Genomic DNA, 143,753 nt, shown 5'->3' on the forward strand with positions numbered 1-143,753 from the left:
CCAAATTCCAAATAAAAAGATTGTCATTTAGAGCATTCATTTGCAGAAAATTACAACTGGTCAAAATAACCAAAAAGATGCAGTGTTGTCAGACCTCGAATAATGCAAAGAAAATAAGTTCATTTTTAAACAACACAATACTAATGTTTTAACTTAGAAAGAGTTCAGAAATCAATATTTGGTGGAATAACCCTGATTTTCAACCACAGCTTTCATGCGTCTTGGCATGCTCTCCACCAGTCTTTCACATTGATGTTGGGTGACTTTATGCCAGTCCTGGCGCAAAAAATTCAAGCAGCTCAGCTTTGTTTGATGGCTTGTGACCATCCATCTTCCTCTTGATCACGTTCCAGAAGTTTTCAATGGGGTTCAGGTCTGGAGATTGGGCTGGCCACGACAGGGTCTTGATCTGGTGGTCCTCCATCCACACCTTGACTGACCTGGCTGTGTGGCATGGCGCATTGTCCTGCTGGAAAAAACAATATTCAGGGTTGTGGAACAATGTCAGCGCAAAAGGAAGCAAGTTTTCTTCCAGGACAACCTTGTATGTGGCTTGATTCACGCGTCCTTCACAAAGACAAATCTACCCGAATCCAGCCTTGCTGAAGCACCCCCCAGCCAGTTTGCGCTGTTCTGTGAAGGGAGTAGTACACAGCGTTGTACAAGATCTTCAGTTTCTTGGCAATTTCTCGCATGGAATAACCTTTATTTCTCAGAACAAGAATAGACTGACGAGTTTCAGAAAAAAGTTATTTGTTTCTGGCCATTTTGATTCTGTAATCGAACCCACAATTGCTGACGCTCCAGATACTCAACTAGTCTCAAGAAGGCCAGTTTTATTGCTTCTTTAATCAGCACAAACGTTTTCAGCTGTGCTTACATAATTGCAAAATGGTTTTCTAATGATCAATTAGCCTTTTAAAATTATAAACTTGGATTAGCAAATTCAACGTGCCATTGGAACACAGGACTGATGGTTGCTGATAATGGGCCTCTGTACGCCTATGTAGATATTCCATAAAAAAAACATGAACATTGTCCACACTGTATTTCTGATCAATTTGATGTTATTTTAATGGACAAAAAAATTGCTTTTCTTTCGAAAAGAAGGACATTTCTACGTGACCCCAAAACGTTTGATCGGTAGTGTACAGTGGGGGGAAAAAGTATTTAGTCAGCCACCAATTGTGCAAGTTCTCCCACTTAAAAAGATGAGAGAGGCCTGTAATTTTCATCATAGGTACACGTCAACTATGACAGACAAATTGAGAAAAAATAATCCAGAAAATCACATTGTAGGATTTTTAATGAATTTATTTGCAAATTATGGTGGAAAATAAGTATTTGGTCACCTACAAACAAGCAAGATTTCTGTCTCTCACAGACCTGTAACTTCTTCTTTAAGAGGCTCCTCTGTCCTCCACTCGTTACCGGTATTAATGGCACCTGTTTGAACTTGTTATCAGTATAAAAGACACCTGTCCACAACCTCAAACAGTCACACTCCAAACTCCACTATGGCCAAGACCAAAGAGCTGTCAAAGGACACCAGAAACAAAATTGTAGACCTGCACCAGGCTGGGAAGACTGAATCTGCAATAGGTAAGCAGCTTGGTTTGAAAAAATCAACTGTGGGAGCAATTATTAGGAAATGGAAGACATACAAGACCAGTGATAATCTCCCTCGATCTGGGGCTCCACGCAAGATCTCACCCCGTGGGGTCAAAATGATCACAAGAACGGTGAGCAAAAATCCCAGAACCACACGGGGGGACCTAGTGAATGACCTGCAGAGAGCTGGGACCAAAGTAACAAAGCCTACCATCAGTAACACACTACGCCGCCAGGGACTCAAATCCTGCAGTGCCAGACGTGTCCTTCTGCTTAAGCCAGTACATGTCCAGGCCCGTCTGAAGTTTGCTAGAGGGCATTTGGATGATCCAGAAGAGGATTGGGAGAATGTCATATGGTCAGATGAAACCAAAATATAACTTTTTGGTAAAACCTCAACTTGTCGTGTTTGGAGGACAAAGAATGCTGAGTTGCATCCAAAGAACACCATACCTACTGTGAAGCATGGGGGTGGAAACATCATGCTTTGGGGCTGTTTTTCTGCAAAGGGACCAGGACAACTGATCCGTGTAAAGGAAAGAATGAATGGGGCCATGTATTGTGAGATTTTGAGTGAAAACCTCCTTCCATCAGCAAGGGCATTGAAGATGAAACGTGGCTGGGTCTTTCAGCATGACAATGATCCCAAACACACCGCCCGGGCAATGAAGGAGTGGCTTCGTAAGAAGCATTTCAAGGTCCTGGAGTGGCCTAGCCAGTCTCCAGATCTCAACCCCATAGAAAATCTTTGGAGGGAGTTGAAAGTCCGTGTTGCCCAGAGACAGCCCCAAAACATCACTGCTCTAGAGGAGATCTGCATGGAGGAATGGGCCAAAATACCAGCAACAGTGTGTGAAAACCTTGTGAAGACTTACAGAAAACGTTTGACCTGTGTCATTACCAACAAAGGGTATATAACAAAGTATTGAGAAACTTTTGTTATTGACCAAATACTTATTTTCCACCATAATTTGCAAATAAATTCATTACAAATCCTACAATGTGATTTTCTGGATTTTTTTTCCTCATTTTGTCTGTCAAAGTTGACGTGTACCTATGATGAAAATTACAGGCCTCTCTCATCTTTTTAAGTGGGAGAACTTGCACAATTGGTGGCTGACTAAATACTTTTTTTCTCCACTGTACTCCAGAATGAGTGATCAGATTAATTGCAATTAACTGCAAAGTCCCTCTTTGCCATGAAAATGAACTGAATCCCAAAAAAACATTTCCACTGCATTTCAGCCCTGCCACAAAAGGACCAGCTGCCATCATGTCAGTGATTCTCTCATGAACACAGGTGAGAGTGTTGGCGAGGACAAGGCTGGAGATCACTCTGTCATGCTGATTGAGTTAGAATAACAGACTGCAAGCTTTAAAAGGAGGGTGGTGCTTGAAATCATTGTTCTTCCTCTGTTAACCATGGTTACCTGCAAGGAAACACGTGCTGTCATCATTGCGTTGCACAAAAAGGGCTTCACAGGCAAGGATATTGCTGCTAGTAAGATTGCACCTAAATCAACCATTTAATCGGATCATCAAGACCTTCAAGGAGAGAGGTTCAATTGTTGTGAAGAAGGCGTCAGGGCGCCCAAAAAAGTCCAGCAAGCGCCAGGACCATCTCCTAAAGTTGATTCAGCTGTGGGATCGGGGCACCACCAGTGCAGAGCTTGCTCAGGAATGGCAGCAGGCAGGTACGAGTGCATCTGCACGCACAGTGAGGCGAATACTTTTTATGAGGATGGCCTGGTGTCAAGAAGGGCAGCAAAGAAGCCACTTCTCTCCAGGAAAAACATCAGGGACAGACTGATATTTTGCAAAAGGTACAGGAATTTGACTGCTGAGGACTGGGGTAAAGTCATTTTCTCTGATGAATCCCCTTTCCGATTGTTTGGGGCATCTGGAAAACACCTTGTCCGGAGAAGACAAGGTGAGCGCTACCATCAGTCCTATGTCATGCCAACAGTAAAGCAACCTGAGACCATTCATGTGTGGGGTCGCTTCTCAGCCAAGGGAGTGGGCTCACTCACAATTTTGCGTAAGAACACAGCCATGAATAAAGAATGGTACCAACACATCCTCCGAGAGCAACTTCTCCCAACCATCCAAGAACAGTTTGGTGATGAACAATGCCTTTTCCAGCATGTTGGAGCACCTTGCCATATGGCAAAAGTGATAACTAAGTGGCTCGGGGAACAAAACATCGACATTTTGGGTCCATGGCCAGGAAACTCCCCAGACCTTAATCCCATTGAGAACTTGTGGTCGATCCTCAAGAGGCGGGTGGACAAACAAAAACCCACAAATTCTGACAAACTCCAAGCATTTATTATGCAAGAATGGGCTGCCATCAGTCAGGATGTGGCCCAGAAGTTAATTGACAACATGCCAGGGCGGATTGCAGAGGTCTTGAAAAAGAAGGGTCAACACTGCAAATATAGACTCTTTGCCATAAACTTAATGTAATTGTCAATTAAAGCCTTTGACACTTATGGAATGCTTGTAATTATACAAAAATATCTCATAACACTGAAGCAGCGAACTTTGTGAAGACCAATACTTGTGTCATTCTCAAAACTTTTGACCACGACTGTACTACTCACACAGGTGCAGGATTGGTTTCAGCCAGGGTTTGTTTGCATTTCACAGATAGTTTATAGCGCGGCTCAGGGTACCAAAGGCTCCAGGATCCGAATCATAAGGGGATGTTTGAAAGCGCCATATATATATATAGTCTCATAGTTGCAGCATAGATAGGCATAAAGCTACAGCACAAACAGAAAATAGACATGTAAATAATTGTTTGCTTCCAAAAGGGTCATGATTGAGATGAAATGGTTGGACCAGAGCCATTATGTGGTTGGATCCGTTTTTTGTTTTTTTTAACCTAGAATGGACCGATGTTGTGACTATTCTATTCTACTGTCTGTTGTCCCATGTTGCATAGCTCAGGAGTCCTGACAGGTGGTTTTAGCTTCTTTGGTTCTGCCTGCACCTTCTGGTCAGTTGATCGTTTGAAAAATAAACAGAGATGTCCTGGCTCTGGCTCTGGCTCTGCCTGCAGGTGGTGGCTTGTCCCGTAATGCCATTGCTGCAGACTCTGTAGTGTGCACCCATTATTTAGCTACATGGGATAGATACTCAACTATTGCTGTCCATATTGCGGCAGGTAGCTTAGTGGTTAAGAGCGTTGTGCCAGTAACCGAAAGGTCGCTGGTTCTAATCCCCGAGCCGACTAGGTGAAAAATCTGTCTGTGCCCTTGAGCAAGGCACTTAACCCTAATTGCTCCTGTAAGTCGCTCTGGATAAGAGCGTCTGCTAAATGACCTATTTATTTATATATTCAGAAGCAGGCCACTGCACCTTGCATGTAGCTTGGTAGCCTTTCTGTTTCTGCTTTAGCCAGCAACTCATCATGCATGACAACAGGGGCACAACTTTGGTTTTAGAAGTGGGGAGTACATCTTTTATTATTATTTGTTTGTTTGTTATTCAGTCGGATAAACACTCCAAACAGCCTACCTGACTGCTCGGAGACTTCCGCTTGGTCCTAAAGCACACCGTTGCTACGTTTTGTATCACATTCCAATAATAAAACTAGGGGGAGGGGGGGGGGGGGACAAAAATGCAATTTCAAAATGTCCCTCCTCCCATCCCCAGAAAAAGTTGCGCCCTTCCATGACAATGACAATGCCAAATAAGTATTTAAAGCAGGAAAAAGCAGGTAATCGTGCTACATGTACTGTTCCTTTTCCTAATGAGTGTCATTATTACTGCTAATTAGAAAGGGGTCCTAGGGGATTACAGTGAGCTGGCTTGTTGTTTATCAGGCAGCCTGCTCCATGGGAGGGTAGGCCACTCTATCTGCTGCTACGTTTAGGAACAGAACCTTACAACTGGCCTCTCTGTGTGGTAACCTACAGTACCATAGTCTGCTGTGTGTCTAGCCATATGTAACTGTGAGGCAGGGAAAGTACTATTGTTGTGTCAAAGTTGATGGTACACCTAATGTCCAGTCATGATGATTATATCTTTGAGATAGGGGTTGGCTTTTGTTATCGCTGTGTGTCCAGTTCATCTTAAATAATGCCATTGGCTAACTCAATAGAGGTCCAATTCAATTATTCACATTTCACTATTTACACAGTAGTATACAACAACAAAAAAGACTCCCTTCACAGATAGATTTTTCTTGTTTTCAGAGTAAACGTACTGTATGTCTGCATTGTGAACAATGACAGCCTATTGAATTTGCCTCTATGTGTTGATATTAAGCTGCTCAGATTTCACCACAGCCCTATAGGGTGGTAATATCCTTCTCATATTGAGGGTAGGCTATGTTAGATGTTTCTGTAATGTATAGGTCTCATGCTGTGTACATAACAGTGTCACTATCTGGGTCCGCTGTGTCTGTTGACGTTTCCATTGGTTGAGGTTCATCACCCACTACTCCTAAAGAGTTCCTCATTTATAGACGTTTTATGTGAGTTTCCAATCTCTATAAGTTGTTTATTTTATACAAAGTAATGGTTGAGGCTCTGTCTGAGGAAACTCAACCCTCTGGCATACAATTCTGTATGGATCATCAATTAAAGGTCAAATGTTCAGTACCGGCTTATAAAGTCAACAGTTTCAGCCTGTGTCATATTTCTAACGAGGAACATGTTAGTCAATGCAGTGAGGAACAACATTTGATCTCTTTGTTATTAATATGCCATTGTGTTCATATCGTTATGTAATGTTTAGTCAAATATGGCCTCCAGTCATTGTGTGTCCTTTGGCCTGCCACGCTGTTACAGGGAAAGACAGTAGCATTACTTATATTACTGTGAGGCTACTTGATTGAATATAGGGCCTAGTCATTCTGGAATTTCCCACCCAGTGCCCAATCTCTTCGTCTTCAGAAATATCAATATTTGTTTAACCGCATCTCACTGTCATTGTCATCTGTGTAAACATTCCCCTCCCTCACTGAATGGAAAGAAGACTGAATGGAGAGAGCACTGAATGGAGAGAGCTTCTGCCCTATGTAGTGTTTCATAAGCACAAAGATATGAAACAACACTAAACCTCACTACAAGGTTTTTTTTTTGACCATGTTCCAAGGTTGATATGATGTCATAGGGTAATCCCAAGGGTCTAAACTTCCATAAAGGTGAGTTAAAGGTCATTGTTTGGAATGGACGTACAATAACAGGGCCTTGACCAGTGTACCTACTCACAGATATACAAAGAACATGTCTCTCATGTTTGAGTCGGTACAAGTTGCAACTAACCACTGGTTCAGGGTTTGATGTTTTCATGTTAACGTGTATTTTAAAGTTCACCTGTGTTTGAGGCATTTGAAAAGATGACATAAAAGAGATGTCAAGTCTTTTTCCAAGACACAAACATTTATTCTCTGAGAATGTATTTTTTATATTTTACATAAAATGACTGTGAACTAAGGCCTGATTACTGTAACATTGCCAACATAGCGTGCAAGCTCCATTCCCACACACATGAGACACACAGAGCGTATGCACCTGCTCTGACACCTGTACAGGGGAGAGAGAGAGAGAGAGAGAGAGAGAGAGAGAGAGAGAGAGAGAGAGAGAGAGAGAGAGAGAGAGAGAGAGAGAGAGAGAGAGAGAGAGAGAGAGAGAGAGAGAGAGAGAGAGAGAGAGAGAGAGAGAGAGAGAACACATACACTCTTCTCCTTGTGTGATGCGTATCTGCTGAACATACTGCTGTTACATACTCTCATCCAAGAAGAAAACAACATTCAGTGAGTACATTTATCTTTGGTTTGGTTGTGGCCTCCATAATGGTTAGAACTGTGTTGATTGTGTTGTACAATGATCTGTCTCGTAGAAGAAGGATACTTATAATATTTCATAAAGCCACAATTTTCACTCTATGAATAGACACTGGTCAAAAATCTATCTAAACCTAGTTACAGACAGTAAATATAACTTATTCCCAAATGTAGTCCGTCATATCTCTGTATCTCTGCTCTTATGAGTATTTTGCTAAATTTGATGTGGTGGTTAGGTTTATGTGTTATACTATAAGCCTGGGATTTTAGGAAGTTAGGTTCTGCTCTATGTCTTTACAGTACTACGGTGAAAACAGGCAGAACAACTGTTACATCACTAATGTGCAAGGACAGAGTATTAAAAATGGACTAATGAACTAATTCAAATGAATAAGATATTCAGAATAGACAGCAGTGTATTTAGAGGAGACAGTCCCTGGATTTTGTAACCGATCAAATAATTATGTGATTGGTGATTATGACCATAAACCCCAGAATCACCACGCTCAGACAGGCAGATTGCATGACACGCCCCAAGCCCAAACCCAAATGAGAAGTCAAATCTTCAGAAGTCATGCAAATGACTTAGAGAGGAAAGTATTTTACAGAAGCAATAATAGGAAAGCAGTGGTTTTGAAAGAGAGACATGGAAAGAGAGGAGGAGGGAGAGAGAGGAGGAAAAGAGTACGGTAGAAAGGCAAATATAACCGAGAGAAAGACAGAGAGGTAGAGAAAGAGCGTGACATAACATATCGATTAAAGTGCATGTTTTTCTCTTCATGTTCTCCTTTACCCCCAGTGGGCTTACTCCATGGGGCGGGTAACTGGGTGGGTAACTAGGTGGGTAACTAGGGCGGTAGCTAGGCAGCTGTGAGCTCACAGCCTCAGAGGAGGAAGTCTTAAAGAATATACCCTAGTATCCCTGAGACCTGGCCCACATGTCCAACTGACATTTTCTGACAATAAAAGTTGTCTTTTACTGAAAACGAAGGGAAGCACGATAGATAGAAAACATATTAGAATTAGGTTTAGTGAAAGGTGGGAAATTAAAATAATTCCACGTTTTAGAATTTATGTTTACAATTGCTGACATCACCTCTCTCCGCCTCCTCTCTAAAGCAGATTGGTGGACTGTTTCACCATGGCTTCACCAGGGGAGAAGGCTCTCCTCCTCCTCTTCCTAGTCCATATAGTCTCAGGTAAGCAGCAACCGCACCAGGCCTAACCCCCTTCCATTTTGCAACAGTGGATCATTCCTAAATTAGATCCAAACAGGAAACAAGTGTAGCATACACACTTAACATGTTGACAATTTGTGGGCGTGTGCGCGTGCGTGTCTGTGCTTGTGCGTGTGTATGTGTCTGTGTATGCGATATGCCCCTCTCAGCCCTGCACCCAGGTTCGATGTCACCCATGTCTTCCATGTCTCCCATGATGCTCGACCCTGACCCCGTGACCCCAGGCTTCCCATCTCCCCCCGCTCGCTTCCAAGACATGGCCAAGAAACTGGTAACCAATCAATCAAACAACCAATCAATCAATCAATAATCTATCGTATGGCCTGCCTCACCTGACCAGGTGTGACCTCCCTCACCAGAGGTGTCTGTAAACTGTGGCCACTAAACACAGAACCATGTGACTGGAGGATCTATTTCACTGCTTTCACCTGAAGGACACATGCTACTCCCTCCACCTTGTTCAAACACACACCTCTGGGAGCTGTTACTACAGTACTGATCAGTACACACACAGTTGGCCTATGTTCATGTTACAGTTACACCATCCCCACCTGTAGTTTAAGCCATATACAGACTCATTCACCAGCTATATGTATTGGACACCCTAGAAGGCTGACTGGCGAGGCTGTCTCACACCTCACTGTAAAGTGGTATTACATTATACATATAAAATCTATAAAAGTTACATTTCCGTAGTTCATTTTGGTGTCCCTCTGTCCCCACAGATGATGAGATGCCTGCAAATAGGTGAGGACACAGCACACACCTCCTCCAACCTAGTAAACACAGAGGGTATTACTAATGTATGATTGTAATAATATTGCTTATGAACAACATGCTGGTAACAGCACCACACACTTGGTATATTGTTGCATACATTAAAACAGTTTGATGATGTTGATTAAATCATCTTAGTTTTCCAAGTCCTTGTGTGTTTCCTAATGTGTGGTTGCTATGTTACAGGACACCTGGTACCCATGATGATGGACAACCCCTTTAATAACAGGTAAGGTGACCCCCGTGTGTGCAAATTACTGGATCTACAAGTTAGCCCCCCCTCCGTCTCTCTCTCTCTCTCTCTCTCTCTCTCTCTCTCTCTCTCTCTCTCTCTCTCTCTCTCTCTCTCTCTCTCTCTCTCTCTCTGTGTGTGTGTCTGTCTGTCTTTCTTTCTCTCGCTCTCTCTCTCATTCTCTCTCACTCTCTCGCTCTCTCGCTCACGCTCTCTCTTTTTCTTTCTCCATCAGTGAGATGCAAATGGAGGACAGCATGTCTAGTCCCAACCCTCTCTCCCACTTCTACTCTCTTCTCACCTCCCTCCCTGCTGAGGAAACCTACTCAGACACAGACATGGACTCTGCTTCCCGCTTCTATTTCCAGCCCAATAGCACCATGAAATACCCTGACTCTGACCATGATTGGGTACCTCAACATTCATCTTCATTTACATAGCTAGATATATTCAAAATGTGCAAATACCCTGACAGTACTCTAGTCATACACCAGGAGTGTTGTAAATAACTATTTACATAATGGGGATAGTATCCATTTTAGAAACCAAGGCCATCTTTGGTCTTGATTAATATAACATTTTACAGTGGTGTTTATAAACTGTTTATTAAACTAAAAGGCATAAGATAATGACGTTTTTCTCTCCCTTTCTCTCACTCTCTCGCTCTTTCTAGAACGTGACAGAGAGGATGTGGAACTGTTCCAGTCTACCAAGCTTCATCGAGCACATGAGGAACTCTTCGGTCAGTGTCACTCAAGCCCTCTCAGCCAATTACCAGCTGTTTTTCAACAATAATGCATTTTCAGCCCTCCCACCAGTCGTGGTTTAGCCCTAGCATGAGATTATAACCTGGCTTCAACAATGTTCCTGTTTTACTTTCCAAACGCAGTATCTTTCTTTCTCTCTCTCAGGCTGGTCCCCGGTGTTTCCTGAGAGCGTTCATCGCCCCCCTCTCCTGGGTCGCCCTGACGATGAAGGGTGGGGACGACATGGCCCCAGAGGATTATGGGAGGCTGGTGTGGGCCGCTAAGCCACTCCTACAGAACATGCCCCCGCCTCAGATGACCCTGCCTCCCTGGATACAGAACCCCCACCTGGAAGAGATGTGGGTGGATGTGGGGCTGGAGTGTGTGTGTGTGTGTGTGTGTGTGTGTGTGTGTGTGTGTGTGTGTGTGTGTGTGTGTGTGTGTTTGTGGTAACAGTATGGTCTGCTTCCAGGATGAAGATGTTGGGAGAGGTGTTTGGGTCTCTCTCTGAGGAGCAGCATGTTCAGATCAGAGAGTGGGTCAAGGAGCAGGTGACCCAGAACAACTACAACTGCAGCCACACCGCTGCAGCCTGGCGCCCCAGACCCACACCAGAACAGAAACCAGGACAGACACACAGACCAGAACAGGAACCAGGACAGACACACAGTCCAGAAGGAGTACAGAACAGGCCTGCTAGACCACCACAGCCAGATATGACAGGTGAGAACCACCTCTGCAGAGGTAGAATATGTTACATTCAACTAAATACTGATAGAAATATGTTTAGTTGAGATTTTAGATGTTACAACAACATTTGATTTATCAAGCTCTTAGAAACAGTCTTGTTTTGTACCTTATGACCCAAATACTAATGATCAATCTCTTCAAGTCAAACCGGAGAAAGAGAAAGATAGAGAGGAGGAGAGGGACCCAAGTAAAGAGGGGGAGAGGGGAAAGGAAAGAGAAGAAGATGGGAAAGGAAAGAGGAGGAGAGGGGAAAAGAGGAGAAGGAGGAGAAACCATTGAAAGGTGGGAAACCTGAAGGAAAACCAAATGGAAAGAAATGATGAGAAAATACAGGAAACAAGCTGGAAGAAGAGGAGGAGAGCAGGGAGGAAGGAGAGAAGGACCGAAGCAGAGCGAAGAAAGGAGGGAGGAAAGGAGGATGAGGAAGAGGAAGAGGAGAGGGATGAAAAGGGACATAGACGTGGGAAGTAGGGGTCCTGAGGGTGCTGCAGCACCCCCTGAAAAATCACCCTCAAACTACTATGAAAAGGGAGAGAGTGAGTTGTGTCCAAAGGACAGCGGAGAGGTGTGTGTTTATTCGAGACACAACACCTGATCTGCGTGTGTGTGTCACACAGATCTTCACTCTGCAGTGTGTTTATGTGTGTTACATCTGCATGTGTGTGTTCAAGTACCCATGCTATTTCATGTGTGTTCAAGTAATACTCGGCCCTGCCTGCGTGTGTGTGTATGTGTGCACGCGTGTGCGTGTGTCTGCTAAACACAACTCTGGTGACTACAACCACTGTTGTGACATCATGTGTGTGTTCAAGTACTACTCTGCCCTGTGTGTGTGTGTGTGTGTGTGTGTGACTGTGTGTGTGTGTGTATGTGTGTGTGTGTGTGGGGGGGGGGGGGGGGGGGGGGACTGTGAATGTGTATGTGTGCCACCCTCCTCTCTCTCCAGTGATGCCCTGGCCCAGCCCCTGTCCTCCCAGTCTGGTGTGGCTGAAGATTGAGGTGATGAAGATGATGGGGCCCTTCCTCTCCGGGCTGCCCATGGATGACATCCAAACCATCCCCAACGACCAGGTCTGTGTGTGTTGTAGTTCTCCCCACTCTGCTTTTTCATGGATCACATCAAAACTCACTGAGGCCCTCAAACAGATCACAGTCCACTATTTTACAACTGCTATTTTAATCTATCTGTTTTCCCCACTACCTCTCTCTTTCCCTAGTTGTGTCAATTCTTCCATTCACCCCAGTTCCCGTCCTCCTTCAGAGGTGTGGGGGGACTCCCTCCTCTCCAGGGCAGAAAGATACTGCAGAAGATCAGAGAGTGTTCCCAGAAGAGAGAGGACTTGGTCCAGAACCTGGACAGGTGTGTACGTTCGTGCACGTATGAGAGAAAGAGAAGGAGTGGTGCATCTCCTGGACATCACAGGAGACTGCTGAGGGGAGGACGGCTCATAATAATCACTGGAATGGAGTGAATGGAATGGTATCAAACACATAGAAACCATGTGTTTGATGAGTTCAATTCCATTCCATTGATTCCGTTCCAGCCATTACTATGAGCCCGTCCTCCCCAATTAAGGTGCCACCAACCTCCAGTGCTGGACATGCAAATGACCCTTCATTTTGCCAATTGTTCAGACCATCCTGAAGTTACATAATTACTTTACTAAACAAAATAAGTATCAACAGTTAGATTAGCATTTTTCCTGAATTAGCCAGAGCTACAGTACATCTACCTTGAGCATGAACGAGTGCTTAGTCACAGACATTTGACAAACAAACAAGGGAGGAGAGTTCAGAACAGATGTTGGGTGACTTACCAAACACGGTACTGAATAGCCAGTAGGGTATATTACTTAACTCTGACCTATGACCTCTGACCCTTTCCTATCCAGACTGGGCTCGCTGGCATGTTTCTATGACGACGCCCCAACCCTAAACTCTTCCATGAGCCAGCTCCTCCTCTCTCAGCTCGACGACTGTAGCAACTCTGGAGTCGCCAAGGTATCCCCACAGTCTCTCTCTCTCTCTCGCTCTCAAATCAATTTAAGGGATTTATTGGCATGGGAAACATATGTTAACATTGCCAAAGCAAGTGAAGTAGATAATAAACAAAAGTGAAATAAACAATAAATATTAACAGTAAACATTACACTCAGAAGTTCCAAAAGAATAAAGACATTTCAAATGTCATATTATGTCTATATACAGTGTCGTAACAATGTGCAAATAGTTAAACTAGAAATGGGAAAATAAATAAACACAAATATGGGTTGTATTTAGAATGGTGTTTGTTCTTCACTGGTTGCCCTTTTCTTGTGGCAACAGGTCACAAATCTTGCTGCTGTGATGGCACACTGTGGTTTTTCACCTAGTAGATAAGGGAGTTTATCAAAATTTGGTTTGTTTTCAAATTTTTTGTGGATCTCTGTAATCTGAGTGTCACGCCCTGGCTCTGGGGACTCTTATATGTTGAGCCAGGGTGTGGAGTTTCTATGTGTTTTTTCTATGTTGGCCGGGGTGGTTCCCAATCAGAGGCAGCTGATTCTCGTTGTCTCTGATTGGGAACCATACTTAGGCAGCCTGTTGGCACTTTTGTTTTGTGGGATCTTGTTCCGGAAGGTTTGTGTATTTAACCTAGGACTTCACGTATCGTTTATTGTTTTGGTTCGTTGTGTGTACTTCAATAAAAGTATGTACGCCTATCACGCTGCGCCTTGGTCCGCTTCATCATGTGTCAACGATCGTGACACTGAGGGAAATATGTGTCTCTAATATGGTCATACATCTCTCTCTCTCTCTCTCTCTCTCTCTCTCTCTCTCTCTCTCTCTCTCTCTCTCTCTCTCTCTCTTTCCAAAGTTGTTGTAGTTTATAAATCAGGAATCCCTAAAGTAGGGATTTTACAGAGAACAATTATGGGAATAATCTGTGGTGTTTATTTTTAACCCTCTTCTTTCTCCCCCATCTCTTCTCCCCTCCTCTTCCTCCCCCTCCTACTACGGCTTCCAGCTGAAGAAGAAGCTTGTCAACACTGTCATGTCATCATCTGTGGACGATTCCAGTCCTGAGCTGCTGCGTGCGCTGGGTCCTGGTGTTACGGTGCTTTCCCCCTTCCGTCTCTCCCAGTTCTCCCCGGACGCCCTCAAGGACACCCTAATGTCACTGGGGTCAGAGGTGAAGTGGGGTCTGACCCAGGCCAAAACACTGGCCAATAAACTACTGCAGGGGAAGCAGGTGAGAGAGCTGCCATGGCTATGCAGTCTTGCAGGTGTTACTCTTATCACTATCTCTGTGTGTCTCAGTCAGTACTATTAACAGGCTTCTCAACTGGAATGTTTAGGTGGTCCTCTTCTATTGTATGAGGGGCCAAGTTAGGAACTAATGGTCAAATAGAGAGCAGCTCTAAAAACTATCCTTTCTGTATCTCCTTTCTCTCTCTCTCTTTCTCTCTGTCTCTGTCTCTGTCTCTGTCTCTGTCTCTGTCTCTGTCTCTGTCTCTGTCTCTGTCTCTGTCTCTGTCTCTGTCTCTGTCTCTCTCTCTCTCTCTCAGGAGGTGTCTGGTAAGGAGTTAATGTCTCTGGGTTCAGCTGTGACGGGCGTGGCCTCCTCTGTCCTCAGGAAGATCAAATCCCAGGGGCTTCTGGGTAATGAGGGTCTGGACATAATGAGTCAAAAGATGACCAGGCTACAGAGAAAAGCACTGCTGGAGGGGGTAAGAGATTGAGGGAGGGGTGAGGGAGGGAGGGGTGAGAGAGGGAGGGAGGGAGGGGTGAGGGATTGGTGAGAGAGGGAGGGAGGGGTGAGAAAGGGAGGGAGGGGTGAGAGAGGGAGGGAGGGAGAGGGAGGGAGGGAGACGTCATAGAAGAAAATGAGATGTGTAGCAAAGATGGTTCAGGTTGATCCTAAAGTAATCCGTGTGTGTGTGTGTGTGTGTGTGTGTGTGTGTGTGTGTGTGTGTGTGTGTGTGTGTGTGTGTGTGTGTGTGTGTGTGTGTGTGTGTGTGTGTGTGTGTAGCTGCGTGGGGATGTGAATGCCTCAGAGCTGATCCAGAAAGTCCCTGCCTCCCTGCTGTCCAGCCTATCCCTGACCACCCTGGACAAGGCTAACCTGACCTCCCTCGACCAACTGGAGGGCAAGCAGTGGACACGTGCACAGGTGTGTGTCTTCTGAACGTAACTCTGGTGACTACGGCCACTGGTGTGACACACTGTCCTCTGTCTTGCAGTCGGCCTTTCTGGTCAGAAAGATCCTAGGCAAGAAGATGACACTTACAGACATGCGGTGAGAACACACAAACACACACAGTTTTTGATGGTGATGAGGATGGTGATGAGGATGGTGATGAGGATGATGAGGATGATGATGATGGTGATGAGGATGATGATGATGATGATGATGGTGAGGAAGGCACTTAATCCTAGTTGCTCTGGGTAAGAGCGTCTGCTAAATAACTCAAATGTAAATGTACAAATGTAAATGATGATGATGATGACAGGAGGCTGGGCTCGGCGATGCAGGGCGTGGCCTGTGAGATGATTGAAAAGGTGGCTGAAAGTGGCGTCATGGAGATGGCCCAAGCTGTAACAGAGACTCCACGCTGGCTCTCTAAGACACAGGTAAGACTCCACGCTGGCTCTCTAAGACACAGGTACACACACACACACACACACACACACTCACAAGATATGACTGAAATTCATATTTTGTTGTATGTAAATCTGTGACAACTGATATGTTACATATGTTAGGTTACATTATGAATGGAGTAGCGATCAATGAATATCATACGAATTAGAGGACGTATAGTATTATATGTCTTTCTCTGAGACCAGGTTGCTTGTTGCGTCATACCAACAAAGGAGAATTATGGGGAGAATTTATGTTGATGGTTAGGTGAACTAACGACAAAGGTTAGGATAATTTGCCTAGCCAGTTAGGTGAAGTTTAGAATAAGGGTTAGCTAGAATGCTACAATTGTCCCCGACACGACACCTTTGGATTGTTAGATGGTCGCGGATTACGCCCACCTATCCTCTCCGACCAACCTCCCTAGATTAATTCATACGTCTTGGAGGTGCTCAGAAATACATACAAGTTTGTTTCATATAGCTCTGAGGCCATGCTGGTTATTACAGGCTTAGGGGATATTTTTACATTGATTTAGAGACACTGTTTTATCTCCCTCCCTCTCACTCTCTCTTTGTCTGTCAGGTGTGCTGTACTGCACAGAGTCTGTTTGCAGGTTTGGAGAAAAAGAGAGCAGGCTACTTCAACAACATTACAGACACAGAGCTGGAGGAGATCCCCACACTGCTGCTGCTTCACCTGCCGTTAGTACACACACACGGGCAGATTTAGCTGTGTTTCAGGGGTTTCACACTGACAGGTTTTTTTTTATGCAAATGTATTTTTTAAGAAGTGTATAGCCTATATATTTAATAATTTCCTGAAATTACAATACATGAAATAAATATTTTCAATTGTGGGATAGTAAATTAAGAATCAATCAGCAGGTAATATCCGTGGAAAGATTGCCCTTTTGGGGGCACACTAACACACACAAGCACACGCACGCAATCATACACACGTACTCTTTTTCATTCTCTCTCTCTCTCTCTCAGGGCTGAGAAGATAGCCAGTCTGCCTGCCTCTGTATGTGCTGTGTTCATGAAGAAGATGAAAGAGGCCAACCTGAGTTCTTTGCCTCTCACCTCTCGCTCTCGCCCCACACTGATCAACAGAGCCCTGAGCTGCCTGGTAAACACACAACCCTAACTATAGCCCTAACCCTACAGATGTAGGATCTTAATTTGATCTCTCTTTTGTGGCTGAGGATTTTCCTGCACAGTAGGAAATTGAAACTTGTAGTGTATTCGAGGTTTAAAAAAGGCTTCTAAGTTTGTAATTTCTACTTAAAAATGTCAGACTTGATTTACCGTAACAAAAAATGTATCAACCCCTACAAAAAAAAATCAATTGATTATAATCCACATAATAATTCACATTTCCTGTTCCTGAAGGATTATTTTCCTACTGTAGCAGACTGGCTCAAATTAAGATCCTACATCTGTAGCTTCATGTCCACATCCCAGTTCAATCCTAACCCTAACTTCATGTCCACATCCCAGTTCAATCCGAACCCTAACTTCATGTCCACATTCCAGTTCAATCCTAACCCTCAACCCCAACCCTAACCGTAACACACACACACACACACACACATACACTGCAATGAGTTACAGAGCCCTGTGCACCCCTGTGTCCCCAGGGGAGGAACATGTCAGAGTTGTCCAGTGAGGAGGTGTTGAGTCTGGGGTCGCTGCTGTGTGAGCTAGCCCCCTCTCAGATGTCCCTCCTGGCCCCTGAGGTCCTCAACTCCACGGTGCAGGCCCTGGCCTCCTGCACACAGATACCTCGACGCCACTGGAGGGCGCTCTTCCAGCTGCTCAATGATACATACGGGTACGAACAAGCACATCATCTCACCTTTCTAGATATAACTGCTACTGGAAAAAGAACATTTGACAAATATCAAATTATTATTGTTTCTTTCCTCTGAAAGTGAACCATCTGATTGGACAGCTGACACCATGAAATCCCTGGGTCCTCTCCTTCTATTGGATGATTCTGCTGTCCGCTCACTGCGCTTTAAGGTCAGTGACTCTCTACCACCATGATCTCCCTGACAACCACAGATCAAAGGCTCTTGACTAGTCTCTCCCTGATGTTGTCTACACTTGTGAAAAAATTAAGCTTTCATAATCTGTCATGTTTCTGTGAATTTTTTTAAATGAAGATAATCTCTGCTCTTTTACTTTCTACCCTGGCCCCCCTCTAGTCGTGGCTGAAAGAGACTCTGTCTGACCTGATGGACAGCCTACCCAGCCCTCCGGTCCCTACACCTCCTCAGGAGTTTAGTTGGGGTCCAGACCTCTCAGCCCTGCGATGGAAACTCTTCTCTCTCTCCACCTCCACATCTGACTCTGTGTCCACTAAAGTAATGCCCGTGCGCAGGAAGAGAGCAGGTGAGAGAGGGGCAACACACACACACACACACACCTAAGGTGCAGATAAGAATGTGTGTGGGATTATTTTGAATATGAACATGATAAAGACGTACATTACAATACATTTACCACAACCTCCCTGGACCCTCTCTCTCTAGTTCTCCCTCAGGGGGAGGCGGGCCTTACCATGTCTCTGTTGGAGGAACTGGGCAGAGCCAATGTCTACTGGAGCCCAGCCCAGCTCTCCAAGATGGACGCCGCCACAATCACCGCTGCCGTGGAAACACTGGGGGAGGTCCTTGACTACAACGCCGAGCAACTGGGCGTGCTCAGAGAGAAGGCCATCCAGGTAATTGGCCAGGCACAGATCAGTTTACCCTCTTCAAGTTTACGGGGGATTCCGAAACATACCTTAGGTCAGTGTCTAAATCTTGGGGCAATTTCATCCAACTCCACAGAAGTTAGAAGAATCTCGAGTGCTGGGGTGAGCATCATCTTTTTTTTTTTTGCTGTTGAGTGTCTTTCTGAACTGTACTATATTGTACTACAGGCCTGGGGTCCAGTGTCAGGTCTGAATGAGAGCCAGGTGCTCCAGCTGGGCTGTGTCTCTCAGGGGTTCAACCTAACTGAGCTGCCCAGCCTCCCCTTCTCCTCACTGGACACTCTGGACACACTTTCCCGCTGCTCCTGGACACAATCACAGGTACTGTATATATGCACTCTCACACACACACACAAAATACTAGACTCTAATGATGATCATGTCTGGTCCCTGGCAGAGGGAGGCTGTGTGGAGGGGTTTTGTGGAGCGTATTAATAAGACAGTGGGAGAACTGGGAGCTGTGGAGTTGGTGGGACTGAACCAGTTCATCTGTGGTATGAAAGCTGAGGAGACTGGTCAGCTCAACACTGACGCCTTCAGGTCAGACATGGACCGTGTGTGTGTGCGTGAGCGTGTGTGTGTGTGCGTGCGTGTTTTATAATGTGTTGTGTATCTCTATAGGGAGGCAGTACAGTCGGTGGGTCAGGTGCAGTGCCCCCTGGCAGTAACAGAGCTTCTGAAGCAGCGTGCTGTGGCTGTGTTTGGAGAACCACAGGGCTGGACCGAGGCTCAGGTCAACTCTCTGGGCAACATCATGGGTCAGATACACTCCTCGGTTCCCCTCTCGCTCTATTGCTCTCTCTTATTTTGTGAAATACATTTACAAATGTAAGCCATTTCTCATCCCTCCTCCCCCTCTCTCTTTTTCATCTCACTTTTCTCCAGCTGGTTTGAGTTTGTCAGAGTTTCCTTCTCTCAGTCCCTCTGCCCTCTCGTTCCTCAGTCCGACCAGCGTTCCTCTCATCCCCCCAGACCGCCTCGCTGTGAGTACACTCTCTCCCTCCATCTCCCTCTCTCTCTCTGCTGTGTTCCACTGAGGTTTTCTAATTACTAGGTGTAAGGGAAAAAATAGGTGACATTGGAACCCAGCGCTCCCATAACGCTGTATTCTCTTCTCATTTCTGATCAGGCACTCTCAACCAGCCAGCTGAAGGCCCTGGGTCCTGACAATGCTGCCATGGTAACTGCTGCACAGATGGCGGTACTGGGGGAGGCGCAACGGGCTGCTCTTGGCAACGCTCTGGGTGTGGCCTACGACCGCGCAGAACCGACTACAAACCCACCCAGCAACCTGCCTCAACGCTCAGGTGAGAGGAAGGGAGGGGACTGGGAGGGGAGAGATGATTTTTCCCAGTCATATGCTGGTATTTACACATTTCCAAGATGTTATGAACACAGCAGGAGTGAGAGATGGAGATAGGGAGAGATAAAGGAATGCTCCCACAGTCAGGTAAGAGATAAAGAGTTGATTAGATTATGAGAGGAAGAAACAGAAATGAGGATGGATAGGCAGGAGAGAAGTCCTCTGTAGCTCAGCTGGTAGAGCACGCCGCTTGTAACGCCAAGGTAGTGGGGTTCGATCCCCGGGACCACCCATACACAAAAAAAAAATGTATGCACGCATGACTGTAAGTCGCTTTGGATAAAAGTGTCTGCTAAATGGCATATTATTATTATTATTTAAGTCAAGTGGTGTAAAACATAGTGTAATGCCTTTTTTCCTCCACCAGGAGCATCTATGCTGGGAACTCTGGGAATTGAAGTCTTTATGCAGCCCTTCTTGTTCCTACTGCTGGGGTTTGTCCTGTAGTGATAAACTACACATCCCTTAGACACGCATGACTATCTATATGGAACTACTCATGCGCGTGTCGAACAAGAATAGATTGTTGATACAATTTGCATATTTTAACAGTAACAAATATAACTTGTATTTCTGTCATAAGAGTATATCAAGCTTTTTAAAATTAAAAATACCTATTCTAGATTAAGCCAGAGCATGCCTTGAGCATATCAAAGCAGATACAGATACCTGTGACAAAAATGTGAAAGCGCTTAAGATATTTTTATTCTATTTGTTAAAGAAATCTAAGAAATATGTATCTTTCTATATCTTTGTTGCAATGGTGGGTCTCTATTGTAGGATAATGCTGGAACATGTGATGTGTGAGTCGGTGTTTTGCGTTGGTTGTTTTCTGAGAGTTAGGATCATAAAATGAGGATTATTGGTGTTAACCGAGTGCTGACAAGATTGGAAATGGAAGACTAACTTAATAATAAAGATGATGAACCTACAGTCACTTACACTATGGATTGTTAGTTGTTTTTTAAACGACTCACAGAAGCTCAAATGAGACTCAGAATATAATACATCACTTTATTTATCTCTGGGTATTTTATTAGAAACACTCTATGCAAGAAAGAAAACAACAGAAAATTGGGTTACAGGGGGAAAAGAGCGCTGTGCGTCAGCACTGTAATCTGGGAAGATTGAGAAGAAACTCTAGCTGGAGACACACACTCACTTTATCAAAAGAGCAGAAGAGAGAACAGTTATCAACACCGCTGATTGGGTGACTAATCTTTAGGATAAAAAATAATCATAATTTTTTTACAGTAATTCAACACGCCTTACATGGTTTTCTTTAGCATACAATCACTGTCCTCAACCCCTCATGCCTCTCCTCCTACACCAGGATCTTCACTATCACGCCATCCATCTCTCTCCCCCCCTCCATTGCTCCCTTCCTCTCAGAGAGAGAAAGAGAGAATAGCTGTCTAGCTATGATGTACTCATATTTACATGGTTATGGTTCAGTTCTGGTCAAGTACAACCACACTTCAGCAATGGAAGGGTCCAACCCAACCCCTCCAGGTAATAGAGGGTCATCTTGAGATGGGATGTTTCCTGATTCATCTGGAATTCCTGATGTTACAAGGCCGGAACAACAGGAATACTCTGCCTGACGTCTCTATGGAGCCAATCTCATCCCTGATCATACTATATGGTTAGACGGACGGGGATGAGAATGGAGAACATTCAAGAGACCAAGCCAATCCAGAGCTTACTCACAATGAAAAACAAATACCTGCACATACACAAACCCAGAAATCAAAGCCTATGAACAAAACTATAAGAAAATCGATGCAATAGTCAAAAAGAACTGGGACTGGCTCTACACAGAGAAGAGGCCAGTGGTGGCTGTCACCAATCCACTGTGAGATTCTGTGCTTGGAAGAGCCATAGAAAACTGAAACATTCAAATCAATAAGCCAATCACATCTCCATGTTGACTAGTCTCTTTCAACACCAGTCACATTCTCTGGTGGTTACCATTTTGAAAAGTACACTTCTGAATGGAAGTGTTATTTGGTAATATAACCTGGAATAATGTGTTTTATAACTCATTTACAACCACAGGAGGTTGGTGGCACCTTAATTGGGGAGAATGGGCTCGTGGTAATGACTGCGGTGGAATGGTATGAAACACATTGTTTCCATGTGTTTGATGCCATTCCATTTGCTCTGTTCCAGCCATTATTATGAGCCGTCCTCCCCTCAGCAGCCTCCACTGTTTAAAACTCAGTAAGAATATGTTAATACTACCTCAGTCAGACAGGTACAGCACCTGAGGTACTGCGTCCTGAATCAGTCAGACACTGACACACACAGGTTCTGGCTGCCATATGAGAAATGTGCCAGAAATTTTAATAAGAAAAAATGAAATGAAAACAACAACTTATCACAATGTGCTTGTGTGTTGGATAAGTGATGACAGGAACACACTGCTGAAGAACGGTTTACAGTGAAGAGCTTTACTTTCCTTCCTAAACCTCTCTCTTACTAAAATATCTGCAGTTTATGGTACTCCCTCACCCTCCTTTCCTCCAAAATATTCTCTCTTCTCTCTCCCCCCTCCTTCTCTCCCTTCCCCTCCCTCGCTCTTTTTTTCTCTCAGACAGGTTTGTCTGTCTTGCGTGCGGTGATGAAGGCCATGCCGTGAGTCCTGAAGTGTGTGTTCAGATCCGACACCTTGTCAAAGCGTTTCCCACACACCTTACACCCCACCCTGCCCTCCCCGTCCTCCCCCAGCGGCGTGGGGGGGTGAGACGAGGAAGAGGGAGATCCTGGCAGGGAACCCCCTCTGGGACTCCCGTCACCGTGGTTACCGCCATTGCCGGGTGACGATGTCAGGGAGCGGTCGTTATGGGCGTGGCGGCTGTGGTTGTCAGGGGGCGTGTCTCGGACCCGGTGGCTGATGAAGCGGTGGCGGGAGAGGGAGGGGGCGGAGGCAAAGCAGGCTCCACACTGCAGACACTGCAGGCTGACTCCTCCCCCCAGGGCCTCGGAGCGGTGCTGGGGGATGTGCTCCAGGAAGACGGCGCGGTCCTCGGTGGTGAAGCCACACGGAGCACAGTGGAACCCAGACTCTGGCTGGGGAGGGGGGGCCGAGGAGGTGACGCGAGGTCTCTTAGCGGGGATGATGCCTTCGGTCACATCCTCCTCTTCCTCCTCAGTCTTCACCCCTCCTCCTCCTCCATCTTCCTCAGCTGAAACAGTGAACGGAGGGTTGGAGCCTCCGTCCTGCTCTGAGGAACTGTCTGCCCCCTCTGCACCCCTCCCTCGCTTCTGACAGACAGAGAGAATTAGAGTTAATGACATTTAGCATTAATAACCTTTCTTCCTATATAAAGGCTGCAGTTGGTAGTTGTGAGAGAAAGTGGAACTGTACCTTTGTCTCCAGAGCTGACATGCTGTGTCTCAGCTGGACATGTCTCTCCAACACCAGCCTACTGCTGAACGTCCTCTTCCCCTCAGTACACAACCTACACACACAGGTTAGGGTTTAGTGTAGGGGGTAGGGTGAGATAAAGCTGTAATAGGGTAGTATAGGGGTTAATGTGAGGGTAGGGTATAGTATATAGGGGTTAGGGTGCAGTGTGCATACTCACTGGCAGTGGAAGGCTTGTTTGACTCTGATGTGGGGGGTAGGGTATAGTATGTAGGGGTTAGGGTGTAGTGTGCATACTCACCGGCAGTGGAAGGCTCGTTTGATGCCCTTGTGTTTGACTCTGATGTGGCGTCTGAGGCTGGACGTGGAGGAGAAGGAGCTCTCACACAGACTACACGGGAACTTCTTCAGGATCTACACAAAACACAGGCACCTTACAGTGAACAGTCCCCTCAGCTCCCCTAGTTTAAAAACAGAAAGGCTACTAAAGACAATGATGCTTACTGAGAAAAACGGCTGAAAATCTGTTCTTCAAAGAAAAAAAAGAGGGGAAACTTTCCTGGATCCCTCCACTTCATGTGAGAGGTGACTGTGCTCCACAACTTTAGAGATAGATATGATATACGGCTTCAGAACCTATATGATCGGGTCCAATCCTAACTTGACAAACACCTGGGGAGCTCAAAGTTGAGTCTAAATAAACTCTGATCTTATTTGGAAGAACATAAGTGAAGTATTAAGCATAACTTTTCTCAAGTGAGGACTGGGCCCGTGGCGATTAGGTGATTAGTTTAAGGGCCAGTTAGGGGTTAATTTTGGGCAGGACTGGGCCCGTGGGCCGGCAGTAGAGTAGGCCTGACCTAGAGGGTCAGAAGATACAATGGATCACTGATCAGTTAGAACCGATTCAGAATCAATCTACTGTATTGCACATCAAACTGTCTTTATGTGCAGTCTGTGTTCCTGACCTTGCCATGCTGCTCTGCCATATGGGTAATGTAGTCCTCTCTGTCAGCGTAGCGGGCGTGGCAGGGAGCACAGCTCCACCCTGGACTCGTCTTACTGCTCCCTCCATCCTTCTCTTCCTCCTCCTCCTCCTCCCTTCCCCACTCTTCCCCGTCAGAGCTCTCCGTCTTCGCCGAGCTCCGCGCCCGAGGGAGAGGGGCAGGGGAGGGCGCCATGGCAACGGGAACTTCCTGTTTGACCGCGGGAACTCTGTGAGTAGTCTGAGCGAGGGAAGGGGGAGGAGAGGAGAGAAAAGGAGAAAGGAACAGAGCAGATAGAGAGATGGAAGAGAGTTAAGCTACACATCAACAGAATATTTTATGAATGTAAAAAAACTGACTGACCCAAACCCAGTCTTGAGAAGGACTGTGTGAGAGGTGAACCCATAGATGTACCTTGATGTGCTCCAGCATGGAACTTCTCTGAGCGTAGAGCTTGGTGCACTCAGGACACTTGAACACGTGCACCTTCTGCTTGACTAGGTGGGTGTCAAAGTGGACGTACAGCAGTGGCTTCTGGGTAAATACTGTGTCACACATCACACACTTGTAGATCATCCTGTAAGGAAGAAAAGAAGGGTATAAAATCAGAGAACACAATCAGTGTGCGTGTGTGTGTGTGTGTGTGTGCACGTACTTGGCCTGTCCTCCAGTGAGTGTGGGGTGCTGGGTGTTGATGTGGCTCTGGGCGCTGGGGGAGGACTTGAAGGCCATGGGGCAGCTGGGACACTTATGGAACACCTCACAGTGAGCCGTCTGGATGTGGGACTTGACCGAGTTTAACCCTCCAAACACCACCTGACAACTAGAACACCTGCAGAAAGACAGACACAGAGAGAGAGAGAAATATAATTGTAAATGTTGTCCCTAAACACTGATTCAGGGTCAGATATTTCTTCATCCTCCTAATGGTTAAAGCATGGGTTGGTGGTAGGGCTGTTGCGGTGACCGTATTACCGACACACCAGCAGTCATGAGTCATGACCACAGTGAAATTCCACGTAACCGTTGAGTCACAGTAATCTCCTCTTATGAACTCTGGACATGTGTTAGTAGTTCCCAACTCGCTAATGACCATCAGGTCGCTAATGGCCTGGTACTCAGGGCTCTATTGTCCCTCTAACATCAATGCAAATGCAATCGAAAATCACATCAAACACTTATCATCAAAACAGTAGGCCTATCAGACTTTTAAAACTCACCTCACTGTGATGATCAATTTGAAGAAAGAAGTTCAACAGCAGGTTGAAACAGTGTAAAACATGGTTGTTGTGGATGTTGTTTCAAAGCCTAACACAACGAAATGGACAGCGCTTTCTAAGGTGATGATTCATTCAAAACATACGCATATTAGAGCTTATACATAGGCTTATGAACCCCCCCCCCAAAAAAAACTTAATTAAAATGATGATTGTGCCGTTATACAATTCATAGCCTACAGCATAATACTACGCACCGCAGAAAAACATCAAACAAAACTGATGTAAGATGTCTTTGGTATATAACTGATCTAGCCTATTCTCCAAAATTAAACCAATTCTAGTAATGGCCTTTGCGTGTGAGCTGTATTATTATGCATACTGAATGGACTGGTTACCTTATGCTACGCTCCAACATGTCTATCCATGAGTCTGGGAGAGAACGTATAGCCCTAGGAGATGCTGTTGGTTCATTGATTGTGCAGGGCAGCTTACAGTTAGCCTACAATTAGTGAATTTGTATTTGATTTTGAATAGCCTACTAATAGGGCATTTTTTATTAATTGGGTGACACATTACCTTTAGCTATACAGAATATCTCACCACCGTGCGTTTCCATCTCCTCCTCTCTCTCCTTTATTCCTTTCTCGAGCGCGCAGACGGGCTGTCAACAGTTTAGTGAAATATGTTTTGTTGCGAAAACATGTCACTATCAATGTTTCCAAACAGATTTCACTTGTTTTCCCAAATGAAGCACTGGGTAGCTGCAGGAACAGGGTTGGAGAGCCCATGGCATACAGAGTTTGGGCGGAATATCACCTGTCGGGCAGCGAGAGGCTGCATGCTCCTCAAACAGGGGTTGATGCGTGGAGTGAAATAAGTGTTCTTATATTTATTTCTCAGCTGCTCATATTAAGCACAGCTCCGCTATAAAACAGAAGTAGCCAACAAAACGGACCTGAGGGTAAGTGCGCGGCGTCCATTCGCTATTCCAGTGCATACAGATGACATGTATTTTCCCCTGCCCCTGTTCCTGCCCATTGATAATGGGACATTCTAAATCAAAACTAATTCTACATATTAGACAAGATTAAACTGAGAATAGTCTGAAGGGTGAAAATATGATCACTTGATGAGAGAACATCTGTGCAGCCTGAGGCAAGGAACAGAGCGCAAACTTTTTTTGGCTACTTTCTCAAATCATCAATAGCCTATAGTCGCACCATGCAGCCCATTTATGTTTTGATTTCTAAGACATTTTTGTATCATTCACAACTAAAGTTGTCACATAACTCCAAATCTAGCATATAGGACCTGTTTCAAATGATCACTTTTATGCTCAACATAGCCACTTCATATACGCACACGCTCCGTAATGGGAAAAATATCCTAAGTTCAATTATATTATTCTTACTATATAATCATATAAAATAAAGTGATGACATAGCTTGTCAGCTAAATGCTAAATGAACAAGCCTACAGCCTATGGCATGGAGGACAGCCAGATATGAGTTGGCCTACTGTAGGCTTATGTTATTTTGTTCTTCTGAAATACATTTTCTTCATATCATGTTTCTTTAGACCTGACTCAAATAAATTATGGATTTATTGCGATGGGACTTTTTTTTAATGTAGATGTTCAAAAAACGCTCATAGGCGGCTTGTATGCGTGGAGGCCTGGAGATGCTAAACATGTTTATGTTAATTAACGGTCAATTACCGTGAGCCCGGCAGACTTTTGCATGACAATAACCAGCTAACAAAATTTCATGACCGCCTCAGCCCTAGTTGGTGGTAAGGTAATCTGATCCTAGATCAGTGTCTAGGGGAGTAACTAGGTTTGTTTCAACTACAGAGGGAGTGAGGGGTGAAAGGTCACCTGTATCCGATGCGTCGTGTGAAGTGGAGACAGGCCTCCTCCAGATGGGATTGGAAGGCTGGCTGCTTGGCCACACCCCCACACTCTGGGCAGACGTAGGGGGGGCGGGGGTTGTGGATGCGAGCGTGAGCAGAGGCACTGCAGCCGTTAGGAAGGAGCATGGGGGGAGAACACTCCGTACAGGACTGGAGGGAGACGGGGAAAGGAGGGACCACAGGTCAGTAAGGCAGGTACTCCTAAAGCCATGACACAAGCTATTCATACAGTGTCTAGAATGTAAAAGATGTGGAAACACACACACTGCTCTACTCACAGTGTTAAGGGCTGGTTTGACCTCCTGAAAGTGGGCAGCCACCTCGGCCTTGCTGCAGAACTGCACCTTACACTCAGGACACTTGTTATTGGTGTACAGCACCGGCTCTGCCGCCTTCTTATTGGGGACTGGCTGCTGCAGCTGGGGGGCGGGGCTCAGGGTCGCAGGGGTCAATGCTGAAGTCACAGCCGGAGCAGACGACGCTGGGACAGAGGTGGAGGAGAGGGAGGGAGAGAGCATGCCTAAAGGAGGCATAGAGAGAGAGAGACGGGGAAATAGATAGGGGAAGGGGAGTGAATGTAAAGAGAGGTGGGTTAGACAGGCACTGTTAAACAGCGCTGCACCCGTAGTCATAAAGCGTCTCAGAGTAGGAGGTCTGATCTAGGATCAGGTCCCCCCCGTTCATATAATATGATTCATTATGATCTCAAAGTCAAATCTGATGCTAGATCAGCACTCCTACTCTAAGAGTCCTAGGTCAGATATGAAGGTAATAGCACACAGTCTCTCTCTCTCTCTCACCAATGGGAGTGGTGTCCTGTTGTCCTATCATCTGCTCCACAGTGACAGGTCTCATGACCAAGTGGGAACACTGCATGACCAGTCCCCTCTCCTTGTGTTCCCTAGCGTGGAGCAGCAGGCTGCACTTGTTGAAGAAGGCCAGCCGCTTGGCACAGTGGTTACAGGTCACCTCGATCCTCAGGGACCGCCGGTCGTAGTGGCGAGCCAGGCTGCGCTCCAGGGCAAACGCATCGCCACACTCCAGACAGCGGTAGCCCTGCGACGCAAAGAAGGAAGAACAACATGAATACAATACCTATGTTGATGACATGTCTCTCGATACAATGCATATTCATTGGTGTTGTATGTATTGGCTGGTGCAATCAAATTTCCCCTTTGGGGATAAATAAGTGCCCTTGAGCAAGGCACTTAACCCTAATTTGCTCCAGGTGCGCCGTACTACTATGGCTGACCCTGTAAAACAACACATTTCACTGCACCTATCCAGTGTGTGACCATAAAAAAAAAACATAAATAAGAGCGATTTATTGGTCTACTGAACACAAGGTCTAACTGAAATTTGACTTCCGCTTTTAAGTGCTACTAGTGCAATACTGGATCCATGCTGATATAAACCCCTCAAAGTCATCTCTGGACCTCAAAGCCAGTTCCACTGCATTTTTTCATTGTTCCCCTCTAATGAGCTACTGATTTAGACCTGGGACATCAGGTGGGTGCAATTCATTATCAGGTAGAACAGAAAACCAGCCGGCTCCAGACCTCGTAGGGTAAGAGTTGAATACCCTTGATATAGACCTAGGTCTGTTACCTGTGCAGGCAGAGGCAGGTCCCACTCCGGTGGTAGTGGTGTAGAGAGGTCTGGTCTGTAGCTGGGCAGCAGGTTCTTGCTGTTGAGGATCTTGTTGAAGGCCTCCACCAGACTGGACTGGCTCCTGGAGATGATGGCTCCTGTACTGTTCACTATGGAGGCCGGTCTACTGCCCCCCTGAGGGGGGAGGAGGGGGGAGGGGGACACAGACACACCCCCATTCAAGGTCTTTTGGCCCAGGCTGCGCACGCTGGCCCCCCCTGGGCTGAATCTGGGGGAGGAGGAAGAGGCAGAAGAGACAGAGGGGAGGGCTGCTGACTTGGTGATGCTGACAGCCGTAGCCGACACTTTGGGCTTGTTGCTGTCGGCGGCCATCTTGTTTTGGGCCTTGCTGGCGGCCATCAACATGGCGGTACTTGCGTCCTGGAGTGTAGACACAGGCAGGAGGCTGCCACCCTTTGACTTCTGCTGCGGAGGCTGCTGAGATGCCACCCTCTTGGGCCGGCTGAGGACCTTACGACCACCTGGGGAGGGTTTGGAGCTGTCTGTGCCCTTTGAGGGGGTCCCCCCTGCCCCTTTAGATGCTACTCGCGTCACTGTCCTGGTGATGCTGCCTGTAGGGGTCTTGACCGTTTTGATTCGGACTTTGAGCGGGCGAACGGGGGCTGTTGGTGTCGTCATAGCGTTGGCCGGAGCCGTCTCCGTATCTCCTGTTTGTCTTCCATCCACAACCTCCATCTTCTCACTGTCCTCTGACCTGCTCGCCAGGGTAGGCTCACTCTCCATGGGCTCCTCTCCCTCTCTAGCCCCCTGTGGAGTTGAAGCTGAGGCTGGTGCAGGGCTGGAGCTCCTCTTGGGCACAGTGGACATAGCAGAACCTGTCTGGTCAGGCGGGGGACTCTCTGGTGAGTCCCTCTCCTCGATCACATGTTCCGGGTTTCTTTCCTCCATCACAGGGCTAGAGATGGGTCTGGGGTTACTGAGGGCGGCAGCCAGCCAGGACTGACTGGCCCGGGGCTGGGCAGGAGGAGGGGAGGGAGACCTGGGGGTGGAGGGTACTTCATCTGGAGGGGGGGGTTTAGAGTTGGAGGATGTCTGAGTGATGGAGGGAGGGGGTTTGGAGGAGAGAGGAGGGGGGCACGAGAGGAGAGGAGGGGAGGAGGGAGTTGGGGAGCTGAACAGCTCTGAAGTGGACACTTGGCGGTGTCTACGTGGAAATTTGGGAGGAGAGCACATGGGAGAATCTGGGCTCTCTTGGATCACTAGCGGGCTTCCTAAATCCGGTTCAGAGTCATCCTCATCCGAGTCCATGATGCGCCTCATCCTTCCGTTGGAGGGAGGGGGGGAGGAGAGATGCCTGGGAGGGCGCGGAGTGTCCTCACTCAGGATGGAGGGAGGAGAGAGGTGTGGGTTGACGGAGAGTGAAGATGATGATGAGGAGGAGGAGGAGGATGTGGAGGTTATAGGACCAGCAGAGGTGTGAGGGGAGGGGAGAGGTTTCAGTCTGTTGAGAATATTAACTGTATGTTTGGTTGTGCTGGCCGACCCCCCCGCGCCCCCACTGCTGCCCCTTCTTTCACTTGCAGTGGAAGGGGAGCAGGTTGACCAGAGCTCCCTGTTGGCCTGGCCCACCCCCTGGCCTCTCACACTGGGCTCCAGCGTGGCTGTGGACCCCTCAAACCCATTCTGGAGGAGAGGTTCTGAGGAGACCAGACCAGGCATCCTAGGAGCCAGTCGTGAATTCAGCAGGCTCCCCTTGACTCCCATCCCAGTCTCCACCTCAGGGTCTGTCCCACTGCCCCCAGGGCTGTCCCCATCCTCTTCATCTGACCCCTCAGTCTCCTCATAGGAGTCAGGCCTCACCCTGTTCTTAACAATCACACTGACCACTGGAGGCTCACTCTGGGGGTTGGGAGGGGAATCAGTGGGGCTGGAAGGTCTTGGCGAGGGACCCCCGGCCCCCGACACACTGCCCCCGGCCTTCCCTGACCCCTCCCCACCCTCTTCTGGCGCAGACTGGATGGCCTCTTTGGCATCGATGTCTGGAATGTCGAAGGCTGCCAACAAGTCGTCGAAATCTGGGGTTTTCATGTCCCCCATTCCCGGATTATGAAACCTGCAGGACAGACACACAGGAGTGAGAAATAAACACTGTGTTGTCCCCAACCCAACTTAAGCCCCTGAGGCAGGACCGAATACTATGAATGATGATAAATCATGACAAACATAGATGTGACTTCCTGTTTTGAACGTGCATCATCATAATGTTGAATTGCAATGTTGAATAGCCTATATTTCAGGTAGCTATGTAAGTAAATTACTAGAACCCAATAAACCTCAAACCTGGCAAACTTGTTGAATGAGTTAGTAGTTAGAAGCAACCACTTTATTTGGAAGTTAGGAACTTATTTGGAAGTTCATGTTCCCCAACTGCCCTAGTGTGAACTGGCTACTGAGCTAGCAAGCTAATACAGCAAAGACAACTAGCAAGACCGATAGCTAGGCCTAGTTTTCAGACAGCATTTTTTTTGCACATGCTTTATGCAGTGCAGCTGTATTAGCTAGTTACCTATACTCGCTGAGTTTGCGAGGACACAAAATGTGGATATTTTAGCGTTACTTTATTTGACAAAGTTCATTTAGCTAGCTAGCTAGCTACCACACTGAACTGTCGACAATCTCGACACACATACACTTAACTAGTTACGTTCCCTACTAGCATTGCGCCGAACAGCTAGCGTAGCTAACATCACTTAGCTAGCTAGAATTTACGTCGTCGTCAGTGCAAGGAAGTATTTAAACCTTACATTTGGAAATTATTCCAGGACATTCATATGAAGCAGTGGTTTATAATGGTATATCTGTGACAGGCAGAAATGTATATCTAGTTTTACATCTGTGAAGGAAATGTTTGGTTTGTTTACCTCGCTCTTGGGTTCCCGACTTTCCTTTTTGACGCATGGGTTGATCGTCACCAGAGACGACGGGGGAGATAGGTCCTGCCAGGTTCATAAAGTGGTCAACTTTGGAAGCTAATGTGTATGCAATTTGCCAGCTGTTTTCCGCACATATGATGTACATACGTTTTACATTGTAACGCCTTGTTCTTGCTCTGGCGAGTGTTGGCAATCATTTCCTGAAAATGGTTGAGGACATTGTCATTTGACAGTGGTACAATCAAATAACCTTTATAGCACAATGTCCTCCAGAGCCAAGGGCATGCTTTTGTTGCATTTGTGGTCCTGCAGGGACTAAATTTAGACAATGTATCTTGTCTGTTTCACAAAGCATGGTCTTTCAGAAAGACCTACAGTTACACAGGGATAGTTTGCAATAAAATCAGTATTTATCTGACATTTTTATACTGAAAGGTCAAGTCCATATTCCACCACATCTGTTGGCGCAGTGGTCTAAGGCACTGCATCACAGTGCTAGCTGTGCCACCAGAGATCCTGGTTCGAGTCCAGGCTCTGTCGCAGCCGGCCGCGACCGGGCCCATGCGCACAATTGGTCCAGCGTCGTCCAAGGTAGGGGAGGGTTTGGCCGGCTGGGATGTGGGTTCGTTTCCCACGGGGGGGCAGTATGAAAAAAAAAACATGTATGCCTTCACTAACTGTAAGTCGCTCTGGATAAGAGTGTCTGCTAAATGACTAAAATGTAAAATGTGTAGTAGTCAATCCCCTCCATGGAAGGAGTATGTGTACAGCATGTCAACATTGGCACAAAATTCCAAAACCAGCCGAGGTGTTCTCTTGAATTATGTAAATGTTTTTATTATTATCAGTACACAATGTACACTTACTGAATGTCCTTGGGTTGATATAAGATCCCAATTTAGTACAAACGTTGTTTTTTAAAGGCAACATGCATCATTAACCTTGACAAAAGAAAAAACAAAACAATCAGTCATTATTATCTATTATGTTTAGTGTGTAAATGTTCATTTCTTATTCTCATCCTCTTTGTCTTTCTTGCTGTCAGGTTTGGATCCTGTCTGTGAGGCCAGGGAGCCCATGGCGTTACGGATGGCCTCGTTGTTGGGGTCGACACCCGGTAGGTTCTCCAGGACGCTCTGGAGGAACTCTGGGTCCTGCATCACATCATAGTCCTCCTCATCCTGCAGAGAGAGGAGGGAGGCAGGGCAGAGAGATTAACATATGCTAGAAACACAAGAGCCTTTGAGCATGTGTAACAAGGGGAATATGTCCGCTACACATGTACAGTTTCATCTCAGTGGTGTGTGAGAGTTGGCCGTACCTTACCACCCTCCGAATCCACGGGGGCTCCTGTGTCCATGTCCATCGACTCTGCTGGGTAGGACAGGACAGAGATGTTACGGACCGATTATGCCACATTATAACTGGCTATGGCTGGTTAGAACAGGTGTATGTCACTGACCTCCACCCTGCATGGACATCTGCAGGGCGTAGGCGATCTGCTCGTCCTCCGTCATGCGGCTGATGTCGGGCATAGCGGGCGTGGCCGTGTCAGCCTGGGGGACTGACATCTTCAGCAGAGCATCGTCTGACTCTGGAACGGGGGTTAACAATTCAGTCCCCCATATGCAGTGTCTCCCTCCAGGGAAGATCAGAGTACAGAGAGAGATAAATGGTGTATGGGCATTGGTTGGTTGCCAGTTGTAGTGGAGTGATTTGTTTGTAGGTGGAGGGTTCTAGTTATGTGTACAGGGTGTAGATGGAGGGTTGTGTATCTGTCTCACCGTCAGCGGTAGGCGAGGGAACCCCGGCCTCAGCAGCAGACACCACTGCTGCCCTGCGAGTCTCATCCTCCTGCCTCTGTCTCTGCTCCTCCATAGACACCCTCAGAGCCTGGAGAAGGCACAGAGCGCATAACAAGTTCAAAGGAGGAAGATTGTAGCATATGATAAAAATCATCCCAAAAAAAGGCAATGAAAGAGAGAGAGAACACGAGAAAGCGTAAAAACAAGAGAGAGAGAATGATCAACCCATCTAGTCCTCCCCCTCTCACCAGTGCCAGCTCTGGGTCTGCGCTGGGATCCACTCCAAACTCAAAGTCACTGGACCCCAGGCCCAGCATGGCTCCTCCCTCCCCAGCAAGGATAGGAGAGGACAGCAGGGCATCAGCCAGACTGGGACCTGGAGGCACTGTCACAAGGTGGGACCCTGCTCCTTCCTTCCCATTCAGAGTGTTGATGAAGGCTGTCAGCTTCTCTGTGTTCACCTCCTGGAGACCAAATGAGTTTTTTATGTAAGGGAGACAGTGATGGCTATAAAGAAATAATGAGACCAGAGCAATATTAGGTTTAATATTTGGTACCTCCTCTCCAAAGTTAATGATGTCCACACTGACTTTCTCTTTCTTTAGACGCTTCGCCATTTTCACCAGCTAGAGAGAATGTGACAGGAAATGCTGTCAGAGAAGACATCACTTTCATGTTTTTAAAGACACAGATGTGCCCATGCATTCAGTTATCAACACACACCCAAACTGCATTGACAGAACACTTACATCCTTCTCGTTGTCCTCCACTGGGCTGCCCACGAAGGCAATAATGCGCATCTTGTGGTTCTTCCCCTGTCTGTGCTTCAGCGCCAACTGTGAGAGGAGACAGGGTTCAGTTTAGTGACATACGATAAGTGCAATAAAGTGTATTGTATTACTGTGTAGTATACATACATGTGCCACTCTGATGCCTGTGCAGAAGCTGATGTTTCCACGGGGCTGGACAGCGTGCAGTTTAGACAAAATCCTCCCTGCGTCTGCAGTCAACGTGGTCAACACCTCACAGTTACTGCACAGAGAACAACAGTTACTACACATTTCTTACACTAAATCACTAAAAATAATCACAAGTATCCAGGAATCCTGTAATATCTAAATGTTGAACAACTTTGTTGGGACCACAAAGATGACACACACACACACACGTAGCTCCATACTTGGCCATGGTGATGAGGCCCACATTGTTCTCAGGGTTGCTGCGCGTCTTGGAGTGACACACAATGTTGACAGCATCTTGCTGGGCCTGCAGTCTGGTGGGGAGGAAGTCTCCATTCCTCATGTATTCACTGTTGTCCACACTGAGGCACATGGACAACACAGTACATACATAAGTTACCCAGTGGAGCGTGTAAGCCAGGGAGGGGCAACTCCAGTCCAGTAGGATAAGAGTCCTTCTGGACTGTTGGAGCTAGGAACACAAGCATTTCGCTACAACCGCAATAACATCTGCTAAATATGTGACCAATAACATTTGATGTCACTTTTCCCCCATCCCTAGCAAACACAGCTGATTTTAACAAATTGCATTCTAAACTGAAGATCATGATTAGTTGATTATTGGAGTCAGGTGTGTTGCTGGGGCAAAAGTGTGACACCATCCAGGCTCCCGAGGACTGGAGTTGCCCATCCCTGATGTAGGCCTACCAGAGCAGGGTTTCCCAAACTCGGTCTTGGGGCCCCATTTTGTTTTTTTCCCCCTAGCACTACACAGCTGATTCAAACAATCAAAAGCTTGATGAGTGGGTTATTTGAATCAGCTGTGTAGTGCTAGGGCAAAAACCCTGTACTAGATCTATATTTAGAACAGTGTTGCACAAGTTAGTTAATGCTGCCATATATAACTTTTTGGGTGACCCGACCAAATTCACATAGAAATGTGAGTTATGTGTAATTCTCATTGAAAGCAAGTATTTTACTTTCGGTTTTGTACACCAGCTTCAAACAACTGAAAATACAATCTGTTTGGTTATGGAAAATATTTCACAGCGTTTAGATGGTACAATGATTCTCTACACTATACTTGCTTTTTTTTTTGTCACAAACGGAAATGGAGAACTATTATAATTTTAGTAACCAGGAAATGGCGGAGCGATTTCTGCAAAGTGCATCTTTAAGTGTGCACTTTACCTAACTGGCAACCCTTCCTTTTCCCCAACCAGGACAAGGATTCTCCTCCATTTCACCCCCTTCCCCCATGCTGCTAATCCCTAGACAGACTGATAGTTGGGGACATATTGGAGTGCCTAGCTAGCGAATGTTGTCGATGTTGACATAGGAAGCTTTTATCCAGAGCAACTTGCAGAAACAAAGACTGAGGTCATCGTTTACTGAACCTTAGTAAAACAATGCCTAACCACTGGCTTGTTTCCCTTGTTCACAAAATAACAAGGAAGCTAGCTAACGTTAGCAGTTTCGGGATTAAATGCTTGCTTCATTTGCAAAATCCCTCACGAACTGACTTGAAACAACTTTTCAGGGAACATATTGCTAGCTAAGCTGCTCTAAATTGTAATCAGGACCGTTGCATGTCATAGCGAAGCTAGCATTAGCAAGCCAAAAATGACTCAGGGAAATGGCTAACTAGGATTGCTGGCCCGACCAGTGTTACATACAACTCATGTTCGCGGAAATTTCAGGATACAAAAATTACTCAGACGCACGTTCACAATAAACTAAACAAACTCTACCTCTTACTTCGTTTAAAGAATAATACATATGACAATTTATATTTTTTCTTTCCCTTACCAGACCATAGTACTTTCGAGCCCCATCTTGGAATCTTTGCGTTGCTATCTACGTCACCAACACCGATGGTCGATGGGAAATGCAGTTCTTCGGCCCAAAAATACCTGGGCATAAATTTTAATAATAAATAATAATAATAATATGCCATTTAGCAGACACTTTTATCCAAAGCGACTTAGTCATGATTTTACCATGACTTATACATCACAGGAGGTTGGTGGCACCTTAATTGGGGAGGACGGAATCATGGTAATGGCTGGAGCGGAATTAGTGGAATGGTATCGAATACATCAAACATGGTTTCCATGTGTTTGATGCCATTTTATGAGCCGTCCTCCCCTCAGCAGCCTCCACTGACATTATGGACCAAGAGAGACTGCAATCCACATTTTGGCTTGGTTTACTAAGCCACTGCCACGAACACTTAATATTACATTTTTGGGGCCCTGCTTAGGGCCGCCTTTGCCTCTCCTGCAAACAAAAACCTAAAAGTCAATATACTGTAAAATGCCATGTCATGGACAAGACTCTCCCACTCACAAATAAAGTAATATGAGTTTGTGGAGCTACTGTAGTGTAGACCTACCCTTCCAATCCCTAAACTGTTGTATCATGTTCAGGAATAAGGACAAGAACCAACATTTAGAAAATATGTTTAATTCTAAAATCAGATACAATATGAAAAACATCACCACCACATCACTGAAAGATGGTAGAAGGAACAGGCAGCATGAGAAGGCATTTCCGTGACTACTATATACATATACACATTTTATACAGGTAGAGTAAAAATAGAGTAATTGAAGCATAGATGGTAACCAGCAATGTTGGCTAGGAGGCTGTGTGAAACATTCAACGTAGAAAAGCATGGGAGATCATTGCCCCAGAATAATGATGGAGAATATATCAAAATCAAACATGAAATATAAAAAGTGAAATTGTCAAATAATCCCCTCCCATATCCAATACACTACTTAAGTCTCTGACATTTACTGTCAGAAGAATACATTATTATACGTACAATCATCTACGGTACATGTACAACTTAAGAATAATTTCAGGCTACAAGGTCATAATAATAATAATACAAATACAATAAATACGATTCTTCAAACTTTAAGATGGCAGACTTGTTCATATTGCATTAGTTCATATGTTGTGTAGTGTCTGTGTTGCAAGTGTACCGCCCTTTGAGCACCAAAGGGTGATGTGTCTTGTGCCGTGGTCCAGTCAAGTCACCAGACACTGCAACGGGTTAAATCCAGCATATACACAGAACCACACGGGCTTTAAAACAACATTGTTTTGAGACTGTCAGATGTTAGTTTGTAAAGTTAAGCATACGCTAAAAGTCATGATCAGTGTTCATGGATTCAAATCCAGACCCTGTTGTCGCACTAAGGCTTTTGTTATAATAAGATACAATACCATCTATCAGGAAAATGTGATTCAAAACTTGGGAACATGGGGCTTGGAGTGTTTTCTTTGGTGGCCAACTGTTCTCAAACTAACAGTGCAATACTTTGAACTGATCTCTTTGAAATGATGGGGAAGCTGAGCAGGGTTATCAGCGTCAAAGGTCGAAACATTCAAAAGAGCACAACTTTTAATTGAGGGCCATGATTGGAAATAACCTTAACCAGGAATACCATATGACGGTGGGTTAGGGAGGAAAAGTAGTGAACGCAAGAACTTGAAATGAATCAAACTATGTAGTAATTCAATTATTTGTGTAAATAACTCATTGTGGAACCAATACCACCCACTCTTGTGCCCTTCCTTCCTGTGTGCTTTAGAACATGTCTAGTTATCATGCAGGACAGCTCCTCTCAAACTGTGTGCTGCAACTCTGTTTGAAGGGTCAAACTCAGATCTGTTAGGAAAACATCAAGTTCATCAAAACTCAAGTTCTGAAGCATAGGTCTCCTCCATGTAGTTTCCATATGCAGTGTGTTCATCCATGTTCAAGTCCATATCATTTTGATTGCTTTTCCAATTTGTCATGACAGTTGATCAGACAGAGCTCCACTTCCAGCCTCTAGTTTCTTCAGGGCATGGCTGTGTTCTTGTACTCCCCCCCCCACTCCCCTTTAAACATTCCCTATTGTCTCATGGTGCATCAATGAACATGAATCATTTCCACCACAGGCCGATATCCCCCAGTTTGTCCATCTCTCCCTCATCTCCCTCTCTGCTTTGGACCACATGTGCTCTCATCTACTTAGAAATGTGTCCTCACAATCAGGCCTTGTGGCCCTTTAAACCACACTGTGTTGGTGTGAAATACAAGATCCAGCATAACCACTAGGCAGTGATATGTATCCCTGTGTCTGAAATATCCTACTACAGGATAAATAGTATGAGCTGCCAACCGGCGCTTGTGTTAGTATTCTACACAATGATTGAGCAAATGGGGGGGAAAAAATAACAAAACCATAATGTTTATATAAACGTTAATGTACAAGAGGTGTACTACAGACACGCAAACTCCATTAGTCATACACACGTGGTGAGTCTCATACTCAGTGGACTGCAGCAGGCATTTCTGTAACCAGCAGAAATCCCTGGTTGCTTATTAATGAAAGTCAGGTCATTGTACATACAATATCCAAAGTGGTTGAATGACAGTGGTAGAATTACCATTGCTTGAAGATCACTTAATATAATCATTGTGTGTACAAAACAGTCTAAATGGCTGGATGTGAATGAATGTGATGGAACTGTGGACTGCCATACGAAGACCGAAAAAGGCATGAGTGTAGAGTGTGCATTAAACGCTCGCTCATTCCTTTCAACCCTGCCGGTTGATTGGTCAAATTTTCTTTCAAAGATACTTTTGATTGGCAGTGTGAATATAAAAACAACAGACTCAAACAAGAGTTTGAATGTGTGTGTAACGGGACATTAAAGAAAACAAAAACACAAGAGAGACACAGAAACACGTCTCACAGCTCAGCAAGACTAGCAGCAGACTGAGACACAGGCACAGATTAAAAGGAAGATGGTGAGTGAGAGGCAGCTAGTGTTAGTGTGGTCATGTCACTGTCCTGTCCTTCTGTTACTACTCCTCGCTGTCTCTTCTCTGGTGTGGGGAGCCTCTATTCAAGGGATCATCAACTAGATACAGCCGTGGGCCGATTTTCTTCTTGAGCGGATGGTCAGGGGGCCGGAACATAATTACAAATAATTTGTTGAGTGCAAATTGACTGCAAGAAGCCCAAACAGATAATATTTGACTAAAACAATTTCAAACCTTGCTTACAATCACATATCTCTCTATTATGCATAGGGATACTTTGGAACACATTTCTCAAATTAAAATCACTTGGAGCTGATTTGCTGGTGTTTTTTTAACCTTATTTTATGTCCTCTTTAAACCTTGATCACTATAGCACATGTGGTCTCATCAGAGAGGAAGATTCCAGGATAACCATGGAGACAGAGTGACAGACAGAGCCTCCCCCATCAAACAGTACCAGAGCAATAGACACATAAACAACACTGTGTATAGCAGTGGAGGCTGCTGAGGGGAGGACGGCTCATAATAATGGCTGGAACGGTGAGAATGGAATGGCATCAAACCATGTGTTTAATGTATTTGATACCATCCCACTCATTCCGCTCCAGCCATTACCACGAACCCGTCCTCCCCAATTAAAGTGCCTCCAACCTCCTGTGGACTATAGCCTACCTATAGCTCTGGCCTGTACATTCCAGCTCCCAAATTCAGTCAGCTAATGTATACATCCATAATCTAAACGAATAGAAGGTCTGTGTGATGAAAACATATGTTCTGTCCATAGCAGTAAAAGTGTGGTCATAATAAAAAGTATAAAACACTACATAGAGATGATTCTCCTGTTTCCCTCCCATCTCCTGGCTGTGTGGAGAGAGGAGGGGGTGGAGAGATGTAGAATGATAATATATGAGATATTATGCTCTGAGTCACTGAAAACTGAACCCACTTAGACTGTCCACAAGAAGGAATGCACACAGTAACACAGAACAGAGTGTGATATAGAGCATGGTGTTCCTCCTCCACACTGTCGATATAGGGGTGTCTGAGCCCACATCCCTCTCCCCTTCAGACTTTGTGATCGGTAGGACAGTTTAAGTGGGTTTAGTGACACAGAGACTCTTGTAACTTAGTTAGAGATGGGTTTCTAGCAGCATACCCCTGTGTCTGTCTGGCTGACCAAGCCTTCAGACAACCACCCCTACCTCACACATACACACTCTCTCTTCCTCTTTGCTCCTCCTGCTGGCACTCAGTCACTCTCTCCCTCTCTTTCACTTCCCAACCCCCCCATCCCGTTCAGCCAGCCTGAAGTACGGATCGAAAGAGGAGTCAGGATGGAGGATGCAAGACTACTCTCCCCCTCCCCCTCTCTCTCTTCCACCCACCTTCTTGGTTCCAGAATCCCCTTTTACTCAGATGACTCCAGATCAGTTGTTACTGTGGGGGACAGACAGGGAGGGAGGCCAGTGAGCTATGAGAAACACCATAGTGAAGATCTTAAGAAGAGGAGGAAGAGGATTGGGCCAGACTTAGCAGATGTTGGTCTCTGGAACGATGTCTGATAGTGAGATGGCATCTTCATTACCTGACTGATCACCTGATTCTTCCACTTCCACCCCCATACTGAGAGACAGAGAGAGAGAAGATTGATAAGGGCATGTGTGTGTATAGTGTGTGTGAACATGTAAGTGGGAATATATGCGAGTCAATGGTATAATTCCTTTGTGTACCTGTGGGAGGTACCGTGGTCTTGGTCTGTGCTTGTTACTGCTCTATGCACCTCAACCCCTACTGACCTACAGAGAGAGAAACACATGAACTGGGTGACTTGAGGAGGAGGACTTACTTTGTGGAGGAGAGGGGAAGAGAGGAGAGGTGATGGAGGGAGGTGTTACCGTAGCGGAGGAGAGGAGGAGGTGAGTCCTGTGCTTCCTAATGAGGACGTGGAGAGGTTGGCCTCTGCATCCCCTGACCCTCCCGCCAGGGGAGGGGTCCTTGGCACCAGGTCTGGCCTGCCCGACTGCATGCCTGAACAGAAAGAGGGAGTAAAGAGGGAAACTAATGGCACAATTCCAAGTCCACCCCTAACCCCTTGTCCATAGGCACTTCATGTAGCTCTGGTCCACCTTGACCTCTGATCAAACATACAATCCATGTTTGTGTTAACTGTTCACTCACCGCTGTCTCCATCTGCGTCAGCCCTGTTGTAGTGGGAGTGGGAGACGAGTCGGGGGTCCACCACAGACTGTCCAGCAGCGTGGGAGAGGGGGGTGGGGCCTCCCAGGGTAGGAGCTCTCCTCAGACCCCCCGGACCCCCACCACGAGACTTCTTAGACGGGGAGAGCTTCACTGAGGGGTGGGGATGGGGGGGTGGAGAGAACAATATAACACTAAATAACGACAGCACGTTATATCATAAAAGTCAATATTGAAACAGAAAATACACAAGCACACAGCAGTCTTACATGGGATCTTCTTGAACACTGTGTTACACATGAATTGTTGGAAGCGCTCAGCGTAGAAGCCTGGTCTGTGCACCGACACTGTATCCTACAGAGGAAAAGGAATAAACCAGTTATAACCTGACATAGGCCTGACATAAGCAGTGGCAGATCTGACACCTGCATCTGTGGCATCTTTCATAATGTACTACAGGTATAGTGTGTGTGTGTAGGATCTTACCCCATCATGGACGAGGGCCTTCCACGAGTGCTCCAACTTCTTGATGAACCTGAAAAACAGTCTTCGTGAACATAGCTCAGTTGGTAAAGCATGGCGCCAGGATAGTTGGTTCGACTCCCGGGACCATCCATACGTAAAATATAAGTACGCATGACTAAGTCGCATTGGATAAATTCACCTGCTAATGGTATACAGTGAGCTCCAAAAGTATTGGGACATTGACCATTTTGTTGTTGTTTAGGCTCTGTACTCCAGCACTTTGCATTAGAAATGATACAATGACTATGAGGTTAAAGTGCAGACTGTCAGCTTTATTTTGAGGGTATTTACATTGTAACATTTCAAATCCAAAGTGCTAGAGTAAAACAGGAAATGTGTCACTGTCCCAATAGTTTGAGTACTGTATCATTATATTAACTATGTGAAATTGTATGTAGTCTGTACACAAGAACGCACACACAAACAAAGAAACAGGCACCTACCTGTAGGACTGCAGAATGTCGATGATGCCGATAAAGACCAGCAACCTCTCTCCTTTAGAGTTCCTGGCTGGGATCCCGCCCATACTGAAATGACATCATACACCACACCAACCAATCACCATCAACAAATCATAATTTTATGTGAAAGTTTGCACTTTTCCCAAGGTAATATCGTGTGATGTATTGATTGACTCACTGGTCCTCAGACTCCAGGGCCCCCTTCCCGCGGGCCTCTCCCTGTATAGACTCCATGGCTGTGCAGTATAGACTCTTCTGGGCCTGGGGTCGGCGCTGGTCTGGGGTCACCGCCCCCTCTGACCCACCACTGTCCCCCACCTGCCCCCCTCCTCGCTCCCGCTCCCTACTAGCCTGCTCCAGGTTATGGATCCCCACCAGCAGACTGTAGTCCATGATCTTAAAACTCTGCAGGAGCTGGAGAACACACAAACGCATAAGAGTTACTATACAGTACACCCAAACAGCACACACACAAACAGAACACACACACCGTCTCTCCCTCTCACCAGGCAGTCTCTCTGGATGGTCTTGCTAAGGGCGTTGTAGTTGTCCGGCTCCAGCAGCATTCCATCAGGCAGGTCCTGGATGAAGTCCAGGTCTTTATAGGTAGGAAAAGTCTTCTCCCTCTCCTTGGCTGAGGCCTGTCTCTTATAGGTGGAACCCTTCATGTCGTACTTGAGGTGCATGTGGACCACGCGGGGCAGCAGGTTGTTCATCACCACCAGGCGGATGTTCTTCCCTGCCGCCTGGATGCAGTACAGACCGTAGAACTTAGGAAGCAGGGTCCGCTTGTTCTGATTCAGGTTCTACAGAGTGGTTGGATGGAGAGAGAGAAGGGGGGAGGGTGGAAAGCGGGGAAAGAAGGGAGGGGTAGAAAGGAGAAGTGAGGAGAGATTGGGGGGAGAGAGGAAAAGACAAGACAGTTAGGTATTATATACACACTAAAACACACAGGCCACCACAGACAGTATCTTCCCTCTCCTCCTTCAATATCTTTCCATGAAGTATCCTCCTCCTTCAATATCTTTCCATGAAGTATCCTCCTCCTTCAATATCTTTCCATGAAGTATGCTCCTCCTTCAATATCTCTCCATGAAGTATCCTCCCCCTCCTCCTTCAATCTCTCTCCATTTAGTATCCTCCTCCTTCAATATCTCTCCATGAAGTATCCTCCCCCTCCTCCTTCAATCTCTCCATGAAGTATCCTCCCCCACTTCAATATCTCTCCATGTAGTATCCTCCTCCTTAAATATCTCACCATGAAGTATCCTTCCCCCCTTCAATATCTCTCCATTAAGCATCCTCCCCCTCCTCCTTCAATATCTCTCCACGAAGTATCCTCCCCCCTATAATATCTCTCCATTAAGTATCCTCTTCCTTCAATATCGCTCCATGAAGTATCCTCCTCCTTCAATATCACTCCATGAAGTATCCTCCCCCCCTTCAATATCTCACCATGAAGTATTACCCCCACTTCAATATCTCTCCATTAAGTATCCTTCCCCCCTCCTTCAATATCTCTCCATGAAGTATCCTTCTCCTTCAATATCTCACCATGAAGTATCCTCCCCCTCCTCCTTCAATATCTCACCATGAAGTATTACACCCCCCCCCTTCAATATCTCACCATTAAGTATCCTTCTCCTTCAATATCTCTCCATGAAGTATCCTTCTCCTTCAATATCTCACCATGAAGTATCCTCCCCCTCCTCCTTCAATATCTCACCATGAAGTATTACACCCCCCCTCCTTCAATATCTCACCATGAAGTATTACACCCCCCCCCCCCTTCAATATCTCACCATTAAGTATCCTTCTCCTTCAATATCTCTCCATGAAGTATCCTTCTCCTTCAATATCTCACCATGAAGTATCCTCCCCCTCCTCCTTCAATATCTCACCATGAAGTATCCCCCTCCTCCTTCAATATATCACCATGAAGTATCCTCCCCCTGCTCCTTCAATATCTCACCATGAAGTATCCTGGTAGTAGCTTCTGGAGAAACTCAGCCTCTTTGTGCTGCACCGTCTTGATAATGAACTCATCATCACTGGACACGTAGAAGAGAGAGCCACTGGCCCCGGAGTTAGACAGCTCTATCAGGCCATCGTTACACAGAGAGTACTGTAGGAGAGGAGTTAGTTAGCATCCTGACCACAGAACTACAACCAGACAAGACCAATCAACCATCCTGACCATAGAGAACTACAACCAGACACAACCAATCAACCAGACAAAACCAAACCAACCAGATTCAATTAAGTACATCTTTGTAGTCTACTGACCAGGTAGTCGTCTGGCCGGATGCCAAAGAGTTCTCTGAAGTAGCGGAAGGCGATGGGGGCGTAGGTCTTAAACCTGAAGTCACTGTAGTGGTGGGCAGGTGTCAGGTTACTGCCCTCACTGAGACAGACAGACAGAGCAAGGGGGGGGGGGGGGTTAATGAGCGCTGAATACATGAAGAGTTCTCTTAAGCATAGATGCAAGATGGACACACTCAGACCACTGGTGTCCAACAGTTTAGAAATCTAGCTAATCTTATGCTATTTTACACATTTTGCCATGAGGCTGAGAGAAAATGTTTTAGTTTCCTGTAATTATAAACATTTCTTTCATGGTTTATGACTTGTTCATATACTATCTGGGTGGCCCGACCTCTAGGGGGACCCCCTCCAGAAAGTATTCAGACCCCTTGACTTCTTCCAAATTGTGTTACGTTACAGCCTTATTCAAAATTTTTTTTTTTTTTTTAAATAATTCCCCTCACACAATATCCCATAACGACAAAGCGATAACAGATTTTTATAAATTTTTGCACATTTATAAAAAGTAAAAAACAGAAATACCTTATTTACATAAGCTATGAGACTCTAAAATTAGCTCAGGTGCATCCTGTTTACATTGATCATCCTTGAGATATTTCTACAAATTGATTGGAGTCCACCTGTGGTAAATTCAATTGATTGGACATGATTTGGAAAGGCACACACCTGTCTATATAAGGTCCCACAGTTGACAGTGCATGTCAGTGCAAAAAACAAAGCCATGAGCTCGAAGGAATTGTCCGTAGAGCTCCAAGGCAGGATTGTGTCGAGGCACAGATCTGGGGAAGGGTACCAACACATTTCTGCAGCATTGAAGGTCCCCAAGAACAGTGGCCTCCATCATTCTTAAATGGAAGAAGTTTGGAACAACCAAGACTCTTCCTAGAGCTGGCCGCACCGGGCCAAACTGAGCAATCGGGGGAGAAGGGCCTTGGTCAGAGCTCCAGAGTTCTCTGTGGAGATGGGAGAATATTCCAGAAGGACAACCATCTCTGCAGCACTCCACCAATCAGGCCTTTATGGTAGAGTGGCCAGACGGAAGCCACTCCTCAGTAAAAGGCACATGAAAGCCCGCTTGGGGTTTGCCAAAAGGCACCTAAAGACTCTCAGACCATGAGAAACAAGATTCTCTGGTCTGATGAAACCAAGACTGAACTTTTTGGCCTGAATGCCAAGCGTCACATCTGGAGGAAACCTGGCACCACCCCTACGGTGAAGCATGGTGGTGGCAGCATCATGCTGTGGGGATGTTTTTCAGCGGCAGGGAGACTAGTCAGGATCAAAGCAAAGATGAACGGAGCAAAGTACAGCGATCCTTGATGAAAACCTGCTCCAGAGCACTCAGGACCTCAGACTGGGGCGAAGGTTCACCTTCCAACAGGACAACGACCCTAAGCACACAGCCAAAACAACGCAGGAGTGCCTTCAGGACAAGTCTCTGAATGTCCGTGAGTGGCCTAGCCAGAGCCCGGACTTGAACCCGATCTAACATTTCTGGAGACCTGAAAATAGCTGTGCAGCGACACTCCCCATCCAACCTGACAGAGCTTGAGAGGATCTGCAGAGAAGAATTGGAGAAACTCCCAAAATACAGATGTGCCAAGCTTGTAGCGTTGTACCCAAGAAGACTCAAGGCTGTAATCGCTGCCAAAGGTGCTTCAACAAAGTACTGAGTAAAGGGTCTGAATACTTACGTAAATGTGATTTCAGTTTTTTATAAATTTGCAAACATTTCTAAAAACCTGTTTTTGCTTTGTCATTATGGGGTATTGTGTGTAGATTGATGAGGGGGAAAAGGATGTGTACTACGCCAGTGACACAGACACACACGGGGACACACACACGTCTAACCTGGGGAAGAAGATGCTCTCGACCACCACAAAGTCCTGCATGAGAACGTCCCTCTCAGCCTTCTGACTCAGACTGCCCACAGTGTGAGTGATGCCCAGCTGGATGGCTCCTTTCAGGGCTGACGACGTGGTCTGGAGGGGGAAGTGGAAGAGATAAATGGAGAAATGGATGGTTGTCAAGATAGATTGATAAATTAATTGTGTCTGAGGAATTCTCATTATATAATTAATCTATGACTCTCAAACGCTTGTGTACATTACATTCTGCAATTCATCATTAGGTGTGGACGGGGAAGGGTTTCAGGCTACGGGTAATTTTAGCACACACATGGTGGGTTTGTGTGTGTTGACCCCATACTGACCTTTTTATAGGTGGTCTCTCCAGTGTTAGTCTCAACTCCTCTGTGTCCAATGGTCTTCTTCATACTCTGACTGGATCCAGGCATCTGAGAGAGAGAGAGACACACACAGAGAGACAGACAGGAAGAAAGAGAGAGAGAGAGAGAGAGAGAGAGAGAGAGAGAGAGAGAGCGAGAGCGAGAGAGAGTAGAGTTTTTATAAAACCTTTATTTTATACTCAAGTGTTAACATAAATAAATGGCACACTGCCTTTTCAGAAATGAAGCAACAAATGTCATTACTAAATAAAAAATAAAAAATAAAAAACAATGGGAGATCTTTTACAGCCGAGAAGAACTCAAAATCCACTTTTATTCTTGCTTTCACTAATCCTTTAAAAACACATCTTACATCCTGCCCATATCCCATTTCTATCTTATGTTTCCTACTCAGAAAAATTCTTAGCTTGTCCCAAAATAAAATTTAACAGTTGACATTTTATTTTCTGTTGCTTACTATATTGAAACCCCAAAATAAAAACAGTGTTTTTGAAAATATCCCCTACAGCTTTAAACAAAGACTCCAGCATTTCCAAGAGAGGTTATCCTCTCACACTCCATAAAACAGTGAAAAATTGTTTCTCTTAATTTACAAAAAGGACATCCATCTCCAACATCTGAGTTAATAACAGATACAAAAGCATTAACTGCAATGACGCCATGCAAAACCCTCCATTGCATATCCCCAGTACCCTTTTGTAACGGTGGCTTGTACAGTGCTCTCCATGCTGGCTTTACCTTGTCATCAATGCCCAATTTTACCCTCCATGGTGTGTCTTTTCTATTTATCTTTATTCAACACCTTGACACACCCCCTATATAAGTCTTTCCCATTCACCTCATCCAAACCCACCTCTTCCAACCCTCTCAAATCCAGTAATAACGCCTTTCTTTCAGACTCTGGGATATTGGGTGTAATCCCTAGTTTTGGAAATGAGACGTTTTCATCTTGTACCTTCTTCTTGTGACTATTCAGCATACCCCACTCTTCTGCTGACAGAGCCTTCCTGCAGCTTCCCAGCAGTTGTCCGACAATCCTTTCCGACCTCACCCCCAAATGTTCAGCCACCCGTCTTCCATCCATTAAGGCGGGCCCAGCCATGGCCATTAACTGTTTTAAGGTGATGATTTTGCCCTTCACCAGAATCTTGGAGAAATGTGGAACAGCTGCAGTTGTACAATCCAGTCTTGCCCCATACACCAGAGGTTCCTCCAACAGCCAATGCACTGACTCCGCTGAAGTTCGTCTGGACACCTTCATTATGCTCCACACCCTAAGAAGGCCTCTGTAAAACGGAGGTACTCCCTCCCTAGAAATCTGGCTACTATCAACCAAAAATAAAGCCTTCTTTAAACCTAATCCCCCAACCTGCTGTAATACAAGACCTGCCACCCCTCTCCAAACCACATGTTCCGGTCCATAAAGCAACCTTTGAATGAACTGAAACCGGAAAGCAGCAGCCCTACTAGCAAGATGTACAAGAACCTCCCGAGTGGCGCAGTGGTCTAAGGCACTGCATCGCAGTGCTAGCTGTGCCACTAGAGATCCTGGTTCGAATCCAGGCTCTGTCGTAGCCGGCCGCGACCGGGAGACCCATGGGGCGGCGCACAATTGGCCCAGCGTCGTCCAGGTTAGGGGAGGGAATGGCCGGCAGGGATGTAGCTCAGTTGGTAGAGCATGGCGTTTGCAATGCCAGGGTTGAGGGTTCGATTCCCACAGGGGGCCAGTATGAAAAAAATAATGTATGCATTCACTAACTGTAAGTCGCTCTGGATAAGAGCGTCTGCTAAATGACTAAAATCTAAAATCTAATCTAAATCTTGTCCCCCCTCCTCTTTTGACAAATAAAAAAAACACTGTGGAACCCAATGATATTTATCCCAAAATAAATCTACAAATAATCGCCAGTATCTTAGCCAGAAGGCCAGATGGTGGCTCTAAAACTGACAACCGATGCCACAGTGCAGAGGCAATCACATTGTTAACTATAATAGTGTGCCCCCTATATAACATACGAGATAACAACCAACGTCATCTCCTCATCCTCACTTCCACCATTTCAACCACCCCAATCCAAAAAAAAATCCCATTGTCCCCTCATCTCCTAGGTACACTCCAAGATACTTAAAACCTCCCTTACACCATTCCAGCCCCCCTGGCAAAGCCATGATCCCTCCAGACCATTCTCCAATCTGTAAAGCACAACTTTTTTCCCAATTTACCTTTGCAGAGGATATTCCCCTAAAACGACCAACCATTACACTCAAACTATCCACCTCCGCTTGATTTTTCACTAAAACAACTACATCATCAGCATAGGCTGAGAGACGAATAGGAGGAATGTCCTCTGAAAGGTACACACCTTCAATGTGACTTCTAATGCTATTTAGTAGTGGCTCTATAGCAATGGCATTTAACATTCCCGACAAAGAACATCCCTGCCTAATACCTCTACACACTTTAAAAGGAGCACTCAAACCACCTTTAACTTTCAATACACTTTCAATGTCACCATATATCACCTTTATCATGGCAATAAAACCAGAGCTGAACCCAAACGCCTCAAAAGTGTGCCATAAGTATTGATGTTCAACTCGGTCAAATGCCTTTTCCTGATCAATTGAAATTACACCAGCATCCAACCCAATAGCCCTAGAGACATCCAAAAAATCACGAATCAGAGAAATGTTATCCCCTATCTGCCTGCCAGGAACACAGTAGGACTGGTCCGTATGATTTGCCCCATCACCTCCCTCAGCCTGTTGGACAAAGCCTTTGACAGGATCTTATAATCAGTGCACAATAAAGCCACCGGCCTCCAGTTCTTCACCTCCCTAGGGTCACCCTTTTTGGGCAGTAGGGTGAGGACAGCCCTTCTGCAGCTTATTGGTAGTAACCCTCCGTTTAAACTATCATTAACTACTGCTAGCCAATCCTCTCCCAACATAGCCCAAAAATACTTTAAAAAGTAAACGGGAAGCCCATCCATGCCTGGTACCCTTCCATTTTCCATGCCTTTTAATGCAGTGTATAGCTCCTGCAAAGACAATGGTTGCTCTAGCTCAACCTGAGCTTCTGCAGCCACCTGTGGGAGCCCATCAAGGAACTGCTGTGTCACTGTTTTATCCTCTTTGTACTCACACTTGTAGAGCTCAGCATAGAACTCTACTGCCCTCTTTCTAATTTCACTAGGGCTAGTGAGCTCCTGTCCAACAGCTGATTTGAGACAATGAATAATTATTCTTTGTCCATTCTAAACCAAATAAAAATTTGGATGAGGCATCCATTTCAGAGATTCCCTGAAACTTACCTCTCACCAATGCCCCCTGTGCTCTGATACCCAGCAGGTCTGCCAATGCAGCTTTTTTCCTCTCCAGGGCCTGAGTATGGCCTCGATCTCCTGTGGTCTCAACCAACGTCATGAGTTCCACTATTTCAGTCTATAGGGCTTTCATTGATCTGGTGATATCCTTGGTGACATTCCTCGTGTATTGATTACATAATTGTTGAATCTGGATTTTCCTTATATCCCGCCACTGTTCAAGGGATACAAAACTGGCCTTTTGAGACCTCCACCTCTCCCAGAAAAAAACTAAAACATTTCCTGAAGTGAGCATCACTCAATAAAGTTATATTAAAATGCCAGTATGCGCTTTTGGGTTTTATATCGTTAATGAACACCACCTCTGTTATTAAACAATGATCAGAAAATCCCACTGGGGTTATCACACTTGATTTACAGACCTGAGATTGATGCTCAAAACAATAAAACCTATCTAACCTGGCCATAGCGATGGTGTTCTCTCTCACATGCGCCCAGGTGTACTGTCTCGTGCCTCCATGTTGACTCCGCCAATGAGGCGTTTTAAAAAAGTCCTTGAGGCTATATGAGGTTCTTTGTGATTACTATCCAAATCACTGACTGTGCAGTTAAAATCCCCAGCAATAAATAAATGATCTTCATTATTACATTTCTCAATGGTATTTTATAATGTCTCTAAAAAACATACCCTCTCAACTGCCACCTCTGGGGCATATACATTTATCAGACACATAGAGCAAGGTATGAAAACATCACTAACTTTTAATAACCTCCCCTCAACTACCTCTTCAACCTCATATGACAAAGGCAAAAACCCTTTTGAGAACAAGGTGGCCACACCCCCACTTTTTGAGTTTTTATGACAACACACCACTGTCCCCCCCCCACTCCTGTTGCCACATAATTTCTTTTTCCAAATTACTATGCGTTTCTTGTAGAAAATGTATGTCACTTCACTTTCCCCGAATTAACTCATACACTATGGCTCTTTTTTTAACGTCTCTTGCCCCATTTACGTTTAAAGAAGAAATCTTAAAACTGCTCATGGATGGGAAAAAAATACAGAGGAAGACACAGAAACCACATCTCTTTACAGAGTTAAGGCTGCGACTGAACTCTTTCATTTTCTTTAGAATTTCCATCACTTATCACTCTTGTGACCACTTTCTTGAGTCTAGCAATTTCAGGGCTTGTCAAACTTCCCCCTGTTATTTTTGACATCAGAAACTTTGCTGATTCAATAAAGAATTGACTTTCAGGGAAAACATCTGTTACATTATAATCCTGCATATATTTCTTCCCTTTTGTCAACTTCAGAAATTGACATACCTTCTCAATCCCATACCTCCCCTCCACCCCATTTATCTCACTATTGTTCTCGGGACAATTACGTACCAAATGCCCCTCTCTTCCACAGCCAAAGCATTTCATTGATTCAGTAGAAGCGTAGAAGACATAATCAAATCCATCAATCTTAAAACTGAATGCTAAATTCAATTCGTCAGTGTCCTTCTTTAAAATCATATGCACTTGTCTCCTATGAGACACGACATGTTTCAGCAAAGGAGATTTGCATCCAAAAAGAACCTTCTTTATTGTAGATACAATTTGACCATGACGAGATAACTCTCACTCCAACACTTCATCTCTAACAAATGGTGGCACGTTAGAAAGTATAACTTTCTTCGCCGGGATTCATAAGCGGAAATACCGGCGTCTGTGTCTCCCGCAACACAACACCACTCTCAACTATCGTATTCACCTTTTCAATGGAATCTAAGAATATCACTACAGCGCTATTCATCCTTGAGGCTGATTTGATGCTATCATACCCAATGATAGCACCCACTGCCAAGCTACATTCTTCCACTGAACACCCGGCCGCAGCAGGAATCTTTACTCCCATGCCGCCGACTACGTTTTTTAAACTCCAAACTTCCGCGAGTGGGCATTGCAACCAGCCCCACCCGCTGGTTGTGCCCTCGCGAAAAACAACCTCAACGATCCCACCACCCGTATACGTGCTTAGTGATAGTTAGACAAGATAACCTTAAAACAACTAAACTAATATATATATATATATATATATATATAGTGAGGGAAAAAAGTATTTGATCCCCTGCTGATTTTGTACGTTTGCCCACTGACAAAGAAATGATCAGTCTATAATTTTAATGGTAGGTTTATTTGAACAGTGAGAGACAGAATAACAACAACAAAATCCAGAAAAACGCATGTCAAAAATGTTATAAATTGATTTGCATTGTAATGAGGGAAATAAGTATTTGACCCACTCTCAATCAGAAAGATTTCTGGCTCCCAGGTGTCTTTTATACAGGTAACGAGCTGAGATTAGGAGCACACTCTTAAAGGGAGTGCTCCTAATCTCAGCTTGTTACCTGTATAAAAGACACCTGTCCACAGAAGCAGTCAATCAATCAGATTCCAAACTCTCCACCATGGCCAAGACCAAAGAGCTCTCCAAGGATGTCAGGGACAAGATTGTAGACCTACACAAGGCTGGAATGGGCTACAAGACCATCGCCAAGCAGCTTGGTGAGAAGGTGACAACAATTGGTGCAATTATTCGCAAATGGAAGAAACACAAAATAACTGTCAATCTCCCTCGGCCTGGGGCTCCATGCAAGATCTCACCTCGTGGAAATGCAATGATCATGAGAACGGTGAGGAATCAGCCCAGAACTACACAGGACGATCTTGTCAATGATCTCAAGGCAGCTGGGACCATAGTCACCAAGAAAACAATTGGTAACACACTACGCCGTGAAGGACTGAAATCCTGCAGCGCCCGCAAGGTCCCCCTGCTCAAGAAAGCACATATACAGGCCCGTCTGAAGTTTGCCAATGAACATCTGAATGATTCAGAGGAGAACTGGGTGAAAGTGTTGTGGTCAGATGAGACCAAAATCGAGCTCTTTGGCATCAACTCAACTCGCCGTGTTTGGAGGAGGAGGGATGCTGCCTATGACCCCAAGAACACCATCCCCACTGTCAAACATGGAGGTGGAAACATTATGCTTTGGGGGTGTTTTTCTGCTAAGGGGACAGGACAACTTCACCGCATCAAAGGGACGATGGACGGGGCCATGTACCGTCAAATCTTGGGTGAGAACCTCCTTCCCTCAGCCAGGGCATTGAAAATGGGTCGTGGATGGGTATTCCAGCATGACAATGACCCAAAACACACGGCCAAGGCAACAAAGGAGTGGCTCAAGAAGAAGCACATTAAGGTCCTGGAGTGGCCTAGCCAGTCTCCAGAACTTAATCCCATAGAAAATCTGTGGAGGGAGCTGAAGGTTCGAGTTGCCAAACGTCAGCCTCGAAACCTTAATGACTTGGAGAAGATCTGCAAAGAGGAGTGGGACAACATCCCTCCTGAGATGTGTGCAAACCTGGTGGCCAACTACAAGAAACGTCTGACCTCTGTGATTGCCAACAAGGGTTTTGCCACCAAGTACTAAGTCATGTTTTGCAGAGGGGTCAAATACTTATTTCCCTCATTAAAATGCAAATCTATTTATAACATTTTCGACATGCGTTTTTCTGGATTTTGTTGTTGTTATTCTGTCTCTCACTGTTCAAATAAACCTACCATTAAAATTATAGACTGATCATGTCTTTGTCAGTGGGCAAACGTACAAAATCAGCAGGGGATCAAATACTTTTTTCCCCTCACTGTGTGTGTGTATATATATATATATATATATATATATATATATATATATATATATATATATATATATATATATATATATATATATATATATATACACACACATATACATACACACACCAAAACCCAATAGAGTGAAAATAATTCCAGTCGCTCTCACAAATCACTCCTGCTTCACGACTCACTCCCAGCATGCACTCCAATGAGAGAGAGAGAGAAAGGAAGAGAGATAGAGAGAGACAGGAAGAAAGCGAGAGAAAGGGAGAGAGAGAATAGGGAGAAATAAAGGGTATTAAGAAACTAAAAATGCACTGTAGAGCTGTGTGTGTTTGACTCCATTAAAACAAGTTTCAGTGTCATCTTGTTCTCTCCATTGTTTGGTTTTATGACACACAGCTTAAAGGTAAACATCTGCCATTGATACACAGAAACCATCAAAACCAGTTCCCCCTCCCTTTCCACATAGCCTGTGTCTAGGGAGAGGACACAGACAGACAGGTGATATACAACACATCTTCACCGGGTTCTGGAAATGTTGTGTAACACACACTGTTCGCTAAAGGTAGTGGAAAACACAGTTTCATCAACAGGGCTCCAGCATCATCAGCAGAGTACTCTAATCAGCGGTTTAGTGAGTCAGGGATGGTGTCTGTCTGTCTTACCTCTGGAGATGCCATTTTCCGAGACCCACTGGGCCCTGGGGGGGGGGGGGGGGGGGAGAGAGAGAGAAAAGGAGAAAGGAAAACATATTAGAGAGTAGAGTGATGGACCTATTCTTGCACACCTCAGTCCTCCTCTTAGAATCGAACAGTTACCGACAGAACCAAGCTAATTTCACATAGCTGGAGTCATGTCGGCCAGCTGTAGTGATTCATTCATCGTCACATAGTATAGTAGTTTATGGAAGAAGGAACCCATATTAAAGTGTCTGATAGGGTTGTGCAATGTCTGGACTGACACTATCGTTTGACATCACAATGTCATCACCATCGACAATGCAATCGTAAAATCCCCCAAAACTAGTGTCTGACCAAATTGCTTAATTGCAGTCTTTCCACTCCATGCACAAAATGCTCATAAGAAAAACCTAATAAACTTCAGTGTAATTTTGATTTGAGTACAAATTTGTCGCAGTATATGCTTGACAACCACTCTTGGTTAATTACAAAAACAGCAGTCATTCGTGTTATTTTCCACAGATGCCGAGCCATGGTTGCCGGGCTCCCAAGTGGCGCAGCGGTCTAAGGCACTGCATCTCAGTGCTTGAGGCGTCACTACAGACCCCCTGGTTGGATTCCAGGCTGTATCACAACCGGCCGTGATTGGGAGTCCCATAGGGTGGCGAACAATTGGCTCAGCGTCGTCCGGATTTGGCCGGTGTAGACCATCATTGTAAATAAGAATTTGGAATTTGTTCTTAACTGACTTGCCTAGTTAAATAAAGGTTAAATAAAAACAAAACAAAAATTATGGTTAGACCTACACAGCCACAAGAATGGCTAGGCCTAGGCTAACTGCTGCTCCCATTCACAATACACATTCTGCTCTAGATTTAACCACCACTTCTCCCTCTAATGCTGCTTCCATGTCAGCCTGCCCTGGACGCTGTTGCGGTGGGGCCTTTGCCTCGAGCCTAAAACAATCTAGGGGAACCCCTGCACTTCAGTCACTGCTCAGGATGCATTGCATTTGTATGACGGTTCTCCATAAATTTTAAAAACAGCTAATGTTGTAGTTTGCAGTTACTAAGGTTACCGACCGCCTATCTGTTACTTAGTACCTCTGCACTGTATGTAGGTCCATCTCCAGACAGTATAGTATTACAGCAGACATTCCCTCCCAGACAGTCTACCACAGAGCAGATACTGTGAGAGCATAGAGCAGCTGCAGGGCAACAAGTTAACTGACCACTCGCTGCATAACACACCACACACACACAGACAAAAAGACAGACACACAAACAGAGCGATGAGTGGACATAGCCTGGAATTAGGTTTAATGGGGAAAACCGGATACAGGGAAAGACCATGGTGGTGAGAGGAAATAACGAGAGAACTCCTGGCATCGACACAGGGACATACAGTACCTTGCAAAAGTATTCATCCCCCTTGGCGTTTTTCCTATTTTGTTGCATTAACCTGTAATTTAAATGGATTTTTTTGGGGATTTCATGTACTGGACATACACAAAATAATCCAAATTGGTGAAGTGAAATGAAAAAAATTACTTGTTTCAAAGCATTATAAAAAATAAATACTACATATGCATTCACCCCCTTTGCTATGAAGCCCCTAAATAAGATCTGGTGCAACCAATTACCTTCAGAAGTCACATAATTAGTTAAATTAAGTCCACCTGTGTGCAATCTAAGTGTCACATGATCTGTCACATGATCTCAGTATATATACACCTGTTTTGAAAGGCCCCAGAGTCTGCAACACCACTAAGCAAGGGGCACCACCAAGCAAATGGCACCATGAAGACCAAGGAGCTCTCCAAACAGGTCAGGGACAAAGTTGTGGCGAAGTACAGATCAGGGTTGGGTTATAAAAAAATATCTGAAACTTTGAACATCACACGGTGCACCATTAAATCCATTATTAAAAAAATTGAAAGAATATGGCACCACAACAAACCTGCCAAGAGAGGGCCGCCCACCAAAACTCACGGTCCAGGCAAGGAGGGCATTAATCAGAGGCAACAAAGAGACCAAAGATAACCCTGAAGGAGCTGCAAAGCTCCACAGCAGAGATCGGAGTATCTGTCCATAGGACCACTTTAAGCCATACACTCCACAGAGCTGGGCTTTACAGAAGAGTGGCCCGAAAAAAATCCATTGCTTAAAGAAAGAAATAAGCAAACACGTTTGGTGTTCGCCAAAAGGCATGTGGGAGACTCCCCAAACATATGGAAGAAGGTACTCTGGTATGATGAGACTAAAATTGAGCTTTTTGGCCACCAAGGAAAACGCTATGTCTGGCGCAAACCCAACACCTCTCATCACCCCGAGAACACCATCCCCACATTGAAGCATTGTGGTGACAGCATCATGCTGTGGGGGTGTTTTTCCATCAGCAGGGACTGGGAAACTGGTCAGAATTGAAAGAATGATGGATGGCGCTAAATACAGGGAAATTCTTGAGGGAAACCTGTTTCAGTCTTCCAGAGATTTGAGACTGGGACGGAGGTTCACCTTCCAGCAGGACAATGACCCTAAGCATACTGCTAAAGCAACACTTGAGTGGTTTAAACATTTAAATGTATTGGAATGGCCTAGTCAAAGCCCAGACCTCAATTCAATTGAGAATCTGTGGTATGACTTAAAGATTGCTGTACACCAGCGGAACCCATCCAACTTGAAGGAGCTGGAGCAGTTTTGCCTTGAAGAATGGGCAAAAATCCCAGTGGCTAGATGTGTCAAGCTTATAGAGACATACCCCAAGAGACTTGCAGCTGTAATTGCTGCAAACGGTGGCTCTACAAAGTATTGACTTTGGGGGGGTGAATAGTTATGTACGCTCAAGTTCTGTTTTTTTGTCTCATTTCTTGTTTGTTTCACAATAAAACATATTTTGCATCTTCAAAGTGGTAGGCATGTTGTGTAAATCAAATGATACAAACCCCCCATAAATCCATTATAATTCCAGGTTGTAAGGCAACAAAATAGGAAAAATGCCAAGGGGGTGAATACTTTCGCAAGCCACTGTACGTCGGTCTCTGCCAGACATAACCCCAGTCTGATACTGTGTCTAGACCACTGTACAGTGGGGGGAAAAAAGTATTTAGTCAGCCACCAATTGTGCAAGTTCTCCCACTTAAAAAGATGAGAGAGGCCTGTAATTTCCATCATAGGTACACGTCAACTATGACAGACAAAAGGAGGGGAAAAAATCCTGAAAATCACATTGTAGGATTTTTAATGAATTTATTTGCAAATTATGGTGGAAAATAAGTATTTGGTCACCTACAAACAAGCAAGATTTATGGCTCTCACAGACCTGTAACTTCTTCTTTAAGAGGCTCCTCTGTCCTCCACTCGTTACCTGTATTAATGGCACCTGTTTGAACTTGTTATCAGTATAAAAGACACCTGTCCACAACCTCAAACAGTCACACTCCAAACTCCACTATGGCCAAGACCAAAGAGCTGTCAAAGGACACCAGAAACAAAATTGTAGACCTGCACCAGGCTGGGAAGACTGAATATGCAATAGGTAAGCAGCTTGGTTTGAAGAAATCAACTGTGGGAGCAATTATTAGGAAATGGAAGACATACAAGACCACTGATAATCTCCCTCGATCTGGGGCTCCACGCAAGACCTCACCCCGTGGGGTCAAAATGATCACAAGAACGGTGAGCAAAAATCCCAGAACCACACGGGGGGACCTAGTGAATGACCTGCAGAGAGCTGGGACCAAAGTAACAAAGCCTACCATCAGTAACACACTACGCCGCCAGGGACTCAAATCCTGCAGTCCCAGATGTGTCCCCCTGCTTAAGCCAGTACATGTCCAGGTCCGTCTGAAGTTTGCTAGAGTGCATTTGGATGATCCAGAAGAGGATTGGGAGAATGTCATATGGTCAGATGAAACCAAAATATAACTTTCTGGTAAAAACTCAACTGGTCGTGTTTGGAGGACAAAGAATGCTGAGTTGCATCCAAAGAACACCATGCCTACTGTGAAACATGGGGGTGGAAACATCATGCTTTGGGGCTGTTTTTCTGCAAAGGGACCAGGACGATTGATCCGTGTAAAGGAAAGAATGAATGGGGCCATGTATCGTGAGATTTTGAGTGAAAACCTCCTTAAATCAGCAAGGGCATTGAAGATGAAACGTGGCTGGGTCTTTCAGCATGACAATGATCCCAAACACACCACCCGGGCAACGAAGGAGTGGCTTCGTATGAAGCATTTCAAGGTCCTGGAGTGGCCTAGCCAGTCTCCAGATCTCAACCCCATAGAAAATTATTGGAGGGAGTTGAAAGTCTGTGTTGCCCAGCGACAGCCCCAAAATATCATTGCTCTAGAGGAGATCTGCATGGAGGAATGGGCCAAAATACCAGCAACAGTGTGTGAAAACCTTGTGAAGACTTACAGAAAACGTTTGACCTGTGTCATTGCCAACAAAGGGTATATAACAAAGTATTGAGAAACTTTTGTTATTGACCAAATACTTATTTTCCACCATAATTTGCAAATAAATTCATTAAAAATCCTACAATGTGATTTTCTGGATTTTCTTTTCTCATTTTGTCTGTCATAGTTGACGTGTACCTATGATGAAAATTACAGGCCTCTCATCTTTTTAAGTGGGAGAACTTGCACAATTGGAGGCTGACTAAATACTTTTTTCCCCCACTGTATGTCGGTCTCTGCCAGACATAACCCCAGTCTGATACTGTGTCTAGACCACTGGGTCCTCTACCAGAGCCAATGACTAAACTTTTTCCATCACCCAAACTAAGCTTTGGGACTTTTCCTGTGACTCACCGACCCTGCAGACTCCAGGCCCAACTTTATCCAGCCCAATAGATAACAGCCCATAGCCTATTTTAAAACATTGCTATTTGTGCGACAAACATGCCAACATAGGAAAACCCAGAAGCAAAATATGTCTAGAATTTTCTCAATGTTGTTTTCACATAGTCATAACAATGCTTGAAAAATGTGCTCCTCACAAAAGGATTCGCCCTCTAAAATTGTGTGCATGTGTGAGATTCACCTTCTCGCCCACTCCATGAGAACTTCAGGCCTATAACCAATAGCAACTGCTATTTCTGACTTTCAACATAGTGATATTACAAACAGTTGGGAAAAAACTTGTCTGCTGTTATTGTAATATTGTGGGCAGGTCAGAGTTATGTTGAGGACAGTGAGAGGCAAGAGGAGGGAGACCTACTGAAAATATATCATCCGAGTGATGGAATGGTGGGATACTGATAGCGAAACAGGAAACAGCCTAATATGCTATTTGTCTGAGATATTAGGCTAGGCCTATTCAAATTGTGAGATGGATCAAATCAATGAATTAAACCAATGCACATTGCTTGAACAAACTCCATAAGGATTAGTTAGCTCAGGGAGTGGAGATGCATCTTGTCTTGGTAAACTATGTCGTAGCCATTTCACTGCGTAATGCACTGCACACACGCACAATAGAAAGCACACACGCGCACACAATAGAAAGCACACACGCGCACACAATAGAAAGCACACACGCGCACACACAATAGAAAGCACACACGCACACACAATAGAAAGCACACACGCACACACAATAGAAAGCACACACAATAGAAAGCACACACGCACACACAATAGAAAGCACACACGCACACACAATAGAAAGCAACACTTAACCAAGCCTCTATTTGGTCCACTCGCCCTTTGCTTGCTCAAATGCCACAAGGTCCTGTAATGCCTGGAAGAGGCACTCACAGGAACAAAGCACACGCTCAGCCACTCGCTCACACACAAACTGCAACCCCATGCAGGTACCTCTCTGCAAGGCTCTCCTCCAGAACTGAGTCCTAATGTCTGTGGAGTAAGATACAGAACCACCACAGCCAGTTACACATGAACAAGGCATGCGTACAACCGAATTAGGTTTCAATCACATTGCTCACCTCTAAATTAGCCTATATGGACCATAGGCTACAGAGATCTAGAAACAAGCAGCGCTCTGTTTAAGAAAAATGGCTTGTTTTTAAAAGTAGGATTTCGATAATATCCCAGTTCGACATTGTGTCCAAACATTTTCACAGTTACAATGAGACACATCTCAGTTCAGTTCACAACACATGTTGGCTATTAGCCTGCACTGTAGCATGCATGTAGAGCAATAATATGAGAGTAAATGTGCTGGTTATTGGCCCAATTTATGAGCTTATATATAGACAGAGATCACCCTGTATCATTTGCGTTTGAGTGTGTGTTAATTGGCTTAGTTCACAGCCCTGTATTCAGACTTAGATCCACATAAAGCAATCAGGCTTGTTATTGCGGGACCAAAACAGACCTATTCTCATGACCTGACTCAAACTGGCTAGCTACTACAGTACCAAGGGAAGAGCAACTGTAACAAACACCATAGTAAAGCTGATAAGAGCCTATACTAGACCAGGATTAGAAAGATAGAGAAGAGTCTCCTTTCCTGACCCAGCGTCACTGCGTCACTGTTCACAGTATAACCTCTGATATCAACTGATTCTGGACAAGTGAATAATGTGACCACAACCAAAAACCAACTCAGTCAGGACTAGGGTGATAAACCGAAAATCGACACCGACCATAACAATCACTTATCGCAGGCATTTTGCTGATATCTTTCTTTACGATAAATTGCCTATAATAGAGAAACAAAGTTTTAAATGAAATAAATGAGCTAATATTGGTGATTGTTAATGGGACAATTGATGACTACAACCATAAAACTAGCAGTAGTAGTTTAAATGATGATACAAAAAAACGGTGGTTAACATTGTTATAAACGTATCGTTCTCGCATCAATTCAGGAAATGTATCGCAATATGGATTTTTGTCCTCATCGCCCGGCGCTAGTCAGGACGCCCCATGAATTCCTCTTATACTCTGTGACTTCCAGTAAAGTTCTCTGTAAATGTGTTGGAATTATGACAGGACAGTAGGTTCTTCCTCAACCACATAGGCCTACATTACTCGGACTATTGCTCATTATCTCCCATGGAAACCAAATCTGTATCCATTCCACCCTAAACGAACGTTACTTCGCCTAATTGATTGGATGTGCGTGACTGCCTGTTGTCATGAGTCCAAAAGCTGCAGAAAAACATTACTGTGTCAACAACATAGACGCGACCACCACATTCTATCCACGAAAACAATTGTGTTGGCATTACAAATAAATAGGCAACACACTAGTTAGCTAGCAACCAATATTACTGGCTGGTCTCAGTTTCTTGGGTTGGCTAGTTAGCTAACTAGCAACAATTAACAGGTGTTTTGTCCTACTACTCGATGCGGCAAATATTACAAAATATCAACACAAAGGCCCACTGATTTCGAGCATGGCAAATAGCTAACAGAGGGAGTAAGTTAGCTAACTACTGTAGTTAGAATTGCTGGAGTTGGAGAGAATTTGCCCCATTCAAGAGCGAGTTAGCTAACGTTAGCTAGCTACATCTGATTGAAAATAACTACATTATCCGGTGTGCAGATATCCCATCGTAAGCCCTTACTACTAGCAACACCATAAAGTACAGGACCCAATTTCAAGCTTGTAACGTTAAGATACCTAGTTAGCTATAGCGCAATCCATCTGATCCGATTGTTGACGTTAGCAAACTGTGATAACGTTAGCTAGCTAGCTCAGACAGAACGGAGAAATTGAGTCAGTTGAATTAAGACAACAAAAAAACATATTCAGCTACAGGCGATGCTGAATCTGTAGCTACGTTAATTAGATCGCATTTTCGTGCAAATTACTTCACGGAGAGACGTAAATGTGTTATTGTAGATACCTGTTGGAACAGTCGACCCCGAATCAACTGGAACGGCGGTCGCCATTTTGGATTGGCCGTTATCGGAACAGATATTAAACACATCTTTGGTATCCGTATCCACCAGCTAGTAGATTGTCCAGCGGCAGTCAAAATTGGCTATATCGTAAAAATGTTAGAAAATCAAAATGTGCTTTTTGGTCTTTATTTAAGGTTATGGTTAGACATAAGGTTAGCAGTGTGGTTACGGTTGTTTAAAATACAATTTTAAGAAGATAAATTGTAGAAATATGAGGGTTTATGACTGTGTATACCCCGTGGACCGGTTCGTAGATAAAACATTCTCATTCAGGCTGCAAAGGTATACATTTCCTCCTTAAATCTAGTTAATGGCGAGAAGGTGGAGAAAACAAAACAGGGAAAATATGCATACTTTCTTTATGAAACACCATTTTCCACCGCCATGCTAGCTAATGCTAGTTCCTGATGTTAAAATTAAGGAGGAAACCGATGCCTTTGCAGCCTGAATGGAGGATGTTTAATGTACGAACCGGTCCACTGGGGAGACGAGTGTATATAGCCGGCTTCATACCATGCCTTTTGGACGGTAAGATGAAACGACTCAATATTGCCATCTGCCGGGCTTTGGGATAGACTTCGTGGTTGTGCCAGCTAGTGACGACCCTGTCTGCTCTATTAATGCAAGTTCTACTGCACTAACTTGGTGGATAAATGTCAGTCAAACAATCACTATTACATAAAGTTAACTTCTATCAACATTTCACAGTTTATTCAAATCATAATTTGACATTTTTTTATGTTGTGCAAGTGTCAAATAACTACAAATTACAATAACTGGCAGTGCTTCAAATATTTATTTCAAATGTTAGAAATAGAACTGGACTAGCAGTTCTGGAGCTATATGAAAAATACAACTAACAAACCTGAAACATGAATATAAAAATAAGTGATTTGATTCGTAAAGCAGATATATCAGCTCTCCAGGTGTTCTAACATTATAACACCCTCTTAAGGACAGACACTGACAGTAATACTGGCATATTATGTGCACTCTGATAGCATACATTAATTGATTGTCATCTGGCCATGCTAGAAAATATGGAATAAATGGCACTTTGACTATAAATTCTGTTATTTAACCACAAACCCTAGCATTATACTTACTTCTACCCACACCTTAACCCGTTTGACTAAATCATGCACTTGCTCAACAGTTCTTCAGCATTAGCCAATTATATCCTTTCTAGCATGGTCATCTAGTGATTACTGCACAAATCCCCTGACCGCCAATTCGGATTGGTCCACTGCCATCAGAGTAAAAAAAAGAAAATCAGGCGAGGGGGCATTTCCTCTTTCTGAGGTGTGGGGACTTGGTTGCCTTGGCATTGGCATTCATGAGCAGGCTGGAGAGGCATATAGGGGCGTCCTGGCAGATGGAGGAGGAAGGGAAGGACTTCTGCAAGCCAGTGGAGGAGGAGGGCTTCCTCTCAATACAGCGGCTAAACGCCAGCATCACTACCTGGGTTCACAAAGAGAAGTTATGAAAGTTATGAAAACAACAATATCAAAAGGCCTGCAACATGCTTAGAGCTACAATCTAAAAATAAATTTACATTTACGTCATTTAGCAGACGCTCTTATCCAGAGCGACTTACAAATTGGTGCATTCACCTTATAGCCAGTGGGATAACCACTTTACAATGTTTTTTTTTTTTTTTTTTTTTTTTGGGGGGGGGGGGGGGTAGAAGGATTACTTTATCCTATCCCAGGTATTCCTTAAAGAGGTGGGGTTTCAAATGTCTCCGGAAGGTGGTGAGTGACTCCGCTGTCCTGGCGTCGTGAGGGAGCTTGTTCCACCATTGGGGTGCCAGAGCAGCGAACAGTTTTGACTGGGCTGAGCGGGAACTGTGCTTCCGCAAAATAAAATAGTTTATAACTAACTTAACTCTAAGTCTAAGATCCTGTAGACACTTGATGGCCAATCATGTTCATTTTATCCCAATGGGACAACCTGGTTAATATGAGATTTTGGGTTTTCTGTGTGAACCTGTATTATTAAGTGTTGAACTCACCTTGTCCTTAACACATGCAGTTATCTGGTCTGCTGGCAGGGGGCAGCATTGGTCCACTAAATTCTGGAGAGGGAGCTCCACAGGGAACCTGAGAGAGCAGATTGTGAGATCATCTCAGTATGCTACATCTTTGTTTTCCTCCATAATCAAATCAATCAGTCAAAAGGCTTTGTTACACAGAAATGTACAAACGTACCTGGATCAAACTAGCTGCTGTAATAAGCTACTTATGAAAGTTATTGTATACTATTGTTTTTAAACTTTTGGTAATGGTCTTTGATACAATGCAACTCTGGAACTTTAATGTCATTAACCACGTTTCCATCCACTGTTTTTATGCAAGTAAGGTCATACCGTATAAAACAAAATCACGACAGATGTGATGGAAACTGGAAGTTTTGGTAACATTTTATAAATACCGACAAATAATTTGTTCGTTCGACATGGTGGGATATTTTTGTCTGTAAAATTAATTATGTGAAAAATGGCAGTGGGAACGCCTTTATGCGCAAATATTGATATAATAACCATCATATCGAAGTTAACTTGTAGTCACGCGATGATATGGTGTGTGGTCCTTCCACTACGACTCAGTAAACTATGCTGTTTATTAGGCTAAAGATGAAATAAATTATGATGAAACTTCACAGGGTGGTGAAAGTGCACGGTGATGCTTGATGCTCCTTTCCAATAAATATCGAGGGTCTTACTCTGGTGACATGATGATCGATGCTTGACTGCCGTTTGAAAAATATAAATATTCTCGCTGTTCTCCATAATGTCATCATCTAGACTAGCCTACCCGCCCTGTATATGCTAACTGTTGGCTAGAGCGCATGTGCCAAGACCAGAGTGGGCACATTTGCTATTTACAGCAACCGTTTTTGTGACAAAACTATCGGTAGAGTTGGAAATGGGATGGAAACACATTGAACTTTAGATTTTTATTCGGTACATGAAATCTTATGCGAAAAAATGCATTTAGTGTGCACTACAAAAACCAGCAACAAGTCAGTTAGGTGGAAACACACCACTGGTTGGAAAATGTTCATATTTTAAATCTGTCACCAATTGGATGGAAACCTTGCTACAGTCACCATCAACTACAGTGAAACGTTTCTGAAAGCTCTGGTTCTGTCACCCATAAAGATAAACAATCAGGCTGGGCAGCATAAACGTGACTGAGGAGGAAAAAGGTCGTATTAAGCACACACAAACACAATAATCCTAAACAAACACCCTTACTTCTTCTTGATGATGTTGTTTGTTTCACAGATGTGTCCGAGGGTGTGGGTCTGTGGTGTGGCAGAGGGGAGCTCTCGGTCATAGTCTGGATGAGGGGCGCGGGAGGAGAAACAGGTGTACCTCTCCTCACCCTCTCCCACATCACAACAGGAGGAGTTGTGAGGCCTCCCCTTCTGCTCTTCCACACAAAACCTGTCAAGCACCTCACGCCACTAAGAGAGAGGGGAGAGATGTAAACACTTGATTTGATCAACACTCGTAATGTACATCTAAACTTGTTCTGCACTCAATGCCAGGGGAGAACCTTAATGCCTGCAAAAAAAATGTATAGATCTGCACACAAAAAGATACCTAAAAAAAAACATTGTATTATTTTTCACTGTATAGAGGATAGATTATACAGATGTTTCGGTTTAGCAGCCTTCTTCAGTGTAGGTATGAATGGGATCCTTATTTTTCCCACATTGACAAGTGCAGGTAGGCAGGCCATATCACACACACATCATGCTCCTTACCTTTCCCTCAGCACAGGGTAGCACATCCTTCTGTCCCCTACAGCAGTGTTTGAACCCTCTCTCCAGCCGGTTCACGGTCTTTGATTGACGGGCCAGCCAGCCATAGCCTGTACGTGGCAGGCACTTGGTGGTGTAGAGGGGGCGGTCGTTGTGTAGGCAGCAGACCAATCCGATGTTGTTGGAAGTGGGGCGTCCAGGGGGGAAGCTGATGTCAGAGTCTCTGGGAGTAGCTTGGAGGGATTTATACCCTCTGACAGCACGCGGACTGGGCTGGGACCTGGGAGGAAAGGACACAATACATTTAGTCAGTAGTTGCCATAAAAAAGGTCAATTTGAACCTAACACTAACCCTAAACTAGGGCTGTTGTGGTCATTACATTTTGTCAGCCAGTGATTGTCATGCAAATAACTGCCAGTCTCACGGTAATTGACAGTTAATTAGGCCTACAGTTGAAGTCGGAAGTTTACATACACCTTAGCCAAATACATTTCAACTCTGTCTTTTACAATTCCTGACATTTAATCCTAGTAAAAATTCCCTGTCTTAGGTCAGTTAGGATCACCACTTTATTTTAAGAATGTGAAATGTCAGAATAATAGTAGAGATAATTATTTCTTTCAGCTTTTATTTCTTTCATCACATTCCCAGTGGGTCAGAAGTTTATATATACTCAATTAGTATTTGGTAGCATTGCCTTTCAAATTGTTTAACTTGGGTCAAACGTTTCGGGTAGCCTTCCACAAGCTTCCCACAATAGGTTGGGTGAATTTTGGCCCATTCCTCCCAACAGAGCTGGTGTAACTGAGTCAGGTTTGTAGGCCTCCTTGCTCGCACACGCTTTTTCAGTTCTGCCCACACATTTTCTATAGGATTGAGGTCAGGGCTTTGTGATGGCCACTCCAATACCTTGACTTTGTTGTCCTTAAGCCATTTTGCCACAACATTGGAAGTATGCTTGGGGTCATTGTCCATTTGGAAGACACATTTGTGACCAAGCTTTAACTTCCTGACTGATGTCTTGAGATGTTGCTTCAATATATCCACATCATTTTCATTCCTCATGATGCCATCTACAGTGGGGAGAACAAGTATTTGATACACTGCCGATTTTGCAGGTTTTCCTACTTACAAAGCATGTAGAGGTCTGTAATAGGGGCGGCAGGTAGCTTAGTGGTTAAGAGCATTGTGCCAGTACCGAAAGGTCGCTGGTTCTAATCCCCGAGCCAACTAGGCGAAAAATCTGTCGATGTGCCCTTGAGCAAGGCACTTAACCCTAATTGCTCCTGCTCTGGATAAGAGCGTCTGCTAAATGACTAAAATGTAAATGTAAATGTAATGCAGAAAATCACATTGTATGATTTTTAAGTAATTAATTTGCATTTTATTGCATGACATAAGTATTTGATACATCAGAAAAGCAGAACTTAATATTTGATACAGAAACCTTTGTTTGCAATTACAGAGATCATACATTTCCTGTAGGTCTTGACCAGGTTTGCACACACTGCAGCAGGGATTTTGTCCCACTCCTCCATACAGACCTTCTCCAGATCCTTCAGGTTTTGGGGCTGTCGCTGGGCAATACGGACTTTCAGCTCCCTCCAAAGATGTTCTATTGGGTTCAGGTCTGGAGACTGGCTAGGCCACTCCAGGACCTTGAGATGCTTCTTACGGAGCTACTCCTTAGTTGCCCTGGCTGTGTGTTTCAGGTCGTTGTCATGCTGGAAGACCCAGTCACGACCCATCTTCAATGCTCTTACTGAGGGAAGGAGGTTGTTGGCCAAGATCTCGCGATACATGGCCCCATCCATCCTCCCCTCAATACGGTGCAGTCGTCCTTGTCCCTTTGCAGAAAAGCATCCCCAAAGAATGATGTTTCCACCTCCATGCTTCACGGTTGGGATGGTGTTCTTGGGGTTGTACTCATCCTTCTTCTTCCTCCAAACACGGCGAGTGGAGTTTAGACCAAAAAGCTATATTTTTTGTCTCATCAGACCACATGACCTTCTCCCATTCCTCCTCTGGATCATCCAGATGGTCATTGGCAAACTTCAGACGGGCCTGGACATGCACTGGCTTGAGCAGGGGGACGTTACGTGCGCTGCAGGATTTTAATCCATGACGGCGTAGTGTGTAACTAATGGTTTTCTTTGAGACTGTGGTCCCAGCTCTCTTCAGGTCATTGACCAGGTCCTGCCGTGTAGTTCTGGGCTGATCCCTCACCTTCCTCATGATCATTGATGCCCCACGAGGTGAGATCCTGCATGGAGCCCCAGACCGAAGGTGATTGACCGTCATCTTGAACTTCCATTTTCTAATAATTGCGCCAACAGTTGTTGCCTTCTCACCAAGCTGCTTGCCTATTGTCCTGTAGGCCATCCCAGCCTTGTGCAGGTCTACAATTGTGGAGAGGTTGGAGTCTGTTTGATTGAGTGTGTGGACAGGTGTCTTTTATACAGGTAACGAGTTCAAACAGGTGCAGTTAATACAGGTAATGAGTGGAGAACAGGAGGGCTTCTTAAAGAAAAACTAACAGGTCTGTGAGAGCCGGAATTCTTACTGGTTGGTAGGTGATCAAATACTTATGTCATGCAATAAAATGCTAATTAATTACTTAAAAATCATACAATGTGATTTTCTGGATTTTTGGTTGGGATGGTGTTCTTCGGCTTGCAAGACTACCCCTTTTTCCTCCAAACATAACGATGGTTATTATTTGGCCAAACAGTTCTATTTTTGTTTCATCAGACCAGAAGACATTTCTCCAAAAGGTACGATCTTTGTCCCCATGTGCAGTTGCAAACCGTAGTCTGTTTTTTTTGTGGCAGTTTTGGAGCAGTGGCTTCTTCCTTGCTGAGCGGCCTTTCAGGTTATGTCGATATAGGACTCGTTTTACTGTGGATATAGATACTTTTGTACCTGTTTCCTCCAGCATCTTCACAAGGTCCTTTGCTGTTGTTCTGGGATTGATTTGCACTTTTCGCACCAAAGTACGTTCATCTCTAGGAGACCGAATGCGTCTCCTTCCTGAGCGGTATGATGGCTGTGTGGTCCCATGGTGTTTATACTTGCGTACTATTGTTTGTACAGATGAACGTGGTACCTTCAGACATTTGGAAATTGCTCCCAAGGATGAACCAGACTTGTGGAGGTCTACACATTTTTTTCTGAGGTCTTGGCTGATTTCTTTAGATTTTCCCATGATGTCAAGCAAAGATGCACTGAGTTTGAAGGTAGGCCTTGAAATACTTCCACAGGTTCACCTCCAATTGACTCAAATTATGTCAATTAGCCTATCAGAAGCTTCAAAAGCCATGACATCATTTTCTGGAATTTTCCAAGCTGTTTAAAGGCACAGTCAACTTAGTGTATGTAAACTTCTCACCCACTGGAATTGTGATACATGAAATTATAAGTGAAATAATCTGTCTGTAAACAATTGTTGGAAAAATTACTTGTATCATGCACAAAGTAGATGTCCTTACCGACTTGCCAAAACTATAGTTTGATAACAAGAAATTTGTGGAGTGGTTGAAAAAACGAGTTTTAATGACTCCAACCTAAGTGTATGTAAACTTGCGACTTCAACTGTACATAAACACGTTTAGCATCTCCTGGCTTCCACGCATACCCTACAAACCACTGATGCAGACCTTTGGAACATCTACATAAAAAAAAGTATAATAAATCCATCACAATAAATCCATTATTTATTTTAGACAGGTCTAAAGAAACATGATATGAAGAAAATGTAGTCTATTTCAGAAGAACAGAATAGCATACTCTGAGTTGTCCTCATGTTAGGCCCTGATCTGGCTATGCCATATGGCTGTGGGCTACACTAGTTCATTTAGCAGAAAAGATTTGTATAGAATTCCGTGGCACATATAGCCTACTAATATGTGTGAAATTACTTTTGATTAAATGGTCCACATAAAAAATAAATGTCATCCGTAGCCTGCACTCGAATAACGAATGGCGGTTACGTGCAGTTATGTTTTTAAAATGCGCATCCATAAGGCTAGGGGAAGCTTTTCCTAAAGTCAATTGGATTAAATTGCCCAAATTATATAGCCTAATTAGTCTACTCCTGTCTATACAGAAATACATTAAAATCATTCAAAAAAGGCTACTCAAGCACAGAGGCCACAGAGGAGATTTAGCTTCTGAAAAAAAAGTTAGTTGTGGATAATTGTTTTAAATTGCATTGCCTACAGTCGGAAGGAAAGGGAGCACGCAATTTGGGCAGGTTATTGTTGAGTTGTGTCTACAGTACCTGTCAAAAGTTTGGACACACCTACTCATTCAAGGGTTTTTCTTATTTTTACTATTTTCTACATTGTAGAATAATAGTGAAAACATAAAAACTATGAAATAACACATATGGAATCATGTAGTAACCAAAAAAGTGTTAAACAAATCAAAATATATTTTATATTTGAGATTCTTCAAATTAGCCACCCTTTGCCTTGATGACAGCTTTGCACACTCTTGGCATTCTCTAAACCAGCTTCACCTGGAATTCTTTTCCAACAGTCTTGAAGGAGTTCCCACATATGCTGAGCACTTGTTGGCTGCTTTTCCTTCACTCTGCGGTCCAACTCATCCCAAACCATCTCAATTGGGTTAAGGTCAGGTGATTGTGGAGACCAGGTCATCTGATGCAGCACTCCATCACTCTCCTTCTTGGTCAAATAGCCCGTACACAGCCTGGAGGTGTGTTGGGTCATTGTCCTGTTGAAAAACAAATGATAGTCCCACTAAGCTCAAACCAGATGGGATATCACTGCAGAATGCTGTGGTAGCCATGCTGGTTACGTGTGCCTTGTATTCTAAATAAATCACTGACAGTGTCACCAGCAAAGCACCCCCACAACATCACACCTCCTCCTCCATGCTTCATGGTGGGAACCACACATGCAGAGATCATCCGTTCACCTACTCTGCATCTCACAAAGACACGGCGGTTGGAACCAAATTTGGACTCATTAGACCAAAGGACAGATTTCCAGCGGTCTAATGTCCGTTGCTCATGTTTCTTCTTCTTATTGGTGTCCTTTAGTAGTGGTTTCTTTGCAGCAATTCGACCATGAAGGCCTGATTCACGCAGTCTCCTCTGAACAGTTGATGTTGAGATGTGTCTGTTACTTGAACTCTGTGAAGCATTTATTTGGGCTGCAATTTCTGAGGCTGGTAACTCTAATTAACTCATCCTCTGCAGCAGAGGTAACTCTGGGTCTTCCATTTCTGTGACGGTCCTCATGAGAGCCAGTTTCATCATAGTGCTTGATGGTTTTTGCGACTGCACTTGAAGAAACTTTCAAAGTTCTTGAAATTTTCCGGATTGACTGACCTTCATGTCTTACAGTAATGATGGACTGTCGTTTCTCTTTGCTTATTTGAGCTGTTCTTGCCATGATATGGACTTGGTCTTTTACCAAATAGGGCTATCTTCTGTATACCACCCCTACCTTGTCACAACACAACTGATTGGCTCAAACGCATTAAGGAAAGAAATTCCATAAATTAACTTTTAACAAGGCACACCTGTTAATTGAAACGCATTCCAGGTGACTACCTCATGAAGCTGGTTGAGAGAATGCCAAGAGTGTGCAAAGCTGTCATCAAGGAAAAGGGTGGCTACTTTGAAGAATCTCAAATATAAAATATATTTTGATTTGTTTAACACTTATTTTGTTACTACATGATTCCATATGTGTTATTTCATAGTTTTGATCTCTTCACTATTATTCTACAATGTAGAAAATAGTAAAAATAAAGAAAAACCCTTGAATGAGTAGTGTTGTCTAAACTTTTGACTGGTACTGTATCTGTGAAAAGTAGAGGCCAAGCCAGTCATATCGCAATATTTCAAAATACAATTGCGGGAAAACAGTTTGGAAAGCAAATGGTTATTGCTGTAAAGAGAAGACAATGAAAGGAATAATCTGTCTTTTAGTTATCAAAATTCTAAATTTAATTGAGCGAACAACAGTATAGCCTATCTTATTGGCACCAGCCGAGAGCATCAGCAATATCCCCGGTGAGTGCGCACTGTGCATATTCACTATTTATCATTGTTGGGTCAGTGTTACTTAAAAGTTTGTTTTTGGACAATAATTTCCTCCTCCCGTTTAGATGGACGTCATATTCTATTTGTGTCTCCACTTCTTGTAGGCCTATTATATGACAACATTGTTTCTATTTTATATTTGTCCCTGTCAACAGAATAGGCTACCCTTTAATTTGTCCTATAAAAAAAAAGATTCTGCTAATGTCTCCAGTCATATATAAAGTGTAGTAGAATTGCAGGAAATGTGTTTATAAAAAGGTCACATTTTTCCCATTCAAAGAAAGAAGAAACGTAGGCCTATCTGATATAGCCTAGGCATACTCTACGCTATACACGCTCAGCCATGCTTTGAACAGTATTTTTTTGCAAACAATGATTGAGTTTTATTATTAGCCTAAGTTATGACTATCCAATATACTCATCACATTTCCAATAGTAGGCTATCTTACATAAGAATGTAATGCTTTATTATAAAGGTGCATTTTTATGGTGAAAATTATCTTCCCAAAACTTGAACATCACGCACTGCCTATGTATGCCAGTTAGGCTACAACGGTTGTAAAGCGGATCAATGTGCTTAATTAAGAATTGAGCCAGAAATATAGCAGCACAAGAAAGCTGGGATCCTCTTTTAAATAATGGCCATTCAAAACTCTGTTTTCACACGCAACTGCACAATGACTGGGTTTATAAGAACACACGTTTCACTACGCGCTGTAGGTGCTCTTACCGTTCCAGGGGTTCTAGGCCTGTAGGCTGTGTTTGGAGTTATTTTACCACATTAGTTATAATACAAACCTTATCAAAACATATAGGCCTATGGGCTAGGCTACATGACGTGTGCCTCTATGATTTGAAGAAGTTACACAAAAAAAGGCACTGTTTCTTGCCTTACTGCACTCGCTGGGCATCATTAACAAGTGATAATACATCATTCACAAGTGATAATATTGTCACCCATCAGACTATTTTAATCTTGTCTTTAGATATACTAAATAATATATGTGTGAAATGAGTTTTGATTTAGAATGGACTATTATCATGCACCTATCAGAATAGGGAAAATATATGTCATCTATGCACTTAAATAGTGAATGGAGGACGCTTTTCCCATGGTTCATTTTCATGCCAGCCAGATAGGCTATACTCCTGATGTAAAGCGAAGCAATGTGCTTAATATTAGGAAAGTTGAGAAATAAATATAGTAGGCCTAGCCTATAGAAAGTTGATGGGATCCTCCTCTTTTTAATAGAGGCCATCAAAACTTGTTTTCTCACGCAATTGCGTAGCCTATAGAAATGTTGTGCAACATGAGCTCATGGCCACTCATGAAGTGTTTGATTAGATTTTCGATTAGATTTGCGTTGATGTCAGAGTGATTAGAGGGGAAATAGAGTGCTGAGTACCAGCCCATTAGCAACAGGCAGTTAGGCTACTAATGACCATCAGCACCATCAGAGCGCAGTTTTAGAGAAGCCTAGTTACCGTGACTAAATGGTCACGTGGAATTTGACTGCGGTCATGACTCGTGACCGCCAGTGTGGCAGTAATACCGCTGCCATAACAGCCCTAAACCTAAAGTAAACCTCTCTCTCTCCTTACTTGTGACATGTTTTGGGGTTAAAGGTGAAGCCAGGTTCAGGTATGGGGGAGGAGCCTGCCCCCTGGGTGGTCGGCAGGTAGTTGGGGTTTGGGGTTTGGCTATGGAAACAGCGCATTCTGGCCCCGCCCTCTTTCTTGCAGCAGTGGTAGTGGCTTGTCTTCACTGAGAACTCATCAGCACAGAATGTGGACAGGGTCTGCTCCCACTGTAGGCGACATACACAAACACATCAATTCACACATGAAAAATAGAGATAAAGGAAGGCCTAAAACGGTGAAGGTCCAGCTTTAGCCTTCAAGGGCCTGACTCATAAAGGCCTTCCCCTCTACACAGCTACACAGATAGAAGCCAAGGCTGATCTGTTGTGTCTGTCTGGGCTTTCCTTCTCCTGAGTCTCATCTTCCCTAGGCATCCTCTGTCCTTATCACTACTGCATCTGTGCACGTAAAAGGAAGTTCTGTTGGTACACTAGGAATGAACGGACCAAAACAGAACACAACAGGACAGAATGTGACAGGATAGAATCCAACGTTTCCACAGAATCACTCACCGCCTGTGTAACGCAGCACAGCGTCACTTCCTGGACCTGCTGTGTCCCGTTCCCATGGCAACATGCGCTGTACCAGGACTCTACCCGGTTGACGGCGTCACCTTGACGACGAAGGTAGCCGAAGCCGTTCTGGGGGAGAGAGTGGATAGGGTACCGGGGACGACGGCTGCTATGGAGACAGATGGCCTGAAGGTTATTAGGGGAGGGCTGGCCGGGGGGGAAGAGGACACTGGGGCGGGAATCCCCAAACGAGCGAGGCCCAGCCATTGGCCGATCTCCAGGTGTAAAGTCTGTGTCCAGGTGCAGGGTGACCTCCCTCTGGGTCATGTCTAAGTCAGCTATGAACACACACACACTTCTGTTACTGTACCTCCTCACACAGGATAAAACACACACATGCCATACTCCATTGGCTGTGTGATATTAAGTATACCAGCAGGGACGGCATCACCACCCACCTCTCTCCATGAGGACTTTGAGCAGGTGAGGCGTCAGATGGACCTCTCTCTGCAGAATGCCAGGAAACTCTACACAGCGACAGACAGGGGTTAGCACTGACAGCCATACACTGATAACATGTCATGTGCCTACACTGTATTAATTACATGGCAGAATGGTATGGGACACATGGACATAGGAGAGGATGTGTCCCAAATACTTTGGAATAGTTTCCTGCTCTCCTCTCCTTTCTTTCATTAACACTGATAGATCTGTGAATGGGCTGGATAGAACAAAACACACGCTCACCTATGGGTTACAGATAGAACACGCTCACCTATGGGTTACAGTTAGAACACGCTCACCTATGGGTTACAGTTAGAACACGCTCACCTATGGGTTACAGTTAGAACACGCTCACCTATGGGTTACAGTTAGAACACGCTCACCTATGGGTTACAGTTAAAACACGCTCAACTATGGGTTACAGTTAAAACACGCTCAACTATGGGTTACAGTTAGAACACGCTCAACTATGGGTTACAGTTAGAACACGCTCAACTATGGGTTACAGTTTGAACACGCTCACCTATGGGTTACAGTTTGAACACGCTCACCTATGGGTTACAGTTAGAACACGCTCAACTATGGGTTACAGTTAGAACACGCTCAACTATGGGTTACAGTTTGAACACGCTCACCTATGGGTTACAGTTAGAACACGCTCACCTATGGGTTACAGTTAGAACACGCTCACCTATGGGTTACAGTTAGAACACGCTCACCTATGGGTTACAGTTAGAACACGCTCACCTATGGGTTACAGTTAGAACACGCTCACCTATGGGTTACAGTTAGAACACGCTCACCTATGGGTTACAGTTAAAAACGCTCACCTATGGGTTACAGTTAAAACACGCTCACCTATGGGTTACAGTTAGAACACGCTCACCTATGGGTTACAGTTAGAACACGCTCACCTATGGGTTACAGTTAGTTATGGTTAGAACAATACACACTCAGCTATGGGTTAGTTAGTTATGGTTAGAACACAACCACCTTTGGGTTCCTGGGGTCCCCCAAAGCCCACCTCCCTCTGGGTCATATCAGTCTCCAGCTGACTCGCCCCTGGAAGACAGATATACACACAGCACTTTGACGGCATTGAAACACACACACAGTCACACACACAAACACAAACACACACATATATATATATACAGTATATGTCACACTAACCTTGCAGGAGCTCCTCTAGGTCAAAGGAGGCCTCTCTCTGCAACATGTCAGGCTTATCTGTGGAAGGGATGAGAGAATGTAAACAGACAGAAAAACAGAGACAGGCACACACACTGGTTACATAAGCCATCGCACTCTGACCATGTGATGTCAGTACTGTTGTCTACCACCTAGATTTTTGGAAATCATGAAATCAGAACACTTAAAGGTAATATGTAACTTTTTGGGCGACCCAATTCACATAGAAATGTGACTTATAGATCTGTTATTCTCATTGAAAGCAAGTCTAAGAAGCGGAAATGTCTCATCTATGATTCCTATTTCTTAAGTTACATTTTTGCTTCTGGTTTTGTATACCAGCTTCAAACAGCTGAAAATACAAATATTTTTGGTTATTTAAAAGGTATTTCATAGCGGTTTCGATGGTCCAATGATTATCTACAGTACACTATACATACATTGCTTGTTTTGTCACAAACTGAAATTAGGCTATTAGAATTTTAGCAACCAGGAAATTGCCGAACGACTTCTGCATATTGCACCTTTAATTAACATGGTGTGAATTCTCTAGTCTTGATGTTTGTTCCGCCTAGAATAATAGTTATACTGTTAGTAGACTTGGACAAAGTTGTTCCACACTAAACTGGATGAATGGAATGTATCACGTCCAACAAATAATGTTTTTCTTCACTTCTAACAGAACATGCACGAACAGAAGGGGAGCCATAAACACATACCAGGACGTAAAACAAGGATAGCAAGAACAGATGATTACATGCAAATCAACAACCTTGTAGGCTACAAACCTTCAGATGCCGCGGACGCGCACCCCAGCACTAATGCACACGAGCAGGCTAGAGCCCAAGACCAAACCATTTCGAGTACTGACACGGGAGGTGTCCGATATCCTTGTCCTCTTTCACAGGACTGTTTCCTCTCACTCTCTTTCCCTGTGTTTCGCAAAGTCCTTCCAAAGCCACGTCAAGTTCAGGAAACGACTCGACAAACGGCAGCTGGAGCGTCAAATCAAGGTCCTTCCTTTTCAAACCATTAAGTCCTTTTGGTGTGGTATGAAACAGAGAATGAGTGTGTGAGAGCCGTGAAAGGGCATAAATACATGTATGTTTTTTTTGTGATTGAAGGGAAAAAAGGGAGGGACGTTTTCTGCCATGAGTCAGCAGTGGCGTGTATTCATGGATAGACGCCAGGCTTCTCCCAAATATTTACCAATAAAGTAAATACATCATTGTCCTTAATTTCGCAAGAGGCTGAAAGTATCACACTGGAAAAGCATCCGAGGGAGCGAAACAGCGCCTCTCTGTATGTGTAGCATCAAATGCAAGGGAAGCCAGCAAGCATTTGGCCTCCCTTGATAAAACAAGTATAAAATAATAGCCAATCAGTGTTGAGCTAAACTGAGTGAGCACAACCGTGAATGGTCCTGGCACACCAAAAAAAAGTGTAAAGGAAGCCAGTTTGGATTTGGCTTCACACCAAACACATCATATCACATCCAGAGCCAAATGTCATTGACAGAAACAACTTGAATTGTTTCATCTTGTTGTGTTGTTGTCCTCCAGTGGCTAGCTAGCTAGCTAAAATTGTCCCTTTCTTAAATTAGCCATGGATGAAGATAGGGATTTGGACTTGGGGTTTTACTTAATTCTCCATACTGGCCAATGATTATAAAGCCAATTCTGATCCAACCATAAATTCATACATTGTGCCCCTTGCTTGAGAGGATGGAAGTTCATTATGTAGCTAGATGTAGAAGGCTAATGTTAACTAGCTGGCTCATCGTTGCCCATGAAAGCAATTTAGGCTAGAGAGCAAGCATTTTAGCCAGGTAGGATAGAAAAAAATAAAAGCATGTACTGTATGACTGAGTCATAGACCGTTTCCTCAACATGAAAGAGAGGAGGATGGCATTGGCGTTTCTCTACAAGTAGGCTGAGTCAACATGTTTTTTGTACTTGCACGAACACATGCACGCACACACTCAAAAATCGAAACCATGGACAGCCACATCATATTTAGCTTACGTCGATTGGACTAAATTATTTTTGGTATCTTTTAGTTGTCACTGTATTAGACTAAGCATAGGTGATTTGATGATGTTGAAATGGTGCTGGAATAGTGGAGGCAGCTCCTGTTTTCTTTGCGACTTGCGGTAACTCTCCATGGTTCTAAATCAATAGTTGTTTAGTAGTCCAAAAATGTCGGAAACATTAACTTGCTTGACCATGCTGTAGGTCATTTAACTGTTTGTTACATGCAATTTGCTTTGTGGACTTCACCGGACAGAGGTTGCTCTCCAGTTTTGTGATGAAACAAAGATGTACTTGAATTTATTCTGCCATTGTGTGTTCTTATTGTCTCGGCCTTAGGCCTATATATATCACAGTGGTACGGCATATGAATTAACAGGTTATAGAGCAAAAAACGCAATTATTACAACACATAGGTTGTAATATGTTTTTTGTTTTTTTTGGCTTGGCCCCACGCACCGCTACTGTGAGTCAGAGATCCTCTCAAATCTGGTGCGATTACTTTGAGAAACGTTAGCTGGTAGTTTGACATAGGCTGCGTATCAATTACTATCTAATGCATTTGTGTGCAATCATGCATTGGCGCAGTTGTTTATTGTTCCAAGGTGGAAAGTGCGATTCTGCCTACATAACACTAGGCAGGTTTCCATTGACCCAGGTTTATTTGACAAAAGCAATGTCGCAACAAAAAAAAAGTCATTGCGACATGTGAAACAGCAGATAGCCTATAGGAGAAATGTTCTAAAGATCAACAGCATTTTTATACGTTCGACAGGGGTGGATTTTCTTTGTCGAACCTTCATTATTGAGACAAATGATGATGTAAACAGTGTTTTTCGAATATATGATGATTGCCAAGGTATGCGGGGCACGTGATGTCAACACTTAACTATGAAGTGCCTACTGCCTGTTAAATGTATTTTTCAACTATAAAAAATAATGTTTCTTTGCAGGATCCTTTCAAGAATGGCTCAATTGCTTCAATTTGCATTTCTGGTTGGCTTGATGCATTTTTCATCATCAAATTATTTACATTGCAAGTTTCACCATGGCACGGACGGTGGCGATACGTTGGCACATGATAATTATTAGAATATGACAAATATTAGTAAATTCTTGTATTCTATCCATGCTGACTTTCGCGGGCTACCTGAGACATGAAACAGATAGGTGGGACTGTCGGTAATTTGTTAATGTGCAATTTGCCTAAATGGATAATGGAAACACTTCAACCACTATGTTTTTATTAAACACTAGGTTTTTGCGTAAACATTTTTTTTTAGGTGTTACGTCAGTACGTCCAGCTGTTTTTATTGACACAAGATAGTTCAATGGAAACGCACCCTAGTAGAGAAGGGTGCAACTGCAGCCTGCAATTCGGGGCGTTCCTGCATGTGGGAATTCCTGCATCTGCAGGAACCCCTCTTTATACTGTACTTCTATTGGTACATTTTAAAGCTGACTCCAGTACATAGGCAGGAGACAGGGGCGCTCCAGTACAGTAGGTGGTGGTAATGTACCATAATGTTTGATGCCAACCACCAATAAACCCCACAGAAGAAGAAGAGGCAGGGGCGACAACGGTAGCTGGCTATAGCTAGTGCACACCGGTAGTGTCCTTCGCCCCCACCTGTTGGGCACACATTTGATTTGTGCTGAATAAAGCAGTTGTAGACCTTACCGTGAAATGCTTACTTAAAAGCCCTTAACTAACAATGCAGTTTTAAGAAAAATAAGAGTAAAGAAAATATTTACTAAATAAACTAAAGTAAAAAATACAATAACGAGGCTATATACAGGGGGTACCGGTACCGAGTCAATACAGGTTAGTCGAGGTAATTTGTACATGTAGGTAGGGGTAAAGTGACTATGCATAGTTAATAAACAGCGAGTAGCAGCAGCAAAATAGTCCGGGTAGCTATTTGATTAACTGTTCAGCAGTCTTATGGATTGGGGGTAGAAGCTGTTAAGGAGCCTTTTGAACCTAGACTTGGCACTCCGGTACTGCTTGCCATGCAGTAGCAGAGAGAACAGTCTATGACTAGGGTGGCTGGAGTCTTTGACAATTTTTAGGGCCTTCCTCTGACACAGCCTGATATAGAGGTCCTGGATAGAAGGAAGCTTGGCTCCAGTGATGTTCTGGGCCATACGCACTAGAGTGCAATAGAGATTGCATCATCTGTGGATCTTTTGGGGCGGTATGTGAATTGGAGTGGGTCTAGGGTTTCTGGGATGATGGTGTTGATGTGAGCCATGACCAGCCTTTCAAAGCACTTCATGGCTACAGACATGAGTGCTATGGGTCGGTAGTCATTTTGGCAGGTTACCTTGGTTCTTGGGCACAGGGACTATGGTGGTCTGCTTGAAACATGTAGGTATTACAGACTCGGTCAGGGACAGGTTGGAAATGTCAGTGAAGACACTTGCCAGTTGGTCAGCGCATGCTCTGAGTACACGTCCTGGTAATCCGTCTGGCCCTGCGGCCTTGTGAATGTTGACCTGAATGTGTAAAGGTCTTACTCACATTGGTTACGGAGAGCGTGATCACACAGTCGTATGCAACAGCTGGTGCTCTCATGCATGCTTCAGTGTTGCTTGCCTCGAAGCGAGCATAGAAGTCATTTAGCTCGTCTGGTAGGCTCGTGTCACTGGGCAGCTCGCGGCTGGGCTTCCCTTTGTAGTCCGTAATAGTTTGCAAGCCCTGCCACATCCAACAAGCATCAGGATTGAATCTTAGTCCTGTATTGACGCTTTGCCTGTTTGATGGTTCGTCGGAGGGCATAGTGGGATTTCTTATAAGCGTCCGGGTTAGAGTCCCGCTCCTTGAAAGTGGCAGCTCTACCCTTTAGCTCAGTGCAGATGTTGCCTGTAGTCCATGGCAGAAATGCCCACATGCAGGAACACCCCGAATTGCGGGCTGCAGTTGCACACTGTTGCCCTAGCAGGCAATTGTTGCATCTATTTTCTATGCAAACTTTCTAAATGTCTACAAAAAAATCACAGGACAAGTTAATGGAAACATAGCTACTGTGCGCACGCAGAATACGCAAAGTGAGTTAACCCAGGACAGGGTTAACTCACGGTACACTGAAGGATTCCATTGTAAATCCACAGACTGTGACTCCCCCTTGCCTAACCCTTTTACCCCTTCCTTTCTCTCTCTCCCCCAATCCCTCCTCCCCTTCATGGCTGACACACTAACACAATGTCCCAGAGAAGTGTTTTTCAGCTTTAGAACTTTCCAGGAAAAGCATCATGAAGAGGAGTAGGAGGAAGAGGAGTAAGAGTGTTTATATGACTAAAACTCAAGGGACAATCTAGGGATAATCTTCAGACGGTACTTTAATCTAACAGAATTAGTACTTTGGATGGTACAGAGTTTGTATGCTAGATTTGACTGAGACCTTTTGTTCTGAGGAGATGTATCTAGAAGAACCAGGAAGTCAGAAATGTGTGTTTGTGCTGGAGCAGAACACACATTTCCCAGGAAAGGTCAGAGAGCACAGCACAGGAAACAAAACCTCAGAGGGAGAGCGCAAGTAACTCTCCCTCTCACTGTTACTGTCTGGGACTGGGGCAAGGCCAAGGCCAAGGGCCATGGGAAGAGATGGAAGACCATAGATTAGACAGTGCCACATGCAGTGTGTGCAGGCTTTAGTTCCAGCCCAGCACTAACACACCTATAATCAAGGTCTTGGTGATTAGTTGATAAGATTAACCACGTATTTTAGTGCTGGTCTGGAACAAAAACCTGCATCCCACGTAGCTCTTCAGGACCGGGAATTGAGGTTCACTGTCCTAGAGATGAAGTTCATGCCCAACGTCTTACCCCTGTTCATCTGATCCTACTCCCTGACTGCTGGGCAACTCCTCAGACCGGATTTGAAGCGTTTGTGGTTGTAGTGCGGAAAGAGAGAGAGTGGTTGTCTTAATCATGTCCTAACAACTCTCCCGGGTCTTAGTCACTTCTCCTCGGGAGCTCAGTAAACAACATTCTTCAGTTCACTCAAACAGACTCTTAGACCTAACAAAGTCTTCCCATACACACGGCAAAGCTCAGCTGAGTATCAGCCACTGCCACTCTCACACACAGTTAATTAGTGGTGTTCTGTTCCCACATCGTTAGGCTACTTTCAGCTACAAGGTACCGAAGGTAAAGTCATGAAAGACTGAATGCCTCCGCAGTTCATCAAGGGGTAAATCTTAACTTCTACCTAAGTTGAATTTTGACTCTCTCAATGACATCAATGCATGACTAAGATACATTTGAAACTTAAGTGGAAGTTATGATTCATGCCAGGACATTGCACTCGATGAACAGCTGCAGCATTCTGCAGTGTGCTGGTGTCTACTTTGCTTTCACCACGCTCTCTCACACAAATACACAGAGATGTAGATAGAACACACTCAGCTCATTGGATAGTCTATGAATCAGACACACACACACCGTCGAGGATGGCTCAAAGCAGGAATGTCTGTGTGTGTTTTGTCGTGGATGTGTCGTTAAAACATACATTCAACCTGTGTGCAGCTGCATGCACTGAGCTCTCCCCCTCTATGTTTCTTCAAGCTCTTTCACTTCCTGGTATGCAATTAGACATCCTATTTTATACATTGGGAAAACAGACAATACAGGAACACCAGTCACTTTTTTAATCATATCAGCAGTTTATTAGAAGCCTTTTCCATGGAAATCACCATGGTAACACTCAGGAGACATAAACTAGCATGTTAAAGCAGCACACAGGTACTGTTTGTGAAATCTGACACGTTTACAATAACAGTCATGCCCAAGGTTAGTCATTCAAATGCCTACATAGGCCTACAGCAATATTGCCCAGATTATTCATATTTACATTTCTGACTCTGTTTTTAATGCAAACACACAGCCTCTTTTAAAGCTCATTACGATAGAGACAGATAGCAGAGTTGGTCATATTCGATCCACACACAGTTCATTGAGAAAACTAGCTATATACTTGACTGTGTGTTTGTGTCCTGAACAGTGGGGCCCATGGGCTATAGCTCAGTTACTCAGTCTGATGGGTTAACCAACTCTGTAAAGTCACACAATTAAAAACAACTCAGAAAACACACATAAGAGTTCATAGTGATCCTCTAAATATGGTAATTTATACCAGCTAGCATCTGGTCTGGATAAAGTCCCAACAGCCACCCGGAGTCAAAATAACATTTATAATCTCAAGGACGAAATACACTCAGATAACACTCTCAAAAAGGAAAAACAATGCGTACAATTTGGAAATAATCTGAAAACATTTTCAAGTAATCATAGTGAAATACCTTGAAATACCAGAACGTTTGTACACCATCCTTATCTATAAAACATTTTTTTGCATGAAAATAGCTTCAAGTTCTAAACACTAATAGCCTACTGAGATCATTTCGTTGCTCTCAGAAATTACAAAAATATATTTATTCAAAAAGTGAAGAATTCAAAGTAATTACATCTTATGTTATCAATGCGTACACGTGTGTGTGTTTTTGTGTGTCTGTGTGTGTGTGTGTGTCTGTCTCTGTGTGTGTGTGACTGTGTCTCTGAGTGTCTGTGTGTCTGTGTCTCTGAGTGTCTGTGTGTGTTTGTGTGTGTGGCTGTCTACTACTGTGTGCATGTTTCTTTGTCTAATTATCTGTCAACATGTACGGTGCAGTTCAGAGAGAGTTCAGAGGGAGTCCACAGAAGGCAGGTCGGAGGTGAACAGCTCCTTGTATAGAGGAGGAAAGACAGAGTGGACGGTGAGCGGGTAGCGCTGGCTGAACCAGTGCAGCTTCTCCACATGCAGACTGCACAGAGACCGCAACACTGGCACCTTCTGGTAGAGCTGGGGACCACACACACACACACACACACACACACACACACACACACACACACACAGCTAGTCAATGAAAGTTCTACACACTGTATCCAGTGATGTCATAGAGGGTAAACACTCTCCACCTACTACTCTCTCAAACTTGAATGCGTGAGTCTGTGAGTGTGTATGTGCGAGTGCCTGTGTGTGTTACCTTGTGCAGAAGGCTCTCCTGGTTGTCTCTGTGTAGCATCTGTTTGAGGCATACCTCCAAGTCTCTCCTCATTCTATGTGCTCTGCCACTATCCTCAAGACAGGGGCGATCTACACACACAGGAAAAATATTAAAAGAGATTATTTTATACCATTAATCAGCTTATGATGTTCTATGACTTTACTGATCTATGACTTTACTGTACTAAGATTATCTGCAGTATCATTTTACAGAATGTGTGTGCATTTGTGTGTCTTACCTGGGTTAATGAGCACCAGTGAGCTGAAGAGAGCCATCTGCTGCTCAGTCAGTCTCAGGGCACACATACTGTGAGCAAAGTCAAACACCGCCACCATCAGATCGCCACAGCCTGCAACAACACAGTTAGCATAGTTAGCATCCCTAAGACTAGGAACCAATTGGCTAAACTAATATGAGATAGTGTCCTCCGTAATTATTGGGACAGGGAAGGATTTTTTATTATTTTGGCTCTATACTCCAAAAATGTGGATTTGAGGTTAAAGTTCCGAAAGTTACAGACGCACAAATATCATACAGCCTTTACATTAATGTATAAGTGTTTGCAAACATATTCTATTCTTTACATTAAAAGTGACTCCAAAATGACACAATGCATTATTTACCATTCATTTCTATTGGGCACAAAATAATCTGAAACACAACCAAAACAAACAGCAAATGCGTCCAACACATTTTTTGAGTCACAAGCTTGATGTAGTCATTGCATGCTATGAATATGGGACCAAATACTTAAATTTTGACTGCTTTAATACACATAAGTGAATTTGTCCCAATAATTTTGGTCCCCTAAAATGGAGGTGCTACAGTACATTCGGAAAGTATTCAGACCCCTTGACGTTTTCCACATTTTGTTACAGTCTTATTCTAAAATTGATTAAATTGTTTTTTCCCCCTCATCAATCTACACACAATACCCCATAATGACAAAGCAAAAACAGGTTAGTAGAAATTTTTGCAAATTTATATTTAAAAAAAAAACGGAAATATCACATTTACATAAGTATTCAGACCCTTTACTCAGTACTTTGTTGAAACACCGTTGGCAGCGATTACAGCCTCGAGTCTTCTTGGGTATTACGCTACAAGCTTGGCACATCTGTATTCGGGGAGTTTCTCCCATTCTTCTCTGCAGATCTTTTCAAGCTCTGTCAGGTTGGATGGGGAGCGTCGCCGCACAGCTATTTTCAGGTCTCTCCAGAGATTGGGTTCAAGTCCGGGCTCTGGCTGGGCCACTCAAGGACATTCAGAGACTTGTCCCAAAGCCACTCCTGCATTATCTTGGCTGTGTGCTTAGGGTCGTTGTCCTGTTGGAAGGTGAACCTTCGACCCAGTCTGAGATCCTGAGCGCTCTGGAGCAGGTTTTCATCAAGGATCTCTCTGTACTTTGCTCCGTTCATCTTTCCCTCTATCCTGACTAGTCTCCCAGTCCCTGCTGCTGAAAAACATCCCCACAGCATGATGCTGCCACCACCATGCTTCACTGTAGGGATGGTGCCAGGTTTCCTCCAGACGTGACGCTTGGCATTCAGGCCAAAGAGTTAAACCTTTGTTTCATCAGACCAGAGAATCTTGTTTCTCATGGTCTGAGAGTCCTTTAGTTGCGTTTTGGCAAACTCCAAGAGGGCTGTCATGTGCGTTTTACTGAGGAGTGGCTTCCGTTTGGCCACTCTACCATAAAGGCCTGATTGGTGGAGTGCTGCAGAGATGGTTGTCCTTCTGGAAGGCTCTCCCATCTCCACAGAGGAAATCTGGAGCTCTGTCAGAGTGACCATCGGGTTCTTGGTCACCTCCCTGACCAAGGTCCATCTCCCCCGATTGCTCAGTTTGGCCGTGCGGCCAGCTCTAGGAAGAGTCTTGGTGGTTCCAAACTTCATCTATTTAAGAATGATGGAGGCCACTGTGTTCTTGGGGACCTTCAATGCTGCAGAAATGTTTTGGTACCCTTCCCCAGATCTGTGACTTGACACAATCCTGTCTCGGAGCTCTACGGACTCCTTCGACCTCATGGCTTGGTTTTTGCTCTGACATGCACGGTCAACTGTGGGACCTTATATAGACAGGTGTGTGCCTTTCCAAATTATGTCCAGTCAATTGAATTTACCACAGGTGGACTCCAATCAAGTTGTAGAAACATCTCAAGGATGATAAATGGAAACAGGATGCACCTGAGCTCAATTTCGCGTCTCATAGCAAAGGGTCTGAATACTTATTTAATTAAGGTATCTTTTTTTTAATATACATTTGCTAACATTTCTAAAAACCTGTTTTCGCATTGTCATTATGGGGTATTGTGTGTAGATTGATGAGGGAACATTTTTTAAAATCTATTTTAGAATAAGGCTGTAAGGTAACAAAATGTGGAAAAAGTCAAGGGGTCTGAATACTTTCCGAATGGACCGTATGTACCCGATACAGATGAAAACACCCTCAAATTAAAGCTGACAGTCAGCACTTTAACCTCATAGTCATTGTTTGATTTCAAATCCAAACTTCTGGAGTATAGAGCCATAAGAATAGAACATCTTTCACTGTCCCAATAATTACGGAGGGCACAGTAGCATCCATTCAATAGCTAAGACTAGGAACCAATGGACTTACCCAGAGACTTGAAAAGTTCAGTGCTGGCAAACTTCCCATCGAAGAAGACGGTGCTGTTCTCTGTGTTAAAACACCTACTCATTCTGACCAGAACTACCTCCATCGAACCTGAGAGAGAGCGAGAGAGATGGAGGGAGGGAGGGAGGAAGAGAGAGAGAGAGAGGGGAGAGAAGATTTAGTAATGGCAATGTGCACTTTTTACAGGAAGACTTTTGTTGAGAGAGGGGAGAGAGGATAGTAGATTAAGGAGTGATTGACAGGTGGGTTCGGCTCACCAGTCTTCAGCAGGGTGATCTGGTCGTTTTGGCCGAGCCCACGGAACCCTGGGATGCGTTTGGCAAACTCCACCACGTACTGTACTGCTTCAGTCAGCCTCATGGCACAGTGCTGCCACATCTCATCTACTGACTGGAGACAGCGGGAGGAGAGGGAGGGGGAGGGAGGAAGGGAGGGAGGGGGAGAAAGGGACAGGGAGGGAGAGGGAGGGAAGGAGAGGGAGGGAGAGAGAGAGAGGAAGTGAGGGAGAGGGAGGGAGAGGGGGAGACAGGAGAAAAAGAGAGATGTGAGAGGAGAGGGAATTCCAAAAAGAGGTGAGAAGGAGAAGAGAGAGACAGGATGCCTTCACTTGAGTTCAGGGGTCAGACTTCTTTTAACTTATTAATAAAAGCCTTATTTATTACTGACGACTGACTGATGATGATTTATATGAGACCAGTGATGTGTTGGTACAGTACCTTGCTCTGGTAGGCATGGATCTCCTCTCTGCTGAACAACTTCCATCTCAGAGCCTGCAGTTCCTCCAGTCTGAACTGACTGGTGTCCCTATGGGAGCGCACGATACTGCCACACAGCTCTTCTATGTGTAGCAGGGAGGGGCAATAGGGGTCGTTTGGGTCATAGGATCTAATTCCCATCCCTATCGTCTGGTCAGGAGACGGCTGACGGGAGTCGAACCCTGAAGAAGAGGTAGTGAGAAGGGGGAAGGGGGGTAATATATATTAAACAGTGCTTGTCTGATTACAGTGGGGAAAAAAAGTATTTAGTCAGCCACCAATTGTGCAAGTTCTCCCACTTAAAAAGATGAGAGAGGCCTGTAATTTTCATCATAGGTACACGTCAACTATGACAGACAAATTGAGAATTTTTTTTCCAGAAAATCACATTGTAGGATTTTTAATGAATTTATTTGCAAATTATGGTGGAAAATAAGTATTTGGTCACCTACAAACAAGCAAGATTTCTGGCTCTCACAGACCTGTAACTTCTTCTTTAAGAGGCTCCTCTGTCCTCCACTCGTTACCGGTATTAATGGCACCTGTTTGAGCTTGTTATCAGTATAAAAGACACCTGTCCACAACCTCAAACAGTCACACTCCAAACTCCACTATGGCCAAGACCAAAGAGCTGTCAAAGGACACCAGAAACAAAATTGTAGACCTGCACCAGGCTGGGAAGACTGAATCTGCAATAGGTAAGCAGCTTGGTTTGAATAAATCAACTGTGGGAGCAATTATTAGGAAATGGAAGACATACAAGACCACTGATAATCTCCCAAAATCTGGGGCTCCACGCAAGATCTCACCCCGTGGGGTCAAAATGATCACAAGAACGGTGAGCAAATATCCCAGAACCACACGGGGGGACGTAGTGAATGACCTGCAGAGAGCTGGGACCAAAGTAACAAAGCCTACAATCAGTAACACACTACGCCGCTAGGGACTCAAATCCTGCAGTGCAAGACATTTCCCCCTGCTTAAGCCAGTATATGTCCAGGCCCGTCTGAAGTTTGCTAGAGTGCATTTGGATGATCCAGAAGATCATTGGGAGAATGTCATATGGTCAGATGAAACCAAAATATAACTTTTTGGTAAAAACTCAACTCATCGTGTTTGGAGGACAAAGAATGCTGAGTTGCATCCAAAGAACACCATACCTACTGTGAAGCATGGGGGTGGAAACATCATGCTTTGGGGCTGTTTTTCTGCAAAGGGACCAGGACGACTGATCCGTGTAAAGGAAAGAATGTATCGTGAGATTTTGAGTGAAAATCTCCTTCCATCAGCAAGGGCATTGAAGATGAAACGTGGCTGGGTCTTTCAGCATGACAATGATCCCAAACACACCGCCCGGGCAACGAAGGAGTGGCTTCGTAAGAAGCATTTCAAGGTCCTGGAGTGGCCTAGCTAGTCTCCAGATCTCAACCCCATAGAAAATCTTTGGAGGGAGTTGAAAGTCCGTGTTTCCCAGCGACAGCCCCAAAACATCACTACTCTAGAGGAGATCTGCATGGAGGAATGGGCCAAAATACCAGCAACAGTGTGTGAAAACCTTGTGAAGACTTACAGAAAACGTTTGACCTGTGTCATTGCCAACAAAGGGTATATAACAAAGTATTGAGAAACTTTTGTCATTGACCAAATACTTATTTTCCACCATAATTTGCAAATAAATTCATAAAAAATCCTACAATGTGATTTTCTGGATTTTTTTTCCTCATTTTGTCTGTCATAGTTGACGTGTACCTATGATGAAAATTACAGGCCTCTCTCATCTTTTTAAGTGGGAGAACATGCACAATTGGTGACTGACTAAATACTTTTTTTCCCCACTGTATGTGTTTCAAGTGTGTGCATGTGTCCACTCCCTTACCTCTTTCGTCTGAGTGCCCACTGCCAGGAGACACACAGGAGCCCTGGTAGGCCAGACCTGGGGCCTGGGACTCGCCTGGGGAGCACACCAGGTAGGGGAGCACATCTGTCGGGCAGGGTGGCAGCTCTGGCTCTCCAGGGAAGGAGTAGGCCGAAGCCGGGGGCTGGAGCAGGTGGGGTGACCGGTTACGGCGTGCCTTGCTTGGGTAGGGCAGGGCTGGCTGGGCCTCTGCCTGGAGATGCTGCTGCTGCTGCTGACGATGTCTCTCCACCTCGGCATGCAGAGAGTCCCGCTGACGTTTTGACATCCGACCAAACTTCACCGCTGGGGAAACAAAAACAGTTGGTGGTGGAGTTGAGTTGAATTACCCTTATATAAAGTAAAGTGTGTATTTATTCAACCTTTATTTTACCAGGAGACATCTTTGTTTTTTATGTGTGCGTGCGTGTCTCACCATCCCGGCTCATGCCCTGGGTCACACATTTCTGCAATCGGCAGCTCTGGCAGCGGTTGCGGCTGGCTCTGTCTATAGGACAGTTACTCTGTCTGGAACAGGAGTAGGACACGGACGGCAGCTGGCTACGCCGGAAAAAACCCTGAGGGGGAGAGAGGACCATTGACATAACCAATGAAACCACTGGAAATGAGTCATCTGACCACACAGTTTGTTATGTCTGCTTGGTCAGAGTGAAATGAGGTGTGTAGTGCTGCAGTCTCACCTTGCAACCCTCGCAGGTGATGACTCCATAGTGAACTCCTGATGATTTATCCCCACAGATCTTACAGGGAATTACCTCAATCTGAGCTACACACACAATAACACATACATTACAGTTAACACACACATTACAGTTAACAGTAACACACACACCTGTGGACTACGTTGGCCAGCAGAGAGCAATGAGACAATGTCCAAACCCAGATCTTTCAGAACTACAGTGTGAGCCCATTCAAAACTGTCTATCAAGGAGATAAGGGAGATTTAGGAGGAGTTAGGGAGAGTTAGGGGGAGTTAGGGAGAGTTAGGGGGAGAAGAGAAAGTGAAATATAGATGAGGGTAAAGAGAATCGAGGGCAGGAAGGGGAAAGAGAAACCTAGACTGCAGAGAGGTAACATTAACACAAAATCAGACTAAGAAAGTTGGTTGACCACACAAATATGGAGTGGAAAACGGGTTTTTGGTCTGTGTACGTGACACCTGTCTACATGACACCTGCGTTGTGTGTGTTCAGTGGGTATGTCAGTATATCGTTGAGATTTTATGGAAACTTACTGTGAATGTGGCTGAGTGGTGAGGTTTGACCATTCTCCTGACAAATCAACAACACTTCACATGAACACACACACACACATAACGCAACTTTGCTACAATAATACAGGCTTGTTAAAAAAGAGACCATTTGATTGGTTGTTTTTCCCCTCCTAAGGTCATCAAACGTTGCAAACAGACTGAAAGAAAGAACACTCTGTTTTCCTCTCATTAGCATTTCTTACATTATTAAAAATGAACCGAATGACATCAGAGACAAAGAGACAACAGTAGAGGGGGAATATTTGCAAATGGAGAGAGGAGGAGGAGGTGAAGGTGTCAACCTCAGTCTTTTTAAGTGGTTAACTGGCTTCTCTTTTGCTCTGACTATCCTTCTTTCATCTCACCTCTCGCTCTCTCCATCCCTCTCTCTATCTGTCTCATAAAGGATAGTGCTGCCAGTAATAGTCTTTCATCTTGGTTGACACTGCCAGGAATGTCCATCCCCCTCTTCCCCCCCCCTCCCCCCATCTTTCATCCTCATCATTCCACAAATCATACATTATTACATTCAGAACATTTGAAAATAAATACGCTATTCTGACGTGATTTTAGAGTTCAGGAAGAGTGTTTGTCTTTCTTTGTGTTGGTGTGTGTTCTAAGTTAGTTTGTCAAGCAGTGAGACAATGGCTTGTGTTTACGGTACAGCAATACATTGTGTGAATAGTGTGTGTGTGTCAGTGTGTCAAGTGTGTGTGCCGTCATTTCAGGTGCCACAGGAATCTCCCAGAGGCCGTAAGAGAGGGCAGTCAGCGGTGAAACTGAGAAACCCCCTGCACACCTGATAGAATACACACTATACTGCACACCTGATAGAATACACACTATACTGCACACCTGATAGAATACACACTATACTGCACACCTGATAGAATACACACTATACTGCACACCTGATAGAATACACACTATACTGCACACCTGATAGAATACACACTATACTGCACACCTGATAGAATACACACTATACTGCACATCTGATAGAATACACACTATAACCCTAAAGACTGCATGGATGGTATTGTCTATGTGCAGGAAAACAACTGAACACTTCATGAATAGACTGACTAATTGAGTGAGAATGTGAATGAGAAAGTGGATAGACAGAATGGATGGGTGGGTAGATAGAACAAGTAGAGTGACAGCCTGCAACATTGTATAGAGAGAGAGAGAGCAAGAGAGAGAGAGAGCGTCAGTGGTCTCTGTTTTTTGCTCTCTCAGTTCTGATTCTCAACCTCAAACAACAGGAAACCAACCTGACCCACAACCTTTCACTGTTGATGCACACACATGTATGTTTCTATCTATTCCATTCATTTGGGATTGAGGACCAGTACGTACATCATTTGCAACCGCCACAGCAAACTGTATTTCCATCTCGGTCCCTATCTCTAAAACTCACCCACTATCTCTCTATTCTCTTTCTTCATCTTATTCTGAAGCCACATTGCTGATATTGGTCTATTTCCTCTGTGTGTCCTTTATTCTCATCTCTCTCTCTCTCTCTCTCTCTCTCTCATCAGTGATCTCCTGTGGTGTGCACAGCAGCCCTATCTTTAACTGTTACAGGCATCTCTACCCAAGGCAGCCCTATCCATCTAGTTAAGGCCAACAGCTAACCTGGCTCTCCAACTTCAACAGAGCCGTCATTTACCCAGCCTCCCGTAATTCTGACAAAGGTACTCACCAAACCACATATTCAGCTATCAACAGACTTTCACATCTGTTGATAGCACCAGTGGTGGTATTGCTGGAGCGGATGAGGAGCGACGGCAGCTAGCTAATATAACCTGACCTCCTATACTTCCGTCTCCTCTGACTAGTCACCATGGTAGTGTCTGCTACTGCACTATGGGCCTGGGACATCCTACACACTAACAACCAGCAGCTCGTGTAGGGCTGGCAGGTGGATCCATGTTACTGTTCTCAACCTCTACTTTACTTTACAATCTCCCTTCAGTGTAGTAAATGATGATATGGTCTCGGCAGTTACTGACATGATACTATTGTCACGGAGTTCTCAGTCCCCCCTCATCCCAGCCCTTATCTCTTTAGCCGAACCAGCTATAGGCCAGCTACAGAAAAGAGGGGGAATTCTGGATCTAAATTAAGAAAGAAAAGCGGGAGAGAGAGGTGAGAGAGAGAGAGATAAAAGAAGATGAGCGTAACAGCGAGCGAGAGAGAAGTGACTGGTAAGGAGAGAGGGAGAGTGGGGATAGCGAGGTAGAGCAAGAAATACTGTAGAGAGCGAGAGCGATAAATGTTATGCAACACTAGTCCACAGATACACATATAATCTCTATTCCCCTCCCTCATCATCTTCCCTCTCTGTCAATGAGCATCAGAAATCACCTAGGCTACAACTGGATTGCATTAGCCGCCCCTACATACAAGTACACTGCCTTCGGAAAGTATTCAAACCACTTTACTTTTTCCACATTTTGTTGTGTTACAGCCTGAATAAAAAAATCGATTAAATATGATTTATTTTCACACAGACACACAATACCCCATAATGACAAAGTGAAAATATGTTTTTAGAAAATCTAGCAATTTTTTTGAAAATGCAATACAGAAATATCTCTATTCACACCCCTGAGTCAATACCTTGTAGAAGCACCTTTAGCAGCAATTACAGCTGTGAGTCTTTCTGGGTAAGTCTCTAAGAGCTTTCCACATCTGGATTGTGCAACATTTGTCTATTATTATTTTCAGAATTCTTCAAGCTCTGTCAAATTGGTTGTTGATCATTGCTAGACAATGATTTTCAGGTCTTGCCCTAGATGTTCAAGTAGATTTAAGTCAAAACTGTAACACGGCCACTCAGGAACATTAACTGTCTTCTTGGTAAGCAACTCCAGTGTAGATTTGGCCTTGTGTTTTAGTGTATTGTCCTGCTGAAAGGTGAATTCATCTCCCAGTGTCTGGTGGAAAGCAGACTGAGCCAGGTTTTCCTCTAGAATTTTGCCTGTGCTGAGCTCCATTCCATTTATTTATTATCCAGAAAAACTCCCCAGTCCTTAATGATTATATGCATACCCATAACATGATGCAGCCACCACTATGCTTGAAAATATGGAGAGTGGTACTCAGTAATGTGTTGTATTGGATTTTCCCCAAACATAACACTTTGTATTCAGGACAAAAGGTGAATTGCTTCACCAAATTTTTCGCAGTATTACTTTAGTGCCTTGTTGCAAACAGGATGCATGTTTTGGAATATTTTTATTCTGTACAGGCTTCCTTCTTTTCCCTTTGTCAATTAGGTTAGTATTGTGGAGTACAGCCATTAAACTCTGTAACTGTTTCAAAGTCACTATTGGCCTCATGGTGAAATCCTTGAATGGTTTCCTTCCTCTCCGCCAACTGAGTTAGGAAGGACTCCTGTATCTTTGTAGTGACTGGGTGTATTGATACACCATCCAAAGTGTAATTAATAACTTCACCATGCTCAAAGGGATATTCAATGTCTGATTTTTTTTTTTACCCATCTACCAATAGGTACCCTTCTTTGCGAGGCATTGGAAAACCTCGCTGGTCTTTGTGGTGGAATCTGTATTTGAAATTCACGGCTCGACTGAGGGACCTTAAAGATAATTATATGTGTGGGGTACAGAGATGAGGTAGTCATTCAAAAATCATGTTAAACACTAGTATTGTACACAGAGTGAGTCCATGCAATTTATTATGTGACTTGTTAAGCAAATTTTTACTCCTGAACTTATTTAGGCTTGCCATAACAAAGGGGTTAAATACTTATTGACTCAAGACATTTCAGCTTTTCATTTTTAATTCATTTGTAAAAATTTCGAAAAACATAATTCCACTTTGACATTATGGGGTATTGTGTGTAGGCCAGTGACAAAAAATCTTAATTGAATACATTTTTTATTCAGGCTGTAACACAACAAAATGTGGAAAAAGTCAAAGGGTATGAATACTTTCTGAAGGCACTGTATTATACATAGAGCAAGTCAAATCTAATCTAAAATACAGTGAGGTTCATTGAGCTAATGCAGAAGGGCAGTAGAAAGCTGCTATCAGAAGCTATGCAGCCTAATAAAAAATTGGCCTTTTACAGTGCATTCAAAAAGTATTCAGACCCCTTAACTTTTTCCACATTTTGTTATGTTACAGCCTTATTCTAAAAGTGATTACATTGTTTTTTCCCCTCAATCTACACACAATAACCCATACTAACAAAGCAAAACCCGTTTTTTATAAGTTTTTGCACATTTATAAAAAATTTAAAACCAAAATATCACATTTACATAAGTATTCAGACCCTTTACTCAGTACTTTGTTGAAGCACCTTTGGCAGCGATTACAGCCTCGAGTCTTCTTGGGTATGACGCTACAAGCTTGGCACACCTGTATTTGGGGAGTTTCTCCCATTCCTCTCTGCAGATCCTCTCAAGCTCTGTCAGGTTGGATGGGAAGCGTTGCTGCACAGCCATTTTCAGGTCTCTCCAGTGATGTTCGATCGGGTTCAAGTCCGGGCTCTGGCTAGGCCACTCAAGGACATTCAGAGACTTGTCCCGAAGCCACTCCTGCGTTGTCTTGGCTGTGTGCTTAGGTTCGTTGTCCTGTTAGAAGGTGAACCTTTACCCCAGTCTGAGGTCCTGAGCGCTCTGGAGCAGGTTTTCATCAAGGCTGTCTCTGTACTTTGCTCGATTCATCTTTGCCTTGAACATGACTAGTCTCCCAGTCCCTGCCGCTGAAAAACATCCCCACAGCATGATGCTGCCACCACCATGCTTCACCATAGGGATGGTGCCAGGTTTCCTCCAGACGTGACGCTTGGCATTCAGGCCAAAGAGTTCAATCTTGGTTTCATCAGACCAGAGAATCTTGTTTCTCATGGTCTGAGAGTCTTTAGGTGCCTTTTGGCAAATTTCAAGCGGGCTGTCATATGCCTTACTGAGGAGTGGCTTCTGTTTGGCCACTCTACCATAAAGGCCTGATTGGGGGAGTGCTGCAGAGATGGTTGTCCTTCTGGAAGTTTCTCCTATCTCCCCAGAGGAACTCTAGAGCTCTATCAGAGTGACCAACGGGTTCTTGGTCACCTCCCTGACCAATGCCCTTCTCCCCCATTTGCTCAGTTTGGCCGGGTGGCCAGCTCTAGGAAGAGTCTTGGTGGTTCCAAACTTCTTCCATTTAAGAATGATGGAGGCCACTGTGTTCTTGGGGACCTTCAATGCTGCAGAAAGTTTTTGGTACACTTCCCCAGATCTGTGGCTCAACACAATCCTGTCTCTGAGCTCTACGGACAATTCCTTCGACCTCATGGCTTGGTTTTTGCTCTGACATGCACTGTCAACTATGGAACCTTATATAGACAGGTATGTGCCTTTCCAAATCATGTCCAATCAATTGAATTTACCACAGGTGGACTCCAATAAAGTTGTAGAAACAACTCACGGATGATCAATGGAAACAGGATGGACCTGAGCTCAATTTCGAGTCTCATAGCAAAGGGTCTGAATACTTATGTAAATAAGGTATTTCTGTTCTTTATTTTTAATACATTTGCAAAAATTCTAAAAACCTGTTTTCACTTTTTCATTACGGGGTATTGTGTGTAAATTGCTGCAGATTTTTTTTATTTAATCAATTTTAGAATAAGGCTGTAATGTAACAAAATGTGGAAAAAGTCAAGGGGCCTGAATACTTTCCGAAGGCACTGTACAGTGGGGAAAAAAAGTATTTAGTCAGCCACCAATTGTGCAAGTTCTCCCACTTAAAAAGATGAGAGAGGCCTGTAATTTTCATCATAGGTACACGTCAACTATGACAGATAAATTGAGAAAAAAAAATCCAGAAAATCACATTGTAGGATTTTTTTATGAATTTATTTGCAAATTATGGTGGAAAATAAGTATTTGGTCACCTACAAACAAGCAAGATTTCTGGCTCTCACAGACCTGTAACTTCTTCTTTAAGAGGCTCCTCTGTCCTCCACTCGTTACCTGTATTAATGGCACCTGTTTGAACTTGTTATCAGTATAAAAGACACCTGTCCACAACCTCAAACAGTCACACTCCAAACTCCACTATGGCCAAGACCAAAGAGCTGACAAAGGACACCATAAACAAAATTGTAGACCTGCACCAGGCTGGGAAGACTGAATCTGCAATAGGTAAGCAGCTTGGTTTGAAGAAATCAACTGTGGGAGCAATTATTAGGAAATGGAAGACATACAAGACCACTGATAATCTCCCTCGATCTGGGGCTCCACGCAAGATCTCACCCCGTAGGGTCAAAATGATCACAAGAACGGTGAGCAAAAATCCCAGAACCACACGGGGGGACCTAGTGAATGACCTGCAGAGAGCTGGGACCAAAGTAACAAAGCCTACCATCAGTAACACACTACGTCGCCAGGGACTCAAATCCTGCAGTGCAAGACGTGTCCCCCTGCTTAAGCCAGTACATGTCCAGGCCCGTCTGAAGTTTGCTAGAGTGCATTTGGATGATCCAGAAGAGGATTGGGAGAATGTCATATGGTCAGATGAAACCAAAATAGAACTTTTTGGTAAAAACTCAACTCGTCGTGTTTGGAGGACAAAGAATGCTGAGTTGCATCCAAAGAACACCATACCTACTGTGAAGCATGGGGGTGGAAACATCATGCTTTGGGGCTGTTTTTCTGCAAAGGGACCAGGACGACTGATCCGTGTAAAGGAAAGAATGAATGGGGCCATGTATCGTGAGATTTTGAGTGAAAACCTCCTTCCATCAGCAAGGGCATTGAAGATGAAACGTGGCTGGGTCTTTCAGCATGACAATGATCCCAAACACACCGCCCGGGCAACGAAGGAGTGGCTTCGTAAGAAGCATTTCAAGGTCCTGGAGTGGCCTAGCCAGTCTCCAGATCTCAACCCCATAGAAAATCTAGAGAGTTGAAAGTCCGTGTTGCCCAGCGACAGCCCCAAAACATCACTGCTCTAGAGGAGATCTGCATGGAGGAATGGGCCAAAATACCAGCAACAGTGTGTGAAAACCTTGTGAAGACTTACAGAAAACGTTTGACCTGTGTCATTGCCAACAAAGGGTATATAACAAAGTATTGAGAAACTTTTGTTATTGACCAAATACTTATTTTCCACCATAATTTGCAAATAACTTCATTAAAAATCCTACAATGTGATTTTCTGGATTTTTTTTTCTTATTTTGTCTGTCATAGTTGACGTGTACCTATGATGAAAATTACAGGCCTCTCATCTTTTTAAGTGGGAGAACTTGCACAATTGGTGGCTGACTAAATACTTTTTTTCCCCACTGTATATTACATTTCCATTGTCCTTCATAAGGGTTTGAATATCTCTGACATGAGCAGCGAGTGCCATTCAGCACCTTTCCCTTGTCTTTGTATAAAGTACCCTGTCAGCATTCTGCATTTTGCTCTGTAAACGGACAAAAAACCTCAACTTTCCTCCACCGGAAACACCCCGCAGAATCACACCCTCCAACACACAGACGCATGACAAAGAGAACATGGGGCATACTGTTATCCATCAAGTAAAAATCTTAGAGAGTAAGAGATTAACTTGAGATAACATTTGAACATTGTGTGAATACTTTGAAATTAAATCTAAAATCTAATTGATGGCACACTGAGATGTTTTGACCAATAATAACTCATGTTGCCTCAGGTTTTCCTGTGAAAAATGTTATTCTAGATAATGATTCCTTGATATGATATGATTTTTATTAATATAAATATCAATATATTTCTTATTTTTTTACAGTATTTTGAAAAATTTGACTATAAAAATGTTCAAAAGGGAATCAGAAATGTTATTAAATATGATCAAAGAATACAAATAGCTAAAAATGTAAATGTGTTCAGGGCGATTATTGATCCTTACTTACTTCTTGGTAGATTTCAACAATTTGCTATAAAATGAATCAATTCCACATTTGAAAATATATATATACTGTAAATGTGAAATAAGTATCCATCACACTTTCACCTTAATATGCTGTTAATGCTTTACAATTAAAACATTTTGTAAATGTGCTATAACATATTTATAAGTATAATAACTTAATTAGTAAAGGAATCTCTGGAATTTAAGACATTTAATTTAATGTATTTTTTTGTAGTTTACTGTTCCGTTTGAGACCCATTTAATTTAAGATATTTGTTGTTGGTAGGTTATTGAGCGGTGATAGCATGCCTCAAAATGGCAGTTGTGAGTCACCCAGGTGGGTGCTATATTGAAAGTGGATGTGGGGAGCTATACAATTTAAAGCGCTTTGACAGATAGTGTAAAACACAATTTTTATGCAAGATAATGCTAGATAAATAACACTGTTTTTTTACAGTATTGCCATGAGAATTCTCTACATGAATAGCTTGAAGACTATATCTTAAATGAAACAATACACATCAAACTGCATTTGTTTTGAGTGCAGCCTCTGAACAGTTATTTTGGAAACTGTAATTTTTGAGTAATGCCATGCTGTTTGGTCAGAAGAAATGTGGCTCTAGTAAGTAAAAAATGCAAAATAAAAAAATTAATCTTCACAATCAATAACAAAGGCACCCTACGCATTTCAACATAAGCATTTCGGAAAGGCTGTTTTGAACCCCAGACTGAGTCCAAGGGGAACAATAATTAGTTGTGAGGTAAACCAAGTAATGGTGACGGGTGTGTGACTGTGTGACTGCTCTCTTTCATCTGTCATGTTTGGGGGTGAATGTGTGACTTCAGATTTTGGTGTCAACTCTTTTAAGTAAAGTGAGGTGCGTTGGAAGTGTGTATGTGTGTGTAGCTGTATGTGCACCCAAAAAGTGTAAGGAAAGTCTTTTGAAGTTAGAGAACACGAATCTGAACAGGAATCCCCCAAATGCATCAGCATACTCTTTGTTTGTGTGTGGAGAATGCCGCCTGAATCAAGACTATATGGCGATGGTGGTGGGCCACTCTCAGAGAAAAATGAAAGAGGAGAATGAATCGAAATGCATAAATGTTCACTGTTGTATTTAAGTAATGTCATCATTGTAAAAACAGTCTACAGTTATGTTAATCGTCCTATCCTTCCATGACATTAAAATTAGAACCCAGTATGTGTAATATTAGAAGTTCTATCTGTATCATGTTATATACAGTGACATACACACAGGAGATATACACTGAGTGTACAAAACATTCAGAACACCTTCCTAATATTGAGTTGCACCCCCTTTTGCCCTCAGAACAGCCTCAATTCGTCGGCGCATAGACTCTACAAGGTGTCGAAAGCGTTCCACAGGGATGCTGGCCCATGTTGACTCCAATGCTACCCAAAGTTGTGTCAAGTTGGCTGGATGTCCTTTGGGTCGTGGACCATTCTTGATACACACAGGAAACTGTTGAGCGTGAAAAACCCAGCAGTGTGTTGCAGTTCTTGACACAAACCGGGTGCGCCTGGCACCTACTACCATACTCCGTTCACTTAAATCTTTTGTCTTGCCCATTCGCCCTCTGAATGGCACACATACACAATCCATGTCTCAAGGGCTTAAAAATCCTTCTTTAACTGTCTCCTCCCCTCAATCTACACTGATTGAAGTGGATTTAACAAGTGACACCAATAAGGGATGGTAGCTTTCACCTGGTCATGTTTTGTACACTTAGTGTATATCACGCTACCACACACACACTGAGGTGCCAACCAGAAGGCAGCTGTGCTACGGTGTGTGTGTGTGTGTGTGTGTGTGTGTGTGTGTGTGTGTGTGTGTGTGAGTGCATGCATGCCTACACAGTCCCTATGGCGCCATATGGATGCGTAAATAGAAACAGGTGCAGAGGATGCTGTGAGAGGACCATCTTACAACACAGTACGGTCTCATACCAAACTCACTATCCCTCTCTCACCTTCTGCCTACACAGTCCCTGTTCCTCTCTCGTGTGTCACATCACAGACTGTGTGAGTGGTAGTTCTCGTGTGTCACATCACACAGACTGTGTGAGTGGTAGTTCTCGTGTGTCACATCACAGACTGTGTGAGTGGTAGTTCTCGTGTGTCACATCACAGACTGTGTGAGTGGTAGTTCTCGTGTGTCACATCACAGACTGTGTGAGTGGTAGTTCTCGTGTGTCACATCACAGACTGTGTGAGTGGTAGTTCTCGTGTGTCACATCACAGACTGTGTGAGTGGTAGTTCTCGTGTGTCACATCACACAGACTGTGTGAGTGGTAGTTCTCGTGTGTCACATCACAGACTGTGTGAGTGGTATTCTCGTGTGTCACATCACAGACTGTGTGAGTGGTAGTTCTCGTGTGTCACATCACAGACTGTGTGAGTGGTATTCTCGTGTGTCACATCACACAGACTGTGTGAGTGGTAGTTCTCGTGTGTCACATCACAGACTGTGAGTGGTAGTTCTCGTGTGTCACATCACAGACTGTGTGAGTGGTAGTGAGAGAACATGGAAATGTGTTGCTGTAATTTAAGTCTTTGAAACATAATCAGGTAAAATACATAGTCATTTCAGGACAGTATCCACGACCACAGTAATGACACATAAATGTCTTAGTGCCCACTTACTAACCAATGAGACGCTTCAAAGGTCCCTCACTTGGTTTCAAAACAACGTAAATACGTAGTCATAGTTAACCATTTACATATTTAGACAAAAACTATTAAATATTTTGAAGACTGATTTGGCCCAACTTACACCAACTACATCACTTGTGTCTTTTTACAATAAGTGATAATGCTTTGCAAGATGTTTTGAAATATTTACATTATTTTCAAGAGTATTATCAAAGTAAATGGTTACATTAGTATGAAAACAATTAATAAATGTATGCACTCACTAACTGTAAGTGGCTCTGGATAAGAGCGTCTGCTAAATGACTAAAATGTAATTATATCACTTCTACAGGCCTGTAGAATCAGACAACGGTTCTATTCTGGCTCCATTATGCTTCTAGAAGAAACATAAGAAAAATAAGTAGATACTTGGGGGGGCAGGTAGCCTAGCGGTTAAGAGTGTTAGGCTCTTAACCGATTGTTCGATTCCCCGAGCTGACTAGGTGAAAAATCTGTCCCTTGAGCAAGGCACTTAACCCTAATTGCTCCTGTAAGTGGCTATGGATAAGAGTGTCTGCTAAATGACTAAAATGTCAAATGTAAACTTCAAGAGCAGCTACAATGTCAAGTTGTTAGAGGTTTTGGAAAGAAACACAACGAGGATCTGGTGAGGATGTTGGACATGCCAACAGGCTGAAACACAATGCACAGTAATCATTCTGGCAAAGATATTGATATGATAATGTTTTGGTTTTGAGTTTAGAAATGAATATGACCGTGAGCGGATATGTTGCTGTTGCTGTACTTGAAGAGTTGGAGGAATACGGAAGGAGAATGGGGGACAAAAAAAAGCCAAACAAACAACATTTGTAAACAATACTTCTAATGTAGGCTACAGTACAGTATACACTCTCTCTCTCTCTCTCTCACACACACACACACACACAGATACGGTACTGTACAGAGTAACACACATTAAATCAAGGCCATCATTCCTACCTCGCATGATCTTCACTCCAATTCTGTCTTCTTGTCCCACTTTCACAAACTCTATTTCTCTCTCTCTCTTTCTTGTTCTCACCCTCACCCTCAATTCACACTCACTGTCTCATTGTCACTGTCACGATCTCTCTCTCTCTCTCTCCTTCTCTCTCTCTCTCTTCCCTCTCTCCTCTATTGGTCTGTACTTTCTCTTGCAGAGTGACTATCTTAGTGCGCCTACAGTATGTTTGGGCCTCAGAGTCACCGCTCAAGCGCTCTGTCAGTCACACAGTGTGTGTGCTCGCGTGTGAAAGAGAGGGGGCCTTTCCCCTTTCTTTCTCTCTCTCTTTTCTTATGGTACTTTTTCCCTTTCTTTGTTGTGCATAACCCACTCACACTCAAAGCCTTAACCACTCTCTGTACCCACCGTTCTCTCCCTCAAATATACTTTTAAATACAAAAAAAGTTTTATTGCCATGAAAGGACATATACTGTACTTCTCTAACACTTCAAGAGGATAGGACTGTACCCACAGCACAGACTGACAGCCTAACTAGCCAATTGAGTATGAACTGACATCTGAAACAGCCAATAAAGGGAGAGCTTTCTGATGATGCACATTCAATCATCCGTATGATTATTATTTAAAGTGAAAACAAGTATCATGAAAACGTCCCCGCCATTTTCAATTTTCTCCCTACACTCAAAACTAACAGGTGTGTTATAGTCAGGAGCAGAAACAGCACAGTAACGCCACCACATGTGAAGGAGATGCTATCTGATACTATCTGTATCCAGATGCCAGAATACCAATATAGAGTTTGTCTTCAAACCCAAATCCAGCAAACAGGAGAATAATGTCTATACAAATGAACACAGGTGCATAACAGAGCTATAATGCTGATGTTGGCGCCACAGAGAAACCTGTGTGTGTGTGTGTGTGTGTGCGTGTGTGTCTCTCAGCACAGGTGCAAACGTGTGCAAATACTAGCGATCCAGGCATAACCACACTGCATGCACATATAACTAGCACACACATACCACATGGGCATGTATAGACAGGCATATCGACAAACACGAGTGAGGTCACACAACAACAGACACACACACACACACACAAACACTTACTCAAATGAGTCTTCTTGGACACAGTGTCTCCTGTAGCAAAGAAGAGATGAGTTAAATTCTGCTTGAACACAAGACACACTTCCTCTCTCACATCTTAGTTCAATGCTCTACTGTAGCTTCAGTCCCTTATTATCCCACTCACTCCCAACTGGGATCATCTCAGTCTCTCTGACAATAACAGAGGAGGACTGAGTCTATGTCTCTCTGACAATAACAGAGGAGGACTGAGTCTATGTCTCTCTGACACAACAGAGGAGGACTGAGTCTACAGTGGCTTGCGAAAGTATTCAACCCCCCTTGGCATTTTTCCTATTTTGTTGCCTTACAACCTGGAATTAAAATGGATTTTGGGGGGGGGGGATTGTATCATTTGGATTTACACAACATGCCTACCACTTTGAAGATGCAAAATATTTTTTCTTGTGAAACAAACAAGAAATAAGACAAAAAAACAGAAAACTTGAACGTGCATAACTATTCACCCCCCCCCCAAAGTCAATACTTTGTAGAGCCACCGTTTGCAGCAATTACAGCTGCAAGTCTCTTGGGGTATGTCTCTATAAGCTTGGCACATCTAGCCACTGGGATTTTTGCCCATTCTTCAAGGCAAAACTGCTCCAGCTCCTTCAAGATGGATGGGTTCCGCTGGTGTACAGCAATCTTTAAGTCATACTACAGATTCTCAATTGGATTGAGGTCTGGGCTTTGACTAGGCCATTCCAAGACATTTAAATGTTTCCTCTTAAACCACTCAAGTGTTGCTTTAGCAGTATGCTTAGGGTCATTGTCCTGCTGGAAGGTGAACCTCCGTCCCAGTCTCAAATCTCTGGAAGACTGAAACAGGTTTCCCTCAAGAATTTCCCTGTATTTAGCGCCATCCATCATTCTTTCAATTCTGACCAGTTTCCCAGTCCCTGCCGATTAAAAACATCCCCACAGCATGGTGGTGGCAGCATCTCGGGGTGATGAGGTGTTGGGTTTGCGTCAGACATAGCTTTTTCCTTGATGGCCAAAAAGCTCAATTTTAGTCTAATCTGACCAGAGTACCTTCTTCCATATGTTGGCGAACACCAAATGTGATTGCTTATTTTTGTCTTTAAGCAGTGGCTTTTTTCTGGCCACTCTTCCGTAAAGCCCAGCTCTGTGGAGTGTACAGCTTAAAGTGGTCCTATGGACAGATACTCCAATCTCCGCTGTGGAGCTTTGCAGCTCCTTCAGGGTTATCTTTGGTCTCTTTGTTGCCTCTCTGATTAATGCCCTCCTTGCCTGGTCCGTGAGTTTTGGTGGGCGGCCCTCTCTTGGCAGGTTTGTTGTGGTGCCATTTTCTTTCCATTTTTTAATAATGGATTTAATGGTGCTCCATGGGATGTTCAAAGTTTCTGATATGTTTTTATTACCCAACCCTGATCTGTACTTTTCCACAACTTTGTCCCTGACCTGTTTGGAGAGCTCCTTGGTCTTCATGGTGCCGCTTGCTTGGTGGTGCCCCTTGCTTAGTGGTGTTGCAGACTCTGGGGCCTTTCAGAACAGGTGTATATATACTGAGATCATGTGACAGATCATGTGACACTTAAATAAAGTCCACCTATGTGCCATCTAACTAACTTCTGAAGGTAATTGGTTGCACCAGATCTTATTTAGGGGCTTCATAGCAGAGGGGGTGAATACATATGCACGCACCACTTTTCCGTTATTTATTTTTTTTGAATTATTTGAAACAAGTAATTTTTTTCATTTCACTTCACCAATTTGGACTATTTTGTGTATGTCCATTACATGAAATCCAAATAAAAATCTATTTAAATTACAGGTTGTAATGCAACAAAATAGGAAAAACGCCAAGGGGGATGGATACTTTTGCAAGGCACTGTATGTTTCTTTGACACAACAGAGGACGGAGTCTATGTCTCTCTGACAATAATAGAGGAGGACTGAGTCTATGTCTCCTTGACACAACAGAGGAGGACTGAGTCTATGTCTCTCTGACACAACAGAGGAGGATTGAGTCTATGTCTCTCTGACACAACAGAGGAGGACTGAATCTATGTCAGGATGATGCTGGGCCTCTGCACACAGGGTCTGATGTGTTTATAGTGGCTGTTGTATGAAATTAATTGGTGTGGAAGAGCCTTGAGAAAGAGAAAGTTGGGAGAGTAGGAGCTGACACAAGCAGAGGGTGGATGGAGTTTGAACTCTCTCTCAGGCACACACAGACATACATTCATACACACACACACACACACACACACACCTTGGTGAGTAAGAGACAGACACAGTTATTACATTTACATTTTAGTCATTTAGCAGACGCTCTTATCCAGAGCGACTTACAGGAGCAATTAGGGTTAAGTGCCTTGCTCAAGGGCACATCGACAGATATTTCACCTAGTCGGCTCGGGGATTAGAACCAGCGACCTTTTGGTTACTGGCACAACGCTCTTAACCACTAAGCTACCTGGAGGAAGGTGGGAGTTTAGCTTTCTGACCACAATTGTGAGAAAGTTCATATTGGACTGGGTGTGTGTATGTGTGTGGGGGTTGTTTCCAAGCTGAGGTGTGTATTTTTAGTGTGTGTGCGCATGTGAAGAGAGAGGGCAGGGGAGATAAGCATCGCTGGGTGGAGTCAGACAGAGGCAGAGGCAGCCTGGGTCTTTGTGTCTGGGCTAGAGGAGGTCTGCTGCGGCTTTCACTGCTTCCCTCCGTTTCCCCTCTTCATCAAATCTTAATAAGCAGAACATAGAGGTCTGGTGAGAGCAAAGCAGTTGACACACACACAGAAAACATACACACTTAGACTCAAAACGCAAAGAGACACACACACACACTGCCGTTTGCGATTGTACGCAAAAAGTAAGGATTTGAGTCAATTTTCAACCTTCAGTGGACTGAGAACGTCAGCCATGCTGTCGGATCATGAGTCAATTTCATGTGATTACAAACTAAACTAAATCCTAAACCTAAGTGCTAATGATCTTATTCCAGTCAGAACTGCAGTGACCCCTGACCCATGCCACTGAGTGTCAGCCGACGCCACAGTGTGGGTACTATGAGGCCACGTTACAGAAGACCAACATGAAGGCCATGGAAACCGCTATCTTCTTCTAACTCCTCACTGTGCTCTACTTTTCAAAAAGACATGCATGTCAGCATAAATACCATCTTATCTCTCTCTATTGATCTCTTTCTCTCCTTATCTGTCTATCTCCCTTGCTCTCTCAATCGAATCAAACAGCAGTATTCTGTATTTTCCAATCAATGCTTTATCTAACAATGGAAGTCTTGTTAAGATTTAGACGCCGCTATTTAATCTAAAGCGGTTTCCAAGGTTTCTCTTCTCCCCCGTCTGTCTATCCTACTCTGTATGGAGATATAGCAGCTGCAGGTTGGAGAGTGACAGAAGAACACACGCTGCATGTTACACATTATCAGCTCCCCACACACACTCGACACACAATGTGATGTAATAAGGGAGTGACTACTAGTGCATTTACGTGTGTGTGCGTGTAAGTGCGTGCATGTATGTACACAGTAAAGAAGAGAGTAGCTCTCTGGTGCATAACTATGGCTATCATGATGTCCTGTCAATGAGTAATGGAGAGAGTAATATGCACCGTGAGAAAGGGTTTTAATGTGTTATAAATCCAGACAACTGTGGCACCATTGTGGGATATTTGTACCAATGCACCCTCTCGGCCAGACCTGGTTCAATTTAGGGAATAAAGATCAAAAGATCAATGTGAGTCTGTAGCCTATATTTAGCTATGGTGTCCAACTCACTCCATGGAGAGCCCAGTGTCTGCTGGTTCTTGTTATTGAATGTAAATTTGTGTCCAAGACCTAGAGTAGACAACCAGGTGAGGGAAGCTCCTAACTAATCAGTGACCTTCGTTGATTAATCAAGTACAAGGGAGGAGTTAAAAGCCGCAGACACTCGGCCCTCCATATAATGAGTTTGACACCTGTGGTTTAGGCCTAATGGATGACGTCATTTAATAAATGACGTGTGCAGTACGTGTGATAGAGACTGAGGGAATCGAAGTTGAGAGCCATGGTTTGATTTTAGACTGTGTGGTGCTGGGAAATGCAGCAGGCCCAACACAGGCCCAACACAGCTAAGAGCTAATCCCTGGTCTTATAGAGGATTACTGCCATGTTCACCCTCAAGGAGCAAGAGTTACACCGTCAGGTGGACAACGGGAGAAGAGAGGTGAGTTAATGAGAGAGATGGGGAGGGAGAGGAGGTAGGGAGGGAGGGAGGGAGGGAGGGAGGGGAGGAGAGTGAATGGGGTAAGAAGAAAAAGAGTGAGGGATAGGGAAGATGGGAGGAGGGAGAAGGGAGAAGGGAGAGAAAAAGAGGGAGGGAGGGAAGATGGGAGGAGGGAGAGTGAATGAGACAAGATGAGAAAGAGTGGAGGATATGAGGGGGGAGGCAGAGAAAGAACTTGGAGGGAGGGAGCCTTGGTGATCTTACAAAGAGAGAGTGAGAGGGGTAAGAGAGAGAGAACGAGCCAACTAATGTGGAGAGAGAGAGACATAGTGAGGGGGATAGATAAGAGATCAAACGAGAGAAGGAGCTAAAGATAGAGAGAAACGGGAGGAGAGAGGGGAGAGATAAGCATTAGAATGAGGCTCGCTTAAAGGAGGGGAGAGGGTGATGGGGGAGGAGAGGGAGAAGGGGACAGTGACAGTATACGAACACTATCATACAGCACTTTTGGAATCCCAAGGTGTGCTCACACTTCACAATAGTCAATGCTATAGACTGGCAAACAGGTGTGTCTGTGTGTGTGCATGCATGTGCATCCACACACACAAGCACACACACACACACAGTATATATTGCAATGTGCATACATACATTCACCTTTATATTTTTTTATATTTTGTATTTTATATATATATATTTTTTGGCATTCACCTTTAAATGTCCATTAACTTATAATGCAAACCTGAGACATTTTCATTTCACCCAATCCACAATGTATAGCTAAAACAATAATAGTTGCATCTGCAAATAATTGACATTTGTGAAATGTAAATCACTGAATAGACTAGGCCTGGCCTACCATAGCCTACACATTAATACACTAGGTCTACCCTATCAATAATCAAGATAATATATCTTACCTCTTTTGATTGGTTCGTCAGTAGTGACGGGGTCTGGTGATTCGGGCTCCTCATATTCCATAACTCCCCGTCAAAACAAACTGCGTTTTCTTGCACCTGGCTCTGACACACACCACACGCACTTCACACTCCTGGGACAAGCTTGTCTACACACCCTTTTTTATAGTATATTCTACCGTGCGTTTTGCTATGCACTTAGTATGCAATGCACCATGAATAACTTAAAAAACTTTGAATCTTTAATTCTAAATATATAGAACTACCTGCTGTTCTAGCGGCCGGGACGGCGCATGCGCTTTAAAACATGCACTACCATCTCTGTTAGAGTCACTACGCTCATTTACTCTGATAACGTCATTGTCATTTTGCCATTCTCTGTTGTCACTCTCTCTCCATATTCCGTCTTGTCTTCACGTGAGGATAATATCAGCCAACTTCATTTTTGCAACGAACTTCCTTGTGCAAGCAGTTCAGGCTACTCCGGTTTCAACCCGCTTGCTCTTTGCGCCCTGGCTGTGGTCCCGAGCTCGCGCGCAGAGGTTATGTCACCAGGACTTATGTAATAACTCGCGGCAGTTTGTTTGTTGCGGCGGGTCGGTGTTTATTCTGTACTGCCCGGTTAAGAAATAGCCCAGCCAACGCATTTTGCCTAAATAAATATGAGGGCAGGCACGCAAAACACAAAACAAAACTTTTAGGCCTTGAGTTTTTTCCTTTTCGATTTTAATTACGGTCATTCATAGAAGCGCATGTAGACTCGAGCAGTGTGAGTGGTAAAGGGTTAACGACCCCAAGGCCAGGTTTACCAGTTACATCATCTACAACGCACTGTATTATATCCCCTGTAAACAAATTACTGTATTTAACCACTACAGTGACTTAACCTGCTTGTTGTTGATGGTTCTAATTCAGGTCATATCAGATCATGCTGATTTTATCAATTTAATTTATGAACAATTTAATTTTATAAATAGCTATAATAGTTAGGAGCAAATTGTAACCAACGGCCCTAAACTAAAGCAACTGTGGTAACCAGCGCATGCACTTTCTAACATGCACTGCCATCTCTGTTAGTTACTACGCTCATTTACTCTGAGAACGTCTTTGTCATTTTGTCATTCTCTGTTGTCACTCTCCATATTCCGCCTTGTCTTCAGGTAAAGATAATATCAGCCAACTTCATTTTTGCAATGAACTTCCTTGTGCAATCAGTTCAGGCTACTCAGGTTTCACCCGGGATGAACAGTGTGTTCCCGTCCATTTTGGTGTGGTCTCAAGAAGATGACCGTGAAAATGTCGACCTCTGCGTTTGAAGCTCTGTGGTAGAGCGACTGTTGCGCTTTTGATTGTGCAAGAAAGGTGCTTCAGTGCTATGCTTTTTTAATTACAGCCGCGCGGTTTAGCAACTGTCGGTTTCCTTCGGCTGAACCAGAGATATAGGCTTAACTGTCTCAGTGAGGTGATCTGCTTATTATTTAGTCTATATGATATGGCATTTGTGTGAGCAAGGCCATCAATCTGTAAAGAGATAAATCAGATCAATACATGACTGACAATAGGCCAAGGCCACAGATTATGGCAATAAACTATGATAAAAGTAAAACAAAACATCTAATCTCTCACAGTGAAAGAAAGCTATACTATTCTCTGGACTCCACCTAAAGGTGACCTACAATGTGTGTGTTTAGGTGGTTTTAACCAAATGAAATGACTGGAAAGTTGTCCACCTCAGTTCCACTGCGCCCTCGCTCCTCAAAGCCCATCTGACCACACCTGAGTCTCAGGCTAACCCTACCCTGTCCTCCACACACACACACACACACTCTGCACCCATCTCTCTCCAATACGAGGACAGAAACCGGAGGGGCCTAAGGGAAGGGGGATGGGGGATTTCACACCTAACCACACACACACACACACACACACAACAAAATACTCCCAAACCACACCAGTAAACTGTGTGCATGTTTTTCATGAGGAGGGACACTGTAGGGTTCCTGTGAAACACAAATTACATCAGAAACTCCAGAGAAATGGGCCACTAGTATCAGTTAATTACCATGCATATTATTTTCAGTTAGTTATCATGCCTAGTATTATCAGTTAGTTACCATGCCTACTAGTATCAGTTAGTTACCATACCTACTAGTATCAGTTAGTTACCATGCCTACTAGTATCAGTTAGTTACCATGCCTACTAGTATCAGTTAGTTACCATGCCTACTAGTATCAGTTAGTTACCATACCTACTAGTATCAGTTAGTTACCATGCCTACTAGTATCAGTTAGCATGCCTAGTATTATCAGTTAGTTACCATACCTACTAGTATCAGTTAGTTACCATGCCTACTAGTATCAGTTTGTTACCATGCCTACTAGTATCAGTTATCATGCCTAGTATTATCAGTTAGTTACCATGCATATTATTTTCAGTCAGTTACCATGCTTACTAGTATCAGTTAGTTACCATGCCTACTAATATCAGTGAGTTACCATGCCTACTAGTATCAGTGAGTTACCATGCCTACTAGTATCAGTTAGTTACCATGCCTACTAGTATCAGTTAGTTACCATGCCTACTAATATCAGTTACCATGCCTACTATTATCAGTCCGTTACCATGCCTACTATGTGTTATGGGTGCCTACGATACCTGAAGAGTCGCATAAAGTAGCATTTTGAAACGGTCAGATTGGGACCATAGTGTATATGTTTTGTCCTCAGTGCCAGTCTCAGTAGTGAGAGTGCTGTTTAAGACTATGTGGTCACCTGGGTTTACGCTAATATAACCCTCAGAACTCTGATGTGGACAATGTGTCAGTTTTTACGGTAATACTGCCTGTCATTCATTTCTTACTGGAAGGGGATCATTCACAAAGAGGGAGGGACCAGAGACAAGATACAGACAAATAAAGAAAAAGAGAGAGAGGGAGAGACAGACAGTGACAGAGAGAGGAAGGAAGGAAGAGAGGAAGGAAGAAAGAAGGGGTGAGAGGGAGATGTAGATTCGTAGAGAGGTCGACAGGTGAAGAGAAAAGGGTATCTGTATGACATCAGTCTGTCTGAAGGTTGTTTATAACACATGGACCAGTGAAAATTGAAACGTCTACAGTACCCAAGAGGTAAGGCTTTATGCAAGAGGTCATAATGGTCACATAATAACGTATGAGCAATGATGAAAATCTCCAACTGCAAAAGGCCTAATAAATTAATAATAATGATACAAATAAAATACAAAAAAATTAAATCGGAGTGGCTGCGGATCCAACTTTTCTATACCTCTCATTCCGACGGCTAAAAGTCCTGAAGCTTCTGCGCATGTGCAAGATTCCCTACTTTACGCACAGTCTCTGTTCTACTCGTAGAGAACAAGCTACTCTGGTGAATGGTGCTCGTTTAATAAAGTTAGATAAAAGCTGAATCAATGTCTGCAAGATCACAATGATAGTATTGTACAAAACAGAACCACATATAATAGCGTAGCATAACGTTACTGTAAGACAAAACATTTCTTATGACATTTCAGGATGATTGTACGAATGGGTAAATTTTTCTCTCATGTGGCCAAAACTCAACAACACGCGCCACTAGGGAAAATGTGTGCTATGATTGAAACTAAACACAGGTATGCAGATGCTGCATGGACGTTTCACCGGTAAAACTTGAAGATGTATCATTCACAATTGACTGAGAAATATGAAGGGAGGTTTACGAGTAGATCAGAGACAGTGCGTAAAGTAGAGAATCCTGCACATACGCAGAAGTGTCGGGACCTTTAGCTGTCTGGAAGAGGGTTCCAGAAAATTCTTATCCGCAGCCTTGGCATAAATATAATATAGCAGAGGTTATGTCCTTCCCTCTGACTGGAGCTGCTTGTCCAGGAGTGTGTAACAGTGGAGAAAGAGAGGTACAGTATCCACAGCCAGTTATGTCTATGATATACAATATCTGTAGAGCACAAGGCATCAAGTGTCTCAGGCAAACTGCTAGAGTTAAGAAGATTACTAGTGGATGTCGATTAAGGCAGCCCCCCGCACCTCTCTGATTCAGAGGGGTTGGGTTAAATGCGGAAGACACATTTCAGTTGAATGCATTCAGTTGTACAACTGACTAGGTATCCCCCTTTCCCTTAGATCTGACAGTCATAACCACACACACGCATGCGCGCACGCACACACTCAAGCATACACACTCCCGCACTCAACACACCGAGGTACTGATATACACCCAAACATTCAGTCAGTGCTGTTTCTGATGTTGTGTGTTTGTAGCGTCTGGTTGGTCGATGAGCTGTCCTATCCATCATCCTCCTAATAGGTGTCCCATTGTGATCGACAGAAACAGCCCTGAGAGAGGGAGAAGGAGAGAGAGAGTGGGAGAAGGAGAAAGAGCGAGAGAGAGAGGGGGAGGGAGGAGGAGAAAGAGAGAGGGGGAGAGGGAGAGAGAGAGAGAGAGAGAGAGAGAGAGAGAGGGGGAGAAGGAGAGAGAGAAACACACTAAGAATGAGAGAACACTTCAGACTGACTGACAGTCCAATGACACGTGTCTAAAAACATAAGGAGGAGGTGACAGTACCTGTGGCCTCTGTGTGTAGTTTGGAGCCGTCCGTGTTGGTCACTTGACAGGAAACAAAGGTTTTCAGTCCCTCCTTCTTATCCAATGAGCAGGTGAGCAGCACTGTACTACACAATGGGATGGGGCTTTGGGGAGGAGAAGCGGGATACAGTATGTGTCATAACCAGGAAATGTGGTCAGGAAAAATCTAGAACCTCACTTAGAACTTAGAACCCTATAATAATGACCACAATAACATGAAAACATATTTTTAGAGCTTAATAAGCCATGAATGAGTGATCGAGTGAGTGAGTGAGGGAGAAAGTGTGTGTACCTGCGGTAGTTGATGTTGAGGTTGGCAGTCATGACAGGCCCAGAGAGGTAGGTGGCGTGGGTCCCTGTTACAGTGTCAATCATGGTGGCTATTGCCCCCCCATGGACGTGCCTGGAATCACACACATCATTTATCAACGTTACACTTTGACTAAATATTATGTTTGAACGCTAGCAGTTGATTGTGTCATTTTTACAGAGATACACACACACACAAGGACAAACATTGTCACAGTATACACATGTACACACACACACAAGCAGCTCACCCCGGGGGTCCCTCCAGTAGGTGGCCAGCCTGGAACACACACACACACACAAGCAGCTCACCCCGGGGGTCCCTCCAGTAGGTGGCCAGCCTGGAACACACACACACAAGCAGCTCACCCCGGGGGTCCCTCCAGTAGGTGGCCAGCCTGGAACACACACACACAAGCAGCTCACCCCGGGGGTCCCTCCAGTAGGTGGCCAGCCTGGAACACACACACACAAGCAGCTCACCCCGGGGGTCCCTCCAGTAGGTGGCCAGCCTGGAACACACACACACAAGCAGCTCACCCCGGGGGTCCCTCCAGTAGGTGGCCAGCCTGGAACACACACACACACTTCTGCTCCTGCTTGTTGACAAACATGTCGTACTCGAACGCTGCTCCCTGATGTTCCGCGTGAACAGACGAGCCTTCGACTGAATGATCTTACTCAGATACACCCCACCTTGGAAGGAGAGACACATGGTTACACACATCATCTTACTCATACACTACGTCCAGGATAGGAGAGACAAGGTTACATACATACACTGTTTACTTTACATTTTAGTCATTTATCTTGTCCAGAGCGACTTGCAGTAGTGAGTGCATGCATTTTCGTATTTATTTCGTACATACACACACACCATTTGTGGAAGAAACCCTTCCTTACTGTACCTGTGGCATACTTGATGGAGCGGTTATAGCTGGGCAGATTTCTCCAGACACCCCACTTATTCTCTCCCTCCTCCGTCTCTACCTTACACTGGTTGTTATAGTGCTCATACACACGCCTCATGTCAGAGCCCCAGGACGAGTTGGGCAGGCTGAAGTCCCGTGGCTGGGAGGAGAAAGGCCAGGGCAGCACCTAGTGGACAAACACTACTATTACACTCTCATCCATACTTTATTACAGTATTATCTGACTGAGTACAGGGGGTCCCACTGTATGACAACAGAACAGAATGACAGGGCAGAAACATCCAGAACGTAATACAATACAATACAATACAGTTCACAATGCACATTGTGGGAAAAAATACTGTTTCTATCGGCAGTTACGTTCGGGATTAGGGAACAGTTAAGATCAAGATAAACCATGAAAAATGTTTAGGTATGAATCATGACTGACATGTTCTCACTCACATTGACAGTAGGCTATAGTGACTCACATGTTCTCACTCACATTGACAGTAGGCTATAGTGACTCACATGGTCTCACTCACATTGACAGTAGGCTATAGTGACTCACATGTTCTCACTCACATTGACAGTAGGCTATAGTGACTCACATGGTCTCACTCACATTGACAGTACGCTATAGTGACTCATATGTTCTCACTCATTATGCCCTTGACAGTAGGCTATACTACTGTTATGGCTGTTTGTAGCTAGCTAAATATTCAGTGGCTGTGTTTCTGGACCCACCGCCATGGTTCGGACACTGTTGACAGAGGACCAGGGATGCTGGAGAGACCCTCTTGAAGTCATTTGTTGTCTGATGTTGGCGTTGAAATGTCCCTTTGAGATTTCACGTCCCATTATTTGGCACAGTCCCCTGGCCATCTGCTGCGCTCCTATTCGTATCATGATGACAATGTTGGGGTAAGATTGCCCAGCCCTATTCTGATGTAACTACAAGTAAATTAGCTAACATTAGCTAGCTAGCTAACATAACTGTTTGAATGTTAAATGACGAGACAGAGGCATTGATGCGAGTCACCAGTCTTGTTCAGTATATTGCAATCATCCGGGTATCTCAAGTCCACCGGTAAAACACTGGAGTTGCAGTAATTAACATTTACCAACAGATGGCATCATTGTGCCATCTTCCACCCATAACATCTTCCCTTTTATAAAATAGGACAGGAGCTGTCAATTCACTAACAAAACAAACCTAGTAGTAATTTCCAACATGCACAGTTTAGTATTATATATATATATTTTTTTTCTTCAGTTAACCACTTAACACATTTTGATACTCTTCACTTTTATCTCTGTCAACAATCCCTAATGGGAAACCTACAGATTAAGTATTTTTGGTGGCTGGGACAGACGCCCGCAGCGTGAAAAGACAGGGGGCTTGTCTGCGTGGACTGCGGGCTCCCGCACAGGCGTGTCACCTGACTGTCAAAGGGGAGTATTGATGGGCGAGGGAGTGGCCGACCTGTGATCCCCTGGCTCTTCGCTCAGTGCCTCAGGCCCCATGTGACTTGCTGGGGTTCCGTCTTTTGTCATGCGACCCCTATGACCATCAGAGTTCTGAGTAGATGCTGGCTCAGCAATCCGAAGGTCAACCCTGTTATGACGGTACAGTGATCCATTCACTTCGACCAAGTAGGAGCGTGGTGCCACTTTCTGTACACAGGATCCGAGTCTCCAGAGGCCCGTCCGGTCCCCTGGTAGTTGCTTCATTCGCACCGTTTCACCCACCCTGAGCTCAGGTAAGTCTTTTGCTGATTTGTCGTAGATGAACTTGGAGACCTGTCTTCTGTGACGTAGCTTCACCAGCACATCTGTCACCACACATGGCTCCAGGAGAGTGCTTGCTACTGGCAGAGCTGCTTTTAAACGCCGTGCCATGAGGCGCTGGGCCAGGCTGCTATCCATGCCTTCTGTCGGGGTATTGCGCCACTGCAGGATTGCTTTCCAGGCATCTTTGCCCTCTCGCAGAGCTTTTTTGCAGAGGTTCTTTGCGATTTTGACTGCCGACTCAGCCTTCCCATTAGCTTTTGGGTGTCGTGGTGATGAAGTGACGTGCTCGAATTCCCATTCTGCAGCAAATTTTCGGAACTCACATCCGGAGAATTGGGGTCCATTATCTGAAATTACCCTATCTGGCTGGCCATAGCGGGCAAATTGAGCCTTGCAGCGTTTGATCGTTGTCTCTGCTGAGAGGTCGGGGTGGAGGTCAATCTCCAAGAAGTCTGAGTAATGATCAACTACCAGCAGAAAGTCTTTGCCACTGTGCTGGAAGAGATCTAGACTTACTATCTGCCAGGGGCGCATTGGTAGCTCGTGGGACATCATCGTCTCTCTCTGATGCTCAATGGCATATTCATTGCAGATTGTGCATTTACTGACAGTCTGATTTCACTCTGCATTGCTGGCCAATACAGTGTGTCACGTGCTTGTCTGTAACAGGCCTCACCTCCTATGTGACTTGAGTGCACGCGCGCCAACATCTCAATGGCGCAGAGACCGGGGAATAACGACTCTCTGACCCTTGAATATTACTCCGTTTTGAACACTGAGCTCTTCTTTGACTGGCCAATATTCTCTGATGGCTAAAGCAGTTTCTTCCTTGCAGTCGGGCCAGCCCATCAGAATCACAAACCTCAATGCCTGGAGTTGCTCGTCCCTGTCTGATTTGTATAAGGCGCTGGTCCGTAACATTGAGGTAGTGAGCCTGGTTGATGTGTTCAACATCCACTTGCTCTGTTTGTAAGCTGCACACTGCGTGTTGTTCATGCATGGAGCGTGTATGAGTGCCTGATGCAGTAGCCCTGCTGAGCGTGTCACTCACATACATCTCTGGCCCTGGCTTATACACCACCTTGAGGTTGTAGTTTTGTAGGGCCAGTAGCATGCTCTGCAGTCGTTTCGGGGCATTCAGGAGAGGCTTGCTGAATATAGCAATAAGGGGCTTGTGATCTGTCTCTGCGGTAATATTGTCACGCCCGTACAGGTAGTGGTGGAAGCGTTGGCATGCAAACACAATGCTGAGGCACTCCTTCTCTATCTGGGCATAGTTCTGCTCTGTTGGAGTGAGTGCCCTAGAGGCGAATGCCACAGGCTGGCCCTCTTGCATGAGGCAACAGCCCAGTCCATACTGGCTTGAGTCACTCTGAATCGTGACAGGTTTTGACACATCGTAGTATCGCAGTACAGGTGTCTGGGTGACCAGTTGTTTTATTTCCCTCACCACTGTGTCATGTTTTGGGAGCCAATGCCAGATGGTGTCCTTGTCCATGAGCCTCCTTAGTGGTTCACACACTTCAGAGAGCCGCGGTAGGAACTTGGCCAGGTAGGTGACGAATCGACGAAGCGCTGCACTGCCTTCACGTGAGATGGGTGGGGCATATCCAAGACAGCCTTCACTTTTTCTGGATCCGCCTTCAATCCGGTGGAGGACAAGATGTGCCCATGAAAGCGAACCTCTGGCACTTTTAACTGAAGCTTTTTTATGCTTAGCCTTAGCTTGACCTGTCTGCATCTGACCATCAGGGCCAGCAGCTTGGCGTCATGGTCACATTCTGCCTCCTCATCACTGTCCCCACAGCCCACTACGAGGATGTCATCTGCTATGGGTTCCACGCCACTGAGTCCCATCAACAGCTCGTGCTGTTTCCGCTGATACACCTCTGGAGCCACGGAGACACCAAACGGGAGCTTCAACCACCTCTTCCTGCCCCAGGGTGTCCAAAAGGTGGTCATGTAGCTGCTGGGCTCGTCAAGCTTGCACTGCAGGAAGGCATCTCTGGCGTCCACGAGCGTGAAGACTCTGGCCTTTGGGAGCTTGTAAAGAACATCCTCCAACGTGGGCATAATGTAATGTGAACGTCTCAGAGCCCGGTTGAGGTGTATAGGATCAATGCATATCCGTAGCTTGTCTGGTTTCTTGACGATAACCATATTACTTATCCAGTCTGTAGGCTCGGTGACGGATATGATGTGGCCATCTGCTTCGTATTTGTCAAGCTGAGCCTTCGTAGCTGCTTTCATGGCCACTGGTACATTGCGGGGTGCACACTGGACAAGCTGGATTGCTGCATCCAACTCAAAGTGGACTTCGCCGGGAACTGACTCGACCGGTGCGTTGAAGACATCATGGTACTTGCTTAGGAGTGTCTCCTTGCTCAGGGGCCCAGCCTGGACTTTGTCTATAATGTTAAGATCAGCTGGGATGGTGAAGTTAATAAGCCCAAGGCGCTCACATGTAGAACCTGACAGTAATGGCTGTTGACTAGCCTCAACTATTTCAAACTCAAGAGTGTGTTTCTGGCCACGTAAAACACACTGTCACAAACAGGCCTAAAGAGGTCATGAACTGGCCTGAATACAGTTTCAGCTTGGTGCTACTCTGTGTGAGTTTGTCTCTGGGCGCGAGCCTCCTTTTATCTTTAAGGCTCATAACGTTACATGTGGCCCCTGAATCTAGCTGGCATTGCTGTGGTTTATTATTAAGTAGCAGAGTGACAAATATTTTTTTTCCTTTTGTCCTATGCACTCGCTAGCATATACATCCTATGTGCTGTTGTTCCCTTCCTCTGTGTTTATTTCAATGGAGTGCACTTTACCCTCCTTTCTCTTGCTTTTCATGCAGGCCCTTGCGAAGTGATTAGCTGTACCACAGGATTTGCATATTTTTCCATAGGCTGGGCAGTGTTCTTTTCCTCGTCCATGAGAAATGCCACAACATCGGCATGCATTGGGGTTGTCTACTGCAGAGTTGGCTGTAGTATTAGCATTACCTGCGGCAAAAGGGCATTTCTTTACTGCCTGCCTGAATGTAGCATTGACATTGTCCATATGTTGCCTTTCTAGCTCCATGGACCTTATCAAGCAAGCTCTGCTGCACGGCATGTCTCCATTGCCAAGACCAGTGTCAGGTCACGTTCTCTCAGCAAACGTCTGCGGGTGCCCTCATCAGTTATGCCAATCACTATCTTATCTCTGATCAGTTCATCTCTTAAAGTACCATAGTCACATGTAGCTGCCTTTTCCCTTAGCCTAGTGACAAAGCTGTCAATGGACTCCCCGTCCTCCTGTTTGCAACAACCGAAAACATAACGCTCGTAGATAACGTTCTTTGCTGGCTTAAAGTAAAGTTCGAGAGCATCAATAATAGCTGTAGCATTACCTTGCTGAGCTGCTGTTAGGTTCAGGTTGTGTTTGTATACGTGTCGGCATTCAGCTCCCATTATAGTCCTCAAAGTGGCAGCCACTACCTCATCGTCCTTTTCCCGAAGTCCCGTTGCTAGTGCATAGTCCTCCCATTCACCTCTAAACGTATCCCAGTTTGTACTCCAATCTCCGCTGAGCTTCATAACGGCGGGAGGGGGAATGTTCGCTGCCATGTCTAAACGGTGTTAACAACACTGAAGCTAACTAGCAAACTCAATCTAGCTAAGGACAATTCCGGCGAAGTTTTACTCAACTAAGGTTTTTTTTTTGTAAACCAGAACAGGTGACTCTAATTTGCGGAAAGCATGGTTAGTTATCCCACTTCTGACACCATGTTTGAATGTTAAATGACGAGACAGAGGCATTGATGCAAGTAACCAGTCTTGTTCAGTATATTGCTATACATCCGGGTATCTCAAGTACACCGGTAAAACACTGGAGTTGCAGTAATTAACATTTACCAACAGATGGCATCATTGTGCCATCTTCCACCCATAACAGTAACGTTACGGTTACCAACAGGGACGAAGGGCGAATACGTCATCCTGGTCATGTGACCTATATCGTTCACTGTGATTGGCAGCGAAGGAAGGCCTTTTCCGGCTACATAGGTTAGTTACCATGCCAACGTAGACAGCCTGTCCTCCATCCTTTGAGACGCTGACATTTCTTAACCCTTTATTAGTTTATTGTACCCGTTTTTGTTAATGCAAGATACTTTGTGACAATTTACTTCAAATAAACTGCCAGCAAGATGTTTGGTTGCAAGGAACGACGTTCCAAAAACAAACTTGTGCAGAGGGCGAGAGAAATAATCAAGGTAAGCATGTCACTAGGCAACACATAGACAAACAAGTGGTCAGATAACTTTATAGCTAAGTAGCTGGAAATGTTTTATAGTATGCATTTTCACTCTTTTCTAGAAAGATGGCGAGATGACAAACCGCATTGCAGAGCTGGACAGGTGTGTAAACTATTCAGTTATGTACTGTTGGGCTAATTGTAACTGTAGCGTTTGATATGTTGCAGATTCTCTCTCTCTCTCTCTCTCTCACTCTCTCTCTCTCTCTCTCTCTCTCTCTCTCTCTCTCTCTCTCTCTCTCTCTCTCGCTCTCGCTCTCTCTCTCTCTCTCTCTCGCTCTCTCTCTCTCTCTCTAAGTATCCGTGGTGTGATGCAAAAGGCTGAGTTTGAGGGCTCCACCCAGGCTGGTTCCATGAAGACCCTGACGCTGAGAGAGCTGACCCAGCAGAGAGAGACTGCGCTGGGAAAGACTGCTCTGACGCTGGTGAGGGGGGGATGCTGAAACAGGGCCCTGTCTCCTCAGCAACACTAAAAAAGTACTTCCTCGCGGAATTTCAGAATGTTAAAAATAAATGTCCCCACGTAATAGCAGAAAAATTTAAATAGCTTGTATTTATGCATGATATATGAAAACAATTTTCTAAACATTAACAATGATTCATATTTGTTCATATTTAAGCTACGGTTTCATTAAATTGGGGTTTTAAAACTTGTTCCAAGGTCAAATAAATGCCCCCAATGCAAATCACTGTGAATGGAATACATATTGGCTTATAGAGCAAACACTATTCTAGGTGCCACAGTAGAAGTGTCGTAGGGAATACTCTGTAGGGTCTGTAGAATGTAGATATGGTGTAATTTCACAGGGCTCTGAATAATACAGAGTGTTGCTGGACTTTTACTGTGGTCAAACAGCTTAAAATGGGGTGCCTGGACACCATATGGTACAAATATAGCACTGTACGGGAAGGAACACTCTGTATTATTCAGAGCCCCATGAAATGACACCATATATACATTCTACAGACCCTACTGAGTGTTCCCTACAATGCTTCTACTGCGGCACCTAGAATAGTTTTTGCTCTATAAGCCAATATGTATAGCACATACAGTGATTCGCATTGATGCCAATGGAATGGGTGGAGTAAAAGGCCAGCAACACTCCATATTATTCATAGCCTCATGAAATGACACCATTACATTCTACAGCCCTTGAGTACTTCCCACCCCACTTTTACATCGGCACAATTAATCGTATAGTGTCCAGGCATCCCATTTTAAGATGTTCGACCACTGTAAAAGTCCAGCAACTCTTCCTATGACCTAGCTTTTTCTTTTAACTCATCTGATTTGTATTCTAGGGACTCTAGTGAGCACACTGGGCCCTGGTTTTATGGACACACAATCAATCGCTTCTCCTGTGTGCCATTTGTCTGTGCAATGCAACAAAAAATACAGTACTTTTTTTCTTAAACATTACATTTCAAAATTGCATCCTTGAACAATAGCACCAGTAAATGAACAAGAATCATACAATCGAAATATATATATTTTTTAAATGTTTAGTGTATCTTTTTTTTAACCAGTAGGCTATTATTATGTTCTTGACATTCATTTACTTAAGTGCCAACCATTTTCTCAATGTGCTCCACCTTATAATATTCTTTATCTTACTATATATAAAGTAGTAATTCTCTTTAGTTTTTTCCCCCATGTAGTTATTATAGTTTTCCTAATTTTAACATTATACGCTATGCAAAGTTGCAAAAAATACTGATTTCGTAGCAGACACATAGCGTTTTACCGCAGACTTTAATTTTGAAGGCAAAATCAGGAAACCTGAAGTATAAATGTGGATAGGATCCAGCTAGTGTTGCTGCCATGAAGCTGTTCCCTGTCTCCATACCATTTTAGAGACCTTGTTCTCTTAGGGGACGTCATTAAATAGCTATAATCAGCCCTTTCATGAAGGTTCATAGCATTATATCTCTAACCTATTCCTCTGACTAAGGAAAATGAATGGGTTTATTCTTGCTAATTTGTGTTGCAGTGTCCTTTACACACATACACTGTCAGAGCAATTACACATTTGTAATACCAGGTGGGGGTAAAAGTAGGCTATAAATTGTCAGGATTTCCATATAGGACACACCAATTTATCAAATGAATGAATTGCTTGCGTTGTCCATATTTGTACCAAGTGGTTCTCTGTAGCTCAATTGGTAGAGCATGGCGCTTGTAACGCCAGGGTAGTGGGTTCGATCCCCGGGACCACCCATACGTAAAAATGTATGCACGCATGACTGTAAGTCGCTTTGGATAAAAGTGTCTGCTAAATGGCATATTATATTATATTTACCAGAACTTGAACTACGGCTTCCCCTGTATCTACAGTACATGCTCTCCATGATGTCTGCTTTCTGTATGTGTGCAGGTCCGTAGAGCAGCACTGCAGGCCCTCCTGGAGCATGAGAGACAGCAGTACGTCATAGAGCTCAACAGACTGGGCAAGGCCATCTACAAACAGAGAGTCTAGACTCTAGTCTCCACTAGACCCATAACAACACCAAAGACCATCTGAAGTTTCTGCTGAAAGCCATCTACCAGCAAGGATGTGTAAACAACTATAGAATACTTTTACGTATTAATGTGAAAACATTTACTCACAGCCATCTATAAGCACCTTGTTTACAATTTAAGATGTGTTTTTTCTTTAGGATTACAGTTTTACATCTTTGTCTTTACATTTAAAAAAAAAAGTCTGATCTGTGCAGAAGCAGAAACTGCTTCTGTAAACGTACACATTTAAGTAATTTACATTCCAGTAAACTAATTACTGGGCCTCATGTCACATGACTCATGTCACGTTAACAAAACAGGGATTTGTGTGTCAGTCAGGGAAGTAGCACTGTACATAAACAAAACACATATTTGGTTAACAAACAGGTCTCCTTCACAACCGCAAGCAAGACACCCCCATAAAAATCAACGAATACACAGTCTGTCATTTGTCCGTTCAGTAGAGCTCTCTACTGGTCATTTGCTTCAGTTTTGAGGAGTAATTACAGTGCCTTCGGAAAGTATTCAGACCCCTTGTCTTTTTCCATATTTTGTTACATTACAGCCTTTTTCTAAAATTGATTACAACTTTTTTTTTCTCAGCAATCTACACACAATACCCAAATAATGACAAAGTGAAAACAGGTTTTTAGAAATTTTTGCTAATGTATATATATATATATTTTTAAATAGTACCTTATTCAAATCAAATTTTATTTGTCACATACACGTGTTTAGCAAATGTTATAGCGGGTGTAGCGAAATGCTTGTGCTTCTAGCTCCACCAGTGCAGTAATATCTAACAAGTAATATCTAACAATTTTACAACATATACCCAATACACACAAATCTAGTAAGGAATGGAATTTAAGAATATATACATATATGGACAAGCAATGACAGAGCGGCATGGAATAAGATACAGTAGAATATTATAGAATAGAATACAGTATATACATATGAGATGAGTAGTGCAAGATATGTAAACATTATTAAAGTGACTAGTGTTCCATTTCTTAAAGTGGCCAGTGATTTCAATAGGCAGCAGCAGCCTCTAATGTGCTAGTGATGGCTATTTAACAGTCTGATGGCCTTGAGATAGAAGCTGTTTTTCATTCTCTCGGTCCCAGTGTTGATGCACCTGTACTGACCTCGCCTTCTGGATGATAGCGGGGTGAACAGGTAGTGGCTCGGATGGTTGATGTCCTTGATTATATTTTTGGCCTTCCTGTGACATCGGGTGCTGTAGGTGTCTTATTTACATAAGTATTCAGACCCTTTGCTATGAGACTCGAAATTGAGCTCAGGTGCGTCATGTTTCCATTGATCATCCTTGAGATGTTTCTACAACTTGATTGGAGTCCACCTGTGGTAAATTCAATTGATTGGACATGATTTGGAAAGGCACACACCTATATAAGGTCCCACAGTTGATAGTGCATGTCAGAGCAAAAACCAAGCCATGAGGACGAAGGAATTGTCCGTAGAACTCTGAGACAGGATTGTGTCGAGGAACAGATCTGGGGAAGGGTACCAAAATACTTCTGCAGCATTGAAGGTCCCCAAGAACACAGTGGCCTCCATCATTCTTAAATGGAAGAAGTTTGGAACCACCAAGACTCTTCCTAGAGCTGGCCGCCCGGCCAAACTGAGCAATCGGGAGAAGGGCATTGGTCAGGGAGGTGACCAAGAACCCGATGGTCACTCTGACAGAGTTCCTCTGTGGAGATGGGAGAACCTTCCAGAAGGACAACCATCTCTGCAGCACTCCAACAATCAGGCCTTTATAGTAGAGTGGCCAGACAGAAGCCACTCCTCAGTAAAAGGCACATGACAGCCCGCTTGGAGTTTGCCCAAAGGCACCTAAAGGACTCTCAGACCATGAGAAACAAGATTCTCTGGTCTGATGAAACCAAGATTGAACTCTTTGGCCTGAATGCCAAGTGTCACGTCTGGAGGAAACCTGGCACCATCCCTACGGTGAAGCATGGTGGTGGCAGCATCATGCTGTGGGAATGTTTTTCAGCGGCAGGGACTGGGAGACTAGTCAGGATGGAGGGAAAGATGAACGGAGCAAAGTATAGAGAGATCCTTGATGAAAACCTGCTCCAGAGCGCTCAGGACTGGGGCAAAGGTTCACCTTCCAACAGGACAACGACCCTAAGCACACAGCCAAGACAACGCAGGAGTGGCTTCGGACAAGTCTCTGAATGTCCTTGAGTGGCCCAGCCAGAGCCCAGACTTGAACCTGCTCGAACATTTCTGGAGAGACCTGAAAATAGCTGTGCAGCAAAGCTCCCCATCCAACCTGACAGAGCTTGAGAGGATCTGCAGAGAGGAATGAGAGAAAACTCCCCAAATGCAGGTGTACCAAGCTTGAAGCATTATACCCAAGAGGACTCGAGGCTGTAATCGCTGCCAAAGGTGCTTCAACAAAGTACTGAGTAAAGGGTCTGAATACTTATGTAAATGTGATATTTCAGTTTTTTTTTTTTTATAGATTTGCAAAAATGTGTAAAACCTATTTTTGCTTTGTCATTATGGGGTATTGTGTGTAGAATGATGAAGGAAAAAAACAATTAAATCAATTTTAGAATAAGGTTGTAACGTACCAAAATGTGGAAAAAGCCAAGGGGTCTGAATACTTTCCGAATGCACTGTATCTAACATGTGAGCTAATTAAGCAATAAGGCCCGAGGGGTTGAGGTATATGGCCAATATACCACGGCTAAGGGCTGTTCTTAGGCACGACGCAACGCGGATATACCACAAACCCCCGAGGTGCCTTATTGCTATTATAAACTGGTTACCAACGTAATTAGACTAGTAAAAATATATGTTTTGTCATACCCGTGGTATAAGGTCTGATATACCACGGCTGTCAGCCAATCAGCATTCAGCGCTCGAACCACCCAGTTTATAACTACATTTAACAAACTGTATTGTAGCTCATAATGACAGTTCCAATCTCTCTAGCCATATAATGACAGTTCCAATCTCTCTAGCCATATCTGGGACACGTTGGTGATGCAGGTTTGGTGATTCCAGCAGACAGACTGTGAAAGATGATGAGCATGCAGACAGATCAGAAACAATGCTGACGTTTAGGCAGGCATTGCAAGACGCCTTGAATGATGTGCGCACACACCTTGCCTTTGACGTGCGCACGACCTGTAACTTCCAGGTGAACAAAAAGGAGAGCTGTCGTTGATAATATCAATAAGAGATCAATCCAGTTTAATACAATCATACAGGGAGACACCTCCAGAACAGAAGCACAGAGCATGTCCAACGGGGCTCTTGGAGACAGGGCCTTTATATTCTAATCAGAGAGTACCAAATGTTCTCGAAAACATCAACCAGAGAGGCTTGAAGTCAAAACAAAAGACAGTGACTTTGCCGGCTGCTACAGAATCACACAGTGTTCATGTCATCAATACAATAATAATCAGTGTGTTCTCGGTCCTTGTACCTTCAGTAGCTCAGGTCTAGTGACCATCAACCCGTTCACAATGAGTGTCACAAATAGAACACTGGTAATCATGTGTATTACAGAAAGGGAAAACATATAAATATGCTAATAATTGTGTTAATTACTGTTAACTGAATATTAACTTTATTCAACTTAAATATTTCCATTACGCTCTGATTAACACACACCACACCCAAATGCAATAAAGGTCAATCATACATCTATGCACAATAAAGGTCAATCATACATCTATGCACAATAAAGGTAAATCATACATTTATGCACATTAAAGGTCAATCATACATCTATGCACAATAAAGGTCAATCATACATCTATGCACAATAAAGGTTAATCATACATCTATGAACAATAAAGGTCAATCATACATCTATGCACAGTAAAGGTCAATCATACATTTATGCACATTAAAGGTCGATCATACATTTATGCACAATAAAGGTCAATCATACATCTATGCACAATAAAGGTCAATCATACATTTATGCACATTAAAGGTCAATCATACATATATGCACAATAAAGGTCAATCATACATCTATGCACAGTAAAGGTCAATCATACAGTGAAGGAAAAAAGTATTTGATCCCCTGCTGATTTTGTACGTTTGCCCACTGACAAAGAAATGATCAGGCTATAATTTTAATGATAGGTTTATTTGAACAGTGTAACAGAATAACAAAAAAATCCAGAAAAAAAAATGTTATAAATGTTATAAAATGTTATAAATTGATTTGCATTTTAATGAGGGAAATAAGTATTTGACCCCCTCTCAATCAGAAAGATTTCTGGCTCCCAGGTGTCTTTTATACAGGTAACGAGCTGAGATTAGGAGCACACTCTTAAAGGGAGTGCTCCTAAGGAGCACACTCTTAAAGGGAGTGCTCCTAATCTCAGTTTGTTACCTGTATAAAAGACACCTGTCCACAGAAGCAATCAATCAATCAGATTCCAAACTCTCCACCATGGCCAAGACCAAAGAGCTCTCCAAGGATGTCAGGGACAAGATTGTAGACCTACACAAGGCTGGAATGGGCTACAAGACCATCGCCAAGCAGCTTGGTGAGAAGGTGACAACAATTGGTGCAATTATTCGCAAATGGAAGAAACACAAAATAAATGTCAATCTCCCTCGGCCTGGGACTCCATGCAAAATCTCACCTCGTGGAGTTGCAATGATCATGAGAACGGTGAGGAATCAGCCCAGAACTACACGGGAGGATCTTGTCAATGATCTCAAGGCAGCTGGGACCATAGTCACCAAGAAAACAATTGGTAACACACTACGCCGTGAAGGACTGAAATCCTGCAGCGCCCGCAAGGTCCCCCTGCTCAAGAAAGCACATATACATGCCCGTCTGAAGTTTGCCAATGAACATCTGAATGATTCAGAGGAGAACTGGGTGAAAGTGTTGTGGTCAGATGAGACCAAAATGGAGCTCTTTGGCATCAACTCAACTCGCCGTGTTTGGAGGAGGAGGAATGCTGCCTATGACCCCAAGAACTCCATCCCCACCGTCAAACATGGAGGTGGAAACATTATGCTTTGGGGGGTGTTTTTCTGCTAAGGGGACAGGACAACTTCACCGCATCAAAGGGACGATGGACGGGGCCATGTACCGTCAAATCTTGGGGGAGAACCTCCTTCCCTCAGCCAGGGCATTGAAGATGGGTCGTGGATGGGTATTCCAGCATGACAATGACCCAAAACACATGGCCAAGGCAACAAAGGAGTGGCTCAAGAAGAAGCACATTAAGGTCCTGGAGTGGCCTAGCCAGTCTCCAGACCTTAATCCCATAGAAAATCTGTGGAGGGAGCTGAAGGTTCGAGTTGCCAAACGTCAGCCTCGAAACCTTAATGACTTGGAGAAGATCTGCAAAGAGGAGTGGGACAAAATCCCTCCTGAGATATGTGCAAACCTGGTGGCCAACTACAAGAAACGTCTGACCTCTGTGATTGCCATCAAGGGTTTTGCCACCAAGTACTAAGTCATGTTTTGCAGAGGGGTCAAATACTTATTTCCCTCATTAAAATACAAATCAATTTATAACATTTTTGACATGTGTTTTTCTGGATTTTGTTGTTGTTATTCTGTCTCTCACTGTTCAAATAAACCTACCATTAAAATTATAGACTGATCATGTCTTTGTCAGTGGGCAAACGTACAAAATCAGCAGGGGATCAAATACTTTTTTCCCTCACTGTACATCTATGCACTGTTAATATTGAATGGACAATTGAACCAGATGGGCATGCACCTGCACGCTTCTTTAGAACTCTTCTTTAGAACCTTTGCAACACTCAGAAGTCACCTCAGAGATACGCCTTGCTCCATCTCAGAGAGAATTAGCCCTAACCTCTTTCAGTCATTCCTACAATAACCATTCATGTACTGTACCATAGGATGAAAATCACTCATTAAAAAATGTAATGTCTCCCTTCCTTACCTGCATACATAAACTAACAGTGTATGTAATGAAGACATGACATTCAGACTGGGTTTTCCAAATCTTTCTTGGTTTTTATTTTCCTGAGTATTGAGAGGTACAGTAAGTGAAGGTGGTTGTAGGTGATAAAGGTTATGAGCTGCACAACGATGATGTGCATGGGTGTGTGTGCATCACGGCAAGCATGAGGGAGGGAGGGAGATAGTGTAGTGCAAGTTGTCTTCATTTTGGGGCCTCAGTGATTCCACACAGCTTCCTGCAAAACAACAAAGAAAACAACAACAACCACTAGTTATGAATGGCATGTGAGCACCCAGTAACCACAGAACTACATGACACACAGTACACCGTGACCATAGAAGTGTTTGATAATGGTGACCACAAGACTGTGTTACTGGGTGTGTGTGAGTGTGCCTGAATGCCTGGGTGTGTAACTGCTCTTACCGTCCTTCCTCATTGGTCTGGTCCACAAACGCACACAGTGCCTTGTCCCGGTCCAGAATCTGCTGTTTCAATGCCTGGATCTCCTCCTGAGCTGTCTTCTTCTCTGCTTCCTGATCATCTAGAGGGAGGGGGCGGGAGAGGGAAAAGGGGGAGGGAGGGATAAGGAGAAAGGGGTGGAAAGGGGGAGGGTAGAAAAAAAGACAGAAGGAAATGGGTAGATAAGGAGGAAAGGGTAGTGAGAGAGAGGTGAGAGGGAGGAGAGAGAGTAAGGGGAACATTTAGAATGATGCATGATGTATTCCCTCTGAGCTGAAGGTACCCATCACTGCAGTAAAATAGACATCGTACCTTTAACTTTCTGAAGGGCCGCCGACGCGTCATTCTTCTTTTTCTCAGCATCGGCCTGAGGAGGAAAAATAGGGGAGATGAGGAAGATGAGGACCGGTATTTGAGGAAGATGAGTACCGGTATTTGAGGAAGATGAGGACCGGTATTTGAGGAAGATGAGGACCGGTATTTGAAGTATTGTAGGCCTTATCTAGGCCTTATTAAGGGCTACATAAGGCATACAATGATTCCTTCATAATATGTACTTTGTTTAAAGTGTGACTAATACTTTTTGTGACTAAGTTAAATGAAATTCCTGACTGATTACTGCTAAATGAATACCTGGCAGAATACCTCTCAAATACCACTCAACACAAAACATACAGTACTTTCAGAAAGTATTCACACCCCTTGACTTTTTCCACATTTTGTTGTGATACAAAGTGGGATTCAAATAGGTTTAATTGTAATTTTTTGAAAATGATCTACACAAAAATCATAACATTAAAAAAACTATATAATGGAAAATAAAACATTTATATAATTATCTTTATTAGATACTGTATGTATTCAACCCCCTGAGCCAATACATGTTAGAATCACCTTCGGCAGCGATTACAGCTGTGAGCACACAGCTTTGCATACCTGATTGTACAGTATTTGCCCATTATTCTTTAAAACATTCTTCAAGCTCTTTCAACTTGGTTGATCATTGCTAGACAGCCATTTTAATGTCTTGCTATAGATTTTCAAGATGATATAAGTCAAAACTGTAAATAGGTCACTCAGGAACATTCAATGGCGTCTTGGTAAGCAACTCCAGTGAATATTTGTCCTTGTATTTTAGGTTATTGTCCTGCTGAAAGGTGAATTTGTCTCTGTTGTAAAGCAGACTGAACCAGGTTTTCCTCTATGATTTTGCCTGTGCTTAGCTCTATTCTGTTTCTTTTAATCCTAAAAAACTCCCCAGTCCTTGCCGATGACAAGCATACCCATAACATGATGCAGCCACCAACATGCTTGAAAATATGAAGAGTGGCGATGTGTGGTGATGTGTTGTGTTGGATTTTCCCCAAACATAACGCTTTGTATTCAGGACAAAAAGTTAATTTCTTTGCCACATTCATTGCAGTATTACTAAAGTGCCTTATTGCAAACAGGATTCATGTTTTGGAATATTTTTATGGAATTGTATTCTGTACAGGCTTCGTTCTTCTCACTCTGTCAATTAGGTTTGTATTGTGGAGTAACTCCAATGTTGTTGATCCATCCTCAGTTTTCTCCTATCACAGCCAATAAACTCTAACTGTTTTAAAATCACAAATTGGCCTCATGGTGAAATCCCAGAGTGGTTTCACCTCTACAGCCACTGAGGATGCCTGTATCTTTGTGGTGACTGGGTGTATTGATACACCATCCAAAATGTAATTAATAACTTCACCATGCTCAAAGGTGTCCTACCAATAGGTGTCCTTCTTTGCAAGGCATTGGAAAACCTCCCTGGTCTTTGTGCTTGGATCTGTGCTTGAAAATCACTGCTGGACTGAGGGACCTTACAGATAATTGTATGTGTGGGGTACTTAGATGGGGTAATCATTATGTGGGGTAATCATGTTAAACACTTGTTGCACACAGAGTCACAGGGCTCATCTGAATGTAACCTGGTACCGGTTTAAAAAATGAATGGAAGTATGGAGGTAGTTTTGTGCCCCCAAAAAGTATATTTCCTGAGCTTTCTTACAGGTGCAGCTCAATAAATTAGAATATTGTGGAAAAGATAAGTAATTTCAATAATTAAATTGACAAAGTGAAAGTCATATATATCGTGGATTAATTACACAAAAAGTGAAACTCATATATATCGTGGATTAATTACACAAAAAGTGAAATAGTTTAAGCCTGTATTTGTTTTAATCTTGATGATTACAGTTTACAGCTCATGAAAACCCAAAATTTAGTATCTCAGAAAATTAGAATATGACATAAGACCAGTGAAAAAAGGAAATTTAATACAGACATGTCGGCCTTCTGAAAAGTATGTTCTTGTACATGCAGTCAGTACTTGGTTGGGGCTCCTTTTGCATGAATCACTGCATCTATGTGGCGTGGCGTGGCATGGAATCGATCAGCCTGTGGCACTGCTGAGGTGTTATGAAAGCCCAGGTTGCTTTGATAGCGGCCTTCAGCTCGTCTGACAATATCCCATAAATTCTCTATGGGGTTCAGATCAGGCGAGTTTGCTGGCCAATCAAGCACAGTAATTCCATGGTCATTGAACCAGGTATTGGTACCTTTGGCAGTGTGGGTAGGTGCCAAGTCCTGCTGGAAAATTAAATCAGCATCTCCATAAAGCTTGTCAGCAGAAGGAAGCATGAAGTGCTCTAAAATTTCCTGGTAGACGGCTGAGTTGACTTTGGACTTGATGAAACACAGTGGACCAACACCAGAAGATGACATTGCTCCCCAAATCATCACTGACTGTGGAAACTTCACACTGGACTTCAAGCAACTTGGATTCTGTGCCTCTCCACTCTTCCTCCAGACTCTGGGACCTTGATTGCCAAATGAAATGCTAAATTACTTTCATCTGAAAAGAGGACTTTGGACCACTGAGCGACAGACCTGTTATTTTTCTCCTTAGCCCAGGTAAGATGCTTCTGCCGTTGCCTCTGGTTCAGGAGTGGCTTGACACGAGGAATGCAACAGTTGTAGCCCATTTCCTGGATACGTCTGTGCGTGGTGGCTCTTGATGTACTGACTCCTGCCTCAGTCCACTCCTTGTGAAGCTCCCCTCCATTTTTGAATGGCCTTTGCTTGACAATCCTCTCAAGGCTCCGGTTATCCCTGTTGCTTGTGCACCTATTCCTACCACACTTCTTCCTTCCACTCGACTTTCCATAAATATGCTTGGATACAGCACTCTGTGAACAGCCAGCTTCTTTAGCAATGATCTTTTGAGGCTTTCCCTCCTTGTGGAGGGTGTTGATGACTGTCTTCTGCACAACTGTCAAGTCAGCAGTCTTCCCCATGATTGTGAAGCCTACTGAACTGGACTGAGAGACCATTCAAAGGCTCAGGAAACCTTTGCAGGTGTTTTGAGTTAGTTAGCTGATTAGAGTGTGACACCTTGAGTCTACAATATTGAACTTTTTCACAATATTCTAATTTTCTGAGATACTGAATTTGGGGTTTTCATGAGCTGTAAGCCGTAATCATCAAGATTAAAACAAATAAAGGTTTGAACTATTTCACTTTTTGTGTAATTAATCCACGATATATATGAGTTTCACTTTGTCAATTGAATTATTGAAATTACTTAACTTTTCCACAATATTCTAATTTATTGAGCTGCACCTGTATATCTCCTAGATATAGGACAGACACTTCAAAACAATATTCCTTATTATACATTTTTGGACTGTCTGTTTTGCCATTTATGAATGTGTTATTCAATGCGTTTATATGTGCTATATATTTCTTTATATACCTTAAGGTAGAAAGATTCCAAATAAAATAGCTAAATGATCAATAGTATGACCATCTTAAAACAATTCCATATGTTAGCTTAGTAGAAGCAGATGTTTACTCAGCTTAGTAGAAGCAGATGTTTACTCTTCAACTTATTTGGGCTTGCCATAACAAAGGGGCTGAATACTTATTGACTCAATACATTTCAGCTTTTCATTTTTCATAATTTTTTTACAATTTCAAAATACCACTTTCATATTTTGTGGTATTGTGTGTAGATCAGTGACACAAAATCTCAATTTAATCCCCTCTAGTATGAAACACAAACATTAACACACCTCACCTGACGGTGATCAGTGAATACAGGGCCCTTACATTAGTAGGGCTAATGAATCAACAGAAAATAACTAAACTGATGATCATCATATCCAACACTCCCACTGTCAGTGAATTTGACCTATAAACATATCACAAGCCAGTCTGTTGCCAACGGTTTCACAATGGATAGGAAGATTGTTTTAGTGCTGCCTTTTTTTCAGTGTTCTAATTCCTAATTCTATGGTTCTGTGTCTCTGGTGAGACTTGGCACAGGCATTCTGTTAATGGATTATTATAGATCATAAAACGAGGATAAACAATACTGTACCTTCTCTATGTAGAAGGTGTCTGTTTGCATAGCGTGTGTGTGTGTGTGTGTGTGTGGTGGGGGGTGGGTGGGGGGGGGGGGGGGGGGGGGTTGTGCACCTGCGCATTCCATTGGCCTACCTTCTCTGTATGACAGGTCTTTAGGCTCTTGTCCGCCTCGCCTGCGGCTTTAGCAGACTGCTCCTTCTTCTTAGTCAACTCGTCTCTCTTGGTGTTGATGGGCTTCAGCTCATCATTCAGCTTCTGGATTTTCATCTTGACCTGGACGATGTCATTCTCCTTCTGCTTGACCTGAGAGGAGCTCTCCAGAGCGCGGGCTTTAAGACCCCGCAGAGTAATCTCCTGGTGGACCGCCTGGTACATCAACACCACCATCACACCCACGGCCAGGAACACTAGCGTAGACACAGCCCGCATACTGCTGGGACAGGACAGAGAGAGTGAAGGAGGCAGAGAAAGAGAGAGGGAGAGAGAGATGAGGCTCAAGTCAGGTGCAGTGTATCTTTCTTGGCTGCTGTCTTTTTCTGTCACTCCTAAACCATCCCCGTAGTCAGCCTGTGTTTGTTGGAGAGTGTGTGTTCATATTCCCTCCCTCTGGTTGCTGATGGCAATTTGTCCACGTGTAACCGGTTCGTCCCGCTAGGTGGAATGTTTGGTAGACAAAGCAAAATCTACTTCCTTGTTTAACTACTGCACTCCCACCACTTCTATCTCCCTCCCCACCCTTCTCACTCTCCCTCCCTTCCTCTCTTGCTCTCTCACCTTTTGTTTCAGAGGCATGGTCACGTTTTATTACTAACATATATCCTCTCTCTTTGCAGTAACTTTTATCTATCTCTTTCATTTGCATTTAATTTCTCCTCCCTCTTCCTCTTAGAGGGTACACAGACAACCAGATATTATGAAATTGTTTCATGTAGTAAGTCATTATTTAGGATACAGTGTGTGCAATGGGGAGATTTAAGATCACTGAAGTTCATATTCAGTTTAGAGTGATTAACACAATGTTTAGCATATTAATATACAGTACCAGTCAAAAGTTTGGACACACCTACTCATTCAATGGTTTTTCTTTATTTGTACAATTTTCTACATTGTAAAATAATAGTGAAGACATCTAAACTATGAAATAACACATATGGAATCATATAGTACCCAAAAAAGTGTTAAACAAATCAAAATATATTTTATATTTGAGATTCTTCAAATAGCCACCCTTTGCCTTGATGACAGCTGTGCACACTCTTGGCATTCTCCCAACCAGCTTCACCTGGAATGCTTTTCCAACAGTCTTGAAGGAGTTCCTGTAGCGGGTGATTTGGACGGAGTCAGGCGCAGGAGGCGTAAATCACAGAATAATGGTTTATTCGGCCAATACAGCGGTTCGCAGCAATGCGTAAAACAACTGCAGTGCGACTTATCGGTGCACTGGGGAAAACAAAACACACGGGTGAATATCCCGCCGATCAAGTACATAATGCTCCACCGAGCTATCGACACCTCCACATGGAAACAATCACACACAAAGACATGGGGGGCAGAGGGAATACTTATACAGGGACTGATGAGGGGATATGAACCAGGTGTGTGTAAAAAACAAGACAAAACTAATGGAAAGATGAGAAGAGGAGCAGCAGTGGCTAGAAGGCCGGTGACGACGAACGCCGAAGCCTGCCCGAACAAGGAGAGGAGGCAGTTTCAGAGGAAGTCATGACAGTTCCCACATATGCTGAGCACTTGTTGGCTGCTTTTCCTTCACTCTGCGGTCCGACTCATCCCAAACCATCCCAATTGGGTTGAGGTCAGGGAATTGTGGAAGCCAGGTCATCTGATGCAGCACTCCATCACTCTCCTTCTTGGTAAAATAGCCCTTACACAGCCTGGAGGTGTGTTGGGCCATTGTCCTGTTGAAAAACAAATTATAGTCCCACTAAACCCAAACCAGATGGGATGGCGTATCGCTGCAGAATGCTGTGGTAGCCATGCTGGTTAAGTGTGCCTTGAATTCTAAATAAATCACAGACAGTGTCACCAGCAAAGCACCCCCACACCATAACACCTCCTCCTCCATGCTTTACGGTGCGAACCACACATGCAGAGATTATCCGTTCCCCCACACCGTGTCTCACAAAGACAATGCGGTTCGAACCAAAAATCTCAAATTTGGACTCCAGACCAAAGGACAAATTTCCACCGGTCTAATATCCATTGCTCGTGTTTCTTGGCTCAAGCAGGTCTCTTCTTGTTATTGGTGTCCTTCAGTAGTGGTTTCTTTGCAGCAATTCGACCATGAAGGCCTGATTCACACAGTCCCCTCTGAACAGTTGATGTTGAGATGCATCTGTGACTTGAACTCTGTGAAGCATTTATTTGGGCTGCAATTTCTGAGAATGGTAACTCTAATGAACTTATCCTCTGCAGCAGAGGTAACTCTGGGTCTTCCATTCCTGTGGCGGTCCTCATGAGAGCCAGTTTCATCATAGCGCTTGATGGTTTTTGCGACTGCACTTGACATTTTCCGTATTGACTGACCTTCATGTCTTAAAGTAATGATGGACTATTGTTTCTCTTTGCTTATTTGAGCTGTCTTTGCCATAATATGGACTTGGTCTTTTACCAAATAGAGCTATCTTCTGTATACCCCCCTACCTTGTCACAACACAACTGATTGGCTCAAACGCATTAAGAAGGAAAGAAATTCCACAAATTAACTTTTATAAAGGTACACCTGTTAGTTGAAATGCATTCCAGGTGACTACCTCATGAAGCTGGTTGAGAGAATGCCAAGTGTGCAAAGCTGTCATCAAGGCAAAGGCTGGCTATGTGAAGAATCTCAAATATGAAATATATTTTGATTTGTTTAACACTTGTTTGGTTACTACATGATTCCATATGTGTTATTTCATAGTTTTGATGTCTTCACTATTATTCTACAATGTTAGAAATAGTACAAATAAAGAAAAACCCTTGAATGAGTAGGTGTGTCCAAACTTTTGAATGGTAGTGTATGTTCCCTTTCTGTAATACCCATGATTTCCAGTGTATGTGACACTCAAGGTGCGGGTTGATGGTCACTAAGCTTGATACTGAATGTTATGGATTATTCTCATTTCTGTTGATAGTGATTGACGCCATACTGGATGTACAAGGACCGAGGACACACTGATTATTCGTATTGTATTGATGACATCCTGTGAACACTGTGTGATTCTGTAGCAGCTGGAAAAGTCACTGCCTTTTGTTTTGACTTGCTACAAGCCTCACGGGCTGGTGTTTACTTTGGTGCTGTCTGATTAGGATATAAAGGGCCTGTCTCCAAGAGGCTGGTGTTTCCTTTGGTGCTGTCTGATTAGGATATAAAGGGCCTGTCTCCAAGAGGCTGGTGTTTCCTTTGGTGCTGTCTGATTAGGATATAAAGGGCCTGTCTCCAAGAGGCTGGTGTTTCCTTTGGTGCTGTCTGATTAGGATATAAAGGGCCTGTCTCCAAGAGGCTGGTGTTTCCTTTGGTGCTGTCTGATTAGGATGTAAAGGGCCTGTCTCCAAGAGGCTGGTGTTTACTTTGGTGCTGTCTGATTAGGATATAAAGGGCCTGTCTCCAAGAGGCCAGTAAGTCATTGGGATCATTTGAGTGGTAAGGCGAAAGCAACCGACTGTAGACGAAAGTCGAGTAGTGAAATCGAGGGAGGTGCATCTGCGAAAGGTGAAAGTTGGACACTGATGTGGTTTTCCAACAGCAAGGCTCAGCGCAACATGGCAGTGTTCCCATTGTTTATAAAAGTTTTTCTTTATTATGTCAAAATAAACATGTCTCCACAATCACAAACTGAAAATATACAGTGCATTCGGAAAATATTCATACCCCTTGACATTTTCCACATTTTGTTACGTTACAACCTATTCTAAAATTGATTAAATAATTTTGTCCCCTCATCAATCTACACACAATACCCCATAATGACAAAGCAAAAATCTTTTTCTTTTTTTTATGTTTACAAATGTATTTTAAAAAAAATAATGAAATTTGACATATACATAAGTATTCAGACCCTTTACTCAGTACTTTGCTGAAGCACCTTTGGCAGCGATTACAGCCTCAAGTCTTCTTGGGTATGACGCTACAAGCTTGGCACAACTGTATTCGGGGAGTTTCTCCCATTCTTTTCTGCAGATCTTCTCAAGCTCTGTCAGGTTGGATGGGGAGCGTTGCTGCACAGCTATTTTCAGGTCTCTCCAGAGATATTAGATCAGGTTCAAGTCCAGGCTCTGACTGGGCCACTCAAGGACATTCAGAGACTTGTCCCGAAGCCACTCCTGCGTTGTCTTGGCTGTGTGCTTAGGGTTGTTGTCCTGTTGGAAGGTGAACCTTCGCCCCAGTCTGAGGTCCTGAGCACTCTGGAGCAGGTTTTCATCAAGGATCTCTCTGTTCTTTGCTCCATTCATCTTTCCATTGATCCTGACTAGTCTCCCAGTCCCTGCCGCTGAAAAACATCCCCACAGCATGCTGCCACCACCATGCTTAATCCTGGGATGGTGCCAGGTTTCCTCCAAACGTGACGCTTGGCATTCAGGCCAAAGAGTTCAATCTTGGTTTCATCAGACTAGAAAATCTTGTTTCTCATGGTCTGAGAGTCCTTTAGGTGCCTTTTGGCAAACTCCAAGTTGGTTGTCATGTGGCTTTTACTGAGGAGTGGCTTCCATTTGGCCACTCTACCATAAAGGCCTGATTGGTGGAGTGCTGCAGAGATGGTTGTCCTTCTGGAAGGTTCTCCCATCTCCACAGAAGAACTCTGGAGCTGTCAGAGTGACCATCGGGTTCTTGGTAAACTCCCTGACCAAGGCCCTTCTCCCACAATTGCTCAGTTTGGCCGGGCGGCCAGCTCTAGGAAGAGTCTTGGTGGTTCCAAACTTCTTCAATTTAAGAATGATGGAGGTAACTGTGTTCTTGGGGACCTTCAATGCTGCATAAATGCTTTGGTACCCTTCCCCAGATCTGTGGCTCGACACAATCCTGTCTCTGAGCTCTACGGACAATTCCTTCGACCTCATGGCTTGGTTTTTGCTCTGACAACTGTGGGACCTTATATAAACAGGTGTGTACCTTTCCAAATCATGTAAAATCAATTGAATTTACCACAGGTAGACTCAAATCAAGTTGTAGAAACATCTCAAGGATGATCAATGGAAACACCATGCACCTGAGCTCAATTTCGATTCTCATAGCAAAGGGTCTGAATACTTATGTAAATAAGGTATTTTGGTTTTTATTTTTAATACATTTGCAAAAATGTCTAAAAACCTGTTTTCGCTTTGTCATTGTGGGGTATTGTGTGTAGATTGAAGGAAATAAATAATTTAATCAATTTTAGAATAAGGCTGTAACATAACAAAATGTGGACAAAGTCAAGGGGTCTGAATACTTTCCGAATGCACTGTATATGTGTACATTGCACAATCAATTGGTGTGAGAGAGAGCCTCAAATATCACATTAATTTGTACATATCCACATGAATTGCAGCAAAGTTGGTTCCTGTTTCAGTCACGTCTTTGGTCACGTTCCCATGGGTCAAACAAAAACACCCTTCCAGAAATAAGTCTCTCACTGTTGCCGCTTGCTACAGACCCCCCTCAGCCCCCAGCTGTGCCCTGGACACCATATGTGAATTGATTGCCCCCCATTTATCCTCAGAGTTCGTACTGCTTGGTGACCTAAATTGGGATATGCTTAACACCCCGGCCATCCTACAATTTAAACTAGATGCCCTCAATCTCACACAAATTATCAACGAACCTACCAGGTACAACCCTAAATCCGTAATCATGGGTACCCTCATAGATATCATCCTGACTAACTTACCCTCTAAATACACCTCCGCTGTCTTCAACCAGGATCTCAGCGATCACTGCCTTATTGCCTGCGTCCGTAACGGGTCCGCGGTCAAACGACCACCCCTCATCACTGTCAAACGCTCCCTAAAACACTTCAGCGAGCAGGCCTTCCTAATTGACCTGGCCCAGGTATCCTGGATGGATATAGATCTCATTCCGTCAGTAGAGGATGCCTGGTTGTTCTTTAAAAGTAATTTCCTCTCAATCTTAAATAAACATGCCCCATTCAAAAAATACAGAACTAAGAACAGATATAGCCCCTGGTTCTCCTCAGACTTGACTGCCCTTGACCAGCACAAAAACATCCTGTGGCGTACTGCATTAGCATCAAATAGCCCCCGCGATATGCAACTTTTCAGGGAAGTTAGGAACCAATATACACAAGCAGTTAGGAAAGCAAATGCTAACTTTTTCAAACAGAAATTTGCATCCTGTAGCACTAACTCCAAAAAGTTTTGGGACACTGTAAAGTCCATGGAGAATAAGAGCACTTCCTCCCAGCTGCCCACTGCACTGAGGCTAGGAAACACTATCACCACCGATAAATCTACAATAATCGAGAATTTCAACAAGCATTTTGCTACGGCTGGCCATGCTTTCCACCTGGCTACCACTACCCCGGCCACCAGCTCTGCACCCTCCGCTGCAACTTGCCCATGCCCCCCCCCCCCTGCTTCTCCTTCACACAAATCCAGACAGCTGATGTTCTGAAAGAGCTGCAAAATCTGGACCCCTACAAATCATCTGGGCTAGACAATCTGGACCCTTTCTTTCTAAAACTAGCCGCCGAAATTGTCGCAACCCCTATTACTAGCCTGTTCAACCTCTCTTTCGTAACATCTGAGATCCCCAGAGATTGGAAAGCTGCCACGGTCATCCCCCTCTTCAAAGGGGGTGACACTCTAGATCCAAACTGTTACAAACCTATATCCATCCTGCCCTGCCTTTCGAAAGTTTTTGAAAGCCAAGTTAACAAACAGATCACCGACCATTTCGAATCCAACCGTACCTTCGCCGCTATGCAATCCGGTTTCCGAGCTGGTCATGGGTGCACTTCAGCCACGCTCAAGGTCCTAAACGATATTATAACCGCGATCGATAATAGACAGTACTGTGCAGCCGTCTTCTTCGACCTGGCCAAGGCTTTCGACTCTGTCAACCACCGCATTCTTATTGGAAGACTAAATAGCCTTGGTTTCTCAAATGACTGCCTCGCCTGGTTCACCAACTACTTCTCAGATAGAGTTCAATGTGTCAAATCAGAGGGCCTGTTGTCTGGACCTATGGCAGTCTCTATGGGGGTGCCACAGGGTTCAATTCTTGGGCCGACCTTTTTCTCCGTGTATATCAATGATGTCGCTCTTGCTGCTGGTGACTCTCAGATCCACCTCTACGCAGACGACACCATTTTGTATACATCTGGCCCTTCATTGGACACTGTGTTAACAAACCTCCAAATGAGCTTCAATGCCATACAACACTCCTTCAGTAGCCTCCAACTGCTCTTAAATACTAGTAAAACTAAATGCATGCTCTTCAATCGAACGCTGCTGGCACCCGCCCACCCGACTAGAATAACTACTCTCGACGGGTCTGACCTAGAGTATGTGGACAACTACAAAAACCTAGGTGTCTGGTTAGACTGTAAACTCTCCATCCAGACTCACATTAAGAATCTCCAATCCAAAGTTAAATCTAGAATCGGTTTCCTATTTCGCAACAAAGCCTCCTTCACTCATGCTGCCAAACATGCCCTCGTAAAACTGACTATCCTACCGATCCTTGACTTCGGCGATGTTATTTACAAAATAGCCTCCAACACTCTACTCAGCAAATTGGATGTAGTCTATCACAGTGCCATCCGTTTTGTCTCCAAAGCCCCATATACTACCCACCACTGTGACCTGTACGCTCTTGTTGGCTGGTCCTCACTACATATTCGTCGCCAAACCCACTGGCTCCAGGCCATCTATAAATCACTTCTAGGCAAATCCCCACCTTATCTTAGCTCATTGGTCACCATAGCAACACCCACCTGTAGTATGCGCTCCAGCAGTTATATCTCACTGGTCATCCCCAAAGCCAACACCTCCTTTGGCCGCCATTCCTTCCAGTTCTCTGCTGCCAATGACTGGAACAAATTGCAAAAATCTCTGAAGCTGGAGACACTTATCTCCCTCACTAACTTTAAGCATCAGTTGTCAGAGCACCTTACCGATCACTGCACCTGTACACACCCCATCTGAAATTAGCCCGCCCAACTACCTCATCCCTATATTGTTATTTATTTTGCTCATTTGCACCCCAGTATCTCTATTTGCACATCATCTCTTGCACATCTATCATTCCAGTGTTAATACTAATTGTAATTATTTTGCACTATAGCCTATTTATTGCCTTACCTCCATAACTTGCTACATTTGCACACACCGTATATATATTTTCTGTTGTATTTTTGACTTTATGTTTTGTTTTACCCCATATGTAACTCTGTGTTGTTGTTTTTATCGCACTGCTTTGCTTTATCTTGGCCAGGTCGCAGTTGTAAATGAGAACTTGTTCTCAACTGGCTTACCTGGTTAAATAAAGGTTAAATAAAACAATTATAAAAAATAATAAAAAATAAAACTAATGATTGGTTGACCATAGAGCCTCTCACAATGCAGGCAATGGCTGCAGGGTGAAGTTGGTGAAGAGCAACTGCAGAAACTTGCAGTAGACTGCAGTCAAATCTTGATGACCTTTGATCACATGATTTTTGTAAAGTTCATGCAGTCGACATGTAGGTGCAAGTCAGACAATATTTATCCCCATAATGCAACACACTTTTTTATGTTTCACTCACATAATATAATTTAAAAGTATCCATTAAGGTGTCTGTAATATAATAAAAGTGGCAAAAACGAATGTAGACATTAATAAATGCATTTCTATATTTCCCAAAATATTGTTTACAACGGCGGGGGAGTTCCAAGATGGAGGCGCGGGTGGCTTCAACACAGCGCTCCGTGGCATCATCTAGTGTATATAAATCATTAGTTTTAACGTAATACACCAGATAGATTTTTGTATTGACTTTACCAACTATTTTGCGCTCCTTTTTGTTTTCCTGTAAATTCCTAGTTCACTGGACAATTTAATGGAAACATAGCTAGTGTGGCCTTACATCAAACTGGCAGAGTTTTATAGGTTTGTCATGACTAAATGTTTCTACTTGAACTCAATTCTAAATCAAAGGTAGCCGTAGCCTTTCGGCGTGTTATAACAAATTCTGATATAATTCCTAATTCTAGTTGCGCGTGTTATACAGCATTATCACGTTACCTTTTTACGTTTATATTCCCTTGAATTCCGGAGTACTGATTACCATTTTGCATTCAGCCACTTACTTCCGCGTAGCAGTGACAGGTAGGGTAGTGCTATCCGGGATCTTTGGGACGTCCCTACCCTCAATCCTAAACCTAACCTTAAATCCTACCCTTACTCTAACCAAAACCCTTACCTAACTTTAACCCTTATTAACCATTTTAAATTTAAACTTCAATGGAGTAGGGCCGTCCCAAGGATACCAGATAGCATGGACCGTGACAGGTGGGCGGGCACAGGCACGGGCACGGGCACGGGGATGGTTACTTGCGATAGGTAAGTTAAGTGCGCAGAGTTCT

At 43.9% G+C, this 143,753-nt stretch overlaps 7 protein-coding genes and 1 pseudogene across 11 annotated transcripts in view; 2 read left to right on the forward strand and 6 right to left on the reverse strand.

Annotated features, from left to right (window-relative positions):
• Positions 1-8,549: 8,549 nt before the first annotated feature.
• otoa (otoancorin) lies at positions 8,550-20,846 on the forward strand (the record flags this gene model as incomplete). The annotated part of the gene is made up of 28 exons (XM_084192384.1): positions 8,550-8,607; positions 8,796-8,917; positions 9,372-9,393; positions 9,610-9,652; positions 9,891-10,065; positions 10,329-10,397; positions 10,567-10,760; positions 10,874-11,124; positions 12,098-12,222; positions 12,369-12,511; positions 13,044-13,152; positions 14,159-14,383; positions 14,700-14,861; positions 15,164-15,304; positions 15,375-15,430; positions 15,645-15,765; positions 16,361-16,479; positions 16,771-16,906; positions 17,418-17,611; positions 17,712-17,802; positions 17,988-18,174; positions 18,315-18,505; positions 18,707-18,859; positions 18,936-19,078; positions 19,160-19,296; positions 19,424-19,521; positions 19,668-19,845; positions 20,269-20,846. The coding sequence occupies 28 exons, from the start codon at positions 8,550-8,552 to the stop codon at positions 20,346-20,348; spliced, it is 3,723 nt and encodes a 1,240-aa protein (XP_084048510.1). The 3' UTR covers positions 20,349-20,846.
• Positions 20,847-20,908: 62 nt separating this feature from the next.
• Positions 20,909-32,008, reverse strand: LOC311117462 (zinc finger protein 687a-like). Its single transcript, XM_084192386.1, has 11 exons — positions 31,921-32,008; positions 28,997-31,112; positions 28,189-28,444; positions 27,667-27,908; positions 27,354-27,538; positions 24,913-25,089; positions 24,672-24,834; positions 24,240-24,497; positions 23,573-23,685; positions 23,272-23,365; positions 20,909-23,165 (listed from the first exon to the last, which is right to left on the reverse strand). The coding sequence occupies exons 2-11, from the start codon at positions 31,094-31,096 to the stop codon at positions 22,494-22,496; spliced, it is 4,260 nt and encodes a 1,419-aa protein (XP_084048512.1). The 5' UTR covers positions 31,097-31,112; positions 31,921-32,008; the 3' UTR covers positions 20,909-22,493.
• A 735-nt stretch (positions 32,009-32,743) lies between these two features.
• On the reverse strand, positions 32,744-36,573 carry LOC311117476 (26S proteasome non-ATPase regulatory subunit 4-like). 2 transcript variants are annotated; one of them, XM_084192400.1, is made up of 10 exons: positions 36,506-36,573; positions 34,918-35,058; positions 34,655-34,769; positions 34,487-34,573; positions 34,295-34,363; positions 33,986-34,201; positions 33,717-33,825; positions 33,395-33,526; positions 33,254-33,303; positions 32,744-33,113 (listed from the first exon to the last, which is right to left on the reverse strand). In XM_084192400.1, exons 1-10 carry the CDS (start codon positions 36,529-36,531, stop codon positions 32,937-32,939), a joined length of 1,122 nt encoding a protein of 373 aa, XP_084048526.1. In that variant the 5' UTR covers positions 36,532-36,573; the 3' UTR covers positions 32,744-32,936. The 2 variants fall into 2 exon arrangements, with proteins under 2 accessions (XP_084048526.1, XP_084048525.1); XM_084192399.1 differs by having other exon boundaries at positions 33,254-33,306.
• Positions 36,574-39,971: 3,398 nt separating this feature from the next.
• On the reverse strand, positions 39,972-62,843 carry LOC311117475 (phosphatidylinositol 4-phosphate 5-kinase type-1 alpha-like; the record flags this gene model as incomplete). The annotated part of the gene is made up of 16 exons (XM_084192398.1): positions 39,972-40,961; positions 41,110-41,147; positions 41,255-41,320; positions 41,420-41,552; positions 41,703-41,873; positions 41,990-42,074; positions 42,207-42,255; positions 42,689-42,772; positions 42,885-43,120; positions 43,213-43,512; positions 44,679-44,831; positions 44,993-45,110; positions 46,883-47,013; positions 47,244-47,327; positions 54,959-54,993; positions 62,798-62,843. 16 exons carry the CDS (start codon positions 62,841-62,843, stop codon positions 40,933-40,935), a joined length of 1,758 nt encoding a protein of 585 aa, XP_084048524.1. The 3' UTR covers positions 39,972-40,932.
• A 789-nt stretch (positions 62,844-63,632) lies between these two features.
• LOC311117473 (extracellular matrix protein 1-like) lies at positions 63,633-77,800 on the reverse strand. Of its 2 annotated transcripts, XM_084192396.1 has the most exons (10): positions 77,340-77,800; positions 76,534-76,590; positions 76,354-76,422; positions 75,315-75,383; positions 74,857-75,194; positions 74,306-74,511; positions 66,630-66,906; positions 66,115-66,326; positions 64,870-64,957; positions 63,633-64,316 (listed from the first exon to the last, which is right to left on the reverse strand). In XM_084192396.1, the coding sequence occupies exons 1-10, from the start codon at positions 77,407-77,409 to the stop codon at positions 64,128-64,130; spliced, it is 1,575 nt and encodes a 524-aa protein (XP_084048522.1). In that variant the 5' UTR covers positions 77,410-77,800; the 3' UTR covers positions 63,633-64,127. The 2 variants fall into 2 exon arrangements, with proteins under 2 accessions (XP_084048522.1, XP_084048523.1); XM_084192397.1 differs by lacking the exon at positions 76,354-76,422 and having other exon boundaries at positions 77,340-77,686.
• A 5,435-nt stretch (positions 77,801-83,235) lies between these two features.
• LOC311117463 (nuclear receptor ROR-alpha B-like) lies at positions 83,236-115,579 on the reverse strand (annotated as a pseudogene). Its single transcript, XR_014615559.1, has 14 exons — positions 115,539-115,579; positions 114,789-114,978; positions 114,421-114,576; positions 113,864-113,974; positions 113,551-113,675; positions 90,620-90,705; positions 90,355-90,496; positions 89,901-90,224; positions 87,986-88,206; positions 87,527-87,659; positions 87,252-87,359; positions 84,871-84,981; positions 84,612-84,721; positions 83,236-84,424 (listed from the first exon to the last, which is right to left on the reverse strand). The product of XR_014615559.1 is annotated as a nuclear receptor ROR-alpha B-like (transcript).
• Positions 115,580-129,370: 13,791 nt separating this feature from the next.
• Positions 129,371-143,515, reverse strand: LOC311117466 (uncharacterized protein). 2 transcript variants are annotated; one of them, XM_084192388.1, is made up of 5 exons: positions 143,413-143,515; positions 134,322-134,622; positions 130,110-130,164; positions 129,762-129,879; positions 129,371-129,573 (listed from the first exon to the last, which is right to left on the reverse strand). In XM_084192388.1, the coding sequence occupies exons 1-5, from the start codon at positions 143,463-143,465 to the stop codon at positions 129,540-129,542; spliced, it is 561 nt and encodes a 186-aa protein (XP_084048514.1). In that variant the 5' UTR covers positions 143,466-143,515; the 3' UTR covers positions 129,371-129,539. The 2 variants fall into 2 exon arrangements, with proteins under 2 accessions (XP_084048514.1, XP_084048515.1); XM_084192389.1 differs by having other exon boundaries at positions 134,322-134,619; positions 143,413-143,504.
• The window catches only part of LOC311117465 (uncharacterized protein), a 3,291-nt gene continuing 2,999 nt past the window's right edge, over positions 143,462-143,753 (forward strand). Inside the window, exon 1 of the mRNA XM_084192387.1 lies at positions 143,462-143,753. This exon is cut by the window's right edge and continues 567 nt beyond it. The gene's annotated coding sequence lies outside the window, so the exon portion shown is untranslated.

Source organism: Coregonus lavaretus (genome assembly GCF_964263955.1).
Source record: "Coregonus lavaretus genome assembly, contig: HAP1_SCAFFOLD_643, whole genome shotgun sequence".
Lineage (NCBI taxonomy): Eukaryota > Metazoa > Chordata > Actinopteri > Salmoniformes > Salmonidae > Coregonus > Coregonus lavaretus.

Excerpts from the sequence above, each read along its gene's own strand:
- LOC311117466 (XM_084192388.1), bottom strand. The coding sequence starts at position 143,465 with ATGCAAAATGGTAATCAGTACTCCGGAATTCAAGGGAATATAAACGTA. Across the intron at positions 129,880-130,109 it reads GGCCCTTCAGAAAGTTAAAG|ATGATCAGGAAGCAGAGAAG; the intron begins GTACGATGTCTA and ends CCCTCCCTCTAG. Across the intron at positions 129,574-129,761 it reads CAGACCAATGAGGAAGGACG|GAAGCTGTGTGGAATCACTG; the intron begins GTAAGAGCAGTT and ends GTTGTTTTGCAG.
- LOC311117462 (XM_084192386.1), bottom strand. The coding sequence starts at position 31,096 with ATGGGGGACATGAAAACCCCAGATTTCGACGACTTGTTGGCAGCCTTC. Across the intron at positions 24,835-24,912 it reads CTCACTGGAGGACAGGCCAA|GATGATCTACAAGTGTGTGA; the intron begins GTACGTGCACAC and ends TCTTCCTTACAG. Across the intron at positions 24,498-24,671 it reads CCATGCTGGAGCACATCAAG|ACTACTCACAGAGTTCCCGC; the intron begins GTACATCTATGG and ends TCCCTCGCTCAG.
- LOC311117476 (XM_084192399.1), bottom strand. The coding sequence starts at position 36,531 with ATGGGGCTCGAAAGTACTATGGTCTG. Across the intron at positions 33,826-33,985 it reads CAGACCCAGAGCTGGCACTG|GCTCTGAGGGTGTCTATGGA; the intron begins GTGAGAGGGGGA and ends TGCCTTCTCCAG. Across the intron at positions 33,114-33,253 it reads TGGATTCGGAGGGTGGTAAG|GATGAGGAGGACTATGATGT; the intron begins GTACGGCCAACT and ends CTCTCTCTGCAG.
- LOC311117473 (XM_084192396.1), bottom strand. The coding sequence starts at position 77,409 with ATGGTTTGGTCTTGGGCTCTAGCCTGCTCGTGTGCATTAGTGCTGGGG. Across the intron at positions 75,195-75,314 it reads CAAAGTCCTCATGGAGAGAG|CTGACTTAGACATGACCCAG; the intron begins GTGGGTGGTGAT and ends GTGTGTTCATAG. Across the intron at positions 64,317-64,869 it reads CTGCATGTGTTAAGGACAAG|GTAGTGATGCTGGCGTTTAG; the intron begins GTGAGTTCAACA and ends TTGTGAACCCAG.